General features: G+C 58.1%; 6 protein-coding genes across 11 annotated transcripts in view; 3 read left to right on the top strand and 3 right to left on the bottom strand.

Moving 5' to 3' along the window:
- The window catches only part of ADGRG5 (adhesion G protein-coupled receptor G5), a gene marked incomplete at its 5' end in the record, with an annotated part of 11,231 nt that extends 229 nt beyond the window's left edge, over window positions 1–11,002 (bottom strand). Inside the window, 9 exons of the mRNA XM_036013562.1 lie at window positions 1–1,463; window positions 1,850–2,127; window positions 5,286–5,412; window positions 6,087–6,355; window positions 6,573–6,694; window positions 7,333–7,485; window positions 8,987–9,103; window positions 9,816–9,941; window positions 10,553–11,002. The exon at window positions 1–1,463 is cut by the window's left edge and continues 229 nt beyond it. Coding sequence (XP_035869455.1) covers window positions 1,357–1,463; window positions 1,850–2,127; window positions 5,286–5,412; window positions 6,087–6,355; window positions 6,573–6,694; window positions 7,333–7,485; window positions 8,987–9,103; window positions 9,816–9,941; window positions 10,553–11,002 — 1,749 coding nt within the window. The remainder of the gene's footprint in view (window positions 1,464–1,849; window positions 2,128–5,285; window positions 5,413–6,086; window positions 6,356–6,572; window positions 6,695–7,332; window positions 7,486–8,986; window positions 9,104–9,815; window positions 9,942–10,552) is intronic.
- A 12,026-nt stretch (window positions 11,003–23,028) lies between these two features.
- CCDC102A (coiled-coil domain containing 102A) lies at window positions 23,029–41,707 on the top strand. Of its 2 annotated transcripts, none has more exons than XM_028501784.2 (9): window positions 23,029–23,318; window positions 29,022–29,763; window positions 31,873–32,099; window positions 34,334–34,442; window positions 36,273–36,389; window positions 36,735–36,944; window positions 37,798–37,968; window positions 38,928–39,031; window positions 41,139–41,707. In XM_028501784.2, the coding sequence occupies exons 2-9, from the start codon at window positions 29,173–29,175 to the stop codon at window positions 41,266–41,268; spliced, it is 1,659 nt and encodes a 552-aa protein (XP_028357585.1). In that variant the 5' UTR covers window positions 23,029–23,318; window positions 29,022–29,172; the 3' UTR covers window positions 41,269–41,707. The 2 variants fall into 2 exon arrangements, with proteins under 2 accessions (XP_028357585.1, XP_035867776.1); XM_036011883.1 differs by having other exon boundaries at window positions 23,029–23,405.
- A 16,317-nt stretch (window positions 41,708–58,024) lies between these two features.
- DOK4 (docking protein 4) lies at window positions 58,025–70,836 on the top strand. 2 transcript variants are annotated; one of them, XM_036011882.1, is made up of 8 exons: window positions 58,025–58,236; window positions 63,391–63,649; window positions 67,428–67,535; window positions 67,679–67,793; window positions 68,052–68,171; window positions 68,264–68,453; window positions 69,160–69,298; window positions 69,478–70,836. In XM_036011882.1, the coding sequence occupies exons 2-8, from the start codon at window positions 63,584–63,586 to the stop codon at window positions 69,832–69,834; spliced, it is 1,095 nt and encodes a 364-aa protein (XP_035867775.1). In that variant the 5' UTR covers window positions 58,025–58,236; window positions 63,391–63,583; the 3' UTR covers window positions 69,835–70,836. The 2 variants fall into 2 exon arrangements, with proteins under 2 accessions (XP_035867775.1, XP_028357636.1); XM_028501835.2 differs by lacking the exon at window positions 58,025–58,236 and having other exon boundaries at window positions 63,279–63,649; window positions 69,478–69,601; window positions 69,716–70,836.
- On the bottom strand, window positions 70,706–77,446 carry POLR2C (RNA polymerase II subunit C). Its single transcript, XM_028501836.2, has 9 exons — window positions 77,292–77,446; window positions 77,073–77,122; window positions 75,117–75,185; window positions 74,947–74,999; window positions 73,615–73,743; window positions 73,159–73,210; window positions 72,768–72,936; window positions 72,556–72,630; window positions 70,706–72,027 (listed from the first exon to the last, which is right to left on the bottom strand). The coding sequence occupies exons 1-9, from the start codon at window positions 77,375–77,377 to the stop codon at window positions 71,883–71,885; spliced, it is 828 nt and encodes a 275-aa protein (XP_028357637.1). The 5' UTR covers window positions 77,378–77,446; the 3' UTR covers window positions 70,706–71,882.
- A 1,816-nt stretch (window positions 77,447–79,262) lies between these two features.
- Window positions 79,263–92,722, bottom strand: COQ9 (coenzyme Q9). Of its 2 annotated transcripts, none has more exons than XM_028502059.2 (9): window positions 92,582–92,722; window positions 90,242–90,410; window positions 88,987–89,122; window positions 84,052–84,194; window positions 83,691–83,775; window positions 82,119–82,223; window positions 80,678–80,833; window positions 80,284–80,337; window positions 79,263–79,963 (listed from the first exon to the last, which is right to left on the bottom strand). In XM_028502059.2, exons 1-9 carry the CDS (start codon window positions 92,649–92,651, stop codon window positions 79,928–79,930), a joined length of 954 nt encoding a protein of 317 aa, XP_028357860.1. In that variant the 5' UTR covers window positions 92,652–92,722; the 3' UTR covers window positions 79,263–79,927. The 2 variants fall into 2 exon arrangements, with proteins under 2 accessions (XP_028357860.1, XP_035867772.1); XM_036011879.1 differs by having other exon boundaries at window positions 90,242–90,422; window positions 92,582–92,688.
- A 1-nt stretch (window position 92,723) lies between these two features.
- On the top strand, window positions 92,724–105,384 carry CIAPIN1 (cytokine induced apoptosis inhibitor 1). 3 transcript variants are annotated; one of them, XM_028502061.2, is made up of 9 exons: window positions 92,724–92,815; window positions 96,825–96,999; window positions 97,684–97,836; window positions 99,220–99,296; window positions 100,751–100,919; window positions 102,224–102,297; window positions 102,998–103,113; window positions 103,764–103,845; window positions 104,374–105,384. In XM_028502061.2, the coding sequence occupies exons 2-9, from the start codon at window positions 96,843–96,845 to the stop codon at window positions 104,482–104,484; spliced, it is 939 nt and encodes a 312-aa protein (XP_028357862.1). In that variant the 5' UTR covers window positions 92,724–92,815; window positions 96,825–96,842; the 3' UTR covers window positions 104,485–105,384. The 3 variants fall into 3 exon arrangements, with proteins under 3 accessions (XP_028357862.1, XP_035867774.1, XP_035867773.1); XM_036011881.1 differs by lacking the exon at window positions 92,724–92,815 and adding an exon at window positions 92,839–93,321; XM_036011880.1 differs by lacking the exon at window positions 92,724–92,815 and adding an exon at window positions 95,002–95,156.
- The last annotated feature ends 225 nt before the right edge of the window (window positions 105,385–105,609 follow it).

The following is a 105,609-nucleotide window of genomic DNA, read 5'->3' as shown; positions in this document are numbered from 1 at the left end:
CGTGAGGGGCTGTGTGCCTCGAGAAATGAACAGAGGGCGTAACAGAAGGGGTCCCGCTCTAGCTCCTTCCCTGTGCCACTCAGAGTCCTTACAGTTGGCCCGGGGGCCGGGAGCCTGTCCCACTCACTGCACTGGGGCCGGCCGGGCCCAGGACACAAGATCCCGGGAGCCAGAGCAGGCAGCTGTGATGGGTGAAGAGACAGATGGCTGTGTGAACACTGCGGACATTCCTCCTTCTGGGCACTCAGCAGGTGCAGTCCTGGAGGCAGGACCTCGCCCTCTGGTCCTGTTCACAGGTGATCTCAGCATTTCCAGACACGGCGCAGTTTTGGGGGCCAGTAGCTTCTGAGCACAGGCCAACAGCGCCCCCTGGTGTGCAACCTGGGGAAAGCTCTGGTTTCGAGCGTTTCCCACTTGGCTCTGCCCCTGTCGGTCAAGGGGCAGGGTTGATTCTCTGCAACTGTGGCCAGAGCTTGGATTTAGAACCCACACCTTCACGCTTACCAAGGGAAATTCAGCTCTACCCTACCGTCAAGTAGCCAGGTCACTGAGGTCCTGCTGGCTCAGGTGTAGGGGAAAGAGACATTCCCCTCCCACCCTCTGGAAGTTCTGTGGCCCCGGCCCCGGTCTAAAAGGCCTAGGGAGACTTGAGAACACAGGAGGGAGGAGCCTCTGGGAAGGACTGGACTTTCTGACCTTTGAGAAGGGTGGACATGGCATTGGGGTCATCATAATTGGGGGGGTGGTTAAAGGAAAAGAGGCCTCAGGCATAGGCTGGTGAGGTCTCAGACAGTGGGTGGGTCCCTAAGCCTTGGGCCCCGGGGCCCGATGTGGGCAGGAGGAAGGTGGCAGGGCCCAGCAGGCTGGCTGGGACCCTGACCCCAGCAGCAGGGGGAATTCATGGGGCCCACTACGGCCCTCTTCTTCCCCAGTCTCATTCAGTCTTCCCAGAGCTTAGGCTAGCCAGGACCAGAGCCAGCCATCTGACTCATGTTGATGTGCAAACTGACCGTCAGTTTAGAAACGATGGGCCGAAGTCCTACAGGACTTAGCCTCGACACATGGCCTCCTGATTCCCCAGCCAGAGCTCTGTGCACAGGCCCAGCCCGCTGGCCCCAAGCACCGGGTCCAAGGTTGCTGCCCCCTGATGCGGTTGGACCTGACCCAGCGTAGAATGCCAAGGGCATTCTGGGCATTTCCCTTTGGACCTGGGGAAGGCACGGTGGTGAAACGCCTCTCTAGAGGGCACAGCGCCTCCGGTGGCCAGCAGCGGGCCTGCCACCTTCGCTGGTGGAAGCCAGTGCCTCCGGGTGCAGGCAGCCAGAGAGGCCGGGGTTCCAGGCCGAGAGGTCCAGGCTACTGCATCATCTGGGAGGAGCTGAACCCCTCCATCTCCGCCTCTGTCGCCGCCACCGCCTCAGAGCGGCACCTCTGGAAGCAGAACCACAGGAAGAGGAAGAAACCTGCGAGGGAAAGGCTGGTTCGTGAGAACACTGTGGGAGTGCCATGGGGCCTCCCCCAGAAACCAGGGACCTCCTTGTGGGGGAGAGAGGCCCACGAGTAATTCTCAGAAAGCCAGACTGTTGGAGGCCCAGGGGAGGAGCGCAGAGGAAGGAGGGCCCAGCCACCGCAAACCCAGAGGGTGCAGATAACAAGGCAACACCCCTTCCTCTTGTGCAGATTACGAGTCACAGCCCTTCCTCCTGGAGGAGGTAGGCCCCTCCCAGCTGCCCAGGGGGCTAGATGCCAGCTCCTGACCCCACCCTTCGACCTGAGCCTTTCAGCAGTCAACACCTGCCAGGTGTGCACGACCCCCCAGGGTTTCCTCCAAGCCCCCCACAGGACCCACCGTAGAACGAGTTGAAGATGGTGAAGAGGAAGAGCTGGGGCAGCAGGAAGACCCCAAAGGAGAAGAAGGCCAAGGTCCAGGTGGTGCCCAGCAGCATGGTGAGGCCCAGCACGGTGACCGTGTCCTTGCAGGCCCGGGAGCCCGGCGCCTTCTCTTGAGCCTTCATTCTGCGTAGGACCCGCAGCGCCCAGACCAGCACCACCAGGTTGAAAAGGCACGTGAGGCCGCCGTAGCCTATGACCAGGGCCCCGTGCACCCCGGGGCTCTGCACCCAGCATCTGCAGGGGAGGGGCGCAGTGTCAGGGTCGGTGCAGCTCTCGGGCTGGGCGAAGCCGTGGGCTGCTGGGCCAGGGGACTGCCTCTTGAACCTGGTTTTGTTTCCTGGCTCAGACCTCTTGTTTCGTGCCTGACTGTACAGTGGGGTGAAGTCCTAGGCCTAGCTTCCCAGCCAGGTCACCACGATAAGACCCAGTTGCCATCTCGGCCCCCCATCTGCAGCCCCCACAAGTCTCCTTCCCACCCCTTTGCCTCCCCAAGACACCTTTGTGACGGGGGCTGCCTTTGACCCCGGCAAACACTGTGTCACATACTTTCTGCAGATTAGTCCATTGAGTCCCCACGATGGCCCCCTGAGGCTGGTACATGACCCTTCCCATCCTACAGGTGCGGAAACCGAGGCTCTGGCTTGGGAACACACACTAGTAAGGGGCCACGGTGGGACTGGAAGCCCCGTGGTCTGAGTCCAGAGCCTGTGCCCCTCACTGTCACAGTCACCTGCTCGGGCTGCTGCCACTGCAGCCACAAGGGTCCTTGAACATTATTTCGGGGGCTTCACCCACATTCATGAGTGTGGCCGTGGATCGTCCCTTTTTACCGCCAGATAACACCACATTTATCCACCCAGGGTCTGGTTGGTGGACACGGAAGTTATTTTCAGGACTTTTTGAAATTGCTGTTTGGGTTTAGGGACACCTGGATATGTCACCTCCCACCCGTTAGGATGGCTACTATCCCAAAGACAGGAAATAGCCAGCGTTAGCCAGGATGCGGAGAAAAGGAATCCCCCCCCCCCCGCCCCCGCCCCCGCCCCCCACACTGCCTGTAACCTGGTGCGGCCACCGTGGGAGGCAGCACGGAGCTTCCTCAAGAAATCACAACTAGAACTGCCGTTTGGTCCAGCCGTTCCACTTCGGGGCGTTTATCCAGAAAGAAAAAATGAAAACGCTGCCTGGAAAAGACCCACGCACCTCCATGTCCGCCGCAGCATTGCTTGAAACAGCCGTGGTAGGAAGACAGCTGGGGTGTCCATCGGTGGACGAATGGATAAAGGTTGCATGGTCTACACTTGACCCCTGACCGCCGTGGGGGTTGGGGCGTGACCCCGCACACAGTCGAAAATCCACGTGTAACTTTTGAGTGTCCCCCAAAACTTAACTACTCACAGCCTACCCTTCACCAAAAGCCTTACCGATAACAGTGGATTAATGCAGATTTTGTACGTTCTGTGTATTCTGTACTGTATTCTCACAATAAGTAAGTCTACGAAAGACAAAATGTACTTACCATATTTATTGAAAAAATCCGCCTCTAAGTGCAACCCAAACCCATGTTCAAGGGCCAGGTGTGCGCGTATACAACAGAATACGACTCCGCCACACAAAGGAATGAAACCCTGCCCTTCGTGACACTGTGGATGGGCCTGGGGGGGCCTCATGGAGCACTAGGCCCAGTGAGTCAAAGCAGATGAAGACAAATACTGTGTGATCGTACTTACATGTGGGATCTCCAGAAATAAAAGTGAAAATAAACATATAAATAGGCTCTTAAATGCAGGGGCAGATGGGGGGTTGCCAGAGGCAGGGGGGCGCTGATGGGTGAAAGAAATGGAAGCTCAGAAGGTACCACCTTAGAGTCACCAGGTGAGTAAGTCGTGGGGGCTAACGCACAGCACGGCACCCGCGTGACTGACACTGCCTGCGTGTTTCAAAGTTGCCGGGAGAAGGGATCTTAAAAGTTATCATCTCAAGAGAAAAAATTCTATCCCTGGCTGGCGTAGCTCAGTGGATTGAGCGCGGGCTGCGAACCAAAGTATCGCAGGTTCGATTCCCAGTCAGGGTACATGCCTGGGTTGCAGGCCACGGCCCCCAGCAACCGCACATTGATGTTTCTCTCTCTCTCTCTTTCTCCCTCCCTTCCCTCTCTAAAAATAAATAAATAAATCTTTTAAAAAAGAGAGAGAGAGAGAAAATTCTGTGCCTATGTGTGGTGACGGGTATGAACCAGACTTACTGTGGGGATCGTTTTGCAATACACACAAACACGGAATCGTTACACTGTGTAGCTGAAACTCATCTGTTGCGATATGTCAGTTGTATCTTGATGGGAAAAAATGGCCTTAAATTGTAAAAAATAACTGAAAGAACACACAGGTACATGGGAAGAGCCTTCAAACGTGGGAGAGTGGCCGACACAAGCCCAGGGTAAGAGGTGGGGGGAGGGGCGAGGAAGAGTCCAGAGAAGCCAGTTCCAAGGGTGAGAGCTCCCTACCAGCCCAGCGTTAACGTGCTCCCTGTCCCGTAGAAGTGTCGCCTGAGTCCTTGCGTCCCCATCACACGTCATATCATAAAACACAGGTTTAAAGAGCCCTGAGTCACACGTCCCCTGAGCAACCAGCCCGACCCCCACGAGGGAAGGGAATCAGCCCCACTCCGCCCAGGGCCCTCGCTTCAGGAGGCCAACAGGGGACCGTAGTTGGAGGCCAGCTCTGCCATTGACCAGCTGGGCCTCCTTGGGCAAGGTTCTTAAGTGGTCTGTGCCTCAGTTTCCCCCACCGTAAACAAGGGCCGGCAGAACCCTATTTTTCGTCCTGAGGATTAAACAGACTAACCCACAAGGTCCACCAGAGTCAGCCCTCCGCGGCCTTGTGTTGGCCGGGTGAGGAAAAGGGGTCTGCAGGGCTTTGGGGAGCCATCCCCCCTGCGTTGGCTGTTAGAGACTTCCCATAACAAGGAGAAGGCTGGCGTCCCAGGTCACAGAAAGGGGCAGCAGCGTCTGTCCCCCCGACCCTCAGAGTCCACTGCCGCCCCTTGCCTCTACCCCTGCACGTGCTGAAGCCCCCTCCCAGGGCTTGGGGTGTCCTAGCCCCTCTCCCTGGGGAGGGTTTGCGCCCTGGCCTTGCCACAGCAGGCACAGGTCCGGAGGAGCCGGAGCCTGAAGCGCGAAGGCGGGACAGGAGCGTGTGTTGCCAGGAGGCAGAGGCCCTGGAGGCCCGTGAACGGGCCCTGGGGTCTGGGCCACGGCTCTCTAGAATTAGCTGGCATAGAACTCGAGCCTGCCCCTCCTCAGGAGACCATGAGATCCAGCAGAACGGGGTGTGGCAAAGCCCCCCGGAAACTGCCCCTGCCAGGGAGCCCGCCGCAGCCCGGCGTGCACTCACATGGACGTGTTCTGGGAGCCCGTGACGTTTCTGCTGTCTCCCTGGCTGCCGGAGAGTAGGATTGTGTGGCGCCCGTAAACTGAGCTCTTGATGGCCAGGAGGAGCAGCACCAGGAAGGCTGGGACCCCTGAGGACGGGGACAGAGGCTCAGCATCTGTCAGGAGACCCCAGGGACAGGCCGGCTGTGGGTCCCTAGAGCTGCTGACACAGAATTCCACTGGGCAAGGCGGGCAGTGAGGGAACAGAGACTGTTCTGAGCCCCCAGGCCCTGTTGGCCGCCCAACTCCAGAGCAATTGGCCTCAGAGAAGGCTGGGGTCTCTAGCGTGGCGTGAGTGAGTGAGGTCTCCAGGAGGGGGCCACAGTGGCAGCAGGAGTGGTCACACCGGGGAGGTGGTGGCTGGGAGCTAACGGGAGAGAGGGCTGGGAAGCAGATGAGAGACAGGTAGAGAGGGGCTAGGATGGTGCTAGAGATGACAATGACAGTGGTGCCAGAGGAGGTGGTGAAGACGAGGAGGAGGATGGTGGTGATGATGGTGGGGGTGTAAAGTGGTGGTGATGGAGGTGGTGGTGATGGAGGTAAAGGTGAAGGTGGTAGAGGCAGAGGTGGTGTTGAGGTGGCTGTGGTGATGATAATAATGCAGGAAGTGGTGGAGGTGGTGGGTGTTGGTGGAGATGGTGACCGGTGGCCATGGCGGTGGTCAGGGTGATGAGGAGGAAGGGAAGGAGAAGGACAGGCAGGGGCAGGGGCCCTGTCCAGCTGGAGGTCTCGGGAAGCGGGAGGAGAGGGAGGCGGGGCTCACCCCAGCCCACCACGCAGAGCTTGAGCAGGTATCTCCGGATGTAGATGTTGTAGACGCGCACCAGGAGGAGGTAGAGGTTGAAGCCTTCGATGGCCATCCAGGTGAGGCAGCTGAGCAGCGCGTAGTGCAGGGTGGCGGCCACGGCTACGCACGCTGACCCGGGCGCGGAGGGCACGGCCAGGATGGGGCTCAGCAGGAAGGTGACATTCAGGAGCAGCACGGAGGCGTGCAGGTTCATGTGGATGCTTGTCAGGGAGTCACCCTTCTTCCTGTGGGGGGAAGCGTGGCCCTCAGCAGCCTGCGGACATCACCCGGGCAGCATCGCCCCCTGGGCTCACAGACACACAAGGACAAGGACACGGGTCTCCTGCCTTGCGGCCTCTGCCCTCTGGAGAAGCCCATCCCGCTCTGGGGGACCGAGTGGGAAAGAAGGAGGAGTGCCGAGCAGCCGCGGGCGGGAGGGCCTGGCACTGGGGCGGCGGGTACCTGGTGAGGAAGTACAGCAGGACGGTGAGCAGGGAAGCCACGATGGAGATGCTGCAGCCCACGAGGGAGATGTACGTGAGCGGCGCCAGCAACTCTGCAGGGAGCGGGTCCTGGGACAGTTGCTGTGGGAGGGAAGGGGGACTGGAGGCCACACACATGGAAATGCACCCCCCCGCCCCCGAGCTCAATTAGACAGACCTTCCAAGACCCCTGCTCCAAGCCCCCCTGGCCCACAATCCTCACTGTGATCCTGGCTCAAATACAGCCATGGGAGACACAGTGGTTTTTCCCTCCTCCAGCTCCCATCTCCTCTTCCTCTGCGAGAGCTGCCCTTCCCTCACTGTCTGGACCCACCACCACATCTCCCACTGTGTGAGCACAGGTGTACCACTCCCGGCCTGCCAGAGCCCTCCCTCCTCCTGCCCACAGTGATTGGTTGAGGAATAGGTGTGTGATATACTCTAGGCTGGTGGGACTCAACTGCAAGATTCTGGCTGACAGAACCAGGTCAGAGATGCTCTCATTGTACTGGCCTAAAAGCTAGTAGGACATGAGGCCTATCTTGGTGACATGAAGCCCCTGGATCAAGCCATGCCTGAAGCCCAACCCAGCCTTGTCAGGAACATAAACTCCTAAGCTTCTTTTTGATCCCCGTGAGCCAATTTCAGTTGGGTTTTCTGTTCCCTCCAACAGCCTCTGTCCTGAGTGTGGGGCCCTCTGCAGCTCGGACCGCCCTCCCCCGGGCTGTGCGCACACATACCATGAGGACAGCGAAGTAGCTGAGGTGGTTGCAGCGGCAGAGCACCTGAGAGTGTGAGGGGTGCTCCGTGCGACAGCCCTCAGGGCTCCAGGCACCCCAGTAGCGTTTGCTGGCTCCCTCCTTCCAGAAGACACAGGTCGTCACGTAGCCTTCCTAAGGGGGGATGTTGGAGTTGAGTTCATCTGAGGGGGTCAGGGTAGTGATCAGGGACTAGAAACTGCGGGGGGCCAAGGGTGACCCAACTGCACCCTTGTGGACATTTCCCTAGGCAGTGGCTGGGCTTTGCCCTCAAGCAGATTCAGATTCCAGCCCCAGTGCCACCATGGACTCTGAGAGTGACACGGGCAAGTCGCACAGATTCTCTGGGCCTCGGTTTATTGATCTGCAAAATGGAATCATGTATGCCAAGTCGTAAGGATAGTGGGAAAACCACAGACGACCCTGACGCCCAGGCGTGTGGGAGGAGGGGTGGGGCAGTGCCACGGGAACCCGCAGAAGGAGCGGCAGCAGAGTGCGGAGGAGGGAAGGGACAACTGGGGCACTGAGGCCTTGGGGGACACAATGGATTGTGGTGGAAGAGGGGTAAGGACATTCCAGATGAAGGGAACTGTGGAGGCCACAGCCCAGAGCAGTGAAAGGAAAGGGTGGAGGTGACATTGAGAATGCAGAGAAGAGGCTGATGGGAAGCCAGGGCGGAGTGTGGAGGCCCTGGGCTTGTGGGGAACGCCAGAGACGGAAGAAGGGAGGCATCGGGGCTTGCCCACCCACAGCCCGACTGCCTGCTTCTCATAGCAGCCTCTGCATTTCTCTTGGGGACCCAGCCCTCCCACAAGGGCAGGTCAGATAAATCCAGCTTGGTCCCTGGGCCGTGTGCCCCAGGCCTGGCCAATCCTGCACACACCCCATCCTCCTGGGCAGTGATGGTTCAGGTGACCTATCCATCATAGGTGGACCATTTAGGACTCCGTTCTGGGACCCTGGTTTGCTCACAAGAAAGGGCCTGCTGAGAAGAGGGAAAGAAAGGCCAACACTTCAGCTGCCATCTTGCCACAGAGTGGAGAGTCAAGGCAGGAAACCATTGCTGAGAGAGGGAGAGAGACTGAGCTATCATGGCAGCCTATCAGTGCCTGGATTCAGCTGTACCTGAAGCTAGTCGGCCCTGGACATTTCATTTACATGAGCCAATAAATTCTCTTTTGTGCATACGTTGGCTGGAATTGGTTTTCTTTCTTTCTTTTTTTTTTTTTAAGATTTTATTTATTTATTTTTAGAGAGGGGAAGGGAGGGAGAAAGAGAGAGAAACATCAATGTGTGGTTGCTGGGGGTCATGGCCTGCAACCCAGGCATCTGCCCCGACTGGGAATCGAACCTGTGACACCTTGGTTTGTAGCCCGCGCTCAGTCCACTGAGCCACACCAGCCAGGGCTGGAATTGGTTTTCTATCATGTGCATGTCAAAGAATCCTGACTAATACCACGAGAAAAAACTTCTCTCTCTTATTTCTTTGGCATAAATGTTTAAAGTGTGACAGATTTAAAATGGTTCATTTATGAGATGGTTCCACAGATTTGCGTTTGGCCAATCCAATGTTCAACAGGACAGACGCCAGGGGGCAGGGATGGGGTGGGGTGGACTCGGGGGCGCCCCGCAGTACCAGGCTTTCGTTGTGCCAGAAGCTGATGTTGATTGGCTCCCTGAGGTCCTTCACCGATTCATTGTCCAGCTGGGCCCCCAGGACATAGTTATGGAGCAGAAGTGATTTGTTGTCACTCTGGACAGGCGAGAGAAAAAGGGCTGACTGGTGGGGACGTGAGGAGACCTGGACGGGGTCCCAGCGCCCCCGCTTCTCCAGGCCCTCCTTCCCAGCTGAGAAGAGCGCCATGCCTTTCCCGTGTGCAACAAGGGCTACCCTCCCGGCCTTGGCACACGCAGTCCCCTCCACCTGCAAGCTGTCCTCTCACCACCCTCCTGCTCCACCTCCCCTCTGTGTAATGCACCTTCCACTCCACCACTACGCAAATCACTTCCAAAGCCAAGGCTAAAAGGCACCTCCTCCAGATGCCCTCCTGGACTGCATGCTGGGAACAACTGCCGCTCCACCCTGACTCACCCATCGCTTTGTATCTCTAGGGTTATAACCAACCTTGAACTAAAATTAAGTCTCTAAGGCCCTAGTCTAACTGTCAAGATAGAGAGTTCTCTGAGGACAGAGCCCTTGTGACCTTCTTGTCTGTCTCCTGCCTGGGGACAGGCACAGACATAAGGAGGTGTTTCTTAGGTCTCATTTGCACATTAGAATTGCGCCTCCCACCATTCTGCTAAAGCTGAGGCCCAGAGAGGGGCAGCAGTGGCTCGGGTTGCGACAGTGGGCTGGTCCCACTGATGCTGGTCCCCACCCAGACCCCTAGAGGTGGCCTAGATGCCTGCAGTGCCCCCAGGAAGGGGCCAGGGCGCATTCCCCCGGGGCCCACCACGGCACCGACCTGGAAGAAGAGGTCGGTGGAGAAGTAGATGCAGATGAGACGAAGCTGACTGGGGCTGCGAAGCCTGCAGGTCCGCTGGGTCAGCTCCTTCGGGAACTGCATGGCGTGCCGGATCTTGGCCTGGGCCTGCAGAGGTCCAAAGGCTGAGCCTGGTGTCTGGACTGGCCCCAGCACCTGCCTTGGCCCCAATGAAGGTCTCCCCACGCCCTCCCAACATTTCTCTCCCTGGGGCTTCCACCGGCAGAACCCTCCTCCAGGGCTACACCTTCTCCCAAACTTCCTGAGATCCAGGATGCAGGCAGCTCTGGCCCCACCCAGTGGGGCCCAGGAGGATGGAGCCTCTCTTCCTCTGCCTTCACACTGCTCTCCCCACCCCCCCATCCCCCAACCCCACCCCCTGGCACCCAAGCATTCAGCAGGAATCACAGCAGAGTCCTCAAAGGAGCCCAGATTCCCGGGGCCTCTCCCATGGCTGCCACTGGCCCCTCCCCCAAGACCTGCAGAAGCAGGAAGAGGACACCGACTTGGAGGGGCCACCGAGCAGCCCTCTTTCTCCGGTCATGTGAGGAACATCAGTCCCATTTTGCAGAAAAGGTAACTCATCGCTATCAGGACAGAGCCCCAGTTGGCAGGGAGGGGGATGGATAGATCCTGGGGATCCAGGTCAGACCTTAAACCCCTGGAGGATTTCCAGGGTGGAGGCACGGGCCAACCCCCCTCTCCCAGGCACCTCTGACCTGTCGCGGCTGCTTCGGGGCTCCGCTGCTCAGGGTGTCGCTGCTCAGGGCCAGGCCGGGAAAGCTGCAGTTTAAGTTGAACGCCAGAGCCTGAATGGACTCTGACTGCAAGATGAGGTGGTCGGCATTGAAGCTGACATTCAGCAGTCTCTGCTCCAGACCACGGACGAACGTGGGAGCTGACCTGGAGTGGGGGCCCAGGGAGAGAGGGTCCCAACAGCCCAGGTGGATAGGGCATCCGCCACTCCGTGTTCCTGTCACTCTCACCTCTGGACCTGCGCACACCCAGTGTTCCCGGCCCACTCTTACCTTCCCACCCTGCTCGCCCCCTTCTCCTGAGTAACTCTTGTTCGGGTCCCAGTTTGTTGACACCTCCTCCAGGATGCCTTCCTGGGCTGCTCCCTGTTGACTGAATGAAGTACCCCGTACTCCCCAGGCTTCCCTGGCTAGTCATCAGCATCAGTCTCTATCCGGAGCTGCTCCGCCTTTGGGTCCCAGATTCTGGAGCGTTCAGCCCAAGTGTTGGAGCCCCTTCTAAGAAATATGCACCGAGACCCAGATTCTGCACCTGGTTCTATGACATCCATGGTCAAAGGCCCCCAGTCAGACGGCAAACCTGATGAGGGCAGAGACACATGTCTTTCCTGCATCTCCAGAGCCTAGTGTCAAGCACACAGTAGGTACTCAATAAATGCACGTTGAATGCATGAAGTAACAGTCTACATGAGACCAGCCTCGAATCCCTGATTCCAATGCAAGCACAGTCTGGGAGGCACAGCTGCCTCTAGGTAGGCGAGGTAAGACCCACGACTCACTCAGGAGAATCAGTGATTGCCTTCTTCGCATTCATTTTATCCATCAAGCTGCAGACTTCTTGGACTGTCACTGTGGGGAGCGAGTCAGATGTCCCCACCTCAGTCTCTCTCCGCAGCTGCTTCCCTGGCCCCACGGGCTGTGGGCTGCCACCCCAGCCCGAGACCGCCAGTTCACCTAGCTGCTGCCCCGGGAGGCCCTTTCACCCTCCCTTGGTTTGAGGCCACCCCCTTCCCCGTCACACAGCCAGGGGTCTGGGCTGGGACTGCCTGCACGGCTCAGCAGCGCCCTCTTACCTTCTACCTCACTGTGAGAAGTCACGAGGCACAGGCAGAGGAGAAGGGCTGCATGGCGACCCATGTCTTGAGCCAGGTCTTCTCCAAGAACCAGCTCCCACCCTGGAAAAGGGACCTGCTGTCATCATCAAGGTCAAAGAGGGACCTCGATCTCCTTGGTGTCTGGCATGTCCCAAGGGTAGGACATACAGCACCTTATTCGATCCTCATTACCCCTGCATTTCCCAGATGAGGAAACCGAGGCTCAGAGAGCTAGGGTTCGAGCAAAGCAGTGAGCTTGCTTTGCTTGAGGCAGCCCTAAGCCAGGTGTCTGGAAATCCAGAATCCTTGACCAGTTAGCAGGTAACACGTGCCATGAGCAGTTCTGCTTGAGTCACTCCATCCCCGCACCCCCCCCTCCAAAAAAAAAAGTCCTTCTGGGAGCTTTCCCCACGGCTGTGACCTCACCCAGGGGTTGCCTGGGGGCAAGCCACATGTAACCCTGTCCAACCCTGTCATTAACCCACCGTGTGACTTTGGGCAAGGAGCTAGCCCTCCCTGCCTTCCTTTTCCTCGGTTTTAAAATGAACTAATAAAGACTTCTACGTAAAGGCAGCCAATGTATGGCCAGCCCCTGAAGGTCCACTGAAAGGAGAGTGAGTGAATTAAACAGACACCAAACCACAAAGACACAACAAAGACAGAAGACAACAGTGGGTGAGTGAAGTCAGCAAAACCCGGGTGGCCGCAAGGCAGGTGATAAGTGTAGCAGATCTTAAAACCTTGACCCCAAGTGTCTGCAGTGGGGACAGGAGCGGGGGTGGGGGTGGACAGCGAGAAGCCAGGTCACTCAAGCCTCAGCAGGTTGGAGCCCTGGAGACGTAGGGGCCGCAGGAACTTCTGAAGGCGGGGACGGAAAGGGTGAGGCTGCAAATGAGATGATTGGTTGTGAGACTTGCCAATGACCACCTTGGTCCCCAGATCTCTTCTGGCGCCTGAGTCATCTGGAAAACCCTCTTCACCGTGCTGCCAGCCTCAACCCCACCCCAGCATCATCTATTTCCTGGAGACGGGGGGTGCACCTGGAGAATCGGAGGGCAAGGGTGGGGTGCCACGCTGGTCCAGAAAAAGGAAGGCAGCAGATCCCCTCCCTCCCTTCCTCCCTTCTCCTCCTCCACTCGGCTACCAGAAGACTACAGCAGCCATGCTGCTGATGCCCCAAGGCAGGAGAAAATTCTTCTCTGTAAGAACGGGCCATTCTAAGAACAGCATCCTATACAGTTACTGACATGTTGATGTCCCTTGGTAAAATGGTCGGGACCAAACTTATGGAGGAGCTTCATTGGTCTCCAAGCTCTGCCAAACAATTGAGCTTTTTGTTGTCCACTCTTAAAGACGAATGGTCGGCCAGGGAACGCTGGGTATTTTAAAACACAGACCCACTCTCTCGGGAAGCTGCTGCAGGATGTGCTCCAACACAACGAGGGAGTAAATCATGAACGAAGGCAGAGGGCACCCGAGGGGCAGTGAGGGTGCTGCTCAGAGAACGGGTGACAAGAAGGCCCAGGGCGAGGGCTGGACAGTGGGATGAGGGGACACCCTGCCCAGAAAGCAGCAGGCACCGAGAAGGCTCCCGAAAGCAGGTCTCAAAGAATCAAAGCAGGAGGAATAGAATATACAGACCATCTGACAGGTTGGAACATCTAAGAAAATTATTTTAAGAAATTAAGAAATTTCTTAAAGCCCTGTAAAGAGCTTGCAAGTGAAAAATAACAACAAGCCGTGAATTTCTGAAAGCCCGAGCTGTGCAAGGAAGAAAATGTAATCTCGCTTCACAGGTTGACTTCATCGGGGACAAGATATAGTCATAATGAAAACAGGAAAGGGGAGATTTTTTTTTTTAACCGAGTAAAGAACCGTATTGCGATGATTTCAACTTCCGTTTACAAGGCAGAGAAGCCACGAGAGAACATCACTCCCGCTGTGGCGATAGGGAAAGGCAAATACCGTACAAATTCACTGTGGAGCCCGGGGCGGGGCGGGGTGGGGATCTGCAGGCCCGAGGTAACCAAGTGAGCCCTCCAGGGATGAACCACTGCACCTCTCACGGAAGAGAGGAGGGAGAGGAAGTGGCCACAAAAGCAGAAGAAAACAACTGGTACCTTAGTGAACTCTTCAAGGCCCTGAAGGAAAGTGGCAGTTCAGATCCCTAGGAGTCCCAGACACAAAGGGAGCCCCTCCCTTCCCACAGCTTTCTACGGGGCGCTCAGGAGAATGCCTGGGGTGGGGCAGAGGCCCGAGAGAGCCCCCAGGGTGACAGGCAGGAGGGCCTGGCTGGAGAAGCCGTCCGAGCTCTGAGCCAGGCATGAGTACAAGGTGGTGCCTGGCTGCTGCTACAGACAGACGTCTGTACCCTGGCCTTCCTCGGGTGAGACGCCCGCATCCCACAGGCCCCCGACCTGCTACCAGGCAAACGTCTGCTGCCTCTGGTGGGTAAAAACCCGCTATATACAGACGATGAAAAACCTACCTCCCGCAGACCCTGCACTGACACTAGGCAAAAGCCACCTGCAGCTGGCAGGGAGCAGGAAACCCGCCGTGCCCACCAATGAAACGCAGAGGGTGGCTGCTGCTGGGGGCAAGGCAGGAAGCTCACTCACACCCAAGACCCCTCCGACCACACGGGACAGAGTCTGGTGAGGAACAGGAAGTCTGCCTGCGTCTAGCACCTGCTCCGAATAACGGGCAGAGGCTGCCAGTCCCTGAGGGAGAATCAGGACAGCTAAGGAAGTCCCATGCCTGGGGCTCAGGCACAAGGCTGCCGAAGGCCGAGGCTGGAGCAACAGAACCAGGAATCCGCAGCCTCTACACGCCAGCCCCACACGGGGGAGCAAGGGACAGCAGTCTGCCACGGCCAGAGGGGGTGGTGCTTGAAGCGTGGTTCCTCCTGCGTTGCGTGCATGCCGCGCTGACAGCGGGCAGGAACATTGAGAAAATCCCCGTGGGACTCGAGACCTCACACTCAGCACCGAGCAGTGGCAGTCCACCACTGGGGACCTCTGAAGCCCGTGGGGGCATGGGCAGTAACTATGGCAACAACAAAAGCTAGTCTAACAACACAAGTCTACTGCAGACTAGACTGGCTCAGCGGCCTACACTACAGCCATAACGGAAGACCCGGGCCCACGTCCAGCTCTACACCCCGTTGACCTCACTCACTACTGTTCTTCCACACACGGTGCCTGGTGCTCAGTCGAAGGTGTCACCCATATGTAAAATCAAGGAAAAGGAAAGACCCATTGTAAGGAGATGAAAGGGGCCACAAAACCGGACCCAGCAATGGCCAAAATGTTGGAACTACATAAATCTATAGCCAGAATGATCAAGAAAAAAAGAAAGAAGGAGCCATTACCAGCCCCAGCTATGAAAGGGAGGCTGTCACTGCAGAGCCACCTGACATTAAAAATGATACGGGGATAACATTAACAACTTATGCTCATAAATTGTGCAACTTGGATGCAATGGAAAGATTCCTGGGAAGATACAAACCACGACAGCTTACTCAAGAAGAAATGGATAACATTCATAGCTATTTATTTACTCAAGAAATTGATTTTGCAGCTTAAACGCCTTCCCACATGGGGATATAAAGTACAGCAGAGGGAACCCAGTCAATAATACCGTAATAACTGGGTACGGTGCACACGGGTGCTAGCTTATCGGGAGGAACACTTCGGAAATTACACAAATATCTAACCACTGTGTTATACGCCTGAAACGAACCTAGTATTTCATGTCTACCATGATTGAAAAAGAACAATAAACCTTCCCACAAAGGAACCATTTGGCCTAACTGGCTGCACTAGTTAATACTTCTAAGCAATTAAGGACATTTTCTTTTCTGGAGTAGCATCTTCCATACACTGCCCTGCACTTTCTTTTTTTTTTCCCTGAAAACAAAACGTGGACAGATTCCCACAGCCGTACCCAGCCGAGCGTTGCAGGGATGAACCGTGGCATGCGACGGAGCCAGTTCCCTGGTGAGAGCCGCGCGTGCGGGTTCCGGCCTCTGCTCCCCCGGACAGCGCAGCCGCCCTCGGAGACGTTCCGCCACGTCCAGGCTCACCCAGGTCTGCCCATTTTCATATTGGGTTAGCCTCTTCCGTCTCAACTCCTGGAAGACCTTCCCCTCATAGGAAAATGAGCTCTCTGTCTATCACGTGAGTTGCAAATTATTTTCCTAGTGGGTACTCCGCCTTTTGACCTTACAGATGGCCCTGTAGCCAGGTGGAAGTGTATATAATGTTTAGGCAATACAAATTACCAGTATTTTCCGCTTGGGCTTCTGCATTTTGGGCAGCAGCTAGAAAGGCCCTCCCCACACCAGCATTCTGAAGGAGTTCTAAGTTTCTGCTGGTGTGTTTAAGGTTTCATCATTTGCACTGGGATCTCCGATCCGTCAGCGCTGATCCTGGCGTACGGAGAGGTATATTCCTTTTCTTTTCCCCACCGGGCACCCCTGTGTCTTCACATTATTCATTAACGCATGTGTTTACTTTTTAAAAGAGAACGGAGACTTGGGAGTCATGGAGTGTTGGGTCCTTATTTCTTTGGTGCTGTCACCTCAGGCAAGTCACGCCCCTTCTCGGAACCCCAGAGAAGAGATGAGGGAAAAGGCTTGAGAGGAAGCCACCGAAAGAAACCGCGTGAAATGCTTCTGGGTAAGATAGCCAAGGATCCGATAGTGCGGAGATGACCTCGGGCTGTCTTATCTCCTCTCTCACGGCATGGATGGGGAAACTGTGGCCCAGAAGGTGGTGTGGATTTGACGTCCGGGGTCTGGACCTTAGCGTTGGGTACCAGGCAGACACAGAGAGGAGAAGAAGAAGAGGCTGACCTCACCACCCAGCTGGGGAACTCAGGCCAAAGCAGAAGCGACACCTCTCCAGACACTCCAAATAGAAGTCGTGGTTTCCACTCTGTTTCCCAGGAGCAAACCACCATCTTCACTTCTGCTTGCAGCACCCAGCATCCCTGCCTCCATCTCTCCGGAGGCCACCCCCTCGCCCCCTGTTACCATCCACACGTCACCCCGCACTTCATGGTGCAGAGCCCTCAGGAAACGGGAACCGCTGGTCTGACTTCCAAAACAGTCCCAACTGACCGTGGGAAAATGGGATGCCACCCAGGGGTGTGCCCGGGTGTGTACGGCAGCCCAGCGGTCAGACTGGGACTCCAGCCAGCCCAGGGCTCCAGAGTCCAGGCCAGACGCCGTCCCCGGCGTGTGGCAGCGTCCCCACAGCAGCTGGGTGGCTGCGCTGCTGCGTGGGCAAGTCGGACCCTATGTAGCCAACAGAGGTCAGGAGACCTTCGGAGCACAGAGCAGAGCCTTTGAAGGGTGCGGATTTGACAGCCAGTTCCGGTGCTCAGTGCCTGGGCTCTGACCCTGGGCAAGTAACGCGACCTCACTGTGCCTCAGGTTTTTTCATCTATGAAAGGAGGCCAAGAAAACCTGTTTCCCAGGGAGAGAGACTCCAACAACCATTTCCCTGACTCGCACGCCCGGGGAATCCAGGCCTGACCCAAAGTCCCTGGCCAGGAATACACCTGCGCTCTGGCCTTGGGAGCCCCTGCCTTCCTCCTGGAACTGACCATGCACCCCCACAGCCCACCCTCTCCCTGCCAGCACCAGGGCCTGCGGAGCCAGCCACGCTCCTGTACGTGGCCCCACCTGCCCCTTCCAAACAGCTGCTCCTGCCAGCTGCAAGCTGGAGCCCCACCTCCAGCCTCACCCTGGCCTGGGAGAAGCCTGGCCCCAGGGACTCTGCCGAAAAGCCCTGAGAGGTGCTATTAATAGCTGATTTCACAGGTAGGGAAAGCGAGACCGCGCCAAAGCCCAACAGGGAGTCTGAGGCCAGGCCAGCCCCAGAGCCATTTCCCTGACGCACTGTCCCCAAGCTCCAGTCCAGGTCCCTCTGAGAGCAACTGCCCCTGCTCCAATTTACCCAGCACAAACTCTGCCAGGCCCTTGCTCCTGTCGCCTGAAGTGCAGGTTGCTGGATTAGACCCATTTTACAGATGAGAAAACTGAGGTCCAGAAAAGAAAGGGCCAATCATTTGTTCCCAGGCTACATGAGAGGAGTGAAGATTTGAACCCAGCACCCAGCCACGCCTTAATTTAAATTACCTAATTTTCAAAAACCAGATCTCTCTACATTGCCCTACAATTTGATGTTGTCCCCAAGAGCCCAGAGACTGGTAAACAGAATGAAGGTGGGTGCCCGGCTTGCTGCGCTTGGGAAGCCCCCAGCTGGTGCCACCTGGGCAGGGACATGCCCAGGGCCTGCTGGGGAAGCCCCAGAGGAGGACAGGGGGCCGGGGGGAGTGGGGAATAGCGAGGCGCGGAAGGGCTGACCTGTAGGCTGCTGCTGCTGCCTGCCGGGCTGCTGTCTCCGCCGCGTGGCGAGCCGGAAGAAGGGGAAGGGGGCGAGGGGATGCAGGAGCCGCTGTGCCAGGGCAGCCTCTCTGCTCTCCTCACCGCGCCGGCACTTCTTCTTTCAGCGGCAGAAGCCCTGTGCTTCCTCTGTGCTGACAGCAACGCCCAGCTAGCTCCTTGATCTCAAAGCCCAGGGCCCACAGCGGGGGTGGGCGGGGTGCTTGGAGTCGGTGAGGAGGGGGAAGAGGGCTGGCCAAAGTGGTACCCTGCCGAGTTCAAGACCCACCTCGGCTCTGTACCCTTTTCCCTTCTCTGGGCCTCATTGTCCCCATCCGTAGAAAAGGGAGAATGACCCCTGCCTGACCTGACAATTAGTGAGGTTGATGATGGTAAGGACCGGGTAGGGGCATGCCCAGCGCCTGCCGGGGAACCCCCAGAGGAGGGCAGTTAGTGGAGAGAGTGGAGAATAGAGAGAGGCCCAGAGGGGCTGACCTGTGAAGCTGCCGCCCCTGCAGCGTGCCAGAAGGGCGAAGCAAGGCCTCATTGGACTGCCTGGGTTCAAATGCCGGTCCCACCACTTGCAGGATGGGTGGCTGTGGGCGTCTGAATGACAGTGGAGCCTCAGCGTGCCCTCTGTAAAATGGGGACCAGGACAGCGCCACCCCACAGGGCAGTGCGGGGCTCAGAGGAGCAATGCTGCAGAGGCGCCGTGAGTGCTGCAGAGAGCCCCCAGTGTTTCACACGAGGGGAGCCCGAGGCCTGGAGCGGACAGGGGTCCTGGCCCAGAGTCACCCAGGGGCGGAGCTCCTCGGGGACGGGACATACTGGGAGCAGAGCTCAGAAAACGTGGCCAGGACAGTGGGGCTGGAAGGTGGCCAGCTTCTCCTTGAGCCAGGGGTCTGGACAAGCCTGTCCTACTCCAGCCACCTCTTCCAGAGGACCCTAAGGGATAAGGAGAGGTGCCTGTGTGTGTTGGTGGGGGGATAGTGCCCCCCATCCCAGCCCCCTGGGAAACTTCCCCTACCCCCTGGGCGTGGAGGGATGGGATAGGGGTGTAGCAATGAGGAGGAAGAAGGTGGGTCCCAACGTGGTCTCTTCCGCGCCCCCAGCTCAGGGACCTTCCAGGTCAGCCCAAGCACAGCCCACAACAGATAACCACTTTCCCCCACCCCAGGGGTTTCCAGCATGGGTTCTAGCACAGCCCGCAGGTAGCTCAGGTGGCCTCTGTGAGAAGGGAGAGGGGAGCTGCTCCTTGGAGAGCAGGGAGGTTTCAGGGGAGCACAGGCGCCCCGACAACAGCTGCACTGCAAAGGCTTTGCAGGGCCCCCTGTGCACCTGCGTCCTGACGCCTTGACCACACTCCACCAGGTCTGCACATTGGTTTTCTGTGATTACCACCCCGGCATTGGCCTCCAGGCCCTCCCCCTCTGAGGTCTCCCAGCCGCCTCTGGGGTTGCAGCAGCCACAGCCTTCCGCACCCCGGGCTGTCTGCGAGCCCCAAAGGCAGCTCCCAGGGCCAGGGAGGAGGCCCTGCGCTCCCCGAAGTCCTTCTCTTCTCCATCCGGGGTCTGTGCCAGCCTCACTTGGGCCCCGCACTTCAGATCCTGGAACTCTGCCAACACACTGCCCAGCTCAACAGCCAACAGTAACTCCCTCCAGCCTTCATGGTCCTGCCCCATCTGACTTCTACTGCCACCCAGTTAGTCCTGGATGCACCGGCCGTGTTCCGACCCACCTCCCTGCTCTGTCCCAGCTGGGGCGCTCCCAAGTACCTGGGCGGCACCGCAGCTCCTCTCCATCCCTTAGGACTCCTGCCTCCAACTCCTCTCTAGAACATTCCAGCTGCTTCAGCTTTAGGAGGCACGCCAGTCCCAGGTTCAGTGCCCAGGGCAGGAAGAGGGAAAAACCACCTCCCACACCCCGCCCTCGGAGAGGTACACACCATCCCCAGTGAAGGGCCCCTCCACGCGGGGGCTACTCACACTGGTGATCTGTGAGAGGAGAGTAAGTGGGGTCCCCGACAGAACATTCAGTAAACTGAGTCACACCTTGAAAAAAGCATATGCTCTTCTCAATCCTGCTACATCCAGAAGCCTCCTTTGAGACGTAAATTCTTTCTAACCCCTCTCTACCCCTGCCTCCTGTCCTTTCCCCATCCCACTCTTCAAACTTTATTGGACATGGAAAACAACGTATTTTTAAAAGGCTTTATTTATTTATTTTTAGAGAGAGGGGAAGGGAGGGAGAAAGAGAGAGAGAGAACCATCGATGTGAGAGAGAAACATCAATCGGTTGCCTCTCGTATGTGCCCTGACCAGGGATGGAACCCACAACCCAAGCATGTGCCCCGACCGGGAATCGAACCTGCGAACTTTCCCTTTGCAGGACGATGCCCAACCAGCTGAGCCACACTGGTCTGGGCTACAACATAGTTTACTTTTAAGGATTTTTTGTGTGGCAAAATATACGAGTACAAAACAAAGTTTACCATCTTCACCGTTTTTCAGCCTCCAGTTCAGCGGCATTAAGCCCCCTCATATGGCTGTGCAAACATCGCCACCATCCGTCCCCAGAACTTTCCATCTCCCCAAACTGCAACTCTGTCCCCATCAAACACTCACACCCCCAGCCGCGGCCAACCACCGTTCCACTTTCTGTCTCTCCGGATTTAACTGCTCCAGGGACCTGATGCAAATGATACAGCGTTTGTCCTTTCGTGGCTGGCTTTCACTTTGCACAGGCTTCATGGTTAATTAATGCTGTGGCATGACTCATGGCTTCCTTCCTTTTTAAGGCTGAGTAATATTTCTTTAAATGCACACACTTCATTGCGCGTACCCGTCTGTCCGCCAGCAGACACTCGGGTTGCTGCTAGCTCTTGGCAAGCACGAAGAACGCTGCCGTGAACACGGGTGGGCGTTCCCGTCATGTGCCTTTCTAACAAAGAAAAAGTTTCTACTGGATCGAAGATGTGTGTTTACATGATATTTATTTTTATGAGTTTCTTCCATTTATGCCAACTGATACAAATTGTCTATTCTAAAACATAAAATGACTTTAAAAAAAACACTCAGTAAATAACGGCACAAGCTCTCTGTGCTGATGGGGGCAGAGACGCAGGACAGAGCGCTGCTGAAGTATGGGAGATCTTGGCACTGGGCCCAGTTAAAAACCCCTCTGCGAGGAGCTGGAGAGAAAACCCCCTGGGGGTGGGCACTGGGAGGCCGACACCAGATTAGCACTCCACCCTGATGGCTGCCTGAAGGTGTGGTTTTAGGGACAGGCGTGACCACGGTAAACTGAGTCAAACCCGGGCTCTGAGCCCTCCCAGCTGGGTGGCCCTGGGCTTTTCACCTGATTTCCCGGTCCTCACTTTCTCATTCTGAGAGGGTGTTAACCACACGCAGCTCACAGGGTGCCCATAAAACAGAACTGTGAAGCCTACCGTTGGCACCGTCTTAGTTCCCGGAGTAGGCGGCTCCCCGCAACCCCACAGCCTGACAGAGACACCCCTCGGACAACTATTTTGGTTCCTCTCTTAAGAGGGAAGGCCCACCCTGGCTGGTGTGGCTTAGTGGACTGAGCACTGGCCTGTGAACCCAAAGGTTGCTGGTTCAGTGACCAGTCTTGGCACATGCCTGGGATGCCCGCCAGGCACCCAGCTGGGGCCACGTGAGAGGCAACCCATCTATGTTTCTTTCCCTTTCTCCCTCCCTTGCCCTTCTTTAAAAATAAATAAAAATCTTTTTTTTTTAAAAAGAGGGAAAACCCAACAATGATGGCATTATAATGGGAACTTAGGTTCACCATCAACTCAGCCTCTTCCACCTCCAACCTACCCGGCCTGCGGAAACTGGAAGGAGCTCTGAGCTCTGGTCCACGGCTGTCCTCAGTGGCTATGGGGCTTGGGGTGTGTCTGAGCCAACAGCCTCTCTGAGCGTTTCCTGAGCATTAACACGGGGACATCCCGGTCCTCTGTGCCATCTACACCTCAGCCTCACAGGTCCGAGGTGTCGCCTGAGCTTCCCCCTCAGACATCGTGCATAACGCGCCCAAGTCTGTCTCTAGGTGTCTGGCGCTGTCCACGTCTCGGCAGGCAAATACACAGTGAATGAAAAAGAGTGAAACTGCAAATCTTGCAAGAAGTGTGGGATTTCATGAAGTTGATGGAAGTACTGCCATGGAGATGGAGCAGCAGCTGACCACAGAGCAAGAAAACTTCCGCAAGCGAAATGACCACGCCCTTCAAGAGAACTGTTTGGCCATTAAAGGATTCAGAGTGGCCCTTGGGTTGGAAACCTTCAAATATTTTTGCAAAAAAAGAAAAAAGAGAAAAAAGGCCCTTTTGTCGCCAAGAGCCGATTCTTCCATCATTCTAATGTGTACGTGGTGGCAATCGTAATCTAAATATTGTTAACCGCAGGTTAAAACTAACTTCTCTTCGGCATCTTTTATTTTTGACGTAAAGTCCCAATTCGGCCAGGTTTCCCCCAACTCCCTTTCTCTGAATTTTTGGTTCTCTTTCCGATGAATTCACCTCAGTCTGCCCTCCAGGGCACAGGATGTGGTAAGAGGCCCTCCCAGAGTCTGCCCGTCCCTCCTGCCCAAACCGCAGACCCCTGCCCCCCACCCCACTGCTCAGTGAGGCAGGCAGGCAACCCCAAAGCTTCTGGGCGCTAGCGGACGAGACTGCTGCCCCACGTCCACTAGGTAGCGGAGCAGACACCCGGCAGAAAGCAGTTAACAAAAGTGAACAGTCGGTAAGCACGCTCCACGTGCTGAGCCCGAGACAGTCAGTGCCCACTTCTGCTGTGGGGTGCCTAGTACTTCGTTAGCGCTCGGGAAACCTGAGGCGGGAAAGCAGAGCCCCGCGGAGTCTGCAGCCCCTGCGTCCCGTTCTCCCCCTGCTCGGCCCCCCATGCAGGGGTGGGGCCTCTGCCGGGGTCCCGCCCGCTCTGCAGCAGAGCCCGCCGCCCAGGCCCGCTCCCTTCGCCCCAAAGTTAGGGGGGTGTCCCCATCCAGGGTCTCAGCAGGCCAGGGTCGCAACCGGGCCGCAGTTTGCCTGGCGACCCACAGCCCCCACCCCCCTGGCCGTCTCCTTTCCCTCCCCTCCCCCCGGGAGGGAGGAGGAGACTCCGCGGCCCTCCCTCGGCCCTGCCGGCGGCGGCCGCAGTCAGCCCCGTGCCCGCTCCGCCCAGCCGCGGCGGGTCGGACGTCCGGAGCTCGAGGGTCCCCGGCCGAGGTGAGCGGGGGCGGTAGTGCCGGGACGGAAAGCAACGGCGTCCCACCAACTTCCTCCAGGCCACGAATCCTCCGCAGGAGAGAAGGGGTTAAGTTGGGGAGCGAGCTGGAGCGGGGGGGCTGCAGGGTTCCCGCGTCCGCAGCAACCCCAAACTCAGAGCTGAACTTCCTAGCCCCCTTCGCGGGCTCCCCCAGCTTCTGGGCCGCTGCGCCGCAAGTGTGGAGGGGATGCGGGGTGGGGGAGACAGGGCCGCCTCCGAAATGCCGCGGGCCCGACGGGGCGGGCGGGGGCACCGGGCGGGGGCGGAATTTGGAACTTTCCCCGGGGGACCCAACATAGTCACCATGGCGAGTGAGTGATGGACGAGCCGCGGGGGCCAATCGGAGCACGAAGCCACCTCCCCAGACCCGCTAGGTTGCCAATGGGGACCGCGCGGTGTGGTGGGCGGGACAGCGCCTCGCGAGCGGGGGAGCCCCTACCGCCCTCCGCCAGCCACTAGGGGGTGCGGGGCAGTTCGCTGGACGTGGGCAGCCCTGGAGCCGGACCAGGAAGTTTGGCCTAAGGCGACTCAGGGCTTGGAAAGGGCAGAAAGTGAATTTCTGGAAGGTGCTGGAGCAGGTGGAGTGACTAGTGCTAGGACAAAGGAGTGGGCTCCAGTTCCGCGCCGCTCTCAGGGTGCCAACGGGCGATGTGTGGTCAAGCCTGCTCCGCACCCGGACCTTCAATTTCTCCCTTAAGTGGGGGTTGTTCAGGGCTGTGGCGTTAAATTGGTTCGGGTTGGCACAAGGTCTGCCCACTTTTAGGAATCTTGTTAGTGCCTCTCTCCAACCTAAGAGTAAGGAAACAGGCCCAGGGAGGGCAGAGACGTGCAGATACCACGCAGCGTAACAGCGGCAGAGCTGGGACTGGTGGGGGGTCTGCTCTACGAGAATGAATAGGTCAAGAAGTTGCTGAGAGATCCGGGGCTGGGGGTCGGTCCCCAAAAGGGCCCCCACCCTCTCCCATACCAGCTATGCTGGGCCACTTAGCCAGATGCCTGAGGACCCCATTGTGGAGGTGCCCCTGAAGTAGACATGACCTAAGAGGAGAAACATCCAATCCCAGCACTCCAGCTTCCTCAAGCCCCGCCCCCTACACTCTCTCTCTCTCTCTCTCTCCTCTCTCTCTCTCTCCCTCTCTCCCTCTCTCCCTCTCTCCCTCTCTCCCTCTCTCCCTCTCTCCCTCTCTCCCTCTCTCCCTCTCTCCCTCTCTCCCTCTCTCCCTCTCTCCCTCTCTCCCTCTCTCCCTCTCTCCCTCTCTCCCTCTCTCCCTCTCTCCCTCTCTCTCTCTCTCTCTCTCTCTCTCTCTCCCCTGCTTGTCTTCTAACTGGACCTGGGCCTCAGTTGGGCCATTTGTAAAGGAGTTCCAGGCTATCTTAATGGCTCCTCCGTCTGAGATGGGGGTGTTTGAGACAGTCCAGGGGTGCCAACCCCAGGGCTCAGGTCCAGCCTGCAGGCCCCGCTTGCCTGCCTGCCTCCCTCTCAGTCCTCTCCCGGAGGCCCGGTGGCTGGAGCCCAGGCAGCAGGTCAGAGAGACAGGTGCCCACAGTTTGTGGGCTGACCAGCCTTAGACCCTGCACTTATCCAATCAGGCTGTCCTCTGCGGTTTCCTGCTGGGCTCCGCTCCCTGCCCAGAGCCAGGCCTGTGGCCATGGGCCGGCCCCATAGCCCCACCTGAAAGGTTCTAGGAGGACATAGGGGGTTTCTGAGCTGGTTGGGCCTCTGGGCACACCCCCAGTCCCCTCAGCTGGCCCCCACCCAGGCCTCAGCATTGCTCGATTCTTTCATTGGATATTGAGAGTCATCTAAACATGCTTAGGACAAAACTCCAAGTTGCGCCCTTATGTGCCCATTAGGCTTCCTCTGGTAAGAAGCCTGACCCCTGACCTGGCCATGAGATGACCTCTGACCCTGACCTTGGCCACAAACAGGCTCAGACACCTGTCTGTCTCAATGCGTGCCCACAAAGTGACTCCTGATCCTTAGGATAGCTCAGCCCTCCCTGGTCGCAAAGGGACCCCTAACCGCTCACCTTTCATCCGTAGCCTGGGAAGCATTTACGCAGCATCTGCTATGTGCTGGCAGCCAGTGAGGCCAAGGTGTCCTTGTGGACTTCATAAGGTGGCCACTGGTGAAGAACAGGGGGATGCCGGTGCTTTGGGAGCACTGATGTAATCTGTGTACGAGGTCAGGGAAGGCATCCCGGAGGAGGGGAAACTGAAGGTGGGCCTTGAAGGATGTGTAAGAGTTTGTTGATGGAGATATTCCAGGCCAGTCTGCAATCAGCAGGAGCCACTGCTCACTTTCTGTGGACACACCTGATGAGAGTCCAGCTGGAGGCGAGTGTCTCAGCAAAACATTCTTGTTCTGTCCTGGAGTGGCCGGCCGCTATCTGGAGCAGTGGGGCTGGGGCCCGGGAGCTCTGTGTCCCGCTCACAGTGCTGCCCAGCCAAGGGGATATGAGTCACGGTTCAGCCTCTGCTTCGCACCCCACTGGTCATATAGAAGCACATCCTCACATCAGGGCCTGTCCTGGAAGCTCTGAGTGGCAGAAGAGTCCCGCCTGGGTGGGCGGAGCCCTGTGCTGCAAGAAGAGGGTGGCTGGCCAGGTCTGGCTGTGGAAGGTTGTAGGGCTGTGCTCTCCGGGCAGGGTGTGGGGCTGGGGAGATCGAGGCATTTCCTGGAGGTGTTGGACCTGAGCTGGGAGGGTGGGTGGGGGTTCCAGGCTCCTAGCCAGGAAGGGTGCAGCTTGGGCAGCAACCCGGAGGGTTAGAGCAGAAATAGACCCATCTGGCTGGTGGGCGGCAGGAGAGAGAGGGGGGAGGCTGGGGTGAGGAAGTGTCCCTGGGGCCTATGGTGGCTGGTCCCTCAAGGACCTGCTCCTTAAGGGGTGGTGACACCCTGGGGGGATCAGGAGGCCGCCCTGCACACTTGTGGGCATGCCCAATGGGAAGAAGGCACCGAGCCTGAGGGGCAAGGGCAGCTGGAGCCCGTGTTGCGTCTGATTCTCAGCGAGTGTGTGTGCTACCAGGGCCACGTGTGAGGTTTTGTCCCCAAGGCTGTGTTATGTGCCAGGGGTGGGTGGGGGCGAGGGGAGGCGTGCATTGCTTGGCAGGGTCTGGTCGAATCTACATGGGTGTGCAGGGTTCCTGGTGTGCTGGGGGATGGGCTTTCCGGAAAACCAACCTTGGGGGGATCCCCCACCCCGACTCCTCCCCACATGTATGCATACGCAGCCCCCAGGGGACCCTGGTCTGCAAGAGGAAAAGCAGGGGGGCCCTTCACAGCCTGTCTGTCCGCACTGCTGTCCATCCTTCTCCCCAGCCCCAGGAAGGGCCGGGCCGGGCTGCTGAGAAGGGGAACAGGAGCTGAGTCTGGACCCACCCCCTGCCTTTAGCGTGGGCGCCTGGAAGCCATTAGGGGCCTGGGTGGCGCCCGCCCTGCCCTGCGCGACAGGCCTGGGATTCCTGGAAGGAGCAGGCCGCCCCCTTCCTGCCGAGCCCATGCCAGGCCTGGCGGTGGCTCCCAGAGGCAGAGAGGGTGTGGCAGTGGCCCCCTTCCTGCCACCCTCTCAGTTTACGGGCTGTGACAAGGGCCCAGCAGACAGGGCGCCCAGGCTCCAGGACCCCCTCAGCACCCCCCAATTCTGAGCACAGCCCTGGCTGCCGGGCTGGCACTTGGATTTCCTGCCTCCTCCCCCCCCCCCCGCCGGCTCTCACGTTGTTTTTCTTTTCCGAGAGCTTCTCCACAAGGAGGCTGGCCAGGAAAATGGGGAGAGGAGAGCGAATGTCCTGTCCGTGTGTGTGTGTGTGTGTGTGTGAGTGTGCCTCTGCTTGGCCGTGAGTATCTTTACGTCTCTCCGTGTGTATCCATCCGCACATTGGCCTGGGTATGTCTCCAGGTGTCAGGTGTGTCTGGGACTCCATCTGCAGGTGAGCATCTTCCTGTGCATCTGTAGAGTTTTGCATGCGTTGGGTTCATCTCTGAGTATGCGTGTGCCTGCCCGTGTCTCTTTGTATCTCTGTTTATGTGTGTAGACGGGGTGTGTGCCTTCGAGTGTACCTGGGTGTGTACAGATGTCTGTGAGAGCACATGGAATCAAGGCCAGCTACCTCACTGCACAGGTGGAGAAATGGAGTCACGGAGAGGGCACTCACCTGCCGGGGAGGGATCCTTTGGGGAGTGAGTGGCATTCTGGGGACTGGAACCTACATCTGTGTGGCCGTGTCTGGGCGCATAACTTCGGGCAAGTGTTAGCGGAGCTGAGACATACACACTTGTGTGTATGGACTTAGGGGTGGGACAAGGCATCACCAGATCCCCGAAGGTCCTAAACTTGGACTATTCATATGATTCCCAGCCTCATGCCTACTAAACCGGAGACTGCACTGAAAGAGACTCCCCTCTTAGGGGCAGAGAAGAGGGGGCTTTGGGGCGTGGGGCCAGACAGGGAGGCAGTGCCAGTCTGCGGGCTGTCGCTGCCAGCCCTGACATCAGATCACCTGCCAAGGGGGCGGGGTTAGAGACTGGAAGAGGGGCCACAGAGCGGTGGCCAGGCAGTGTGGGGACAGTGCTCTGGTCGGTCATTCAGAAAAGGAAGGCCACAGAGAGATCAGGGCGGAGCCTCAGGGGCTGGTGTGAGGGACAGGCTGGCCGAATGGGGAACAAAGGTCAGGATGTCTCCAGGGGCTGCTGGAGGTGGTCAGAGTGAGGCCACAGGGAGGGAGAATGTGGCAGGTTAGGGACAGAGAGGGACATGTGTCTCCTTTATTTTAAATGGAATGCCTCCCATGAATGACAGCCTGAAACGTCACCGCACCCCCACCATCTCACAGACACTGGCTTGTCACCATCATACCACCTGTGTGTGCATGTGCTCACCAACCCCCCCCCCCCACCACCACCCCGGTGTTTGTGTGTGGACTCCTAGACACCATCGCTGGACCAGCCCTGGGGCTTACTTAACCTTGCCGAGCCTGCTTCTCCTCCTCAGTAAAGGTCATTCATGCTCCTTGAGCCTGTTGAGACAAATGAATGAAATAATTCACATAAGCCACGGTACCCGGTCTGTAGCCGGCCGGCCCTCCACAAATACCATTGTCATTGTCATCATGTGCTGAGACTAAAACAGTGCCCAGGAACCAGCTTCTCCCCTCAGCAAACTCACGGCCTGGGGTGAGAATGGGGAGCAGACAGGGCACCCACATAAATGGTACAACGAGGTTAGTTAGTGCAGTGGTGGAGACAGGCCAGGGACTGACCGCCTGGCCCAAGATGGTCCGGGAGGACTTCTGGGAGGGGGTGAAATCTCAGATAAGTCTTAAGGATGCGATGAGTTAGGCCAGCGTGGGAGGGGGCAGGAGGGCCAGCATGGAAGCCTGCTGTGTTCGGGGTGGAGATGCGGCCTGAAGGTCAGGGTTGCAGACCAGCCGTCGCTGCTGCAGGTTGGAGGCACTAAAGCGGGGAGCCTGGAGGCCAGTGAGAAGGTGGCTGCAGGCCCTAGCTCACCATTCCAGCCTCAGGGGGTTCTCCTGGAGCAGGCCATTTTCTCTCCCCTGGCCTTTGCCCATGCTGTTCCCTCTGCCAGTTATGTCCTTCCCATGGCCGATCTTATGGGTACAGACAGGCGGTGGCCACAGTCTAACAATGGTGTGCTCTCCTACAGGTGCCAGGAGGCATCCCCCATCCTGTGGCCGGGAGAGCAGTGGGTAGAAGTGGCCATCATGCACAGTGGTATCACATCTGCAAAAAGTCCCCGGCGCCTCCCCTGAATCCAGCCCAAGTTCAAGCCCAGAGCCTGTGAGCCCCCTTGCACCATGAGCCACGGGCCGAGCCCACGCCTGGCCGAGTCCCCGCAGCTGTCCAAAGGCAGCCTCCTGACCATTCTAGGCAGCCCGTCGCCGGAGCGCATGGGGCCAGCAGACTCGCTGCCTCCCACGCCGCCCAGTGGCACGCCCTCCCCGGGGCCGCCCCCTACCCTGCCGCTGCCCGCACCCTCTGCACTGCTTGCCGATGGGGACTGGGAGAGCCGCGAGGAGCTGCGGCTGCGGGAGCTGGAGGAGGCGCGCGCGCGGGCAGCGCAGATGGAGAAGACCATGCGCTGGTGGTCGGACTGTACTGCCAACTGGCGTGAGAAGTGGAGCAAGGTGCGCGCAGAGCGCAACCGCGCACGCGAAGAAGTCCGCCAGCTGCGCCAGCGCCTGGACGCGCTCACCAAGGAGCTGGCCGGCGCCCGCCGCGAGCGCCAAGAGGTGCAGGGCGAGTGCGAGGCGCGGGGCCGAGAGCTGGCGCGGCTCCGTGGGGTCCGGGGAGCCGCTGACCAGACGCCCGATGGACCCGAGACGGAGCCGGAGCGGGAACACGAGCCCGTGCGCGATGTCGGGTCAGAGAGGCCCCAGAGCAGCCAGGTGCGTGGACGCGGCGGCGCTGCCCGGCAGGGAGGGCCTTAGCTCTTGGGTCCGAAAGTGGACTGAGCTCATTGATTGTGCACGGAAGTGGAGGCGGTCGGGCCCAGCAAGGGGATGGTAAGGGCCTGGTGCCCTAAGAGGTTTCACTTCCGTGGGTCAACTTGGTAGGGCCCCAGGTCACTTCCCTTCTGGAGACCCCTAGAACAGTGAACCCTGGGTCCCTCCACTCTCACACCGGAGTAGTCAACAGAACCAGGGAATCATCCACTCTGGGCAGGAGTGGGATCGAAGTACTTGCCTGGGAGCCATCCATTAGCAGCAGCGCTGAATCCATGCATTCGATCAACTTGAACTGAGGGTGGGGAGGCAAACATTTATAGCAAGCATCAATTTCAGCTGAGAGGTGGGGGGCTGTGAGGGCCCTAGGAGCACGGACCCAGTCTTTGGGGAGGGGACTTTACAGAAGCTCTCCTGGAAGAAGTCCTGTTTAAGTCACTGAGACCTGCAGGGCGCTCGGGAGTTAGCCGTGAAAAGTGCAGAGAGGCGCTCCAGGCGCGGAATGGCCTGGGCAAGGCCCCGAGGCGGAGAGCGCCAGGGGAGCGTGGGGACGGGCCATAGCAGCTCCCGCCGTTCTGGGGCCGTCTGCACAGAGCCCTGAGCTCCGCAGTGCATTTTCTAGGTCATTCTCACAGCAGCCCTGGGAGGGGGTTGCTTTGTGGAGGAGGACACTGAGGCACAGAGAGGTTAAGGACCCGTGTCTCCCAGCTGGTGACAAGTTGCTGGGGAGTTAAACCCAGGGGAACTTCAGAGTCCATGGTAATAATCAGTACGGCTGGAGCATTAATGGTGGGTGTGGAGGGCATCCTCCCCTGAACCAGCAGGACTGTCGCCAAAAGGCCATCCAGGGGCAGAGTCCAAGTTCAGGTTGCTCCTGGCTCCATCCCCGAGCTCTAGCTAAGATTCTTGGTTGCCCTGCCCCTCCCCTGCCCTGCTCCCTCCACCCCTGCAAGCTAGAGTGGGCACTGCTACCCGCTGGTAGCTGAAGCTCCCTCTTCCCCAGCCTTGCCTGGTGTTCGGAGGTGGCATTCAGTGCTCTTCTTGGGGGCAGACCATGACAGCTCCTGTCAGCCAGCCCTGCCGTCTGTTCCTGCCCTGTCCTTGTTCTGGTTGTCGGTCGCAGTCCAGGAGGGGGCAGGGACAGCCATGAGAGCCCTGAAGATGCCGTCTGAGTTTGCCCTCCTGCTCAGCCTCTTGTTTGCTCTGCGACCCAGAATAAGCCCCTCCCCTCCCTGTTTCCCTGTTTGTGAAGCAGAGCTCTGGGCCAGGTAGCACCTGAGGCCCCTTTCAGACTCTGCGTTAACAGGAGGAGCGGAATCGCACTCCTCGGGGTGCCCTCAGAGCCATGGCCCCCATCTAGCAGGGAAACCGAGAACAGCCTGGGAAGGGGCTGGCCCACTCACGTGGGAAGGCCGTGGGGAAGCCAGACTGGAATAGAGGCCGTGGGTGTCTGGGGTCTGGGGTCAAGGAAGACCTTTGGGATGCACAGGGACAGGGCAGAGGAGAAAGGGAGGTTCAAGAGGGGGAGCAGGGCTTGGCGTTGGGTTAGTAATCCCCCACAGCTTTCTGTCTGGGAGCCAGTGCTGCTTGCAGGACTGTTACCATCCATCCTGGTGCTCAGCCCCCAGAGCCTTAGTATTTGCCCCTGAAAAATGGGGTCTTAGAGCCAGAATTCCTTTTGAAGGAATTTTGTTCTTATTCACTGTAGGAATTCCCTGCCTCTGCATTGATTCACACCAATGTCTCACCGTATGTTTGCATACTTACAGTGACAGGGAGCTTACCACCTGTCCTGAGAAATCTTCCAGGATACAGGGAACCTTGGTGGCTGACTTGGTGTTCAGTTCCAGGACAAGAAGGGGGAGGCCCCGAGGAGGCCATGTCCTTCCCTTTCTAGGATGGAGAGCCAGGCTACAAAACAGGGCGCCGGGGCCCAGAAGGACGATGTGACCTGCCCAAGGTTACCCACCATGCTGATTCCAGACCCCAGTCCTGGGAGAGGCCACGAGGGCTCAGCGGCCACTGGTCCATCTTCCACCTTGGTCCCCGCAGGAGCTGGAGCTGGTGGAGAACCTGCTGAAGAGCAGACCGGAGGAGCCTGAGGGCTGCTGGGAGGCACGCAGTGTTGGGGCCGGGGGCCCACGGAGCAGCGTGGGCCGCCAGGAGCGCAGCCGGCTGCCCTGGGAGGACACGGCCGCCATCGAGGAGGACGCCTCCAAGTTGACAGCCCTGCGGCTGCGGCTGGATGAATCCCAGAAGGTGCTGCTCAAGGAGCGAGAGTGAGTCCTGGGAGGCAGCAGGGGGCGCAGGGCACCCTCAGCATCACGGAAGGAGAGTCGGCGTCACAGACGTGAGGCTGGCTGATGGGGAGCGAGCGGCACTGTCGGGGCTCGAGTCTGGCAGCGTGAGTGCCTCACCCTGGGACCCCGGCTGTGTTTCGTTCACATTCATTCCAGTAGCACGTGCTGGGCACCTGCCCTGGGTCAGGCGCTGTGCTCAGCTGTGAGGATGCAGCCGTAAATGAGACCAGGAATTCCCGCCTCTGTGGCGCTTATGTGCAGGCGGGGGGAGAGTGCCGAGGGCAAACATGTAACCGGGGGAGGAGGGACAGAGAGGTCAGGGGGTCGCAGCTGCAGAGTGGATTTGCATGGGTTGAGTATGAGATGGCAGGGTGGCAGCTGGGCATGTGAAGAGCCTGCAGTTGGTGAGACAGGTCTCTCTAAAATCAATCATTAAAAAATAATTTAAATAAAGAACATGCAGGTCACCGGTGACCTTGATCAGGGCACAGGCCGGATTATAATGAGTATGTGGTAGCACCCCCTCTTCCATCCAGAAATTAAATACATAGATAGGATAATGTGGCTGCACGTGGTTTTCTAAAAAGTCAACATAATGCCATGTAGCCAGGAAGGCAGATGTCAGGGTGACGCCCCCACAAGCCAAGGGACACCGGAGATGGCCAGCAGCCACCAGAAGCTAAAGGGGAGTGCAGGGCAGATTCCCATAGCCTTCAGGTGGCGCCAAGCCTGCCAACACCTTGATCTTGGACTTCTAGCCTGCAGAACTATAAGACCATCAATGTCTATTTAAACCAACAAAAATCAACCTAATGTGCTAACTGAAATATCAAGTTAAACGGAAGGGAATTTATAATAAAATATACATACCATTGACCCTTGAACAACCTGGGATAGGGGTGCCGAGCCCCTCACAATTGAAAACCCATGTATAGGATTCACTCTCCCAAAACTTAACCACGGTTGTCCCTCAGTATTCATGGACGCCCGGGTCCCTTATATAAAATGCCGTGGAATGAGGCATACGCTGTCAAACTCCAGTTCTCGAAGGTCTCCCATCTGGAACAGTTCGGTTCTCAAAGAGCTTCTGGAATGGATGAAGTTCGAGAACTGAGGCTCCACTCGGAGCTGGCCCTTTGCACCCACAGATTCCCAACCATAGATCAAAGACCCCGCAACACCCGGAGACACAGAGGGCCGACTCTGTAGCCACAGAAAAAAACATGCATGTGCGTGGACCGGCCCAGTCCGGCCCCGGGTTGTGTTGCGGCGCGGGGAAGCGCAGGCACGGCCCCACTGGAAGGAGCCATGAGGGGAGGAGAGTCTGGTGACTTGGTGCAGGAGGACAGTGACGATGGCCGTGACAGCTGGGACGCGCATGGCCCGTGCTCCGAGTCGGGCCTGTGCTGAGGCTGTATGCGCGTCTGCCCATTTGAGTCACCTGCGGGGACACCTGGGAAAGCCGCAGGTGCAGGCGTGCGGGGCTGGCAACTCTGACGCCCAAGGGGTGTCGCCGTGGGGATAGCATTTCTGGGGAGGTGAACAGCCTCTGGTAAAGTTCTGAACGAAGCCAAGGGCAGTCTTCCCTCAATTTATGCAGCGATTCCGTCCCTGGGAAACTCTCCGTACACAAGGCACTCCCCACTCAGGTGTAAACCAGAGCGAGGGTCTGGGCTCGGATCATTTCCGCCCCCAGGAGTGTCAGGCAGCAGGGGAGCTGAGCTTGTTGCCCATGGTGCTTTGCGTGCGTGCGTGGGGGGGGGGGGTCATGGAAGAACGAGGGAATCCTGCCCCGTGATGATGACTAGTGAGGAACGCTAAGTCTAACAGTCACTGGACAGTGTTTTCCAGCTTTTCTCACTGCAGGCCTTCCAGGAAACCATAGTTCACGAAACAGGAGCAGGGGTCATATTTGGCAGATGACCCTGGGGCCCCAGCGGGAGGGTGGCACCTGCCAGGGGTGGCCAGGGCCCTGGAGGAGGCCCTGCCCATCCCCACACCATGAGCTGGGCACCTGCCATTGTGGGAGAGGTACAGTTCCAGGAGAAATGCAAAACCAGGGTGCCTCCTTCAGTGTGGGCCACCAGGGCCTCAAATGCCGAGGCAAGGACTTTGGGCCTGGGTCCTGCAGGTGCGGACTGCACAGGAGGACTCTGAACGGAGGGCCCCAGTGGGCTCACCCCTGTGTCTGCCTCTCCCTCTTTCCTCCCCAGGGATAAACTGGCACTGAGCAGGAACATTGAGAAGCTGGAGGGGGAACTCAGCCAATGGAAGATCAAGTACGAGGAGCTGAGCAAGACCAAGCAGGAGATGCTCAAGCAAGTGAGTTCTGGAAACCAGGAGGGGCTTCCTGGAGGAAGCAGCATTGTGCGGCCGAATTTCAGAAGTGGGAATGGAAAAAAGAAGGGAGTTCATTCATTGTCAAGTGCCAGCTGTGCGCCACGCACCATTCTGAGTGCTGGGGTGGGCAACGTCCCTGCCGTCAGAAGCTTGCCTTGTGGGAGGGGGTGGGGGGGAGACCTACAGAAACCAGGCAGGTAAATGCATAAACTGTGAAAGACTCAAAACAGTATTAGAGCAATGGGGCGATAGGTCAGGAAAGGCCTGGCTAAGAGGTTGACATTTGAGGTGAGACCTAAAGCGATTAGAAGATGGGGGGGGGCGTTCCCAGCAGAAGGCGTAGCATATGCGAAGGACCTGAGACCAGAACAAGCCTCATGTGCACAGAAAACGAGCCAGAGTGGCTGGAGGGTAGTAAGCGAGAGAGGAGGCTGCAGGGACAGCTTGGTGGACCAGGACGAGGCGGAGGAGTCTGGATGTAGCGTTCGCTGGGCGCCTCGTGTGTGCAAGAGCTCGCTGAGGCCCCGTGGCGTCAGGAGGCTGTCCCCCCTTTATCAGTGAGGAACCTGAGGCCCCAGATGACAGAAAGGGGACGTGGCTTTACCACAGCGTGGGGGACTTGGAGCAGGCAGGGGTCAGGCTAGGCAGCCTTTACCATGGCCTGTGTCAGCCCCCCATGGCCAGCAGGGGGCACCGCCACCTAGAGAAAGTTGGCTGGACTGGCTGCATTTCTCGAGGGCGGGAGGACCACGGGTCTCAGAAGACCAGTGAAGGAAGGACTGGCACTGGTCTTAGGGAATCTCCCAGACCCCACCCTCACCCCCTGAATCAGCATCTCTGGGGCTTAGGTTCAGGAATCTGTCCTTCTAATTTGTTCAGATCGCAAAGTGCAGTCATTTGCAATAAAGTGAATAAAACACACATGTGCAGTTTCACAGACAGAAAGATCTGCTTTTGCATCGGACTTCTTTTCCTCAGCATCGAAGTATTTCAGGCTCATCCCTGTCTTTGCCCAGAGTGGAGTTTGTTGGGGTTCCCTGCGGGCACCACCGCGTCAAAAGCACCCCAGGCGATTCTGACGTGGCCAGCCCCGCACCCACCCTCAGACGGGTTCACATCCACAGGATGCGTTCAGCCAGTATATGCAGAGGGCTCCGCTGTGCCAAGGCTGTACAGGAGTACACAACTGGACAGACAGACAGACAGACAGACAAGCTGTTTGTCCTCCCATCCCCACAGGGTGTGGGGTGTTCTCCAGGTGGGGAGGGCAGGAGAGGCCTCCCTGGGGGTGGGGGTGGGGACCATATTTAGGCCAAGGCCTGAGAAGAGCAGTCCGTGCTGCAGAATACCTCGGGAAAAGCGTACCAGCCAGAGGGAGCCACCCGTGCAAAGGCCCTGGGGTGGACAGGGGATACTTGAAGATTAGAAGGGAGCCCACACAGTGAACTAAGGGGAAGGATGTGGGAGGGATTTGTGAGGCCATAGGGAGGGGTCAGTCTTTACCCTAAGGAGCCCAAGAAGGGGGCATGAGTGGATTTATCTTTTTAAAGTTCACTCTAGGCTGCTGTTGTGGAAAATGGGCTGAAAGTGACTATGAGTGGATCTGGGAGGCTAGGAGATAATGAGGTAGGAAATGAGACGTGTTGGAAGCGGCACAGTGGTCAGGTTCAAGGTCAGCTCTGGGCACCCGTTGTCCCGTTGGGTCACCATCTGCTTGCTGAGCACTCCTCAGCAGTGCCCGCCCCCCCCAGAGCCAGTTCTGGGGTGGAACCAGGTGGTGCCCACATAACCAGGCAGGGCTGTGTCCCGCAGCTCAGCATCCTGAAGGAGGCTCACCAGGACGAGCTGGGCCGCATGTCCGAAGACCTGGAGGACGAGCTGGGTGCGAGGTCCAGCATGGACAGGAAGATGGCCGAGCTGAGGGGCGAGGTAGGGCCGCTGGCAGGATCTGGGAGGGCGGTGGGAGTGGGGGCCAGAGGCCCTGCCTCCGTCAGCTTGAAAGAGGTCTGTGCTCTGAGAGGGGCCAGCCACCCCTTGGGGGGGTACCCCAATCTACCGTGGGCACTCTCCCTCCCACACAGAGACCAGAGCACCTCACATCCTGCACATGGCGAGGTAGCCAGGGTTAATTATAGCCACTGCAGCTGGGCCTGCTTCCTGGCGTCACAAGCGAACGGCTCCAGGAGGAGGTGGAGTGGAGGGAGCATCCAGGGAGGGCCCTTCCACGCCCTCCTGCCCTGCGGGGGGGCCCTCACCCCTCCCGCCCTGTTGCAGATGGAGCGGCTGCAGGCGGAGAACGCAGCCGAGTGGGGCCGCCGCGAGCGGCTGGAGACCGAGAAGCTGGGCCTGGAGCGGGAGAACAAGAAGCTGCGGGCGCAGGTCGGGGACCTGGAGGAGGCCCTGGCCCGGCGGCGGCGGCAAACAGCCAGCGCGCTGGACTGCGACCTGCGGGCCAGCCAGGCCGCACTCTTCGAGAAGAACAAGGTGGGGCAGTGTAGGTGGCGTGGCCAGGACCGGGGCAGAGCACCCACTGTGTGTCCAGCGTCGGCCCGCAGGGGTCCGGGGGCCCCTGGAGTAACAACTGAGGACAGACGGGACGATCCCCCAGCAGCCGCGCCTCCTGGGCGCCCACGCTGGGGCAGGCTCAGTGATAACTACAGGGCCTGCATCGATTGAGCACCAACCGGGGGCCCCGTGCCAGTGCTGTCACTGTTCCCTGGGGCAGCAAGAGGTGACGGCGGCCTAGACCAGGCTGCGGTTGGTGGGGCTGGAGCAAAGGGGATGGATTCCGGAGACCCTCAGGCCGCGCCAGGCCCCATTGTACAGATGTGAAAACCGAGGCTCGCGAAGTCGCAGAGCTCGGGGGAGGGTGTCTCCTTTCCTGGCTGCTCATCCTCTTCTCGGCCGCTCTGGCTCCGCTTACAGCATCCCCCTCAGGCCCAGAGCTTTATTGCCCTCCGTTATAAGTTCCGAAGACTCCAGACCTCATCCCGGCCCAGAAAACCTGACTCGGCGCCCGTGGCCTGCTGGACAACCCGGGTTGTTTCCAGTAGGCGCCTCCCAGTATCACGTCCAGAATGGGGCCACTGACTCACCCACCCAGTCCTCTCCCCTCATCGACCCCCAGGCCTCCTCACCTCGGTAGACGGCCCCCCTGGCTTCCAGCTGCTCAGCCAAACCTCTAGTGCTGGCATTTCAGACAACAGGTGGAGAGGTTGCAGGGAGAAGGGACCCCAGCGCCCGCCAGGACTGCCCGACACTGCGGGACTCCCTGGCACAGTGCCCTCTGACTCTGAGCCCTCCCCTCCTCTCTGTCCCCCCCTTCCCCCCCACCCAGGAGCTGGCAGACCTGAAGCATGTACACGGCAAGCTGAAGAAACAGTTCCAGGAGAAAGTGGCGGAGCTGGCACACGCCAACCGGCGGGTGGAGCAGCACGAGGCGGAGGTGAAGAAGCTGCGGCTGCGGGTGGAGGAGCTCAAGAAGGAGCTGGCGCAGGCCGAGGACGAGGTGAGCTCCCGCTGGGGCCCGAGGGGCGGCCTCGGGACCTCGGCTGGGGGGGGAGCACCATCCATGCTGGGTCCCTGGTGCCTGGCTCGAGCCTGACTCCCAGGACGTGCCCAGGGTAGAGCGGGTGGGTGGGTGGGTGGATGATGCATGGATAGGAGACAGGTGTGTGGGTAGAGAGGGTGGGAAGGAAAATGGACGGGCAAGGTGGAGGAGTGGCTGAAAAGATTAACGGATGGGTGAGTGGGTAGAGGTGTGGATGGTAAATGGAAAGACAGAAGGATAACTCCACGGATGGATGGACAGATGATAAGGGGCTGCATGGACAGCTGGGTGGGCGAAGAAGGAAGGGGAGAAGGATGGGTGGGTGGGACGTGACGGCAGATGTCTCAGAGGCGATTGGGTGAGTGTGGGTGGGTGGAGGGGTGACGGAGAAGCGTGTGGAAAGATGGATGACCGAGTGGACAGCGGAAAGATGGAGAGGCAACTGTCTGGCCCAGTGGGTGGAAGAATGAATGCACAGGGAAAGAGGGACGAAGGATGGATGGATGGATGGATGGCAAGATAGGTGTGTCTGGGAGAGTGGAAGGACACGCCGACAGACAGGATGGATGGGTTGCTGAACAGTTAGATAAATGAATGGTGAGTGGGCATCTCCATGGGCAGATGGATGTTGCCATGGATGAATGGTCACGTGGACAGACTGACGAGGATGGATGAGTTGATGGACGATCAGGAGCTTGGAGCATTGGAGGGCGGGTAGGTTTAGAAGCGGGGGAAGGAGGGAGGGAGAGGAGCAAAAAGGCTCCTTCCCTGGAGGAGGTGGGCCTTGGTCTGGGCCGCAGAGGACAGACAGGGCCTGCTCTCCGGGAAGGACGCCCCCACCCACGAATGGCAGTTGGCAGGCCAGGCGAGCCCAGCCCAAGGTGATGCCCATGCTGTTGGCCCTGCTCACCCCCCAGCTGGATGAGGCCCACAACCAGGCACGCAAGCTGCAGCGGTCGCTGGACGAGCAGACGGAGCAGAGCGAGAACCTGCAGGTGCAGCTAGAGCATGTGCAGTCCAGGTGGGCCCCACGTGCACCCCTGGGGGGGGTGCGGAGACCGGGCTCCAGCGGGGAGAGGGTTCCGGGCCCGGGACAACACAGATACTGGGCCGAGAGCCTTCCAGCCGAAGGAAACCTCCCTCCTTCCGGGCAGGGCTGGCGCTCAGGCTAGAGGGGAAGACGGAGAAGGAAGAGGGCCGGGCCCCCTGGGGCCAAAATCCTGTCCCCTCCAGGCTGGGAGGGCCAGGAAGCCAGGGGAGGGCAGGGCAGGAAGTGGGGCCAGCCAGAACCTGGAATTGTCCCCTGTGGCCAGAGAGCAGGAAGAGTGGCCCAACAGGTCAGGGCCAAGGTGGGGCAACAGGCCAGCTGGCATCGGAGGGATCCGAGGGGCCCTGGCCTGACGGCGGGCCCGAGCCCTCAAACAGGACCCCGGGGTCTCTGGGGGACCCACCCTCTGTATCCCTCCCCTGCTCTCCCCCATCCGAGCACCCTGGGAGTGGCACCCTCTCCCTGACGCCCCCTGGAGCCATGAGTGTCTATCAGAGACCATCAATTCCCAGCCCCTTCCCACTCCACGAGCCCCCCGCCTGGTTCCTGGGCCGGCCCTGGCAGGCCCTCACTCGCTTCCTCTTATTCCACGGACTGGATGGGGCCGGGGCTCTGCAGCCAGACCACCGGGGTGCGGGGCGGGACCCTGGCTCTGTGCTCTGCAGCTCTGTGACCTGGGGCCACGCACTCACCCTCTGGGTGTCAGAGCTTCCTCTTCTGTGACGTGGGGACAGCTCTTAGCTCCGGGTCATCGTGAGAACCGAAGGAGCCAGTGTGTACCCGGCACCTCATAAATGCTGAATGACTGTCAGCTGCTGTGGCTGCTCTACCCCCGGGTGGGGGGCTTACATGTGGGTCAGATATTGGGCTACAAGCATCGTGCTCCCGTAAGAAGGGAAGGGAAAGTTGTTGTTTTTTTTTTCCTATGGGGTTGGCAGATGAGGAAACTAAGGCACGAGAGGGTGAGTCCTTCCGTGGCCACACAGCCGGTGGGTGGTGCGGCCAGATTGCTCCTCACCCCTTGGCCATCGGAGCCCTCATTGACTAAACACGTGCTGTGTGCTGGGTGTGAAGGGAACTGGCTCTGGAACCAGACCTAACAGGCTTGTGACGTGGCTACCAAGCCTCAGCTTCCCCATCTGCCTGGGATGTTACCTATAACGTGTCGGGCAGGGGTCCAAATCAGGCTGAGCCTGGCCAGCTCTGCCTGCCCCCCCAGCACGCACCCCATAAAAGGCTGCCTGGCCCCAGGGCCCTTGTGCCCTTCTTGGCCACATTCTTGAGGAGCCGTAAACTCCCGAGATGGACAGGCAGGCTCTGCCCAGCCTCTCAAGTGCTTCCATCAGGGAGGGTGTGGCTGCCCATGACCGCTGCCCCTTCTTCTTTTGCAACTTTTTGTGCTTTCATGTTCCGGGGACAGCGCACTAAATCACCTCGCAGTAATGGAGGGCTCTGCCCTGCCCGGGCCCCTCCCTGCCGCGTTAATAATTCATGCCTTCCAGTAAGATGCCGCCAGGCGGCCGCTCTGCTGGGGGATGGGCATCTCCTCCGCAGCTCAGGGTCCACGTTTGCCTCGCGCGTTTTGGCTTTAGGAACTTTAATGTGGGGAGGGACTAGGGTGGGGTTCTTCTTCACTGACACTGGGGAGGAAGGAGACTCACCACCCCCCCACAACCCCCAAACTCTCTCCCTGTGGTCTTTGGAGCCTGGCTTGGGTTTGGATCCCAGAGCGTGACCTTGAACAGCAGCTCTTCTCTGCAAGCCCCCAGCCCCCAGCCCCCTCTTGCCCATTGCGCCCACCCCAGAGCCAGCCCCACTTCCTACTGTCTGTGGGACTTTGGGCCAATTACTCAACTGCTTCGTGCCTCAGTTTCCTTGTCTGTACAATGGAGGTGACAGGAGTACCTCCATCGTTTCGGGGACGTCTAGGAGGGTGATGTGATGAGGTAGTGTGTGTGTGTCAAAGGCCCAGCCTGGTGCTTCGCAGGGGGACGTGCTAGGGTAGGCTTAGCTGCGGTCAGCCCCCACCGATGGGACCCACACCCTGATGCCGCTGTCACCCCCGCCCCCTCCCCCACAGGCTGCGCAGGCAGCAGCAGAACGCCCCCCTCTTCGGGAAGATCCGCAGTGCCCGCTTTGGCACCGAGGAAGCCGGGGATGGAGCCAGTGACCTGGACGAGGACGAGGACCTGCAGATCCAGGTGGCCTAGCGCTCCCAGGACTGGCAGGGCTGGCCCAAGGCCGCGGGTGCCCTGGGCTACCTGGCTGACCGGCCGCTCGAACTGACACAGTCGCCCGTGCTCGCTCTGGGAGCGACCCCGTCCCTGCCACGGGCGACTCATTTTCTCCCAGGGTGCACATCGATGGCCCACCCTCCGAGGCACGGTGGAAGGAAGCCACGGCCTGTGTTTTTATATATATGTATGTACGTATGTATGCCTAGCGTTATAAACACAATACCGCTCCCAGGCCTGGCCTAGACACCCCCGCCCACCCAGGGCTTTCCACGCAGGGAGAAGAGGGTGTCAAGAGAGGGCCGCGGGGTCCCTAACCCAGCCTGGCCCTCTGAGCCTTGGGGACTGGGCAGGAGCTGTTTGTAGTACAACGTGATAAACTTCTGTCTTTTGTAATAAACGAGCTGAGGTTCTTGGGGTGGGGTCCTGAGACTGTGGCAGGTCTGGGCAGGTGGCCTGGGGGAGAGCCTCCTACACCTGGCACCAAGTTCAAAAATGTCAGGTGACTGAATAAATGGATGAATGGGAAGAAGAGGGAACGAACGTCGGAGCTGCCAGTGATCCGGAAGGCAGCTCCTGCGAGGAGGGAGAGAAAATGGGGTGCACGTGTCCGCTGGAGAAGAGGAGACTGGAGCTCGGCACCAGATGGGTTCAAATCCCAGCTCTGCCCCTTACTGGCTGTGCAACTCTGGGGAAGTTACTTGCCCTCTCTGAGCCTCCGTTTCTCTATCAATTAGCTGTCCAACAGAGCCATCCTGAGAATCAGATGGGTTCATCTGGAGCTCAGTAAAGATTAGTAATTGTTTAAGTACCTGAAGGGCGGGCCTGGAGAGGAGGGATTGACCAGCTGCATTCTGCCACAAGGGGTGACATTCTGGCGGCCCGTGGTTTACCCAGAGGTAGCTGTAAACACATAAATAAAAAATCCTTTTATCCCTCCCCTAGTCCTGCTCTAGGTAGGGAAATTATAGGTCATTTTTATTTTATTTTTGATATTTAGTCTCTAAGTCTTCTATAACCAACAGATTTATATTAAATCTGGTGGAAACGGTTACTAAAAACACAGTAGCATACAGTTTTTAAGCTTTGCAAGTTGAGGTGGCATTTGGGACACCTGCCTGTGATGAGGCCCTTTACATGACGCACTGGGACCTAATCTCTGCAAAAGGAGACACTGTTAGAATTGTGCTAACATTGGTAAGGTGGTGAGTTCCCTGTGCTCAGAGGTGTGCAAGGATAGGCTGGGCTCCAAGCAGGAACTCTTCTCCAAAGAAGAGTTAAATTCAGTTGTTAAAGGGGCCTCCAGGGGTGAGGAGCAGCATCAAGGACTTTCTTACTGTGGCTCAGTCTGAGGGACCCCTGAGGCCGCAGCCAGAGGGTGCCAGGGGCTGTGGTAGGCTGAGAGGAGGGAGGAGGCAGGCCCAAGAGCCCAGCGGGGGGTCATAAGTACAGGCACTGAGTACTTGCCCTACTGCCAAGGCTGAACTAATGACGCTGGTGAGGTGGGGTCTGCTGTCATGGCGTGAAGGCCCCTGTCCCTTTTTGGGCTCCAAGGGAAAAGGACGGAGTTGGGGACACCCAGCCATGGGGATCCCCTCCCGGTGGGTCCTTCCCCACAGGCCAGGGCCATTGGAAAAGGGACTGCAGGAAGAAGATCATCTCTTGCAAGGAAGGGGTCTTTCAGTTTTCTCTCCCAAACAGGAAGTTGGCCCCAGAAGAGGCTGCAAATGCTGCCCTTTGACCCCTGGGAGCCAGGAGCCAGGCCCTCACTGACAGCAACCCTGAGAGCCGCCCCCAGGCCCCCAGGCAAACCTGCCATTCCCAGACACAGAGCAGACCCGCTGGCGGGCTCCCCCAGACTCCCTGGCACCTCCAGCGAGATAGTGCGGAGCAGGGGCCCCATTACAGCCCCTGTCTGTGGGCGGGGCCGCCCCTGGGAATGCCAGCGAGGAGAGGGGCTGGCCTCCCACCTCCTTTATCCCAGGGAAAACCCGGTCCCGGGAGGGGCGGGGGTGCAGCTGCAGACACGGGCCTGGGAGATTGTCTGGGCCTGGAGCGCGGGCCTCCTCCTCGCTCGCGGCCCTTCTGTCCCAGTGGTCGTCGTGGTGGCAGCGCCTGCCAGCACCAGTGGCCCCTGTGGCTCACGTGGTGCTTTAAAAACTTTAATGCATTGCTAATAGTCATCATGCGGTTTTCTCATAAAAACGGAGGTTTCTTTCTCTTGAAAAGTCAGCCCCTTTGGAAGACGCTGAGCTCATGCTCCTGCAGGGCCACTGCTGCTGACCCTGAGAGGCGGGTGCTCCCGGCTGTGGGGCACAGAGGCGCCCCAGTGGGCCGCAGTCCCCACCACTCCCTGCAGCCTCACCCTGCACGTGAGTGTTGACGGTCTGAGCTAGTCCAGAACAGGTGAGGAAACGGAGTGACAGGGGGAAGCATTGGCCAAGGCCAGGCCAAGGGCACGTGTCACTCGTGAAATCAGAACTGCAGGGTCCTCATCCCCACAGGGAGGACAACTGACCCGCTGAGCCATGCCGTGTCCCTCGCAGCCCAGTGAGGCGGGCACTGCTGCCACCTCGGTGTATGCCAAGGAAGCAGAAGCTCAGAAGGAGTGAGTAACTACCCCAAGGCTGCACGCGGCTGATTAGTGGTGACACTCATTCCAGGGCGGGTGCTCCAAGGCCAGACCCCATGTGTCCTGAGCGTGACGCCCTCTCCAGGGCAAGGCCCCATGGGGTGCAGCCCCCACCCTGTTCCACAGACCCTGCAACTCCAGCCAGGAGCGTCCTTCCTGCCCCCCAGAACTGCCCCGTCCCCATCAGAGTCCCACTGGCCCTTCCAAGTTCTGCTCATTCTTAGAGTGCTAGTGGGTCGTGGACTGGTTTGCCTGTCCCGCCCACAAGCAGAAGCTCCCGGAGGGCAACAAGTTCTTCTGGCAGCAAGCACAGGGCCCTGGGCCTAGTGGACACCCTTAACGGAAGGGCAGCAGGATGGATGGGCGGGCTGGTGGAAGGCTAAAGCCAGAACCACCCCACCCCACCACCCCCCACACCGTCCCACTGCAATACCTGCAGGACCGGTTGGTTCCGTGCGGGTCTTTCTGCTGGTCAGCGAAGTCTTCTGAGAAAGCCAGAGCAGCCCAAGGGCAGCAGCGCCCTGCCTCCTCACGGGGCCTGGACAGGCTGGAGAACCGGCTGGGCCAGACGCCGCCTCACCCAGCCCTCCTCCCCCTGCAGCCTGAAGCTCTGGGCCCCGGCGTCTCCTCCAGAGGCTGGGCCTCCCCTGGCTCTCCAGCTGAGGTGGTTTTCTGCCCAGGCTGACTCTCAGGCAGACCGTGGGGTTCCCCGCTCTGAAATCTAGACCCAAGTGTGAGCCCCTTGCACCCCAGTCCTCCAGGCCAGCCTGGCTTCTAGACCCAGCTGCTTTCTGATTGGCTGTGGGTGCTCTAGCAAGCTCCCGTGCTTCCCTGGGCTTTTGATTTCTGGTCTGCAAAATGGGAACAAAGCAGCTGAGTTGTCTACACCAACATCCAATGATATGACTTGACTATTAGTAGCATTTTTCCGGCTTTGCTTATGTTCTGCATCCCCTCCCAAGACCCCAATGCCTTGTCTGCTTGGGGGCCCACCAGCCACCCTGGGCACCCCCCCACCCCAAGACAGTGGGGGTGGGGGGGCATTGAGGCAGAGGCAGCTTGAGCGGTAGCTGTCAGCCTGCCAGCTGCCCCCCTCCCTGCACCAACACCCAGCCTCCTCTGCCTGCTAATTGCAGGGTTGCGCGATGCCAGCTGCCTCCCAGGCCCCAGGCGGGCGCCTCCCCAAAGAGCAGGAGCTCCCTGGAAAGCCTCCCGGTCCTCCTCGAACCCCCCACAGAGCCAGCTGCTCTGCGGGCGCCTTCCAGGGTGCTCTGCCTGCCCCCTGTCCCCCGGGGAGGAGGCCTAAAAAGGCGTCCACGTGAAGCCTTCCTCCCGGTTTTCCCGTGTCCCAGGCTTCCCCCACGTCAGAGCAGCATCCTGGCCTCCCCTCCCCCACTCAGGAACTAGCAGCGGCTCCCACCACGGGGCCAACAGAGCCTCACTCCACATCCGGTGCGTGGAGGGCCTCAGACTGGCTGTTGAGCACATTCCCCGCGTGGCCTTGGCCTCAGGTCCCTGTTGATCCAGGACACAATGCAGCCAGGCCCCTGGCCGTGGCCTCTCTCCCTCCCCGGCTGGCTGGGACTGGCTTTCCCAGCGTCATCTGGTGCCTGCCAGAGCTCCAGCGGCCCGGTCAGACCTGGTGACAGCTTCGCAGTGACTGGGGTGTGCCTCACTGGCGGGCACCTGGACCTCGAGCTCTGAGGACAGGGGTCCCGTGCCTTGGGAGTCCGGATCTCCCCAGGAAGAGGGCATGTCCCCAGAGCTCCCACCCCCGCTCTGTGGTGCCGTTTAGCAGTAGTCCTCACCTCGACCTGGGAGGCGGACAACGACAGGACGGGGAAGCCCAGGCCCGGAGAGGAAAGGGGCGGCCAGTAACGGACAGGGCCAGGATTGTGGCTGGGCAACTCCACAGGCCATGTGCTCTGGGCTGTGGCCCTCAGCCCAGGCCTGGGCCGGCTCAGAGCAGGTGCTCTGTCCCCATTCTGGGAGTGGGGAGGGAGGGACGGGCAGAGAGCTGACGGGGGAGAGAACCGCTGTCCTCGGCCCTCCTCCCCGCAGGCCGTCCGTCCAGGCCCTTCCACGCAGCGCCCATGTGATGCTCTGCCTTGAGCAGCTTGGAGGTGGGCACCTCATTACCTAGATGAGTCCAGTGAGGTCCAAGGAGCCAAGCAGCCCATCCCCGGGTGCCCAGCAACTGTGTCCCGGGAACCCCCAGTTCCTGTGAAGAGGGCCTTAACCCTCCACTCCTTGGGCCTCCGTTATAATAAGAGAACGAGCAGCCACACTCTCCTGCACCCCTAACCAGGCAGAAGCTCCGCCCCCCTGAGCCTCAGTGTCCACGTGTAACACAGGGTACCCTGGGGATTAGAAGTGACGACATGTGAAGCCCACAGCGTGGGGTTCAGCACCCAGCCGTGTCGCTTGTCCAGTTTTGTCCACGGCCACCTGTTATGACTGTGCGGGAGGCCAGTTGTCCAGGCAGGGAAAGCCACCCCCCCCACCCTGTCCAGGATCTGACTCTGTCTGCGTAGACCGCTCCACTCGGTCACACACAGCTCCCCCGGCCTCAGCCTGATGTCAGAAACCTCTGCTTGCTCCCTGGCCCGGTTGCCCAGGTGTCTTCATTCCAGGATGGAATGGGGCTGGGGGTGGGGGCGCCCCTGGGAGGGCAAAGGCACCTGTGTCTGTTCCTGGACCGCCACACCCCCTTGGCCGATAAACTGGAGGTAGGTGTGTAAAAAAATCCCCTGGGAATCTGGCTGGTGAGACTACTTTATCAGATGAAGTTTATCTGATTGCCCGGTCCCCGAGGGGTAAACTGAGGAAGCTGCCAAGCAGTGGGGGAGCAGGCAGCGAGAGAGAAAACAAGAGCTACCACGCCAGGCAGCCTGCCTGCTATGCCTTCTGATGACCGTGATGGCCGGTGCGGCGGCCCCAGCGAATGAACAGGGGCGAACACCGAGGCTGAGACCCCGAGCGGCGGCCCCAGGTTTCAGGGCAGCCAAGAAGCAGGTGTGACCCGGCCACCGCTCTGCGGAGCGGACGCTGGCAGCCACCTCGCCCGAGGCTGCTGCGCTCTGGATGTGACACGCCTGTTAACCTCAGTCTCTGTCCCTCGACATCGGTTCTTCCAGATGGCTTCTCCTTTTGTCATTACCGATTTGTTCACCTGCCTGGCGCGGGCTCGCCACTCCCTTGCTAGCCTGGGAGTTCCCTGAAGGCTAGAAGTTGGTCCTTTTGAGTCACCTTGGTGCCCTCGGCACCTACACCTGTCCCATAATGGGAACTCATTAAGCATTCAATGAATGAATGAATGAATGAGTGGATGAACAAATGAATGAATGACCTTCCGTGCCCCCTCTCAGGCCCCTGCTCTGGGCACCCCAAGGCCAGGCCCGGAGGCTCAGGCCGGTCAAAGGCAACGAGAGATGAACCGGGGCGAGTGGATGGACTGCGCCAAGTTTTTTGAGAGGAAACTCGGAGATGCAGTGCTATTAAAAATTGATATTTCAATGAGATAATCCCTCTCCTAGGCTTTTAATTGATTGTCTAAAAAGCCTTCCTCTGTTGTGAGGCTTCTTTATTCACGGGGACCATTAATTTTTTTATGGACAACCGAACCCAGATAGAGTGGGAGGGCTGCTTCAAAAACAGGAGCCAAGGCGCCGGGGACAAACATCTGGGGGTCGGCCGGGAGAGGTGACATGGCCCCATGTGGAGGTGGCCTTGGCTCCGGGACCGGGAAGAGGGGCAGACCCTGTGCGTCCTGGACACACGCACCGCCGCCCCTGCCCCAGGGGACATCCTTCGTGAAGCGTGGGGAGCAGGGGGTGAGGGCCCCTCCGGGTACGGGGCAGCCGCTGCTGCAAGGCAGAGCCCCGCCCTGGGAATCAGGCCCCCTGGGCCCCCTGGTCACTTGAGGCCAGTCCCCCACTGCTCCAGGCCTCTGCTCCCCTCTGTCCCTGTCAGGGAGGGGCTAGAGGTGGACAAGGAAGTGCAGGCGAGTGGGAGTCAGAGCCCCCAGGGTCTGCCGCTTTGCCTCTCCGGGCCTCTGTCTCCTCATCTGTCCAGTGGGGTGACATGGACGCCGTCCTTAGGGGTGACTTGGAGTGCAGAGCCAGGAAGTCGGGGATCCTTCTTCTGGCTCTGCGGTGGCCCTCAAATCTATGCTGCACACCCCCTGCCCCCACTCCCTTAGCCACGTCCTTTCTCCTCCCTCCGTGGCAGCTCTGAACCAGCCTCCACGCCCTGCTGCAAACCCTGTGGCCGCGGAGGTGCCCAGTGTGCACCTGTCTGCCAGGCCTCTGGCTGCGTCTGCTGCCCCGCCGCCCCATCCATCCACTTCGTCTGCCTGATGGGCAGCCTCAACAAGGCCCCGGAGGGTCCCCGGCTACAGCAAAAATAGGCCGGGCTGGGCCGCCAGACCCCTGGCCCTTTCGTAACAGTCTTGCCAGTGAGCCAGCCTCCCTCACCTTCCCTCTGCCGCCGCCGCACGCTCCTGGCACCTCTTTTCCTGAAGGGAGAGACTGGCCGAGCGGGGCCGGCCTCCTGGTGTGGGGCCTGCACAGCCACCCAGGCGCTGCACGTCAAAGGGCTCCATCCGCACTTGGCGAAACGCTCTGTCGTGGCCGCCTTGAAATTATTAGTAATTTTCAAGGGGACCTCACATGTTCACTTCATACCAGGCTCCAAGATAAGCCAGTTTTGCTGTCAAGGGACAGACCTGCTTCAGGAAATGGGCACTGGGGGGCGGGGCCCAGGAGAGCACCCTTGCCCTTAGCCATGACCAGTCCCCCGCTCCAGAGCACTGGCCTCCCTGCTACATCTTCCCCTCCCCACCCTACTGGCTGTCCCCAGCTCGGAAGTCCTGCTGGCTCTCATCTCCGAGATGCAGGGGTGGGCCCTCCAGCGGATGAGCAGATGCGTGATGACTGAGGGTGACTTCTCCAGGCACCTCGGACCCTGGGGAGGGGGCTCAGAGGGAGGCAAGGGGCTTCTCCAATCCATATGTTTGCCCCAGACAGGTACCGCTTGAAGCGTGGAGACCACAGGGCAAACAAGGTACGAATTCATTTAAATGATCCGTGGCGTTCATAACAACCTTCGGTCAGTGTGGGGTTTTTTTTCGGGCGCCGGATATGGAAGGTGCCCTGCTCTGACCTTGTGGGCCCTGGGAAGGTTTTCTCCACGCAGGCGCCCCCTCTCAGGGCGGAGGGCTAGAAGTCCCCTGCGAGGGCAGGGCGCCCTGGCCCGGCGCAGCTACAACAAAGACAGAGCCCTCTTAGGGAAGTCTGTAAGCACATGTAATGTATAAGTGCGGTTGCGACTGCTTAGCCACACAGCGCCCACTGTGGCGTTGTTTACGAAGGCAAAAATAGAGACAGCTAAGTGGCCAGCGGTGGGGGCTGCTTAAATAAGTGACAGTGCATTTCTCTAGGGCCATGCCGGACAGTCAGCAAAATCGACCTTCTGACCGAGGGTGGGGGGTGTGAAAACTCAGATTTGAAGACCGCGTCAGTGGGGGGCTTGGCTTTCCCCCTGTACAGGTGGAAGAACCGAAGCCATAATGTCAGTCTCAGGGTCATTGTCTTTCTCCTTTCTCATCCCCGACCCTCCGAGCTTCCGGTGGCCAGTCACCTAGGAGCCAGGGACACTTGGCTTTCCGAGCGCTCTCAGATCTGTCCCCTGCCGACAGCCCCCTCACGACCCAGGCCACACCAGCTGTCCCCTGTGAGAGTGGCCTTCACCTCCCGTCTTGCTCCTCACGGGGAGGCCACCCACCTATTCTCTAAGGGCAGCCCGAAGGATCTTTTTTTAAAATGCCAATTGGGTTCTTTACCGTTTCCTGTTTAACACCCTTCATTAGTTCCCCATTACTCTTGACATGGAGACCCAACCCTTGAACCGGCCTCCAAGCCTCCTCCGGGCAGCCTCACTGAGCACTTCGCTGCCCCCCTTCCCTCTGCACTCTGGCCCCTCCGGCCTCCTCCCACGCTCCGATGCCCACAGGATCTCTGCCGTAGGGCCTGGGCACGTGACGGTCCGCCCACGCAGAACGCTCTCCCTCCCCTCTTCACTTGGGTAACTCACTCCTTTGCTTTCACCTTAAGAGTCATTTCCACCCTGGCTGGGTGGGTCGGTTGGTTGAAGTGTTGTTCCATACACCAAAGGGTTGCAGGTTTGATTCCCAGTCAGGGTACACACCTAGGTTACGGGTTCACTCCCTAGTCGGGCGCATACGGGAGGCAACCAATCGATGTTTCTCTCTCACATCAGTGTTTCTCTCTCTCTCTCCCCCACTCCCCTTCCTCTCTCTCTAAAATGAATAAATGTGTCCTTGGGTAAGTATTTAAAAAAAAAAAACAGTCACGTCCTCAGTAAGCCGTCCCAGACATGACAGGTCCCACCATATCTCTTCTAGCACCTGGTAGACCCTCTCTGCCCTCCCCACAGTTGTGCCTGCAACTGCGGAGCTCTTGGATCAACGCACGTCACTGTCCCTAGGCCATGAATTCCTTAAGGGCACAGGTTGCTCTTGTCAACCACTGTGTCCCCAGCGCTCAGCACCTGGCACAGATGGCGCTCAGATGTTTGTTGAATGAATCACTGAGTCAGTGAGGGAGAGGAGGCTGGCCCGAGTCCAGGACCTCCCTTCGCTGCTGGCCGGTCTGCCTGCCCAGGGACCGCTTTCAGACCTTCTGTGGGCAGATCACACTTGTGCTCTGCCCAGCAGCCCAGAGACAAGTGCCAGAGAGGGCCACACACTGGGAGGCGGGACCGGAATGTCCCCTCCTTCCTGAGACCTGCTGTCTGCATCTGTTGGAAATCTCCCCTGTCTCAGCCTCCTTTGGAGGAAGCGGAGGGAGCAAGAGGGCCCCATCTCCTTCCTCCCCACCCCTCTCCTGGTCACTGGGCAGTGCCTTTGATGTGCAGGTTCCGGGAGGCTGTTTTGTGTCACTGTTTGGCTGGGGGAGGGACGCAGTGCAGTGTGGGGCCTCATCTTAACTGACAGACGGGCCGGTCTCGGCGCTCCCATGCAGCGGAGGCGCCCTGGGCTCTCCCAGAAGCCAGCTACTCACCTGCAGCCTTGAAATGGATTCACTAGCCTGATGGCTGTGGTGGGGTTGCCTGGGATTCTTCACCCGGGATTCTGGGGACTCTTCCAGCTCTGGCTCTGTCAAGCCTGCACAGATGGAGAGGCGGGGGGCAGGGAGGACCTTGTGGGAGGCCCCCCCACCGAGGGGCTGACATAGACTCGGACCCCTGTCTGTGTCCTAGGTTACGTCACGGTGCCAAGAAACAGAGACTGCGTGGTCTCCTGTTCACGCCCTGGTGTGGCTGCATCATCTCAGACAGATCCTTTTACTTACTGGCCTCAGTTTTTCTCCCTGTGGAATGGGCGTTGTGATTTCTACTGCAGATGGCTGCGGTGAGGTTCAACGGGTTAGAACAGCGTTTCCCTAAGCACGGACTCACACCCACACCATCCTGGGGAGAACAATGTGGGTCCCGCTCCACAAGACGCTCCTAATCGACCCGAGAAAGCGATTCCCTACTCAGTTTTCTTTTCGCCCTCTGACTGTTGTTAAGGAGCGAGTGTCGGCTGGGTGGCGGTGTGGGCCCAGCACCTCCCTGACACTTGCCAAACGCCTTTTGAATCAAAGCCTCAGAGCTTTGCAGGCAAGCCATACTAGCCATCATGCATGCGTGTATGTTGTTTTCGAGGTATTTTACTTATGTAATGTGTTCTCAAGGCAAACAGAAAAATGTGAGGTGATTTAAAGACGTGTACTGAGCAAATAATAGCACAGGAGGTGCTTGAATCTGGCAGAATTCGTGATGTGGCTGGAGTGGTTGGGGCTGGGGAAATACCGTGATAGGACGGGGGTCCGAGGAGGTCCAGTGGTGAGTCAGGACTTTCGCCACCGCCCAGGAGTCATGAGGCCACGCCCACTGCAGAGTCAGCAGAGAACATCCCCGCCCAATCGGAGTGAGGCTGCCCTTACGAAGTGTCAACAGAGGCTAAATAGGAAACCTGGCCTTCTCCCTCCACCTGGCTGTCACCAGGTGGTGCCCGCCCTGCCCCCCGACCCCACTGCTGCAGCAGCAGCAGAGAACGCCAGCTCAAACAGAAGGCTCAAACTAGACCTGGAGTCTTGCGATATGCAGAGGTCTGGATTTTGAAAAATCCCTCCTATCAAGAATCCGAAGGACCTCACACTGAAGGAAAAAGCGACAATCAGTGGATCCCAACACTGAAATGCCCGAGATGTTAGAATTCCCTGATGAAGATTTTAAACCAGCTGTGATTAAAATGCTTCAGCGAGCAGTTACAAGGATGCCCGAAGCCCATGGGATGCAGAGAGACTTGGCAAATGCACAAGAGGCAGAGAGAGGCCCAAATGGAATTTTAGAACTGAAAAACACAATAACTGAAATTAAAAGCTCAGTGGGCAAGCTCAACGGCAGAATAAAGGAGGCAGAGGAAGGAACCAGTGAACTGGAAGATGGAACAATGGGAGTTGCCCCATTTGAGCAACAGAGAGAAAGGAGACTGGGGAAAAAAAGGAACACGGCTTCAGGGACTTGTGAGACTATAACAAAAGATCTAATAATGTTTGTGTCGTCGGAATTCTTGAAGGAGAGGAGAAAGAAGGTAGGGCTAAAAAAGTATCTGACATAAGGGCTGAACACTTCTCAAATTTGGTAAAGGATGTAAACCTATAGATTCAAGAAGCTTGAATTCAATCCAAAGAAGACAACCCAAAAAGATATACTCCAAGATGTATCATAAAGAAACTTCTGAGAACTAAAGAGAAAGAAAAAAAATCTTGAAAGCAACCAGAGAAACACAACACCTTACACATAGGGGAAAAACAATTTGAATGACGGTAGACTTCTTATCAGAAAACATGGAGGTCAGAAGGAAGTGGCAAATATTTTTAAAGTGCTGACAGCAAAGAACTGTCAGCCCTGAATCCTATACCCAGTGAAAATGATCTTCAGGAATGAAGGGCCAATCTAGAAATTTTCAGATGAAGGAAAATTAAGAAAATTGATACCTACCCTAAAAAAGGGACTAAAAGAAGTTCTGCAAAGGAAACTGTAAAAGAAAGAACCCTGGAACATTAGAAGGGATGAAAGAACATGGTAAGCAAAAATATAGTTAAATACCATAGGTGCCCTGGCTGGTGTAGTTCAGTGGGTTGAGTGCCGGCCTGCAAACTGAAAGGTCACCAGTTTGATTTCCAGTCAGGGCACATGCCTGGGTTGCGAGCCAGGTCCCTAGTTAGGGGCATGTGAGAGGCAACTGATTGGTGTTTCTCCTGTACAATGATATTTCCCTCCCTCTCTTTGTCTCTCCCTTTCCTTTTCTCTAAAAAATGAATAAATAAAATCTTTTAAGAAAATAGCATAAATTTCCTTCTCCTCTTGAATTTTCTAAATTATGTTTGATGGTTAAAACAAAAATTATTATACTCTCTGGTATGGTTCTAAATGCATATAGAACAAATCTTAAAGACAGTTATAAGTTTGGGAGGGTAAAGAGACCTAAAGGGGAGTAAAATTTCTCTACTTCACTTAAGCTGGCAAAATTATCATGTCAATAGACTGTGATAAGTTGTAAAGACATTGGTAATACCTAGCACAACCACTAAAAAGCTATGCAAAAAGATGCACTCAAAAACACAATAGGTCATCAAATAGAACTCCAAGAAATATTTAGGTAACTCACAGGAAGGCAGGAAAAAGAAAACACAGAAATGAAAAACGGAGAACAAACAGAAAACAAAAAATAAAAGGGAAATTGAAGTTCTGACATATCAAAAATTATATTCAATGCAAATGCTCTAACTAGATTAATTAAAAGATAGATATTAGCAGACTGGGTTAAAAAGTGACATTAAAAAAACTATATGCTATCTCTAAGAGACTCACTTCAGATATAATCAAAGTTTGAAAATCAAAGAATGTAAAAAGATATAGCATGCAACCACTAATCAAGCACTAAAAAAAGTGGGAGTGACTAGACTTTAGAGAAAAGAAAATTACAGAGACAAAAAGGGAAACATAATAATGGGAAGGTCAGTCTATCAAGAAGACACAGCAATCCTAAATGTGAATGCACCAAACACTGTAACTACAATATATGTGAAACAAAAACTGATAGAGCTGAAGGAGAAAGAAACACATTTACAATAATGGTTGAACATGAACTCCTCTCTCAGAACTATCGATGGAACTAGATTGCCAAAAATAGGGAAGAACTCAACAACACCATCAGTCAACAGGATCTAATTGATATTTATAGAACGGAACACTCGCTCAAAAATTGAATGCTTTTCTGCTATGATCAAGAACAAGGCAAGTATAGCAGTTCTCACTACTCTTTTTCAACATACTGCTGCAAGTGCTAGCCAGTGCAATAAGGCAAGAAAAGGAAATGAAAGACATGCAGATAGGAAAGGAAGAAATAAAACTGTACCTATGCACAGATGACATGATTATCAATTAAGAAAACCTCAAGGAGTCTACTCCCAAATTCCCAAACTCCTAGAACTGATAAGTGAATTCAGCAAGGTTGCAGAGTACAAGGTAAACACACAAAAGCATTTCTTTCTACACACTAGCAACGAACATATGCATAGTCAAATTTAAAAATATAATAGCACTTAAAATTGCCAAAATTAATTAAATAAAATACTTAGGTGTAAATCTAACAAAATCTGTGTAAGATTTGCATGAACCTCCATAATGCTAATGAGAGAAACCAAGGATCCCAATGAATGGACACATACTGTGTTCTTGGATGGAGAGACTCAGTATAGTGAAAATGTTGTTCTCCCCAAACTGATAAACAAGCCTGAAGTAATTTTTACCAGAATCCCACGAAACTTTTCTACAGGTATAGATAAGGGATCAGTTTGTCTGATTTCATTATTTATACAGCTACAGGAATCAAGACTGTGTGCTTTTAGCAGAGGGACAGACACATAAATCCATGGAACAGAACAGAGAACCCAAAATAGACTCAACTGATTTTTGACAAAGCTGCCAAAACATTTCAACGGAAGAAAGGGAGACTTTTCAACAAACGGTGCTGGAATAATTGCACATCCATAGACAAAACAAAACATAATAACCTAAGCCTCCCACCTCACACTTCCTACAAAGTTTACCTCAAAATGAATCACAGACTTTAAAAGGCAAAACATAAAACTATAGGACTTTTAGAATGAAACATGGGAGAATATCTTCAGGGTCAAGAGCTAGGCAAAGAATTCCTGCACTCGGCACTAAGGGCACAGTCCATAGGAGAAAAAATGGGTAATCTGGACGTCATTGACATGAAAAGCCTTTGCTTTGTGAAAGACCTTGTTAGGCCATTGAAAAGACAAGCTATGGACTGAGAGAAAATATTCATAGATTACATATCCAAAAAAGGACTAGCATCTAGAATATATTTTTAAAATTTTTCAAAACTCAGGAGTGAAAAAGCAAATAATCCAATGAGGACAGGGGCAAAGGCATGGACAAATTTCCCTGAAGAAGATATGAAGATGGCACATTAGCACCCAAAAAGGTGTTCAGCCACATCAGCCATGAGGGATGTGCCAGTTACAACTACTAAGAGGGAGCAGCACTCACTCATCGGAACGGCTAAGAGAAAGCAGTGACAATAACAAATGCTGGCGAGGATGCAAAGAAACTGGGTCACTCATACATTGCCAGCGGGTGGATACAACGGTCCAGACACTCTTGAAATCAGTTCAGCAGGGTTTTTTTTTTAAGATTTTATTTTTTTATTTTTAGAGAGAAGGGAAGGTAAGGACAAAGAGATGGAGATCAACGTATGGTTGCTTCTCACATGCCCCCCAGTGGGGGACCTAACCTGCAACCCAGGCATGTGCCCTGACTAGGAATCAAACCAGTGACCTTTTGGTTCACAGGCTGGCACTCAATCCACTGAGCCACACCAGCCAGGGCTGTTCAGCAGTTTTTTAACTAAACATGCAATTGCCAGTGACTCCGCTCCCGGGCACTTTCCCCAGAACAAGCAAGACTTAGGTTCACATACAAACCTATACATGAGTGTTTATAGCAGCATTGGTCACAATGACCCCAAGCTGCAAACAACCCAGGTGTCCTTGGGGAGCTGTGCAGAGAAACACACTGTGGTACATCCATCCCAGGGAATACTACTAGGCGAGGAAAGGAACAAACTGTCGATGCATGTGACAACTTGGATGGATCCCCAAAGAATTATGCGGAGTATAAAAAAGCCAGTCCCCAAAGATGACACACGGATGATTGCAGTTTTGTAACATTGTGGAGAATGTGACCAGACCAATGACCAAATAGTAATAAATGGTCCAAGTATAGCAATGGAGAACAGATTAGTGGTTGCCAGGGGTTACGGAGGGGCGAGAGGAGGGAAGTATGGATATAAATGGCCAACAGGAGGCAGCTTTGTGGTGATGGAAGCGTTCAATATCATGACCTTTTCAATGTCAATGTCTGGGGCTCTGATAGCCTACTCTGGTTTTCCAGGGTACACTGGATCTCTCTGTATTATGCCTTCTAACTGTTGGGGAATCTACCAGACAAATATACCAAAAAGTTTAATTAAAAAATATTTAGGTGACTGTAGTACAGACTGAGAGTGGATGGAGCAATAATAAGAGGATGAGAGAATGAAGAAGTTTGGGAAACCCATTTAGAAAAGATTACTTTTTATTGAGAACGTTTTTGTTTTGGGGGGGGGGGGTTGGTTGTCCAAAACTCCTCCAGAGCTTTCTGGTGGTGAAAATAATTTGCTTTGATGAATCAGGTGCTAGGGGCTTTACGGGCTGTGGTTTGAAGCAAAGCAGGTGGGGTCAAGTTTAGAAGAGGCAGGGGAGGTCAGGAGGTCGAGACCCAGGCCAGCCTGGCCTGCAGGGGCTGGTTTCTCAGGCTCTGGGCAGGAAATCCCCAGGAGTCCCTGGGGCCCCCTCTGTGGTCAGAGGGACCATCCCGGGACCATCCAGGAAATCGTCAGGGGAAGAGAAGGATCTGCCCAAGAAGAAGCTCCCTGAGCCAGTCCAGGCATGGCCGAGGCCCAGTGACTGGGCCGGTGCAGGGCTGGACTCCCTGGCCGGGGGCTGAGATTCTCCGGCCCTTGCCCCATCAGGCCCGTCCCCTGAGACGCCTGCACCACGGTTGTGCTCCGCATATTCGGTCTAAAACAGTGGTGAGTGGGTGTCAGAAACACCTGGGAGCTTTTAAACATAGACCTCTGGGTGCTCCTCCCAGAGTCGGATTTCAGAGGTCTGGGCTGGGGCAGGGAGTTTGCCTTGATATTCTAACAAATGTCAAGGTGGTGCTGATGCCGCCGGCCCAGGGAGCGCACTGTGGGAACCACCGGAGTGCGAAGGTGCAGGCGGGAAAGCCAGACAGGGAAGGCTGTCCTCTCCCGGCCTGGCACAGCAGAGGAGGCCTGAGCGGTGCGATCCCCGCAGGGCAGTGACCCAGCACCTGCGGGGGCCTCAGAGGCAGCGAAGTGAGTGTGTGTGCTGGGGGTGGTGGGGGAGAATGGGGTTTGGACTTGAGGGCAAAGTCTCAGGGGGACAGAGGTCTGGGCGTTCTGAGGGTGGGGAGGCCCGGGGCAGCGGGGGTGGGGGGTGGGGGGAAGGAGAGGCTGGCAGACTTCTAGGGAGACGATGTCTGGTGTCCGGGATGGAGGAGCTCATGTGCTACCTAGTGTGTGTGTGTGTGTGTGTGTGTGTGTGTGTGGCGGAGGGAGGGTTGGGGGGATCCCTAAGGAGGTCACAGGGGGTTCTGGGGGAAGGGCAGCAGTGGGTGGGTGTGATTCCTGAAGAAGCTGGGAGTTGAGATTGCGGGGGGCTGGGAGCTGATGTGGGGTTCGGTTTTCAAGGGCTGAGAAGAGATGTGAGATTGGGATTTGGGGCCCACAAAGGGGCGGTGGGGCTGAGCGGGGTACGGTGGGCGATCTGAAGGGCTCCAGGAGGCGCACCAGGTGAGGCGGGTGGCGTGCGGGTCCCCGCGGCTCGGAGGAATACGGCGGGGGCCGGGCGCTCGGTGGCGGGCGGGAGGGAGGGGCGGGGCAGGGTGCGGAGGGCGGGACAGGGGAGCTCACCCCAGTCCCTGCAGAAGCTGGAGCCCGGCGGCCGCGCCTCCCTGGCCGTCCCCACCCGGAGCCCGGCGCCGCTGCCACCGCCCCGCCGCCACCGCCGGGCGCCGTGACGCGTGCGGCAGTCTGGCCCGCCGCCCGTCTTGCAAACGACCCCAGCCCAGGCCGCAGCTCCCAGGTAACTAGGGGGCGTGAGACGGGAAAGGGGACCATAGGCCAAGCCCCGGAGACCTACAGCAACTCCAACCTGAGAACTGCGGGCGCTTCCTACTCCGGGGCAGGAGGCGGGGGCGGGGCGGGGGGAGCTGCTCCCCAAAGCCAGCCCAGGCCCTAGAATTTAGAACCCCTGAGCTCCCCCACCGCGGAGGGGCCCGGGTCGCGGCCGAGCCTCAGCCCCACCCCACATGTATCCATCCGAGGAGCCCGGGGCCCTGTGCTCCCTGCTCCTGGGCCTGCGGTCACCGAGGGGCACAACCCATCCCACGCCGTCCCCACACTCCTGCTCTCTCAGTTCCACCAAATCCCGAGAGACTGTTTTCTCTACCCCACCTGCCCCCACTGCCCACCCCCACCTGCAAATGGTCCCCACCCTGTAACTTAAACTGCTGCCCTTGAACCTTTCTCCCCCAGCCCGGGGCCATCCACCTCCTCCCCCAGGGTGCCCCGCTTCCAGTTCAATGCTTCCGCCACTGCAACGGGACAGGATGGAGTCTGGGCACCTGGGCGATGTGAGCGGAGCGGAACCTCTGTGCAGCCCGCCTGTCCTAAGCGGCCGCTGCCGGGACACTTGCAGGGAGGGTTTGGGCTGTAAGGGTCCGACTGTCAGGCAGCGCAGCGCGGGGCCAGCAGGGCGCCGGCGGCAGCGATCCCAGGCTGGGCTCGTTTAGCGTGGATTCTTTTCAGAGGGTCCTGGCTCTTGTGCGGCCCCAACCAGGAGCTGTGCCCCCTCCTGGTCGGGTGCTTGGGTCTCTGTGCCTGGAAGTTGGCTACTTCTAGCCCTTCCCTCTGGGGCAGGGCAGTGGGGCTGGACATGACCTCACCCAACCACCCTGGGGGAGGTGGCAGAAGGGGTGGTAGGGAGGGGTGGGGAAAGCCGCCCAGCAGGCCTGGACACAGCGTCAGCACTGCTCACCGCCCCCACCCCAGGCAGCTCTGAACCAAACTGCCGGCCTGGGGCCCTGCAGGAGTAACAGTGCTGGCTGTGGATCGGCACTGGGAACGCCCAGGGTCCGGGGAGTGGGGCCCGCCCTGCTCACACACCTCTGGAAACTGCACCTCTGGGAGCGGAGCCCAGTCCGGCCAGGTGGCAGTGAGTGGGCGAAAGGATGTGGACAAATCCTGGAGAGAATTATGCTTTCAGTCCCCAAATATCGAGCTCCCACCCTGCATGAGGCGCCACGCTAGGCACTGGGATGGCGCGGTTACCTAGACAGACAAGGCCTAGCACCCGGGAGCCTGCCTTCTGGGGCATTCTAGGAGACCGAGCCGCCGAGTAGCCAACAGACTGATGAGGGGACAAGAAAATCCTCTAGTGACGTGTGTGGCGAGGACCATGAAACCGGAGCTTGTCGCTCAGGCTGATGGCAGGGCTCCTTGGGCCAGGGTGGTCAGGGAAAGCCTCTGAAGAGGTGACCTTTGCGTTGAGACCCGAAGGAAGCGGCAGAAGGACCCCTGATACCCTCTGAGGGAACCGTGCTGTAGGCAGGGAACAGCCACAGTGGTCCTGTGTGGCACAGAGTCAGGCCCACGGAGAAGGAGGAAAAGCCAGCGTGGTTGTGGCCAGGTGCCCTGAGCAGGTGGGTGGGGAGTGGGAGCGAGCAGAGCGGCTGTGGCATGGAGGCACAGCCTTTCCTGACTTCAGGGCCCAGGAGACAGGAGCTGTTCAGCTGTCCCTCATTCCACGGTTTTTCTCTGCCCAGTTGCAGGGATTTGCACGGGTGGGGGTTGGGGACAGGGGGAAGGGGGACCCCTCCTGGCCCCCATAACAGTCACACTGGGGGAGAGGGGGCCAGACCACAGGTGGGTGGGGGCATGTCCCTGGTGCCAGTGAGAATCCTGCCTTGCCCACGGGATCTGCGCTGTGGGGCAGAGACAGGGAGACGACAGGGAGCCAGGCGTCCAGGTAGGGATGTCCCTGAAGCCCAGATCAGATCCGATCTGTCAGGGGGTGGGGAGGCCCAGCCAGGCAGGCAGCTGCTCCTGCTCAGCCATTGGTTGCCCACAGCAGCGAGTGGCGTTTGTTCTGGAGCCAAAGCCTCCGGGCAGAATCCAGGTGCAGGGAGGGAGCGCTCAGTGCCGCTGCCCTGTGGGGCAGGTGGGCAGGAGAGCCCCGCCCCCCTCCCCCCAGCCGGGCACCAGGGAGTACCCCCCCTCCCTGCTGCCCCTGCCCTGGGGGCTGGGGAGAGGGGCAGTTCAGTCCTGCTCTGCGTGTGAAGGAGCCCTTGGTGGCCCGGCCCAGGGCTGGCTCTGGCTCTGGTCGACTGCCTCCACGGTGAGGATGCCAGGCTGGGAGGAAACACCGGAGTCCCTCGTTGCCCCTGCAGGGGGAGGGGGCTGCCGGTCACCCTGCTTAGCTTCTCTGGGTGCTCAGAGCTGAGCTCGCAGGACCGAGACCTCAGGTCCTCTTGAAGTGGTGGGGCCGTCTGTCCTGCTGCAGGCTGGCAGGAGGCAGAGCTGGCGGCGGCGGCTCGGGAGCCATGGGGAATGTGGCCCCAGCGATGACAGCAGCAGGGCTGGGGCGGCCTCAGCTCGGTTCCTGGTCTGCCGAGCCCTGCTCTTCTCTGTGCCCACGGGGCCTGCGTGGCTCCGCCTGGGGCCACCTCTCTAGCTCAACCCAAGGGCAGTCCCTCTGGGGGCTGGGTTGGTTCCAGGTCTCCCCCATCCCCCCACCAGCCCCACTTGATCCCATGGCCTGTCAGGTCTGTGGTTCCCTTGTTGGCCCTTCCCCTTCCCTCCCTACCTCGCTGGTCCCCTTCGCTGCCCTGTTTCAGGTGGCAGGCAGGGGCTTGCTCCCGTGAACCTCACAAGGAGCTGCGTTTGGGACACAGGGCCCGAGTGAGCTGGCAGGCCCTCGGCCGGCCAGGGAAGTTTGCTTTTCTGCTGGTTGGTTTGTGTGGCGCTGATTCTGGGGTCTGGGGCGGGGGTGGACCTATGGACAGGCACAGTGGGGGTGCTCCTGGAAAGGGAGCCGGTGGAGCCGGGAAGGGAGGCCTGCGCGAGGCGGGTGGGTTACGGCCGGGTTGTGGCAGTTTCACACCTTCGGCTGGGCAGCAGCTCTCGAAGTGAAAACAGCCCTTGTTTTCGAGGCGGGAGCCCTGGTCCCAAAGTGGGCAGGCAGGTGCCTCGTGGATTTATTTTCTCATTTCTCATTTGGATTTATCCTTTTTTTTACTAACGGGGAAACTGAGGCACGGAGATCCTAAGTGGCTTACCCAAACTACTTGGCCCACTGGATTGACACTCCTGGCTGTTCCCCAACCAGGGCCCCCCTTGAATGGACCCAGGATCCTGGGGTCTTCTCGCAGGTGTGTCCTGAAAGGGGCCTTCCGTGCTGTAGCCCCAGAGTCAGGGGCCAGCCTGCTGTCGTCTTGAGGGGAAGTTTGTGGAGTCGGGCCTTGCTTCCGGGGCAAGGCAGCCCCTGGGGCAGGTGGCGGAGAGAGCTGGGAAAACGAGCCCATCTCTGGCTGCCAGAGCCCAGGTGTGGCAGGGCTGTGGGGGGCCAGTGCCAGCGAGGGGGCCCCAGACCGGACTTTGCAGGAGGAAAGCAGGCCACTTGGGTGTGCCATGGGGCGGGGGGCTTGGATCCCGGGAGGCTGGGATTGAGGGGGTAAAGGGGCAGGGAGGCGGCTGAGGGGCTGCTGCAGAGGCTGTCAGGGCACCCGTCGGGCAGGGGAGTGTGACCGGCTTCGCCCCCCTCGTCTGCGTGTGCCCACCGGGCTAGTCCCATCTGTTTCCCTGTCGGGGACTCACAGACAGGCCTCCAGGAGACTGACGAGGGCCCAGCTGCTGGCAGACCCGGCAGCGCGCCTGCCCCAGGCTCTGCTCTGGCAGCGCCGGTGCCCGCTGACCCCAGAGATGCTGCTCACTCCCACCCAGCGAACCTGGGGACACGGGGGGCCTGCCGCTGGCACAGCCCTGTCCCAAGCCTGGACAGAGGAAAGGGCTTAGGTGGTGGCAAGCAGCCAGAGGTGTCCGTGCGACATTCCACCCCCAGGCCTGCGTCCATCCCCTGCTCAGAAACTTCTCATTTGTCCCTGGCTGTCTGTGTGACCCGTGGGACCTTAGCCATGCTGCCGAGCCTTTCTGGGCAGCCTTATTTTTCTATCTGTAAAACGGGTGCTGAACTGGGTCGTCACTGAGACCCTGACCTGCCCCCCACCAGATCTGAGTCTTCGTTATCTGACTGTGGGCGGCCCTTGTTGGCACGCACACTTCCCACCCCACGTTAACTTCCCCTTGGCATCCCTCCCGCCGTCTGGCTGTGCCCTCTGCCCCAGGCCCAGGTGACTGCTAGTTCTCCCTGTAATCGAGTCTTGCCGCCCTCGGGGCGTGGGGTCACCGCAGGCAGGGCCCGGCCCAGCGCCTCGCCAGCACCAGGGCCAGGGCGAGGCATCAGCTCCTACGGGGCCACCTCCGGCCAGCCCACACATTCCTCAGTCTTATCTGGGGGCCCGCCCCGCTGGACTCTGCCCTCCCACCCAGGAAGCAACACCCAGAGGAGCTGCTAAAGAGTTCCAGGAGCCTGGAGCAGGGCCCCAGTGGGCTGGAGGTGACATTCTCAGCTTCCTGCCTGGGGCTGGAGAGAACCGGCGTAGGATGGGGTGGGTAGCGGGATTGGGGGCTGGGGGCGGGGCGGCGGCTGGCGAGACTGACAAAGGGAACTGTTCCTAACCTCTGTGCCAGCTCCTGGGGACCCCTCCGTCTCTGGGAGGCTTCCGAGGGGCTCCTGCACACGGAGGGGGCCAGGTGCCCTAAGTCTGCCCCAAAGTTGAGGCAGGAGATCAGGCCGGACAGCAGCTCCCGAGCCACCTCTCCCTCTTCCCTTACCTCCGCCTCGGTGCCAGCGCCCATCCTCCCAGGAAGGGGTTAACCGCCAGCCAGCCCCAGCCGTGAGGGAGGGGACTGGGCTGGACCATTTTCCTCGCGGCTGCCTCCACCTCGGTTTTCCTGAATGGTTCTGGCGTCCAGGGGTGGGGAGGGAAGGGAAGGAAGAAGGGCGGGAGGAGGGGGAGGAGGGGAGGGAGGAGTGTGGGAAGAGGAAGGAAAAAAGAGCGAGACAGCCAGGGAAGAGAAAGATGTCACTGTCTCATCTCCCTGTCATTTTCATTTCCAGCAGGCGCCGGGCGAAGGAGCAGCTAGAACAATGCTGAGGCGGGCGAGGTGAGCCGCGGCCGGCTCTGCCTCTGTGCGGAAGCCCCGGAGGAGGATCTCGAACAGGTGATCTGAGGAGCCCGAAACTGAGGCCACCTGGGCGTCCCCCGCCTCGCCTCGGCCAGGCCCTGAGCCCAAGAGAAGGTGGGGAAACCATGGCGACCAATTTCAACGACATCGTCAAGCAAGGCTACGTGAGGATGAAGAGCAGGAAGCTTGGGGTGAGCCACCCTCCCGGGGCCCTGCCGGGGGCCGGGCGCCGGGGACTTGGTCTGGAACCTGGCGGGTCGGGGTGCGCGGCCGGCGCCGCCATGCATTTGTGGTCGCCGGGCCCCTGGCCGGCGGGCTGCCTGGCATGCGCCTGGGCCCGGCCCTGCTTGCTGCAGCCCCCGCCCCAGCAGGACTGGCGGGCATTCCGGCGGCTGGGCCGGCGGTGGCAGCCCAGGCTCCTTGGCTATTGTTGAAGTTGTCACCAGGGCAGCGGCAGGGGCCAGGAGCACGGAGCGGAGACCCCTTCTCGCTTCCCCTCTGCTCCTCCTTGTGCTCCTCCCCGCGTCTCTCCCCCTACTCCCCCCCGCCCCTGGCCTCTTCTCTTTGAAGTGCCTTCTCGACCCCCCGCTTCCCATTGCGTTCTGCGTACAGGTATTTATTTCTCTTCGGGTGTCGCTGTTCCCGTGAAGGAAGTGTTTGGAAAGGAGAGTGGCTGGTTGTGGGGGCGCGCGCTGGCGGGAGGGGTGCAGCGGCCGACGTGTCTGTGGTTTATGAATGAGAACTTGGGGCCCTGGCTCCGAGTCGCTCCCCCCTGCGCTGGGCGCTGGGCCTGGAGCTGGGGCTTGGAGATGATGAAGCCTCAGGCACACCTGGGTGGGCACCCTCTCCCACCCCCTGCTGGTGAAGACCCCCCACGAGGCATAAGCAGGGACCCCGGGGACCGGCTTAACGATCTTGGTAGAATTGTCCAGGAGTTGGCTGCCCCTGTCCCTCTGCCAACCCTCCCCACCTCCACTGAGGGACCTGGTGGCTGTCCCCTCCCAGCAGGAAGGAAAGAAACCCTGGTGACAGAGGCGGCCCAAGTCTCTGTGTTTTACCCGGGTCCCTGGTCCCTCCTCTCGTCCCTCCCCCATGGCCTTGATGGGGTCTGGGTGGGATCAGACTGCTCAAGGCTTGCTGGCTGTGCCTGAGGGGGGTGGGGGAGGAGCAGGGCTCCATACCAGCTCCCTGGCCTGGGTGGATGGAGCAGTGGTGGCCTTGGAGAGGGGTGCCCCTCCTGCCTGAGGGCCCAATGTGGGTGGGCATGTTTGCAGCCTTATCTGAGTGTGGATCTGTGTCCTGACCTGGGCCCCAGCCCAGGAGACTGGGCTCTGGTGGCCATCAGCCACTCTGCTTTTACCCTGAGGGAGCAGAGACAGGCTGAGCTGCGGTGGGGGGCCAAGTGGGGGACCCAGCTCCTCATGTGGCTCCTCATCCCCATGGGCTCCGACCTGGCAGGTCCCCAGGGGCCAGCTAGGCTGAGGCCCTGCCCAGGACGAAGCTTACCCGGAAGGCAAACCACCTGGGTCAGCCCCTGGGCCCAGTCTGAGGCCTGTCCTGGCAGACGGGGAACCTCCAAGGTGGGCACCGCCAGGGGAAGGGGCGTGGGGAGCCGGGCACATGGCCAGGCCCAGTAAGAGGTTCCCCCCACCCCGCAACTCAGGGAAGTCAGCTTCCCCAGTCAGACCTGGTTCCAGGGACTGTGGTCGCCGCCAGGACAGCCATTACGTCTCACCCACAGGGCAGAGAGGGAGGGGCGGGAGGGATCAGGAGCCCACCCCCAACCTGCCAGGGCCTTCCTCCCAGGCAGAGCCCGGCAGGTCTCTGAAGGAGCGATCAAAGCCAGACCTGTGAGAAGGGGAGAAGGAGGGCCCTCCACGCAGGGGCTCCCTGGGGCTCTGTGAGTGTGTGTATCCCTGTAACCAGGCAACCCGGGTGCTCGGGCCCCCCAGGCCTCTTGCCCCTGACGCAGCAGCGTGGAGCCCTACCTGGCAGGGCATATCTGGGGCACGCATCCATCCGTCCATTCATTCACGGTCTGTCATCTGGTCATTCAGAGCTCTGTTAACGAGGCTCCCAGGATGTGAGTGAGGAGTCTGAGAATAAAACACTGTGTTTGCCCTTAAAGGAGCTCCTGGCTGAGAGCTGAGGCCTGCTGCCGTTTAGGTCGATAGGCCAGGGGCTGAGCCAGGCCCTCCAGGCCCCCTGCACCCTGGGACTCTGACTGCCCAGGACCTGTGCCTACAGAGCAGACCAGGGTTGGGAGGGGGTGGGGCTATGGCCCAGAAGCCCCCTTGCCACCTCTGCTCTGGGCCACCCCTTGGTGTCCCCGGTGTTTGCCAGTGAGAGGAATATCAGAGATTTCTGCGGGGTGGGGGTCTGCGGGCCCTGGAGTGCCCACTGGGAGGGGTGGTGCATGCCAGCCAGGCTCAGGGCTGGGTGAGAGCCGGAGACGGGGGGGTAGGCGTGCATGGAAGGAAGAGTCTGCAGCCTGGCCAGGGAGCCAGGGCCACCCCTCAAGTTGTCTGACCCACCAGTTTGCCCCTGGAGCCCTAGGGAATGATCTGCTCCCTCCCTGGCACTTTGACCCTTGGGAGGAGTCCCAGGAGCGGTAGCGGGTTTGGGTGGTGTTGGGCACAGGGTCACTGGCAGTGGCTGGACAAGGAGGGAGCCTGTCAAGGGAAGGCACTGTGCTCTGGTGTGACCCCAGGTTCTTGGTGCCTGTCCCAAATGGAACAGGCAACTCACCCCCACCTCCTGCACCCCAGGGTGGTGGGAGAATGACAGGAGGGTGAGGGAAGCGCCGGAGTCAGGAGCCGGGCCCGGCTCCAAGGCCCAGGCTGCGGTGCTGTGCGGGCCGGGGGTGGAGAAGGGTCCCGACCCCTGTCCCCAGGACACTCCCACTGTGCGGCTGGTGCTGCTGGAGCCCTGGGGGGGTACTGCGTGAGCAGGGGGCTCCGAGGTGAGGCTCTGGGTCCAGACAGCCTGTTTGGGAGACTAGCTCAACCGTTTACTAGCTGTTACGTCACCGCTTGGTGCCTCAGCTTCCTTGTCTATAAAGTGGACAGAACAGAACTGACCTCGAGTGACCCGAGGTCACCTGTGTGGAGCCCTGATACCAAAAAGGACGCATATGGGGCCCCTGGTCAGCGCTGGCTGCTCACATCACAGTGGAGCGACGTGGGGGCTAGGGGTGCTGAGCCCCCTTTCCCTCGAAGTAGAAAGCCTTGACTCCTCGGTTGTCCCTCGGTACCCGCAGGAGGTTGGTTCTAGGGCCCCGCAGATACTCAAGTGCGCTGGTGCTCAAGTCCCTTCCATAAAATGGCATAAGAACAATGCAGGCAGCAGGCCCACCACATCCACAGATGCTCAGCCACAGACAAAAACCCCCGCGGAGCCCTGGCCAGTGGGGCTCAGTTGGTTGCAGCATCATCCTCATCAACCAAGAGGTCGCCGGTTCGATTCCCTGGCAGGGCACATGCCTGGTTGTGGGTCTGGTTCTGATCCATGTTTCTCTTTCACATTGACGTTTCTCTTCCTCTCCCTCCCTCCCTTCCTCTCTAAATTCAATAAGCAAGTCCTTGGGTGAGGATGGGGGAAAAAAATTCTGTGAAACCCAGGATACAGAAGGTGGGCTGTATATTTATTGAAAAAAAAACAACAACCATGTATTGTATAAGTGGACCCCATGGTTCAAACCTGTGTAGTTCAAGGGTCAACTGTACACTCAGAGCTGAGCTCGCTGTAAATGGAGCTCACCCTCTGTGGAACAACAGCCTCCCAGAGCCAGCCAAGAAGTGACAGTTTGGGGAGAACTCCCCCAGGGTTTGCCAGGTTTTCCCCTGGGCTGGGGCCTCCTGGCGAGGCTGCGTGGTGCTGCCCCCTGCGGTAGGCAGGGGTAACTGCAGGGCCCTGTTGGGTGGCTGGCAGGCCAGGGAAGCCTGATCCCCTTGCCATCTTGCCCCACAGATCTACCGCCGGTGCTGGCTGGTGTTCCGGAAATCCTCCAGCAAGGGGCCCCAGCGGCTGGAGAAGTACCCGGATGAGAAGTCAGTGTGCCTCCGAGGCTGCCCTAAGGTTAGGGGGCCTGGGCCCTAGCTCCCCTGACCTGTAAGCAGCGAGGAGTCCTGGGGCCCAAGAGCGCCCTCTGGGGGTGGTGAGCTGTGGGGGGTGCAGAGGGAGGTGCAACCTGGCTGAGTCCCTTGTGGATGCTGTCCCAGGTGACTGAGATCAGCAACGTGAAGTGTGTCACGCGGCTCCCCAAGGAGACCAAGAGGCAGGCGGTGGCCATCATATTTACTGATGACTCAGCCCGTACCTTCACCTGCGACTCAGGTGAGCCCTGGGGGCTGCAGACCTCCACCCGGCGCCCATGGGCCAGTGCGGGAAGGCAGAGCAGGGCAGGCCCGGCTGGGAAGATGGCTGGGGGTGCCTGTGACCAGGCAGGCGGCAGGATGAGGCAGGGCCGACAGGTAGGATTCGCTGGCCCTGCCCTCCCTGCCTGGCGTTGTGGGACAGCTCAGGCTTAGCAGATAGAGGCGGCGGGCTGTGGGGGCCCTGTGCTGGCACAGGACGAGGTGCTGTCCTCTCCAGAGCTGGAGGCGGAGGAGTGGTACAAGACCCTGTCTGTGGAGTGCCTGGGCTCCAGGCTCAACGACATCAGTCTGGGGGAGCCGGACCTCCTGGCCCCGGGGGTGCAGTGCGAGCAGACAGGTGAGGCCTGGCACTGGGAGAGGGAGGGGAGGGGGCCGGAGGCCTCCCCACAGGAAGCTCCAGGCCGGCTCCTCCGTCCTCACCCCCTGCAGATCGCTTCAACGTCTTCCTGTTGCCCTGCCCCAACCTGGACGTGTACGGCGAGTGCAAGCTGCAGATCACCCACGAGAACATCTACCTCTGGGACATACACAACCCCCGCGTGAAGCTCGTCTCGTGGCCCCTCTGCTCACTGCGCCGCTACGGCAGGGACGCCACACGCTTCACCTTTGAGGCAGGCCGGTAGGACCCTCCTGCCCCCCCACCCCTACCCCAACACAGCTATGACGGTGGCTGCCACTCACCTGCGCCAGGCACTGTGCTGAGGCTTAAGGCATCCATCAGCGTAGCAACCCGAAAGGGAACAGTGTTCCCACTTTCCAGATGAGGAAATGGAGGCTGACGGCAGGCAGGGCGGGGAGGGGCTTACTGCGATCAGATGCTTGGCCTCACATCGCATGCAGGCCCTGGCACGGACTGGCTCTGGGGCCGTGGGCCAGCCAGGGCCTGTTCTCATCTGTCACAGAGGGGATGAGAAAAGCACCTAACCGCACGGGGTCGTGGGGAGGGGTAGGTACCTGCAGTGTGAGCTCAGGAGCCAGCTGGCCTAGACCCGAGTTCTGGGTGATCCTCCCTGTGACCTCGGTGAGGTGACTTACACCTTCTGCATGCCCGTTTCCTCACTGTCACGTGGTCTGAGATACCCCGACTAATGAGGAAACTAACAGTGCAGGGACCGGAGAGGGTGGGGAGAGAACTGAATGGCCCAGTTCCTGTGGATCGCCCCCTGGCCCAGGGAAAATGCTGCCAGTCTGCTCACACTGCGTGTGGTCAGACCCCAGGCGGCAGCCCTGCCGGCTCCCCAGGGGGCCCGGGGTACAGGACAGTCCCATCAGGTGCGTGCACGTGTGGGGTGGAGTGCCCACCACCTCGCTACTTGTGTCCCCAGGATGTGCGATGCTGGCGAAGGGCTCTACACCTTCCAGACGCAGGAGGGGGAGCAGATTTACCAGAGGGTCCACAGTGCCACCCTGGCCATCGCCGAGCAGCACAAGCGGGTCCTGCTGGAAATGGAGAAGAACGTGAGGGTGAGGCAGTGGGCGTCTTGGGCCCGGGGTCCAGGGGAGGCTGATGGGCGGGCAGAGTGCCTGCAGCACGCCAGGTGCAGTGTGCACAGGTAGAGGCGGCAGAAGGGGTCTGGGGATGGGCTGCCCCGGGTAAGCCACGCCCCCAGGGCTGATGGGAGGGACCCTCCTCTGGCCCACAGCTGCTGAACAAGGGCACGGAACATTACTCCTACCCCTGCACGCCCACTACCATGCTGCCCCGCAGCGCCTACTGGCACCACATCACCGGCTCCCAGAACATCGCCGAGGCCTCCAGCTACACTGGTGAGTCCCTGCAGTGCCCGCAGCCACCTGCCGCGCCGCTGTGGGAAACGGGGCCTTCTGGGCAGGGGTCCTTCCCCCTGGACTGGAGTCCCGAGGCTGCCCGTGTGTCCACAGGTGAGGCATGTGGGGCAGCCCAGGCCAGCTCAGAAACGGACCTCCTCAACAGATTCATCCTGCTAAAGCCAAAGCCCAGCCAGGGGGACGGCAGCGAGGCCAAGACGCCGGCCCAGTGACAGGAGGGCTGGTGTGCACGGACAATGACTGAGGCTGCCCAGCTGCAGGGCCGAGCGCAGCGTGCTGAGGGCAGCCTCAGGGGCTGCTGGCCAAGAGCCTAGAGAAGGGGAGCCCGCTGTCCCTTCCTTGCCCCCGTGGGTGAGGCCGGACCAAGGCCAAGGGCTGGCCACACCACCTGAGCATGTGAGGGGCTGGAGCTACCATGGGACTATATACTGTTAATGATTTTAATATATATGGCTTATGACATATTCTATATTAATGAGATTCCCCCGTCCCTCCCTGCCACCCACAGTTTTTAATCCCATGACCAGGCCAGTCGAGGCTGGTTTGAATGTCCTCGGTGGCACAGCCCTCCCGCTGCCAGGACTCGCGTGAACTGCCCGGGCCGGAGGAAGGTGGTCGGAACTCTGGGCCGGCTTTGCCCAGGCCGCCCAAGGGCTAAGGTGGCAGGCAGCTTCTTGGGTCCTCCGGGGCCGGAGTGGCCCGAGGAGGTGCCACTTGATGGCATCTGGTTGACACCTCAGGTGAAAGACTGGTTTTAAAGATGTCTGCCCAGGCCCCTTCCTGTTTTGGAGGCCGAGAAGCTTGCCCTGTGGGGGTGAGTGCCGAGACCTCAGCCAGGGGAGGGGGCTGGCCCCCAGCTCTGCCCTGCCCCCAGGCCAGGCCAGGAGGGAAGGCCGCAGGCCTGCTGTGGGGAGCTCCCCTGCTGCCCCCCCTCACTGACCTGAGGCGGGCAGAGCCCCCCGCACAGGCGCCCCGCCCCGCATCTGGCCGCCCTCTGGCCAGAAAGCACTCAGAAACCAGCCCTTCCTCGCCCCCCTCCCCACATGGTGCTGAGGCTCCCTGCTGAAATGCAATTAAAGCAACTGATTTTCTAGTGCTGGTATTTATTGACTGCTGGGCAGAAGGGCTATCTTTCTATCCACACCGAACCTACGGTTGCGTGTATGGTTTGTTTTTTTTTTTAATAAATACTTTAGGGTTCTGATTTGTGGGAACAGACCTTGTTACCTTGATGTAAATAACCACTACCCGAGTTGTGGCAGGAGGACGAGGAAGCACTGGCTCCCGCAGCAGAGCCCTGGAGCCGGGGAGGGGCCGCGGCCAGCTCCGCCCACCCTGAGGCTGCCCCGGGGGAGGACGGTCGAGAGGAACATCCAGCCCGACCACAGCCTGGACCAAGGCCTCGGGGAGGCAGGCAGAGCTGGCTGGCTCAGCTAGTGGCACGATGACGCATGAAGGAGATTATGTTGTGCTCTTTATTGCCAAAAATAAAAACTCTACTGTTAATAAATATCACTTCCTTTCTGGACTGTATTGCCGTCATCTCCAGACCCCTCCCCCCAGACTGCCTAATTGACCGCCTTGGTGCGCTCCTCCCTACAGGACACAGGTCCTTGCACTCCCCTCCCGTCCACCCCAAACTAAACGGACCGCTGGCAGTGAAGTCCTAACTCAGGGGCAGAGAGTGAAATACAGGGTTTATTGGGGGGGGGGGCCAACCAGGGTCTAACACTGTTCTCAAGTTAGGACACTCGGGAACCTGAGTGACGTATCAGCAGGAGGGCCCTGGGTTTGCAGGCAGCCTGAATGAGAGTTCGCGCACTCACCCCTAACACCAGAAACCTAAGGTACGACTGAAAATGCCAACTTTTGGACAAAAACCAAACCTGAAATGACCAGAGGAGGGTCCAGCTCAGTTGTTTTCAACAGGGAAGCAGTGCGACCCCTACAGGCCGGTTCAGCAACGGGGGAGGGGGTCTGGGTTCCGGGGAGAGGGCGGGCAATCAGCAGGCGGGGGGCCAGGGATGCTGAGTGTCCGAGAAAAGACTGCCCTGCCCCGGATACCAGCGTCACCCTGGCGGTCTCTCTGTGACCAAGCAAGGCTGGGACGGGCCTGCCTTCCCCACCGCGGCCTCTCTGGCGGGTACCGATGGCTGCCAAGGAGGGTAAGTGACCGCTGCCCAGACCTGGAAGCGAGGCATCTAGGGACAGACCTGCGACGCAGCCCGGATCCCTCCGCGCCGGAGCAGGCGAGCCGCAGCTAGTTTATGGTTAGGACGTCACTCTGGATCTCGTGGCTCAGCTGGGTCTGTAAGTCACTCAGCTTCTTCTTCAGTCCAGAGAGGGCGGAGAGCACGATGGTTTCAGGGCGCAGGGAGCCGCAGGACTCCACGTTGTAGTAAAACCTGAGGGGCGAGGGCCGGTGAGAAGCCTCCCCAAGGGGCAGGCCGCCCCGCCCCGCCCCTCCGTGCGGCGTCTGACTCCCTCCCACCGGACCTCCCCCCGCCCCGGGGTGACGTCCCTCCGACGCTACTACCATCTCAAAACCAGCCCCCCGGTCAGTCCAGTCAGTGAAACCCCCCAACACTTCTGTGCGGCTGCATCCCACACTGAGAAAGGGGAACACACACAGGCAGGGCCGCAGGGGCCGGCATGTCCGTGGCCAGCAGTAGCAGACGAGTCAGTGCCTGGCCCCAGGTCCACCCCCCTTCTTGGGAGGCTGAAACCCAGAATGCGGAGGGCTTGGATACCTGGAGGCCCCCTTCCCCACGGTGACTGAAGGGGGGTGTGCACACAGTGAGGTCGGTGGTCCTCAGCCCCGCTCAGCCCACGGGAGCGGGGGCGCGGGGAAAGTGTCTCCCCAACCCAGAGCCTGCACCCAGGCGGCACGCTCTCTCGCACACTTCCCCTTCCCGAGCCAGGCGGTCTCCTACCTCTCGGGCTTGCCGTTGGGGTCATAGGGCGCCTGTGACTCATCCTCATCCAGCTCCGAGTACTCGCTCTTTGGCCTGGGGTCAAGCACAGGGCAGCACAGGGTCGCTACTGCTGCTTCCAGAGTCCCTGTGCCCACAGCGAGGATGCCCACCCACTACCCACCCCACCCACCCCAGCTGCCTGCCTCCACCATACTCCAGCCGGGACCCACCATTCCTCTGGCTTGGGGTACACCGTGTGCCTCAGGGCATTGTCGGGGTCATATTCGAAAGCCACCCCTGCGGTCGGGTTCCACTTTGCGTGCTCCTTGCCAAAGCCCTTTTTGGCGTAGGCGCGCAGCCTCAGCTCCTGGCCCTTCCGCAGCTTGACGATGAGGATGTCTGTGGGGGGAGGTAGGGGTCACTCACCAGTCAGGAGAGGCTCGGCCCCCCCAGCTCTGACCCGGAGTGCTACCAGAAGGCCCCAGACACCCGGGAAAGCAGACCGGAGGCCAACGGAGGAGGGGACCGGGCAGCACGAGAGCCTGGTCAGGTCGCCGCCTCCCCGCTGGCTGGCAAAGCGGCGGCTCGGGCAGACCCCACACACGCGCTCCAGCCCCTCACCATCCTGCTCCACGTAATCGTTGGGGTCGTTGTCTCGGTTCCGGGATGTCACCTGGAGGGGCCCAAACACAGACATTTATTAGCTGTCCATCGCCCAGGCACCACTTCCGGAAACGACTTTCCAGGACTTCCAGTCACAACCTGCCAAACCGGGAACACGGTGCCCGGGAACGAGGTGGCAGAAGTGCCTACTAGGACCCGGTCTGTGCCGGTGACTCTCCCACCCCTGCTTCTCGGCTCTGCGGCCGCCTGCTCGGCCCAAACAGGGCCGCGGCCTCTCACAAGGGTCCCGGGGGAGGGGGGGCACGGGGAACCAGCAGGGCGTCCGCCCTGGCCCGCAGGGCGCAGAACCGGCACTGCGGGGCCCCAGAGGGCAGCCGGGGAAAGGCGGTGTCCTGTAAGAGTCCACCCCGTCCGGCCCACTTGCAGGCAGGGAAGCTGTCCGTAGACACTGACCGGGATGACCCGGGGGCTGTTGGAGATGAGGTCTCGGGACGTGACGTGACGAGTCTGGTCTTCGTTGCACCGCACGTCGAGAGTGAACTCCACCGAGCACTCGGGGCAGAACTCCTCACACGTGCAGTCCTGCGGCCGGGAGACAAGCAGCAGCGAGTCTGTGGGGAGCCGGCGGGCTCCGAGCTCCCCGCTCCTCCCGCGTGTGCAAGGGCCGGCCGGCCTCTGGGCTCTCGGGAGCTGTGTCGCCCTGGCAGCCTCCTCAGAGGCAGGCACTTCGCAGTCTAGGGACAGCGTGGGCGTGCCGACACCCACGCTTCCCTCCACACGCGTCTCGGCCTGGCCCTGGGAGCGCTCCTCCCCACAGCACCACCGTGATGCTCAGCTCAGCCTCCCGAGGGCTAACTGGACGGGCTCAGGAATGTAATCACCACTTAAGACAAAATAAAGGGAACTGTAAAAAAAGTACTGTTCAAGTTCTAAGCTACTGACTTTTTCTTTAAAAAAAAAAAAAAAAAATTCTAGGCCCTGGCTGGTGTGGCTCAGTGGATTGGGAGCAGGCCTATGAACCAAAGCGTCGCTGGTTTGATTCCCAGTCAGGGCACATGCCTGGGTTGTGGGCCGGGTTCCCCAGTAGGGGGCAGGTGAGAGGCAACCACACATTGATGTTTCTCTCCACCCCCTCCCTTCCCCTCTGTCTAAAAATAAATAAACTTAAAAAAATTTCTATTATGAAAAACTGCACAAATTCACAAAAACCAAGAAATGTGTGAGACCATCCCTCAGCTTCAGCAGTCGCCCCCAGTTTGCCGCTCTTAAAACACCCCAGTCCCCAGGAAGGAGCTGCCACAATGCAGTCAAGCAAACTGCTCTCCCTTCACACCGGTGAGGGAAAGGCACCTGGTGCGCCTGTGGGGTGGGCCACAAACCCGGCAGGGGCCAGCACCCCAGTCCCTCGGCGCTGGTCCAGGGACAGGTCTCACCCCTGTCCTGTCCTCCCCGCCCCCAACCTTCCGGGGACTCCCTGCAGCGTCCCAGGCCCCCGCCACCAGGAAGAGACGCTCTGGGAAGCAGAGCCCGAACAGACCAGGCTCTGAGGACGGGCAGCTCCTGGCTGGCGTGAACGGGCAGTGCATGGGCTGACCTGACTCCCTGATGCCCGTGAGACTGACCGCTCAGAGGCCCCTCAGAACCGAGGACAGTGCGGGCCCCGGGCCTGGACACTATCTCCATACTGTCTCCCTAAGGGCTGGAAGCAGGGGAGCAGGAGAACTCCCCTGAAAACTGAAAGCCCCGCCTCCCCCGCCCCACAGCCCACCCGGCCGCCCAGCCTACCCGGGAGTACTGCAGCTTGTCCACGATGTCATCGCTGGTGAGGGGGATTAATCCTGGAAGACAGAAAAGCACTCTGAAGAAGGCCCAGCGGCCAGGCCAACCTGGAAGTCCCCTTGGGAGTGAGGAGGGTTGCTCTCTGACCCTTTCGCCTTCCCAAACCCGGCACTCACCAAGCCTGTGAGCGATGAACTCGTCGTGAAGCACTGAGGAGTTGGCATCGATCTGAACCCAGTCGATGGCTAAAGAGCGAAGGAAGCAGACATGCAGCTGAGCCACCGGGTTCACCGGAAGACTGGGAGCAGTGGCTCTCCAGGGTCGGGAGCCACCCGAGGTTCCTGGCCCTGGGGGCCTGGCCAGGCTGCCTGCCTCGGACTCGCACAGCTCTAGGCTGGGGTCCAGGAACCTGCGTTTGAGCGAGAACTACACCCCCACCCCCAGGAGGGTTTCATGCTGGGGGTTCCCTGTACAGACGAAAACAGCGCCTTATTTAACTCTATCGTCACTCAATCAATCAACGTTTATGGCACACCTTTAACAGGCAAGGCGTACTACGTATAAAATCCAATCCCTTCCGGCAGTGAGCTATTAGGAGGGGAAGGACTGAACGCTCCCATACACCTGACTTAATCACATACTCACTCACTCACTCATTTGTTCACATCTTCATGTAAACAAATGGCATTGGAGCCCACCTGCCAAATAAGGGGTGTGGACGCTAGGGACAGGCCAGAGAAGGACCAGACAGAGCCAGGCCCCAGCCTGCTTTGCCCCATGCCTCCTACTGCCTCCCCAACCCACATCAAATAAGGACCGAGAGCCAACCTTTTCTGTCTCTGCGTCTCTCCGCCCCTGCCACCCGCCCTGGCATTCCCTTGCGCCCCCCGGCACAGGCTACAACCCTCTGAGCATCCATGACACGGGCACAGCTCCTCCCTACAAAACCTGCCCAGACTTCTCTTAAGACACTTGCCACACTGCGCCTTGTGTTACATTTGTGTGCATTTTGTCTCTCCCTCAAGCTCTGAAAGCTCCTGGGGCAGGGTCTTCAGGTGTTTTAACTTTCGCATCCCCAGCTGTGGCCTGGAGCATAGCAGGCTCTCAATTATTTGCAGAACTGAATTTGTGGGCAAGGTGACATTTCGATTTGGAATGTTAGGGCTGCACGGTGAAGTGCAACTCCCTCACTGTACTTTTGATGAAGCAGAGGCCCAGAGGCATGGAGCGGTTAGGCCGAGGGAGGTCCAGCAGGCCAGGCTCTGAGCTGCAGTGACGCGGGGGACGAGGTGGCTAGACCTCCCGTGCACAGACCACTGGCCTGCTTAGTTCCCCTGGAGTTCGTGTGCCATGCAGCAGCTCTGACGTTTCTTTTTCCTGACCCAGCCCCTCCAGGCCGACCCTCAGAAAACACCTGCAGAATGTTTGTAAATGTTTAAAACACCTGGCACAGTGTGGCCGGAACCAGAGCGGGACCAGACCCCCCCTCCTCTAAGCACCAGCAGCACCTGGGCTCTGCCTCTCCGGCACGGCTGGTCCAGGACTACTTTGCACCAGCGTTGCCTGTGGACGCACCTCTGACCTGCAGCTCCACTGTGGGCTCCAGGGGGTGAGAACCCTATGCTGCGCAGCTCTGCATTCCCAGTGCCCGGCCACTGCCTGGCTCTGAAAATGCTCCGTAAGTGCACTCGAAGAAACAGACTCATAAAAAGACATCTGCAGGGCCTGAACACTCCCTAGACGCCAAGCACTTAAAGGCGAGGACCTCCGGTAATCCTTCTTATCACCCTCGTGAGTACTACCGGTGTCCCGAGGTTCCAGAGGAAACTACAGCCCACAGTTCAAAAGCTTGCCCAAGTTTCACAGACACAGGAAGTAAAAGCAGGCCTGGAACCCAAGTTCGCAGACTCCCGCACCCGCGCTCTTCACCAATGCAACCGTAAGAGCGGGCCTGGGTGGCCCGTGGGAGCCAGGGCGGTGGCCAGAAGCGGCCCTGGTGTCTTCTCTGCGCCCTCACCCCTCGCCCAAACCAAAGGCTGGAGGCAGAAGCGCCAGGTGAGTGTGGTCGGGGGGCGGGGGTGAGTCTAGGAAGGTACTGGTAGCCTGGCAACGAGAAGGCGGGGATCGCTTACCTATTATGGGCACCTCAGCGATGAAGACTCTCCGAATAGAATTGGCCACCCTGGGGGATGAAAATCGAACGGCGTGAGGGCCCCGCAGCCTCGACGTGCCGATCCCGCGCCTCCCGGTTCCCTGAGTGAAAGCGACACGGGGCCCAGCAGACACGACCCCATCCCCCCGCCCCGGCCCCCGGGGCTCGAGCCACCAGCCGCTTCCTTCAGCAGCCTTACGCTAGGTCCGTATTCTCGATGATGAATTTGACATTCTCGTCGGTAAGCTCCGTGATTCGGACGGTGGGCTGGTTGGCGTAGGGCATGGCGACCCGCCTCCCGGCCGGACTCTGGCGTCTGCCCCGCTGCGCACCGCGGCACCAGAAGTTACCGGAAGTCGGTCAGCTTGGTCCCGGCCTCCTCCTCGAAGGCGCGCCCCACAGCGCCACCTGCTGCTCGGAGGCCGGGACTGCTCCGGGCCCGCCGTTTCCACCCGCCGCCTGATTTAAATGCACCCGGTTCAAGCATTGGATGATGATTTTGAAAAATATGCACACACACTTGACTCAGCAATAGCATTCCCACGAATTCATATTGCAGAAATACTTAATTAAGTTGTGAGCGGATACATTTACAGGGAAGATCACTGCAACACTTTGTAATATCAAAAAATAACCAAAAGTGCCCTGGCCAGGTAGCTCCGTTGGTCCCAGTGTCATCCAAGTAACACGTCAAGGATGAGGTTTCCAACCTCAGTCAGGGCACATGCAGGAAGGAACCAACGAATGCATAAATAGGTGGATCAATGAATCGATGTTTCTCCCGTCCCTCTAAAAATCAATAAATAATAATTTAAAAAATAAAAATTGTCCATCAAGAGACCTGGGTGAAATATACCAACATAAGAACACTATGATGTTTTTTAAAAAGAATGAAATTTGTACATTTATAGGAAAACAAAAGTATACTCGAACGGTAGGTATGTGCCCTTTCCCTCCCACCCTCGAGCCTGGGTCATGTATTTTCCAGCCTGCAGCAACTGTGCAGCTGCAGTGGGTGGGAGGGGGAGTGGCTCTTCAGTTCTACATCCCCAGTGCCTGCCAGTGTGCATCTCACTGGGTGAACGGGCAATAAATGAATTACCAGAGTCCCCTCAGCAGCACGGAGAGGGTTCAATGGGCCTCAGAAAGGTGGGTGGCAGCTGCTCCCATGGAGAAAAGAGGCCCTACATTAGAACTCGGAGGGGAGGGGCTAGACTCCGTGGGCCAAAGAAGAGTAATAAGAAGAGATGAAGAGGAGTTTACCTTAGCAAGGAATGACATCTGAGAGAGGGAGGAAGGCCATTGAGAGAGAACAGGATGCTGGGAAGGATACAGAAGGGAATGAAATTGGCAAGAGCTACAGCAGGGAAGCTGACAGGATGCTGAGATGAAAAGAACTGGAAAGGTGCCGACAGGGACCAGTGGAAGGCCCAGCAGAAGAGACTGGAAATTCCTATTGGCTTGTGACTTCACCCAACAGTATGCAGTGGGCTTAGGGAGGAGCCAGCGAAGTGGCAGACAGGTGCTGTGGCCTGAATTATGGCCACCCACAACACGCTGACTCCCACTGGGTTGGTACTTGGAGATGGAGGTCTTTGGGCGGTCACAAAGGCAGTGCCCTCGTAAGAACAGGAAAAGACATCAGTACTTTCTCCACTATGCGAGAACACAGAGAGAAGGCAGCCATCTGCTAGTCAGGAAGGTAGCACTAACTCAGAACCAAACTGGCTGTCACCTTGATCATGGACTTCCCAGCCTCCAGAACTGTAAGGAATGTCTGACGTTTAAGCCACCCGGCCGATGGTGTCAGGTTATAGTAACCTGAGCAGACCAATACAAGAGCTAACCAGACTTGCAAAGGGAGCCTGCCAGCACAGAGGCCAAGGACATCACCAAAGCTGAAGACTGTATCACTGAAATGGTTAGCAACAGACAAGAGCAGCCAGAGGAGCTAACGGCGAAGAGGAAGGCCTGTCACTTATACTGCACTGATGGGAAGCCGGGGCTCAGGGACCAGACTGTCATACTGCCCAGTACTATCAGGCAGCACCAGGACCAGAGCTCCGGTCTCCTGGCCGCTAGCCTCGAGCCTTTTCCACAACACTGCTGTGTCTCTCTGAGGTCTTGCATGCCTGCCGTGGTCTGTACGAAAACTGACTACACAACAGGAAACGAATTCAAACATATTTATTATCATTTTTACAGACTCTGAGTTCACTAACAATCCCGCCACGCATGCTGGTGGAATGCGACACCAGGTCTGGGATCGCCTCCGGCCAGGCTGAGAACCACTGCCCAGCCGGCACTGGTCGCAGGTTGGCAGCTTTCGGAGGGGTCCCCGGTGCAGCACGTCAGAATGCTGGAGGGAGAGGGCTGCAAGGAGTGCCCCTGGGTGCACGTGCCTGTGCTGGGCTGTGGATCAGCTGCTACTTCGGGTGGCTTCCGACTCGGACTCCAACTTGGGAGTCCCAGAGAGCGTTTCTAGGAAGGTCGCGATACGATCCAAGTGCCCGTGAGACCGTGGCAGGGATGTGCTGCGTTTCTGAGGCTCAGATGCTTGGAGGGGAGCCTCGTTTTTCAGTCACACGGCTGCCATGCGGAAAGGCACCAGGAGGTCAGGCCTGGTATCAGGAGCGGAAGTGGCCGAACCCCGCGCTGCAGCCGTATGACCAGGTGCCCTGTGGTTGCCGGGTGGCTGTGGTGGTGGTGACTCAGGAGTCCTTCAGTGTTTTCTCATTGATATTCTGTCCCGTGGAAGGCACGTCCTACTTTCCGGTGCCTTTAAATACATTCGCAGGTACTCTTCTGGACACTCCAGCTCACGCCCCTCCTTGCTCACCGGCGCTGGTTTAGACCTGTCAGATTCTTGAGCTGCCAAAGGGACGCAAACAGAGAATGCTCAGGCCTTGCCCACCCCGGGACTCCAATGGGAAGGATCGGGATTTGTAAGGTGGCCCACGTGGCTATGATACAGAGGTCTGGCACACCCGTGTCCTGGGAGCCAGCCAGTAAAACTAAAGAGGTAGGATATCTGGAATCAGGAGACTCGGACTGAGTCACTGTCAGCCTCGTCACGAGCTTTCCAGTTTAAGGCTACAAAGCTACTTGGGTCGGTGATCCATCAAATTAAACAAGAAGCACAGGACCAGGGTAGGGTCGCGGAGGGTGGGGATGATCTGGGCAGCACTCACCGTCACCGCTGCTCCCATGAGTCCTTGCACCAGGGCCTCTCCGGTGTACTTCACCTAGAAAGAGTCAGTCAGGTTCTCCTAAGTCCCCATCACAAGCCCCAAGGGGAGACAGACAGGACAAACCAGCAGGCCTGCGAGTCCCAACGGGCAGAGTCAAGAGGGCCCTGTGCACTGGAGGAGGCGCCTATGGACGGCGCCACCACGAAGGGGCCAAGTGCAGCTCTTCAGAAGGGCGGGCGGGTATGAGGAAGGACCGGCCAGGCTCCCTGGGAAGGCCCTCAGGGCTGCTGGCTGAGACCAAAGAGGGGCGAGAGGACAGACAGCGCCCCGCTGTGACCCGAGGAGGACGGTGCGCCTAGTGAGGGGGCTTCCCAAATGGCTAGCCCCCCACTACCTGCTTGGCAGTGTGGCCCAGGTTCATTGCATCATTAATCCGGTTTTCCAAGAAACGCCAAGTGTCCTCGAAGTCTGGGGAGGAGTCCTGCATCATCACCAGCTCTGTCGTGTTGTAGATGCCGGCCAGCACAGCTCGGCGGGTGTACCAGTTGAGCTGCAAAGAAACCCACCAGGGCGGCCGGGTCACCACTCCTGCTGGGGCTGGGAGCAGCGATGCACTGAATAAGCAGCACGGGGCACACCGGGATGGGGGAGGGTGGGGGTGGTCTGGGCAGTGCGCAGCTACCCAAAGCTGCAGGCCCTCGTGGACTCCCCAATCTCCTCTCCCTCACGTACACATGGGCCTCTGGACGACACTGCTCTCGGGTGGGGCTGTGCACGAGAATCACCAGGGAGATCACAAATGCAAGCTCCTGGCCCAACCTCCGAGTTTAGTGTCGGTGGGGCTCCACTAAGCGCCAGGAGTCTTGAGATTTCCTAAGCACCCCAGGCGATTTTGCTACATCTGGTCCTTTCTGGAACTGCTGGCGCAAAGACTACATCTTAGCACATCTAAGTCCCAGCAGGCTGTGTGGTCAGCCAGGTGCGACCAGACCTCGGGGTGTTCACAAGGAAAGCGAGGGCTGAGAGAGGGTCACGGCCGGGTCAGACCACCTGGAAAAGCTGAGTGGTCCAGTCCGTGAGCAACCCCGGCTACCCCGGCAAACTGCTCTTCAGAGCCCTGGCTCAGCTGCTGGGTGTTTTATTCCTTTAATTTCTTTGCTTTCTAATTTCACTTTCCTGCCGTCTCTGTTGGTAGTATGTTCCCACCGGAGGGCAGCTTATTAAAGCACTTTGTTAGAACTACGGTGGGAGTATCTCTCTGCCTCCCCAGCCTGGATATTAATTTCTAGTTATGAAGGTATACTTTAAAAATTTTTTCCTGACAGAGGTCTAATAGCATCTACAAGTCACATGCTTTTCCGGTGCCTGTTTAAAGGCTTATTGATCTCCTAGCAAAGCAGGCGGAGATGTGCTGGGGGGCGGGAGCTTCCTTTCAAGGCCATGGTGTATCCATGGCTTTTTAAGAAAATCAGCCTCACGAAGCCACACGCTGAGACACGCTGCTGCAGAACCTGGGTTTCAGGAGCCCGCAGGCGGAAAGGACTGTAAAATGGCAGCCCGGTCCCACGGCCTCTGACGTCTGGGGTCATAGCTGCAGGTCGGAGGGAAGGACCACGGGTCTGTGGCCAGAGCGCTGGGCCCTGAGCCAAGGTGACCGAGACCCCACCTGGCTGGTTGGAAGCCCCTCCTCACACCTCAGCAGCCTCTCCCCACCAGAATGTGCATGGCCCGCAGACCCCGGAAGTGATGTGTGATGGGAGGAATTTCACCAGCTTCCTAAGGAAATGCTTAGCCCGAGCTTCCCCGGCATCCTGCGGGCCTGAGCAAGCACTCACGTCGGTGGACTGGTCCCCAGCGTAATGCCACATGTCATCCACCATGCTGGTGAGCAAGCTCAGGCTGGACGGGATGTTGTGCGGGAGCATGAGGATGCTGAGGGCCTGCGGACAGAACGGCAGAGGGTCAGGTCCAGCACGTAGGTGACAACAGCGCACGGGAAGGGGAGGCCAGTGCTTCGCCTCCCCACCGAGACCTGTACGGGGCCTGCGCGGCTCTCGTTCTGAGACCCATCGCCGCCACCCCTTCCTGGCGGCGAACCGCCCCAACCACAGCTGATGGGAGCCAGGGGCCAACCCCAGCCTCCTGGCCAATCCGACTCTCAATGCCACCCAGCATGTGGACTTGGGAGTGCAGACAGCAGAGCGTCTGGCCCAGTCTCTCCGAGAGCCGAGGGCCAGGATGGGGGTGGGCACTTGGAGGAAGCAGCAGAGCTGAGGGGAGTCTGGGGTGGGTTTCCGGGTCCAAATTCTAGGCCATTCCCAGGGCCCAGTAACATTCCTGCGCTCGATATCCTGCTGCAGCCTTAATAAACTCCTCACCACCCCCTCTATTTTCTGCTTAACTCAAGTTGATTTGTTACCCGACACCAAAATCCTCCAACTACAGGCAACAGCACAACCCAGAGACTCTTCCATTAGGCAGACAAGTCCTGGCCGTGCACGTTTTGCTGCTTTACCGACTGTAACCCCTCGGCCGTGGCCTATGGGATTTGGACAGCGAGGTCCTGGGTTGGCTGGGAGGCCTCCTCTCAGTGAAGGAGCCCAGAAGGAGATGTGCTGAACCAGGAGGCACTCATTTTTACCACTCCCACTGTGAGGGGGGATGAGTCAAGGCCACAGGTCTGAAAACCAAGTGTGGCAAGCACAGGCAGGGGGCAGAGGTGACTCCCGACTGCACTCCCCCACCCCCAGCCTGGGGAGTTCAAACGCCCGTCAGCCAGCCGGCCGACTGAACCATGTGCTCGGCGGTGTCCCGGCTGGTGGGGGGCGCCAGGTGATCTGTGCGCCCCTCCTCTCCTCTCTGATGTGCTCTGCCTTTCTCAGCTGAGAGGACGGCTCACACGGGGGCATGCTTTGAAACGGGAGCAAGGAGCCTCAGAAAAGGGGAGAAAAGCCCTTGGAACGAACACTCCAGTTCTCGAGCATCACACTGGCAATTTGAAAAGAAGTCCAGTCCCCTGAGACCTGGAACACCAGGGCCTGTTCATGACAACGGCCAGTAAAACCTGCTGACCTTCCCCTCTCCTCCGTGGAGTCCTCCTCAGTGAGGACCTGCCGGCACACTCGGGCCACTAAGGCCCCACCCAGGATGTGAGCCAGTGCCCAGGCCACTCGCATCTCCAGGGACACAGCTGGCTCCGAGTTACCCTCCCTGGCACCCCCACATCGGAAGCCCAGCCCTGCCGAGCGCAGAGCACCCCTGGGTCTCTGGGGACCAGTGGGCTAACTTCTGACAGCGCGATGCCCTCCGAGGGAAAGGCACTGCCCGCCTTTGGCTCGTGTAGTAACAGGTGAGTCCGTCGTCAGCCCGAACACAGTGCAGCCCCCGCCTGGGCGCGGACTCTGTACCCGGGGCCAGTGCTCGATGTACGGGATCAGCATTCGCAGCCTGGTCTCCACTGCGTCCCTCAGGAACTGGTCTGTCTTCCTCTTCCTGGAGTGGGGGAAAGAAAACAGCGTGTCTCTGGGTCGCTGGGCCACAGGCACGGGCTCAGAGCTAGCCTAGCGAGGAGGGCCCGGCAGGCTCCGGACGACGGCCCGACCACAGCAGTCAGAGCCAGGCGGCTGCCTGCCCGTCCCATCGAAGCAGCGGGTCTGCTCCGTGCAGCTCTCTTCGGATCGGCCTCCCATAGATGCCTGGTGGGACCCGGGGGGCCTACGTCCTGCAGTCCTCAGCTGCCACCCTGAGCGGTAACGCCACAGGACTTACTCTGCCTGGTTGAGCTGCACCAGCTTCTGCTCCTCCTCCAGCACCTGGGTGAGCCGAGCGTTGCACTGGGTCACGAAATGCAGGATCAGCTCGCTGCCGTCACTCCCAAACATGCTGGCCGCCGCGCTGGACAGGCCCAGAGACTAGAGAAAGACAAGACGGAACCGTGGCGGCAAGGGTGGTGCACATGTGCTGCCTGCTCGTCACTAGGGCCTCCGCTTCCAGCAGCAGCGGCGTGGAGGGCCAGAGGGTCGCCGCACTCTCCATTCTTGACCCGAGACGTGGGTGGCGCTAACCACACTCCGTCAGCCCCTGAATGTGTCGCACAGCACGGGGCACAGACTTGCACGATGGGACTTCACAGTGGCCACCTTGAAGACGTGCAAACGACCAGGTGCAGGCCTCGAGAGACTGCCTTGGAGCTTGTGCTGGTACTGACGGGAGAGAGGGGCTCTCTGTCCGCCGCGGCTGCCGAGCCACCCGGAGCCCTGCACGGGGTGCCTCTGGGGAGAACGGAGCGCAGAGAGGAGGGCGAAGCGGACGTGCTGGAGGGGCAGCTCCCAGCAGCGCAGCCCAAGAACGCCGCTGTGCCCGAGCTACGTCCGGACTCACCTGTTACTACACGAGCCAAACGCTCTCTTTCCTGCTTGAGCCAGTTAGAGCTGAGCCCGACACTCGTAACCTGGTGTCCTAACTAATAAACGAAGGGGCTCAGGAAGACCCCTCTCTCCTTCACCAACTCACCTAACTTAAATCTCTCGAAACTCAGATCTCTTAGTTATTTAAAAATGGCATCGAAGCTTTTTTTTTTTTAAAAAATGACTATTTATTTTTAGAGAGAAAGTGCTGGAGAAAGAGAGGCTGAGAAACATCAATGTGTGAGAGAAACACTGATTGGTTGCCTCTCGCACATGCCCTGACCAGGGACCGACCCGCACATACCAGGTATGTGCCCTGACTGGGAATCAAACCAATGACCTTTTGCTTTGCAGGATAACGCTGAACCAACTGAGCCTCACCGGTCAGGGCAAAGCTTTTCTTAACGGGCTGTTAAGAAGTTAACAAAGCCACAAAAACCCCTTGCAGCCCCGATATACAGCAATCACTGAGTATCTGCTGGAGGAAGGACCCTGCAGCAGCAGACACACAGGGAAGAAAGGAACAAAAATATATTAACTCAAAATCCGTCCTGGCGGGAGCGGAGACAGTGCCGTTCTTCTGGAGCAAGGACACAGCCCTTTCGGAGGGCAATCTGGCAATATTCGCTCAACATCTGAGCTGCGCAGCATCCACACAGCGGCGATGGTGTCCTTGCTGTGTGCACCCAGTGGGTGGGTATTGTCACCGCCCACATTGTACAGACGAGGAAACTCAGGCTTAAAGCTCTTAACCACCAGGCTACCCTGCCTCCAATACGTGTGTAACAAGAACCTACACCATACAGAAATGCTCTGAGCCAGTTACCAAGTTATGTATCAGCTCCAAGCTGCCCTTCCATTCTCAGTGGGGACCGGGGCTCTGCAAACCACGTTGCTGGCCCCCTGTTAGGGTCCCTACAGGGCGGACAGAGGGAGACGGTGACACTGCAGGAGGAAGAAGAGACTTGCGTGCTCCTGGTGACTTGTCTCCCAGTGGTCTGTGTGATGCGCCCAGTTTGCAGTTCTCCCGACACCCGCAGAACTAGGTCATCAAGCCATCGTCCCCTCCCTGCGCTTCTGACGGCTCCACCAATCCCCTGCCCCCCCGCCAGAGGTCAGGTGCCAGCCCCAAGGGACCCTTCCTCCAAACTCAGAGACTCCAGCTGAGTAATGCCTGCTCCTCAGAGATCTGAGTGTCACCTCCACAGGGACGCCCCGGCAAGCTTCTAGTTACAATGATCCCAACTCCTCTCTCTGTTCCCTGGCCCTGGGGATGGGAGCTACGCCCTGCAGCTGCTACCCCCATAATGCCTTGGTGTTCTTTCTCTCCTTTCTGTCACCTGCTTACCCACTGTGCACTGAGTTAACACTTCTTTATTATCATTAGTGTTGTCAAACTATTAAATTCTCCCTTCGAATAAATGGTATAGTTTGTCTCCTGATGTATACACTCCATGAAAAAGCAATCCACTTCTCCAAATCTGTCCTAAAAAAACCAACCAGAAATATACCTAAGGGTGTTGTTCAAATAGGTTTAAATACTAAACAATTGGAAACTCAAATGTTTACCAGTTGAGTTCAAATGAATAAATCAGGTGTCATGCAGCTGCTGTTTGTGGGAGTGCGCAGTGAAACAAGCTGGTTAACCACAGAATGTCCCGTATCCTCGGATTTCCCCACACGATCCTGCCATAGTTCTGTCCTCCACTGGCTTCACAGCTCTCTGTAGTTCTTTCCAACGTCCTCTGCTCCCGCCCACCCCGTGTCCCCTTCCAGGCTTCCCTAACTTCGGGGTCACGGGACAAGCACGCCCACTGCACAGAGCACGCAGAAGCCGCCCCCACCCCCGGAACTTCCTCAACGTTCTTCCGGAAACGAAACCGCGGCCTTCGGCAGCCTCCCCTCTGCCGCGTCGGGGGCCAGTCCTTCCACTCGGTTTTCGGGTCTCGTGACTGTTCCCGCCACGGACCCTCATGCTCTCGGTCTTTGCCACGTTCTCGTGTCTCTTGTCTCTGCCCTCTCCCCACAGTGTTCACACATGCTTGGATTTCCCTCTGTTTCCTCTGCTTGGTCCACAATCACTCTCTTCTGCCCTCTGCAGACCAATGCCTCTCCACGGCCTCACCTTCCACTCCCTCTTCCGCCCTCGGGTCATGTCTGCCCAGGTCCTGCCTGCAGGCGGCCGCCACTTCCGGAACCAGTGTCTAGCTACTCAGGCCACACTCTTCTGCTTTGCCTCCAATGCCAGGCTACTCTACCGACGTCTTCTTTGCCAGCTCCTCCTGTTCTACCCCACCCTTTAACGCCAGAGTTTCTCGAGGGCCTACATTTCTCTCCCTTCACATTATACTCAGGGCACACCCATATCACCCTAGGCAATCTCATTCACCTCTATGGGTTAATTGCCACACACACACACACACACACACACACACGTGCGTGCGCGCACACACATAATGCCCAAACACATACTCAAGTCCAGACAGCCCCTTTCTGCATGCCTGAGCTCTCCCACTGGTTGACCGAAAGACCCCTCATATTCAACAACGAAAGACTGTACCCGTGCTGCCCCAAACCTGGTCCTCACCCAGCCGTCCTAATCCCAGGAAAGGGCACCAACAAGCACCACGCAGGCGAGCCGGCAACTCTGGTGCCGCCTTGTCACTCCCCATGCCATTCTACCACCAAACCGACCCACTTGTCTCCGCGTTCACGGCCACTGCCCTGGGCCAGAAGACCCTCACTCCTCCTGGGTAGCTGGCAGCAGCCCCAGTGACTCCGCGCCTCCAATCCAGTTTGCACCCAGCAGCCAAAACGAAGGTTTTCAAATGTCAAATGTCATCCCAGACCTTCAATCGTTATTAGTACAAAAGCTGAACTCCCCATCTCGACCTTCAGACCTTCAGGACCCCTGCCCAGCTGGTGCTCTCCCTCCCCCTCCGCGCGATGGTTCGCTTTGGTTCTGCTCGGCAGCAGGCTTCCTTCCCTTCGTACGTGTGCTCCTCTGTCTAGACTTGTCCGTCCCCAGCCCCGCCAGACCCGCTGAAGCCTAACGCATTCCTCAGATCGCAGTTCAAAAGCCTTTCCCCACCACCTTCTCACCCCCACCGCCCCTGCCTCCAAGATCAGGTCCCGCCGCTGCACGTCTCCACAGCACCTTTTCCTGACAGCCCGCACCCACTCTGTGCGCTCCTGTGTGTGTGTTTAATGCCGCCGGACGGACGGGAAGCTCAGCAAGGGCGGAACCGTGTCTGCCTTGACCATGATGACGTCCCTAGGACCCAGCACAGTGCCGGGTGCACACTATCTGCTCAACAACTGTTTATAGAATAAATGATGAATAAATGAAAAGTTCTTTTAAAAAATTGAAACAGGCATTAAAATGTTTATAGTGGGATCATGGAGGGACTTTTCTGCTCTTTTCTATATCTGTACTGTTCAAAGTCTCCACAGCGAGCATGCCCTGGGGTCACATCACACGCACCCTCCATGCACATGACTTCGGCTACCGTACGTGCTCTTGGGAGAGAGCGAGAGACACGAGAAGCAACCGGTAAATCCGAGTCGAGCAGTGGAGTTGCCCGTCGTCTGATCCCACGAGCAGGGGCCCTGCGGCAGGCAGGCTTGGGACAGGAGACGTGGTTCTGCAATCCCACCAGGGTCCACCCTCACGGGCCTCCCGCGGGACGGCCTCTGCTGTGCTGTGTGATTCTGTGCCACGTCGCCTGAATGTGAGCCTGCTGCTTGGTCCAAAGCAGCTGTCTAGTCCCACGCGGAAGGGAACGCTGACCTAGACTCAGTGGGCAACACACGGTGCGCTGGTCTCCCAAGCGGTGCATCCTTGGGAGTTTCCACACACCACGTTTCCTCGAGTCTAAGATGCACGTATTTACCATTTTAAACAATCGGTGTGAACTGCACACTGATGTGTCACAGTTCAAAGGCAGCATTTTCCCTTTTTTTAACGAGGCAGAGACAATGTTGCCTCTCACAAGCAGAGGCATCTCGGAGTCAACGAGTGTGGTAGCTTTTATCACAGGCAGGTCTCACCTAAACAGCTGCCTTTAGAACCGAACTTCCAAAAACCAGCTCCATCTTACGCTTTTTTTTATATCAAAAAATAGTTTTAAAATGCACCCATTTCCACCTCACCGGGAAAGAAACCCCCGAAAGAGAAAACCCTGTAGCGGAGAGGGGTTCCCCGCTGGGCTGGAAGACGCGTGAGGCCCTCTGCCCCGGCTAACGTAAGTCTCCCTGGGCTGGTCTCCGCCAGGCTGCCCACCCTCAGCGTGCACACCTGGGCTCCTTCTGCAATCGCCTCTGCCGTCCAGCCGTGGGCGGGCACGAACTCCAGGGCTGCCGTCAGGATGCGGTGCTGCAGCTGCTCCTCACTCTCATGGTCCTCCTCCTCCTCGCCACTCTGATCTGTGTACCTGAGACCCAAATCCGAGAGGGACACGGGGACAGCTCGTCTCACTGCCTGCTGCCTCGCATGCGAGATGAGCCTGACCAGAGACCAGAGCTCGGTGACTCCTCTAAGCACGCTGGGAGGACATTCACTTGTGTGTCTGTGCCGGAGTTGCAATGCCAGCACAGTAAAAGTTCTATCCCCCTCCCCCTCCCACGTGGCCAGAGAGAGAAGGGCAGCAGCGAGCAGGGAGGTCACGCACTGGGAAGACACGTTTTCCTGCAGCACCCTGGACTTCCCTGTTTACAGCCCTCAGCGCTGTTTTTTTAATCTGTATTTGCGCCAGATGGAAATCCATGGGGTCTGAAACAACAGTTACCGTATCCACGGGGCCTGGCACAAGGAAGATCCTCAAAAAATCCGTGCTGCACTGAAATGAAGTGTACATTAATCAGGAAACCAGAAGAATGACCGGGGATACTCGAATTTCAGAGCTAGAGGACCTTCTCAGTGGCAGGTAAGAAGGAAAAATATCTAACGGAAGTGTACGTTACTATCCTGTTTCTGGAGGGCAGTGGGGCCCCACGTGGTCTGTAACAGAATGTTACACGCCCAGTGCACGTCCTTTCACTTGGTGCTGCCACTGCTGGGAGAATCACACGCTGTATCGCAGGAAATCCAAATACTCGTCGATAAAAGATAGGGCAAATAAATTTTGGTGACATCATTTGCTGGAACATTATGCAGTTATTATAAGAATACAGACTGTGAAAAGAAATTAAAAACGTACTGCTGAGTGAAAAAACAGGCTCTGGAACAGCATGTGTAGCGTGCAGTGTAACTAATCATTGTTACAGACGCAGGCTTACATATGGAACACGCTCAGAGAAACATCTACAGTGATATTAACAAAAGTGTTAGCAGAGTTATTTCTGGGTTTGTGTTTCTGGTAATTTCTGCCTTAACTGTTTAGATGTTTTCCAATGTACAGGCACCATTTTCATTAAAAAATAATAACTTCCTTTCAAAGTTAGTCTTGAAAATGATGAAAGGTGAAAACAAGGACAGAGAGGAGAGAGAGTGAACAGATGCAGCCAGGCATGCAGAGTGGCCGGAAATGGGTGGACTCGGTTCGGGTGCCTACCTGGGGGGTGGACGAGAAGACTCCGCATTGGGTTCTTCTGCCCCCTGGGCCTCCGAATGTTGCTGAGAGAAAGAGTGGGGAGGCTGCTGCTTCTGCTCATCGGAGGACCTGAGCTGCAGAGCTGAAGTGTGCAAGGCACGCGGCAACAGGGCTGATTGGCAGCGGGACACTGAAACAGAAACTAGACCAGTCAGGGACATGAATCAGAAAAGGCCCTTTGAAACCTAGAGCGGTACATGGACGGGGAAGGGGAAGAGCAGGGCAGAGACCCCTCCAGAACCACTTATCCGAGTGCTGGGGCCCAGGCAAGAATCATGGGTTAACTGGCAAGCCTTAGACATGATGCACAGACAAAAATGAACCAGAAAACAGCCGAGCTGGCTTGTAGGCTTGTGCCTTTGTTAGCTGTGCGGTAATGGGCAAACCACTTCATCCCAGTGAGCACAATTTTAAAGTATGCAAATTAAGAGCAATAATCTCTCCTTAGTCAGATATGAGTGGGGCAGAAACAAAAAGTGAAAGTGACTAGAAGATGTTTCATATTTATCTATCATAGCAAGAGCCCTGGACTGGGAGTTAGAGTTCTGACTCCCCAGTGTTTATATGGTGTCTCGATCTGCTTTCTCATCTGCAGTGTTGCAACACCCCCTTCACTCACTGGAGGCAAGGGCTTTTGGAAAATACGTAGTGGTTCCTAAGATGGACTCATACGACCTTTTCCTTTCCCAACACTGGAGTGTTAAAAAGTGCAAACACGCAGGCAGGTTGAAAGAACTGTGATATGAACACCTGTATGTCCACCACCTGGATTCTCTATACTTAGCCATCGCAGTCTCTGATTCATCTTGTGTTGTGACACACCTATTGCATACCTCACTATTCTTCTCCTCTGAACATGTCAGCATGCACAGCATTAACTAGAGTTTAATGTTCATTTACTGTTCCTTTACTGAGGTGACATTTACATATGATGAAATACAAAAGTCTTAAACATGCCAATTCTGAATTTTGACAAATGTATATTATACCCTTATGTGACTTGAACCGCATCCGGAATCATCACCCCAGCAAGTTCCCTCACGTTAATTCCTTCCCAGTCATTCCCTGCCTGCACACTGTTCTGACTTTTTTACTCTGGGTTTGCCTATCCTAGCATTTCATCTAAGTGCAATAATACAGGATGCCCTTATTGTGTAAGACTTCTTTCGTTTAACATACTTTTTTTAGCTTGAGTCCTATTTTTTGTGTAAATCAGTAGTAGGCTGTTACTTTTTATTGCTGAGTGTATTCCATTAAGAAACACTACTCTGTTGATGGACACCTGGGCTGTTTCGGTGTTGGCTACTGTAAGTCAAGTTTCTATGAACATATCTGCACAAACCTTTTTGTGGGCATACACTTTCACTTCCCTGTGTAAATACTGAGTGGATCTGCTAGGTCACAGGCATTATTTTTACTGAATATATTTTGAGTTATATATAAAAACAGCAGATGGACACTCGTTAAAAAAAAATCTATGGACTAACACAGGGGACAGTAATTTTAAAAGAACCACAGCACAGTAAGTGTAAAATATCATCATTTTAGGGTACGTATAGAAGAAATGGAGCGAATATTCGTAAAACTTTGAAAACGGCAGGGGAGGTTCCAAAGAAACACTGAGGAACCGCTGTGATTTATGAGAGTTTAGGTGAAATATGGGAGAATGTTTATTATTTATTGGCTCTGTATTTTGTTAACATATCAAATGCATACATCCCATTTATGGAAATTGACACTGGATTTCCATTTACGGTAGTGATATGAAGTTTCCTCTTTTAAGTAAATGTCCGTATGTTTAATAACTCAGATGTATAAACAAAAATGCCGACTGCATAGTGGAATAGGTGGTACAAGGATATCACGGAATTATCGATGGTGGGGAAATGACCGGCAGGAAACAGTGCAATAGGTGCTCGCTTTGGCTGTTGCCCACTCGGGCCCTCGAGCGTTCCTGGCCCAGGGACTTGGGAGGGAGTTAAGAGACGGGGTCCGAGTTCGGCAACTCCCGAGTTGTGTGACCTTGGGCACCCACAGCCCTCTCCCGGGCTCCACTGGCTCCACTAAATGGGAGTGACAGGCCCCGCTTCGCTGCTCTGGCCCTCACAGCCGTGGACTGCGGGCTGAAGCCAACCGGACCGCCCGAACAATCCAGGGACACCGGCCGGTCCGCGCCCTTGCCCTTCACCTCACCTTGCTCGCGAGCCGCCACCACGGCCTCTTCCTCCCCGCACCCGGCGAGGGTGGACCTCGCGCCCCGTCCCCTCGCCACCCCGCTCCCCGGTTCGGCCGCCCCCTCACCGGGCAGGCACCGCAGCTGCAGGAGCCTCCAGCCCGCCCGGCCGAGCGCGCCAGACACCGCCGCCGCCATCTTGGAAGCGGGCACGCCGCCGACGGCGACGCGACCGGCAGCACCGGGACCGCGGCGCGCCCACTTCCGTCTTGCTCGCGCCGCGTGATCCTCCTCCTCTCGCGAGAGGTGCGGGCGCGGAGCCGGCAGCTTCGGAGAAGCTGAGAGCGAGTCGGGAGAACCAGGTAAGCGCTGTCCGGTGATCCAAGAGCCCGAACTCCCCCAACGGTCCCCTCCTGGTTCACCCGGATCCCCAGACCCTACCCTTTGCCAGTCCCAGTCCCGTCCCTTGGCGGGAACCTAGACGTGGCCACCTCCCTGAGGACCACGGCGGGCTTTTGCCCAGAGAAGCGGTGTGAGGGGCCGGACCGGTTTTGTCTGTCCCGGGCTCTTGGCGCGGGGGCGGGCCCCTTGTCCCTCGTCCCTCCTGGGTGGCCTCTTATCCTGCGCTGCCGGCCCCCGGGGACGTCACAGTCAGGAGGAAGAGTCCTGAGTTGGGGTCCCGGAGCCCTGGGTCTGAGTCCGGCTTCTGCCTGTAGCCAGCTGCTGTGACCTTGGGCCTCGGTCCCTCGCCTCACACTGAAGTTTCGGTCGTTGGGGGAACCTCCAGGTTGTACTTTTTGAGCCAGTGACTTTCCTGAACCTCCGAGGTTTTGAACTGCTGTAATTAAATATTTCCCGAACTTGCCAGATAGGAAGAATCACATAGGATGCTTGTCACTAAGTCGTGTGTACCCAGGCGTTTCTCCTGGAGAGTTGATTCAGTGCATTTGGGCGTAGTCCAGGCATTTTATTTTAACCAATACCCCCAGGTGATGTGTCGGATTTACCCATTTAGAAAAGGCTGGTAGCGTTCGTTTAGACGTTGAGCGGCAAGCTCTGGGTGACTCTGGAAGGTCAGGGACCAGAAGCAAACTAATGTAAGTGCAGAGCGCCTCCCTGCCTCGTCCGTCATCAGGGACGGTTTCATAGGGGTTGGAAGACGTACAAGGCTTTGGGATTAAGGATCGGCGATGACGAGAGCTAAACACGTTGTTCTGTAAATCTTGTGTTTGCAGTTAGATTGCAATCGTGTTTACAGTTTTGTCTTTGTATCTGTTTCTCATACCCTTTACCAACTTTTCCAGTGGTTTTGCTCTCCCTTGCTCCAGTGCTGGGGAAACTCCCCAGATGTGAAGTTTCACATCAATGTTTTTGGATCTCAGTAAAGCACTGCTGATCTCTCCATTAGTTGTTTTTTTTTTTTTTTTCCCCTGAGTGCTGTCCACTATCTTCCACTATCTGGAAATTGTAGCACTTGGATGTCCGTTCTGAGACCCTTCACTCTTGACACACATCTGATTGGCGACACTCTTCCACTGCTTTTCCTTTGAGTTTCCTGTTTCCTTGCTGATTATCCCCCTTTCCCCCCCTCTCGCTCCCTGTGTTGTGCATGCACAAGCTTCAGGCAGTGCGTTTTGGTTAAATTTTCCTTTTCTGATAACTGTCGGGATTCTCAGATATTCTTATGCACCTGACTTAAAAGGAGTTAGTTGGTTTTTTTTTTGTTTGAACTGATACCCAAATGTCGATCTTAGCTTTTTCTTTTGGCCCCTGCTCATCCTGGAGAGGAGGCAATGCCTCAAGATGGAATGTTTACTGGGTACCTTAAAAATAAACACGTGAGTCTCCAGTTGTTCTCACATCTGTCTGGGAACGTTTGAGGAGGGGCGGGGCAAGCAGTGAGGGTCGGAGAGGTGCTTAACAGTCACGTCCACTGACATGACAGTGGCTTCTCCTCCTCCTCTTCTCAGTTGTGAAACTGGGCTCTGAGTCACACTTCTGAGTATGTTGACCTCAGTGCCAGACAGTTCTTCCTATTTTTTTTATTGTTGTTGTTGTTAAAGATGGATTGAAAACAACACAAAACTCGGACGATGAAAAACATCCAAGTGCGATCACTTTGGCTTTTAGACATTTAAAAGAACATTCTCCCCACTGCATTAGGAAAATGCTGGCCGAAAGTGGTGGCTGAGTCTGTGTTTTGTGTTTTATGAGTCGGTGTATTTTATGAGCTCCCTCTTGCCACAGAAGATTAGTTTGCGGGGATAGGGAACGGGAAGCATTTCCATTCTGGTGCTTTGCAGGCGCAACCCTGCTGGAGTGAGCTCCTGCACCGGGGAATTCCGACAGTGAAAAAGAAGCACCGCATTTCTCCTGGTGGACAAGAAGGGCAGCCTCGGAGTTGTTTTCAGAACATTATTTATTGCGCTTTGTGTGCCAGGCTCTGCCGAGTGCTCTGTATATTTTCATCTTCTCCTTTATTTCTGACAGCAGCCTTGGAAATAGGAAAGTATCGCCCCTCCTTCACTGATGAGAAAAAAGAGAAGCTAGTAGCTGACTCAGGGCACATAGCTGTGACCTAGAAGATCCTAGTGGTCGATAGAACCTGGTTCACCTGTGTTCAGAACCTGTGCTGCGTAAAACTGCCTCCATAAAGGCTGCTGGAAAGGTCTAGGCATCTGGGTTTTTGTTTTTCTGTAGCAAGTAACTAAGCTTGGGCCCCTTGGTTCTTTTATGAGGATTTTCTTTGTGCAAGGTTGTGGCCGTCATTGCTGGGCAGGGGGCTTGTTGTCTCTCTTTCGTGTCCCAAAGGAGAACCCGATTCAGCATCATTCTAGAAACAGGTCGTTTGTTTCTGATAGCCGAATACCCAGCCATCCACATGCCCGTCTTCCTCGGCTGCCACTGAACTGTGACATTGACCCTAAGCTGCTCACCTTAGGTTCGCAAGTCGTCTTTCTCAGTGTCATGTGACCACAAAACATGGAAAAGGTTTTTTATTGTGCATATTTTAGGGATTTGAAAACCATGATTCAGTGACTAAGGAATCCTGATTGTCTGATAGCACTCGGCGTCCTTGCCCGGTGACGTGCGGTCAGGCCAGGACAATCCAGTGTGTGCATTCCACACGGAAGGGCCTAGGGAGGGGGCAGGTGTTTGACGGAACGGCGGGAATTCCCTTTGGAGAGGTGGCAGGTACACGTGGAGCCAGAGCGTGGAGGACCTGTATCCAGAAGACTAAGGAGTTTGGTTTTGCTCTAGAAAGGAAAGCATGTAGTAACCCCTTTAGGAAAAGGGGGAACAACAGAGCCAAAGTACCGCAGTGGTGGGGGGTGACCGGCTGTGACCCGGGCATGCTTTGTGGGCAGGAGAGCAAGTCATTGGAAGTCAGCTCTTGTAGAGAAGGAAGCATGCGGTGGACCTGGCTCAAATCCAGTCCCAGAGTGCCTGTGGTGGCACAGTTGGCCTTAGTTAGCCGCCCCTGCAGAAGGCAGAATGTTCAGCCTAAGACTGACCCGTGCCTGGTGCCCCCGCCACAGCTTCTGCCTGTGTGTCGTTTACTGGGGCAGTTTGAAGTCGGAAACTCGTGGCATTAATGTTTAAGGAAGAAGGGAGGAGCCGAGCGGAGTGCTCTCTCCTTACCTGATTTCCCTGTCGGCACATTCTACACTCCCCTGAGTATCAGGTGGAAGAGAAAGGTGACCCTCGGGGGGAGTTTCCGTGGGTGAAAAGCACGGGCTTCACAGTCAGCTGCACGGACTTAGAGTCAGACCCCAGCTCTTTGTGCACCCACACGGCACTTACCAGTTGTGCGGCCAGGGCCGAGCCAGCGGCCTCGATTTCCTGGCTGTAAAAGGGGATGAACACCTAGGGCAGTGGCGGGGACGCACGGAAAGGGCTTTGAGCGGTCTGGCCGATGTTCAAGGTGAAAGACGAGGCAGATACCATCGATCACTGATACACCGGTCATATTGTGATGGAAGGGAAAACATTCAGTTTCCTAAACTTCGTAACTTGTCTCTCTTAGAAGGTGAAGCTGCGGCTGGGCTGCGTCTGCAGTCCATCGGCCTCCCTTGCTGAGTCATGCTTCTGCCCAACGAACGCCCTGTGTCAGGCCAGGTTGTCTCTTATCAAAGGGAAGATGATCTTTCTGATTTCGGCCTCCTTACCTGATTGCCAGGTCAAGGTTCTCACCAAGGATGACGGGCTCACTAATTCAGACTGTCAAGTGACAGTGCGGTTTTCTAACGTGGTCGCCATCCCCGGGTCGGAACCGGGCTGTGGTTCTGACCCCACTCGACGTGTCTCATGGATGAAATTGCGCTTTTGTTTCTGCTCAGCTTTGACCCTCCTTTGGCCCGTGGCGTGTAGGTCCGCAGCGCCACAGGAATGGCGGACTTCGGGGTCGCAGCTGGCCAGTTCGTGGCGGTGGTCTGGGACAAGTCCTCCCCGGCGGAGCCTCTGAAGGGCCTGGTGGGGGAGCTCCAGGCACTGACCGGCAATGAGGGCCGCGTGTCTGTGGAGAACATCGACCAGCTGTTGCAGTGTAAGTACCTGCCCCGGGTGCCTTTACCAGTGGGGTGGGGCGGACGGGCCGGTTTCCCTGGGACCCAGGAGTGCTGCGTCTCGGGCACTCCTCGATAACTGAGTTCTTGTCTGGGTGGCGCGTGACAGTCGTGGGTGGCCCTTTGTTGATTTCGGTTGAGATGTGGTGGACTCAGGAGTGTAGCTGATGGTTTGTAAAAGCGTGCTCGTGTTTCTTATCTAGGCACTCCACATTTATTTTTAAAAGCTTACTCTTCATCCAGCTTCCTTTTTGGCTTTTTTCCCTGAGCATATTAAAGGATAAGAAATTACCCTGGCCGGGTAGCTCAGTTGGTTAGGGCATCATCCCAGTATGCCTAGGTTGTGGGTAGAGGTCAGGGCACCTCTAAGAATCAGCCATTGAATACGTAGATAAGTGGAACAATAAATTGAAGTTTCTCTCTCCCTTCTTCTCTCTCAATATCAATAAATTAAAAAAAAAAAGAAAGAAACTAGTAAGACGGACAGAGAGCCGGGCAGCAGCTCCAGTGACCCGGCCAACAGCAGTGGTCTGACGGCATTTGCTGGACAGGCGGCCGTGTGTTCTTCCGGGCCAGGCGGGCAGCCCTTGGGGGGGACCTGGGGGGGGCTTGGGGGACTGCTGTGGGGCCCAGGGGATTGCTGACAGAGCCCCCCTTCCTTCCAGCTGCCCACAAAGAATCCAGCTTTGATGTCATTTTGTCGGGTGTGATTCCTAGAAGCACCGTGCTGCACAGCGCTGACATTTTGGCCGAGATGGCCCGGATCCTGCGGCCTGGCGGGTGCCTTTTCCTGAAGGAGCCGGTGGAGACCGCTGCCGGTAAGGACCTCCTCACGTGAAAGGCTAGACTGCAGCAGGGTCAAATCTTGAGGCGTTTTTGCCGCATCTCTCTGAGCAGGAGATGCCGTGTAGAGATCAGTAGCCCTACAGCCGGACCTTCTCCTTGGAGATAAGTTATTATGAAAGTCTAAAGCAACACGTCTGCAGAAACGGTGATCTTGACCTGGGAGGTGGGAGGATAGAAGGAAACGGCTGTTGGAAAACGGCTGGTCCTTCGGCAGCTGAACAGGACTGTGCTGTGGCCTCGGCACGGAAGGCTGTGCAGCAGTAAACAAAGGCACAGGTTCCGTGTGTGCGACACCTGGGGTCCCTCTCAGGGGAGACCCTCGGAGCCAGAAGGCTGCTCTGAGAAGGTCACGTGCTGTCTGCTTCGTTCACACGACGTTCTAGAAAGGGCAGAGGATGGAGAGCGAGTCGGCGCTCATTAGGGGAGGTGGCGTGTGAGGCCGTGAGGGGAGTGCAGGGACCCCTTGCGGTTGTGGACCGTTCTATGTCTTGGGTGTGGCGGTGCACACACTCACCTGCGTGTGTGCTACAGTTGCACACAAACACACAACACGCGCACACACACATAGGTGCACGTAAAGCTGGTGGGATTTGGGTTGGCTCCGTGGGCGATGTCGGGTTCTGGTCTCCGTACGGTGCTGGAACTGGGTGAGGAATGACCACAGGGGCGGCTCGGCCGAGGGGCCTCCAGCCCTCCCTGAGAACGCCGGCGGGAGTCTGGGGGTGACAAGGGGATCACTGACTCGTGGGAGCCAGTGAGAGAAGCCGGATGATAGAAACCTCTCTCATTTGTCCAAGTGGCAACGTGTCCAAGAGTTAGTCAGCTCTGGATTGTAGCCTTTTTTACTGGACTTTCCATCAAAAGGTGATGAATTATTTCATCAAATAAGATAGCAGAAACGAAAGCACGTTGCAGTGTGTCAGGTGTGTGTGTGGAAGTACAGACCGTGACACGGAGAGCGGGTACCCGTGCTCCTTGCTGGGAACGCAACCCTGGGTGACGAAACACGGTGTCTTTTGCCAGGACCGTGACACGAGAATAGAGCACTTGTTACGTTAGAGTTTCTGAGCCTCATGCTCAGTCATCTTCTAACAACCCCAGAAGGTTCGGCATTTCCAAGAAGCAGGGAGCGATGAGAACCAATAGTAATGGAATTATTATGTTCTATTACCATGACTTATGAGCATGGGTAAGAGAATTGTGAATAACCAAGTCAAATTAAAATGTTATTGAAATACATAAACATTAGACACGAAAGGTTATTACTGTTGTAATGCCTGCTGCGAGAGAGCCTTTATTATTATCTTTCCTGCTCTGACCTGCAAAGCTATTGACTGGGGTTTCCCTCTTGGCAGTCAGCAACGGCAGAGTGAGGACGGCCTCGAAGCTGTGTTCGGCCCTGACTCTCTCCGGGCTTGTGGAAGTGCGAGAGGTATGCCGGGAGGCGCCGTTTCCTCTGGGAGCCTGGGCTGCGGCCCCGGACCCCTGTGTCTGTCGGACGGTACAGGGAAGATCGGGGGAGATGACCCAAGGGCGGGGATCGGTCACGTAGACTCGGAAATGGGCTGAGAAGTGCTCTGTCTGTGAGCTGTGGGGCGCCTCAGAGAACAAGCCCTGGGGAGCAGGGTACTAAGCCTCCTCTGGGGAGGGGCCACTGCGTTCCGGGGGTCGGCCGGTCCTGGCCTCCGTGCTGGTCAGTGGTGCTGGTCAGTGGTGCTGGCCGCTGAGGCGGCAGGGCTGGGGGGAGCACAGGTCCCTGGATGGGCGCGCGTCCGAGGCCCGGCTGGCAGTCCCCGAGGTTATCCTCAGATGTTTGGTGGGGGCTGGAGGGGGAAATCCCGTTTTGATAATTCAGTAGACGTGTTTTCGTTAAGTAGAGGTGTTTATATTTCTATAGTCTTACCCAGAGTTGAAATCTCCCTGTGTGAGGGCCGGCGTCACGTCCTGAGGCCATCGTAGCGCTGATTTGCCGCTTGACCGAGGGCCTCCGTTTGCTCCCACCCACCCTTCCTGTCTGTCTTTGGTCCAGGGCTTTCTGTGCTCTACTCTAGAATAAGAGGCGCTCATAAAAATCCAACTACCACTGCAGAATGTTACACATACAGCGACATCCCAGTCCTCGTTCACACTCCCCCCAGAGGCTCCCCCAGTGCACCTGTTCGTCTGGCTGTCCAGACCTTTTTCATGTGTTTGCAGGTACACACCCCCCCTTGGTGTCTGTACCCGCGTCACTTGTCAGGGTAAACCAGGCCATGCGTGTGCACTGCCTGTTCAGCCGCTGGCTGGTCCCTCTCGGGTGGTGCCCCTTGGTCTTGTTAACGAGGGAACTCTGTTCAGTGCCGTAGGTGGGCTGCAGCTCAGTTAGCTGTTCTGCACGTCGGACACAGAGGTTATCACTGTTTCAGTGACACAGCACCCCCACCTGTTTTCCTGCTTCTACTGCCAGCTGCTGCTTCCCAGGGGACCTAGAAGCGTCTCCCTCCCCCGGGGTTCTTTTCCTCCGAGGGCACGCATTTTGCTGCCATTAGGGTGGCGCGCGTCCCCACTGTAGGCCCTGGCCCTGTTCAGCCAGACCGCGACCCCCTCAGTGACTCCCACGGCGCCTTGTGCCTCGGAGACAGGCATTTAATGAGGGCGTTAAGATTTTTCAGGGGAGAGGCTCAAGGTAAAAACGTAGACAAAACCTCCACCCCAGGGCTCCGAGCGTGAGAAGGCTGCACGAGGCAGGAGGTGGCACCCGCCGTCCCGCCCCCCTGTGTGTTGCACTGTCCCGAGACTCATGCCCTGAAGACACAGACCTGAGCACGCGATGCCTGGGGGGCGGGGGGGTGCACAGAGCGCCATCTCATGGGTGTGGCCTGACCCTTCGGCTGTCTTGCGTTCCAGCTGCAGCGGGAGCCCCTGAGCGCCGAGGAGAAGCAGTCTGCCCAGGAGCACCTGGGTCACCTTGGGGACAGCCTGCTCTCCGTGCAGGTCACAGGCAGAAAGCCCAACTTTGAAGTGGGTTCTTCTAGTCAACTTAAGCTTTCCGTTGCCAAGAAGTCTGCTCCTTCGGGTAAGACTGGACGACATCTGTCTGAACGGGCCGGGAAGGGCCCGTCAGAAGTTGAGCCAGAGACGAGAGTGAGGGTTGGTGGTCCCTCCGTGTCCGCCATGTGCGAGGGGAAGAAGGCTCCGTGTGCCGCTGTCCCGGGTGTTCCCAGACCCCAGCCTGGAGCGATGTGTGGGTGTTGTCTGGTTCAGCCCCCTGCCCTGGAGGGCACTGGCGCCTCCAGACTTTGAAGGCCTGAGTCACACAGTTGAGTGAGCGAGGTCTGTCCAGGCCCCAGAGTTTGGGCGTTTGTCCTCGGGACGCCTCCTGGTGGTGGTCACGGTGGATGAGCGTGTCCCGCTCCTCTTCCCGTGTGTCCTTTACTTGTGTGCCGGTAAAGTCGGCTTTTCTCACTTTGAGGATCCTAAGACACTCGTAAAAACGTTTCTTCTGCTCAGAGAATTACACTCCCCTACCCGCTTTGCATTTCCTATCTCTGCTTTAATGGCTGAATTGAGAGACATTTCCCAGCCGTGAGGGATGCAGAAATAGCAGGCACATTCACATTGCTGTTTTGACTGCCCAGCCTACGTCTGCAAAAACCCCTTAGGCATCCTGGCCTTGGGGTGCATAGTCCAGAGTGGGCAAGCCCAGCTTCCCTGGGCAGTTCGCCCTAACGAAGGCTGGAGCAGGCAGTCCAACACTGCCCCCCAGGGTGCTCTCACCCTGCCCCCCACCCCCACCCCTTCCCACCTCCTGGCCTGGGGAGAACTCGCTCAGGAGGCGTGAGGTTCGGCCTGCCCCGGTCGGTGTTGCGCTGCCCCCGTCCGCTCTAGAGCTCGTGGGCTCGGACGCGGCAGGCGTCTGCGGGGCTGACGCTCCGCACTTACGACGCTTCCTGGCGCCCTCTCAGCCCGTCTCCCGTCGCCCGCAGTGGCTGCGGGGAGCGCCCCTGGCCCCGGGCTTGGGGGTGGGCACCGAGATGAGGAAGAGAACGCCAAGTGGAGCGGGGTGAAAACCGGAGACAGACCTGCCTTCGAGGCGGGCCTGACTCTCTGACCTGCTGTCCCACCTGCACACGTAGGTAGGGCGGCAGGCACTTACGTGATGCAGCCGTTGGCAGGGTCCCAGAGGGTGATGGGCACGGAAGGCTTCGTGGAGTGTCTGCCACAAAGCAGGTGCTGACGGTGGTGGCTTCTGTGACCGTCACAGGGCTCCTGACTCCGTCCAGTATGCCCGCTACAGAGTCTCGCAGGAAAGTCTTCGTTTGCCTGTAGTTTGCTTAGGGCTTCTTCATAGAGCTGTTTTTCTTTTGTTGGGGGGCGCAGGGAAGCCTGCTGTGGACCCTGCGGCCGTCAAACTCTGGACCCTCTCGGCCAATGACATGGAGGACGAGAGCGCGGTGAGTCGGCCCCGGGCCCTGGGTGCCTTCGCTCAGCCCCGCTGCAGGTGTGCGCACGCGCCATTCCGGGGGCTCCCTCGGGGCTCGCAGGGTGGAAGCCCAGCGCTGTGGCCGGGCCTGTCCCCGGCATCTCTTCCCTGCATGTCATGTGACATGTTGAAGACTCCCGCAGGCGTGTGCAAACCTGGAGAGAGTTTGTCGGCTGAGATGCTTCTCCTGGCCCCTCTGGGCAAGGCCCTGAGCACTCAGAGCCGCACTCCTCCCTGTCTGACCGGTGCCCCTGCGGTCACGTTCTCTGGTCCACAGCTGTGGGAGTCAGGGTGGCGGGCGGAGCAGCCTGTGGTGCGCACCGTCAGAACTTAGAGACAAGCCATCCGCTCGTTGTGGAGGAGTGCACAGCGTCTGTGTCACCCCCACTCAGCCGTAGGCCTGCTCCCGCCCGCCCCGTGTAGCACCGGCTTGTGCTGCCCGCCCACCGGTCTGGGCGGTGTGAGTCAGTCCCTGTCCAGGCAGCGCACGTTTGGCGTGCGCCAGTTCCCTGGGGGGGGCGGCTGCGACCCGAGGGTCAGCCCCACGTGGGATGGTGGGGTCTTCTCGACCCGGACGGCATAAACCCACTGCCCTCACCTGGGACCACCTCGGCTCCTCCGTGGCAGAGACCGTGACGACCGAGTCACTAACAGCTGCGAACACCCCCCAGGACCTCATCGACTCGGACGAGCTGCTGGACCCCGAGGACCTGAAGAAGCCGGACCCCGCCTCCCTGCGGGCCCCCGCGTGCGGGGAGGGGAAGAAGAGGAAGGCCTGCAAGAACTGGTAAGTGCCGTCTCCAGGGGCTGCTGCCACTCGAGGAGCCACGGTGCTCTAGGTGATTAGGCACACGGTTCGTTGTGGAGTGAGTTGTGCCTGCGGAGGAGCAGGTCAGGCAGGGACACTTCAGAGAATGATAACCTGAACACCCAAGGAAGGTCACCAGGGTAACCATCAGAAACATTGCCGGTACCCCAGCAGTCACTCCTGCATCCTCCCTCGGCTGCGTCTCGCTCCCCCTTCCCCGGGGTCACCGTTCCAGGCTTGCACCGGTCATTCTTGGCTTGTTTGATGGTTTGAGCAGCTCTGTGACACCCTCCAGACAGCCCGTCGCGTAGTTGTGGAGGGCTGAGCGGGGAGCCCCGACCTGACCAGGCAGGGAAAGATGCATCTCCACGTCGGTGCAGCCCTGGGGAAGGGCAGGGCCGACGGGCTTCCGGCCTGGCCTCTTGGAGGACCTGTCAGAGTGGCTTCCGGGGCGGTCAGTGGGGAGCGTCACGAGTGAGTTCCGGGCGGGGAACCGGGGACGTGCCGCTGTTAGCAGAGCTGGCAGGGCCATCGTGTGGCGCAGGGACCGGATGACCAGCAGAAGTCCCCAGGGTTCAGAGTTTCTGGGCTGGGCGGGCTCACCCGTCAGCTACCGCTCTCCCCCCCAGCACGTGTGGCCTGGCCGAAGAGCTGGAAAGAGAGAAGTCCGCGGCACAGACGAGCTCCCAACCCAAGTCGGCCTGCGGAAACGTGAGTGTCAGCACCCGGCGGTCCCCGGACCCCCAGCGGTGTCGGGCACATCCTCGGCCACACACAGACCAGCCGCAGCCGTGGGAGCTCGCTGCCCCCATGTCGGCAGTCGGCCACTGCGAGAGGGCGGGCGGGCAGGTCACAGAGGTCACGGCGGGGAAGGGGGCTGTCTCGTGAGACAGGGTTAGTGCACCCGTGCCCAGGTGGGGGCTCGTGCCCAGGCGGGGGCTAATTTCTTGTTTGTGTCCCTGTCCTCTGGAGGTTACTCAGCCATTGGGCTGCGCTCGGCTGTGATTTGAGCTGCTGGGAATATGGAAATACGGTCTCCTAAGGGGCTTCTCCAGACCATAGTTCCCACGGAACCAGAGATCTTCTAACTCGTAGTGTCTGGGTCCCCATTGGACCTACAGACGCACCCACCCGTTTCCTTCCGGCCACGGTGGCTGCATTACGAAATTTGGGGTCCCGTTCCTGCAGCCCCTGCCTCCAGGCTGAGCTTCCTGGTCCAACTGTCCCTTCTCTCAACAGTGCTACCTGGGCGACGCTTTCCGCTGCGCCAGCTGCCCCTACCTGGGGATGCCCGCCTTCAAGCCCGGGGAGCAGGTGCTGCTGAGCGCCAGCAGCCTCCACGACGACTAGGGTGACGACCAGGGCGGCGCCTGCCCCTCGGCTGGCCCTGCCTCTGCGCTTGCCCACTCCCCGCCAGGACCCGTCTGCAGGGAGGGGCCTTGGTAGGCAGAGCGAGGCTGGCCGTGGGGGGCGGGGGTGTGTAGTGCTGCTGTGGACCAAAGGGCCAGGGCGCCTCGGGGCGCCAGTTACCCTGGGCGGCCGGCGTCTTCTCAGCCATAGGGAAATGGGGTGTGCGCCAAGGGGCCCTCTCCCGGGTGCAGACTGCTGGTCTGCACTTGTGCTCTGAAACTGAGGCCCCGCCCCCCCCTCTGCGCCCAGCAAGTGCCGCTGCTCATCTCCAGGAGCCGGTGCTGGCGCAGCAGGCCACTCCTGGTGATGCAGATCACGCGTGTTCTGACCTCAGGGCACCGGTGGAGCTGCGTGGTCACGGCCAGAGCCCCTCCGCGCCCCCTCGACCCCTGCGGTGGTGTGCTGCCCCGTGTCCTGTCAGTCTGCAGTCACTATTAAACCTGTGTTCCTCCTCCGCACTGTCAGTTGTGAAGAGGGTGTGTGTGCATGTGTGTGTGTGTGTGTGTGTGTGTGTCGGGGGTAGGGGGTGGTCTGACACAGCCGTGCAAGCTCAGCTGAGAGCACAGAACTGTTTTTGCGGAGAGACTCGGTGTCACACGCGGAGGGGGCCTGCGCTGCGGGACCGGACCCCCCCCCCCGCCCCCCCGTCCCCTTCAGAAGAGCCGGGCAGCAGCCTGAACCCACAGCAAGTCTCTCCCAGCAGGCGACCCTGTGTTCTCGTGACCCACAGGGACTGGGAGTGGACCTCGCCAGCGGGTGGGGAGAGTGCGTGGGTTCAGGAGACCTGGGTTTTTGTGTCTTACCAATGAATAAAAGTTTTCTTTGGAATTAGCCCTGAAACTTGAGTCTATGTTGGCTGTTGCGTGTTCCGTCCCCGCCGGTGGACTTCGTTACAGGTGCGGCTGGCCCCAGTCTGACGGCGGGCGCCTGCCCGAGGGCGCGAGCGGGCTGAGCATGGCGGGGCCTCGCTGTGCTGTGGTCGGGTCACCTTAAGTGGCAAAGGGAGGGATCTTGCAGATGCAGAGTCCCCAGTGGGCCGTCAGTGGAAAGAGAGGTGGGCCTGAG

The sequence above is a fragment of the Phyllostomus discolor genome, chromosome 12 (genome assembly GCF_004126475.2).
Source record: "Phyllostomus discolor isolate MPI-MPIP mPhyDis1 chromosome 12, mPhyDis1.pri.v3, whole genome shotgun sequence".
Taxonomy (NCBI): domain Eukaryota; kingdom Metazoa; phylum Chordata; class Mammalia; order Chiroptera; family Phyllostomidae; genus Phyllostomus; species Phyllostomus discolor.
Note: the sequence above shows the minus strand (reverse complement) of the source record. Positions and strands in the feature narration are given on the sequence as shown.

What these genes read in the sequence shown, in the direction of transcription:
- CCDC102A (XM_028501784.2), top strand. Translation starts at nt 29,173, where the DNA reads ATGAGCCACGGGCCGAGCCCACGCCTGGCCGAGTCCCCGCAGCTGTCC. An exon ending in AGCAGGAGATGCTCAAGCAA is followed by an intron (nt 34,443 to 36,272) that starts GTGAGTTCTGGA and finishes TGTGTCCCGCAG; the next exon opens with CTCAGCATCCTGAAGGAGGC. An exon ending in CACTCTTCGAGAAGAACAAG is followed by an intron (nt 36,945 to 37,797) that starts GTGGGGCAGTGT and finishes CCCCCCACCCAG; the next exon opens with GAGCTGGCAGACCTGAAGCA.
- DOK4 (XM_036011882.1), top strand. Translation starts at nt 63,584, where the DNA reads ATGGCGACCAATTTCAACGACATCGTCAAGCAAGGCTACGTGAGGATG. An exon ending in GGTGCAGTGCGAGCAGACAG is followed by an intron (nt 68,172 to 68,263) that starts GTGAGGCCTGGC and finishes CACCCCCTGCAG; the next exon opens with ATCGCTTCAACGTCTTCCTG. An exon ending in AAATGGAGAAGAACGTGAGG is followed by an intron (nt 69,299 to 69,477) that starts GTGAGGCAGTGG and finishes TCTGGCCCACAG; the next exon opens with CTGCTGAACAAGGGCACGGA.
- POLR2C (XM_028501836.2), bottom strand. Translation starts at nt 77,377, where the DNA reads ATGCCCTACGCCAACCAGCCCACCGTCCGAATCACGGAGCTTACCGAC. An exon ending in GTTCATCGCTCACAGGCTTG is followed by an intron (nt 75,000 to 75,116) that starts GTGAGTGCCGGG and finishes TCTGTCTTCCAG; the next exon opens with GATTAATCCCCCTCACCAGC. An exon ending in CCCAACGGCAAGCCCGAGAG is followed by an intron (nt 72,028 to 72,555) that starts GTAGGAGACCGC and finishes CTCGCCCCTCAG; the next exon opens with GTTTTACTACAACGTGGAGT.
- COQ9 (XM_036011879.1), bottom strand. Translation starts at nt 92,651, where the DNA reads ATGGCGGCGGCGGTGTCTGGCGCGCTCGGCCGGGCGGGCTGGAGGCTC. An exon ending in TCTTCTCGTCCACCCCCCAG is followed by an intron (nt 89,123 to 90,241) that starts GTAGGCACCCGA and finishes TTTGGGTCTCAG; the next exon opens with GTACACAGATCAGAGTGGCG. An exon ending in CGATTGCAGAAGGAGCCCAG is followed by an intron (nt 84,195 to 88,986) that starts GTGTGCACGCTG and finishes GTCTTTCTCTAG; the next exon opens with TCTCTGGGCCTGTCCAGCGC.
- CIAPIN1 (XM_028502061.2), top strand. Translation starts at nt 96,843, where the DNA reads ATGGCGGACTTCGGGGTCGCAGCTGGCCAGTTCGTGGCGGTGGTCTGG. An exon ending in GCCGGTGGAGACCGCTGCCG is followed by an intron (nt 97,837 to 99,219) that starts GTAAGGACCTCC and finishes CCCTCTTGGCAG; the next exon opens with TCAGCAACGGCAGAGTGAGG. An exon ending in CAAGAAGTCTGCTCCTTCGG is followed by an intron (nt 100,920 to 102,223) that starts GTAAGACTGGAC and finishes TGGGGGGCGCAG; the next exon opens with GGAAGCCTGCTGTGGACCCT.